The sequence below is a fragment of the Odocoileus virginianus genome, chromosome 34 (genome assembly GCF_023699985.2).
Source record: "Odocoileus virginianus isolate 20LAN1187 ecotype Illinois chromosome 34, Ovbor_1.2, whole genome shotgun sequence".
Taxonomy (NCBI): domain Eukaryota; kingdom Metazoa; phylum Chordata; class Mammalia; order Artiodactyla; family Cervidae; genus Odocoileus; species Odocoileus virginianus.
Window position 1 is genome coordinate 2,720,115 of NC_069707.1, and position 134,886 is coordinate 2,855,000.

At 49.4% G+C, this 134,886-nt stretch overlaps 2 protein-coding genes and 2 non-coding genes across 8 annotated transcripts; 2 read left to right on the forward strand and 2 right to left on the reverse strand.

The window, feature by feature from the left end:
- Positions 1-309: 309 nt before the first annotated feature.
- LOC110131169 (uncharacterized) lies at positions 310-92,035 on the forward strand. Of its 3 annotated transcripts, XM_070461746.1 has the most exons (10): positions 310-496; positions 1,733-2,398; positions 5,118-5,640; positions 20,374-20,517; positions 77,396-77,479; positions 80,135-80,244; positions 85,462-85,522; positions 86,153-86,349; positions 88,524-88,623; positions 89,058-92,035. In XM_070461746.1, exons 3-10 carry the CDS (start codon positions 5,629-5,631, stop codon positions 89,100-89,102), a joined length of 753 nt encoding a protein of 250 aa, XP_070317847.1. In that variant the 5' UTR covers positions 310-496; positions 1,733-2,398; positions 5,118-5,628; the 3' UTR covers positions 89,103-92,035. The 3 variants fall into 3 exon arrangements, with proteins under 3 accessions (XP_070317847.1, XP_070317848.1, XP_070317849.1); XM_070461747.1 differs by lacking the exons at positions 310-496; positions 1,733-2,398; positions 5,118-5,640; positions 20,374-20,517 and adding exons at positions 76,887-77,131; positions 78,000-78,170 and having other exon boundaries at positions 88,524-88,864; XM_070461748.1 differs by lacking the exons at positions 310-496; positions 1,733-2,398; positions 5,118-5,640; positions 20,374-20,517; positions 77,396-77,479 and adding an exon at positions 76,887-77,131 and having other exon boundaries at positions 88,524-88,864.
- Positions 73,915-74,019, reverse strand: LOC139033068 (U6 spliceosomal RNA). Its single transcript, XR_011485704.1, has one exon. It is a non-coding gene; the product is annotated as a U6 spliceosomal RNA (small nuclear RNA).
- Positions 92,036-102,323: 10,288 nt separating the features above from the next.
- Positions 102,324-111,715, forward strand: TBXT (T-box transcription factor T). Of its 3 annotated transcripts, none has more exons than XM_070461652.1 (8): positions 102,324-102,529; positions 103,182-103,446; positions 104,416-104,550; positions 105,556-105,617; positions 105,733-105,794; positions 107,784-107,960; positions 109,130-109,259; positions 111,442-111,715. In XM_070461652.1, the coding sequence occupies exons 1-8, from the start codon at positions 102,324-102,326 to the stop codon at positions 111,713-111,715; spliced, it is 1,311 nt and encodes a 436-aa protein (XP_070317753.1). The 3 variants fall into 3 exon arrangements, with proteins under 3 accessions (XP_070317753.1, XP_020739278.2, XP_070317754.1); XM_020883619.2 differs by having other exon boundaries at positions 107,787-107,960; XM_070461653.1 differs by lacking the exon at positions 107,784-107,960.
- Positions 111,716-130,618: 18,903 nt separating this feature from the next.
- TRNAE-UUC (transfer RNA glutamic acid (anticodon UUC)) lies at positions 130,619-130,690 on the reverse strand. The gene has a single exon. It is a non-coding gene; the product is annotated as a tRNA-Glu (tRNA).
- Between the last annotated feature and the right edge of the window lie 4,196 nt (positions 130,691-134,886).

Here is a 134,886-nt window from a genome sequence, read left to right on the forward strand (position 1 = left end):
GTGTCTGCTGGGAGGGGTCATGCTGGGGGACCGCCCTCAGCTCGCTGGTATCCGGGTCACGTCAGCTGCAGGCCAGGCTGCCCCCTCCTCAGGGTCTCCCCACAGGGGCCTGGGGCTGGCGGAGAACAGGGCAGAGGAAACAACTGAGGTGCAACTTGGCGACGGCCCTGCAGGGCGCACCGGCTGCATCCCAGCGCCTGACACGGGGGGGACAGATGTGAAATGTGTGAACAAAGGAGGCCGTCTGTTGCCTCTTCCCTCCTGCTCGCGTCTTCCCTCCTGGCCTCTCCTCCACAAGCAGAATACACGCCTGCCTCCCCGCCTCCAGGCTCGTTGGCCAGGACTGAGGAGCGGAGATCGCGGGGGCCAGTGCTGGCGGGCGGTGGGCTGGGGGTGTTCCTTCTGTAGCTCCTGCCGCCTCTCCCATGGAAGGAGGTCCCAGGCCGTGGTGTTCTGGCTTGTGTCTCAGCCTTCTGGAAGGATCTCCGTTTCCCTGGTAGGGAAGCTCCCGGGGGCGGAGGCGGAGTGGGCGGGGGGGAGCTCCAAACAGCGTGTGATGCCACCATACAGAGCTTTGCCCCATCTCAGCTCCTTCCCTGAAGACTGTGCTGTTAGAAGTGAAATACTCATCGGACTGATTTGCACAGACTTACTTCCATAGATCAACCCATTGTGCATGCTAAGTTGCTTCATCGTGTCCGACTCTTTGCGACCCCCGGACAGTAGCCTGCCAGGCTCTTCTGTCCATGTGATTCTCCAGGCAAGGATACTGGAGTGGGTAGCCATTCCTTTCTCCAGGGGATCTCCCCGGCCCAGGGATCGAACCCAGGCCTCCTACACTGACGGGTGGGTTCTTCACCTTTAGTACCACCTGCAAAGCCCTAGATCAACCCATTAGTTTAGACATTTTCTTTGCTTCTCAAGTTATCTGGGGTGAAGAATCAAGATTTTTTCCTATCTTCAATTTCAATGACATTTTAAAAAGACCTGCAAAGTACATGGCACATTTTCCTATTATCAATGTAACAGATGTAAGGTCCTCTGACCCGCGTTGTAGCCGAGGTGGCACCTGTGGTGAAGAGCCTGCCCACCAGTGCTGGAGACGCTGGAGACGCAGGAGACGCAGGAGACGCAGGAGATACGGGCTCCATTCCCGGGTCAGGAAGATCCCCTGGAGGAGGAAATGGCAACCCACGTCAGTGTTCTTGCCTGGAGAACCCCATGCACAGAGGATCCTGGCAGGCTAGGCTACGGGGTCACAAAGAGTCAGACGTGACCGAGTGACTGAGCACCCACGAAAATTTCTGCTTTCCGTTTTCTAAGCGGTTCTTGATTCCTTCCTACCGGTTTCTGTACTCATGTCCCAACGACCACCTTTGAGCATCGTGGTTCTGAAGGACCTTTGCCTCCTTGTGTGTCTGCGCAGTGCGTCACGTTTAGAACCTTCTAGATGTGACTTTGTTTATGATTCGGGGCCTGAACTCAGCTCCTGAGAAGCTGACGGAGGGAATTTATCCAGATTAGGAAGCTTGCACGGCACACATTTTATTGGACCTTTGCTTTAGACGTCCCTCTGTCTCTACCCTTAAGCCCCAGTCCATTTACTCTTCTCGGCTGTTTTCAGGGAAATGGTTAACTGGACACGTGCCCAGTCCTCCTTCCTGCTGTGTTATATTTCAGGGGGACAAGTGTGGGCTTGTCGGATGCAACCCCAGTCACCCTCCCTTCGCAGGGTTCTCTTCCTTTTCTCTGACTCTGCTCTGGAGAGTGCTTCCTCAGCTTCGGGAAGAGGCTGTAATCTGACTCACTGTTTGCTCCGAAAGCCAGCGTGGACGTGCAGAGGCCGACAGTGTCGCCGTCAGGAACCGTCCTGCCGGCCCGCGAAGCCAGCCCCGCCTCTGAAGGGGTGAGTGCCGCCCGGCTGGTGGACGCAGGTCGGCCTTCCCTGGCTTTCGTCAGCGGGCGTCCTCCCTCCTCTCCTCTCCGCGGTGACAGGCGTCGAGCGTGTGTATCGAGGGCCTTTTGGTTCCAGACACACTGCGTGACACAGATGTGTCAGTGAGACTCTGGGTCGCAAACAGCAGGGACGACTTTGGAATAACTCTGCCAAAAAGAAAGGGAACGGACTGGAGGGATGGTCAGCAGCTCACAGAGCTGATCAAGGGACTAGAGAGCGGCAGAGGGAAAGCGGGCAGGATGGAGGAGACCCGGGGCAAGCCACAGGCGGGACGGTCTCCAGGGCCCGCACGCCCCTGCTCCGTGCGCTGCGGTGTCCCATTGCATCCAGCCCTCAGGATCCAAACACGAGCTCTCCTGTGGGCAGATGCAGGTCCCATGCTTGGCTGACGCTGCCAGGGCCTGGCATTTGAGTAGAAGGTGGTGGGGCGCCCACGAGCAGGTGAGTGTGGACAGTGACCAACTGTGGGTCTTGGCGAGCGTCTCCTCCGGGACTGCACTCTGGCGAGTCAGGGGGCCTCGTGTGTCCTGCAAAGAGAAAGGATGCCCCTCATCCAGGCCAGCGTCTCCACGACGCTGACGGTTTAGGGTGGGCGGGCTGCCTGTGCTTGGGGGATGTCGAGGAGCAACGCTGGCCTCTATTCCCTGAGTGCACGAGCCGCCCCCTCCTCAGGAATGACGACTGGCAGGCAACGGTATCTGCCCCTCCTGACCACAGCCCCCAACCCCATCAAAGGTTTTGTTAAAGTTTTGCAGCCCACGTCAGAGCCCCTGGAGCAGAGACCCTGGGACTTGAGGTCAGAGCCTGCTTTTTAAAGTCTTCCCAGATGGTTTTATGCACGTTAGAGCTTGAGTGCCGTGGAAATGGGTGCTTTGTAAGTGGGGGCAGAGGAGGATGGTTAGATTTCCCTTCTAGAAAGGTCCCTCTGTAGGAGGAGGAGTTTAGAAAGGCCAGGATACAGAGGATGAAACCTGAGATGAAGGCAGAGGTGGATGTGGAGCAGAGACCGGATGTGAACTCTCGGGGGTGGGCCTCACAGGACGCACGGACTGATGGTGGGTGCAGGGACACGTGTCTGAGCACCGCTGGATTCCTGATTTGGAGGACGGTGTGACGGTGCCTGAGATTGGGAAAGTCAGGGTGACTCCCAGGAGAAGAGGAGCTCAGAGTAGGATCCGTGGGGCTCCTGGGGCTGACGGGGCCCCCCGATGGAGGCCAGTGTGGAGTCGGGCTGTGGCGCCGTCAGCAGCCCGGGGGTCACCGCAGAAGGACCAAGATGGCAGAACAGAGCCCTGACAAGCCAGCAGCACGTGGGCAAGGGGAGGGCCCGGGCGAGACGGAGGGGCGTGGCCAGGGAGACAGGAGGAGGAGCAAGGGGAGGGCCCGGGCGAGACGGAGGGGCGTGGCCAGGGAGACGGGAGGAGGAGCAAGGGGAGGGCCTGGGCGAGACGGAGGGGCGTGGCCAGGGAGACGGGAGGAGGAGCAAGGGGAGGGCCTGGGCGAGACGGAGGGGCGTGGCCAGGGAGACGGGAGGAGGAGCAAGGGGAGGCCCCCGGAGAGACGGAGGGGCGTGGCCAGGGAGACGGGAGGAGGAGCAAGGGGAGGACCCGGGAGAGACGGAGGGGCGTGGCCAGGGAGACGGGAGGAGGAGCAAGGGGAGGACCCGGGCGAGACGGAGGGGCGTGGCCAGGGAGACGGGAGGAGGAGCAAGGGGAGGACCCGGGCGAGACGGAGGGGCGTGGCCAGGGAGACGGGAGGAGGAGCAAGGGGAGGACCCGGGTGAGACGGAGGGGCGTGGCCAGGGAGACGGGAGGAGGAGCAAGCGCCCTGCAGCTGAGGGAGACCACAGGAGTGGACCGCTGGCCGGGTGCCAGGACGAGGTGATGGAGAAGGGCCAGGGCTCTCACACTCTGCAGATACGAAGTGGCCTTTGCAGGAGTGATTTCAGTAGAGTCGTGAGAGTAGCAATCAGATCACAGGAGTGATGAGTAAGGGGTAAGATGGTGAAGGGGGTGAATGCCATCTTTAGAGGGAACGAGACGGTTGACAGCATTCTTCGGGGGCTGAGAGGCAAAGGAGGGCTTCTGTTTGTTCTTAAAGCTTTTTGTCATGTCACAGACACACAGTACATAAAGCCATATACTTTGGCTGGTTTTGATGTATGTCTGCACCTGTGAAACCATCACCACGATTAAAACAGTAGATGTGTCCTCAGCCTCAAATCTCTGGTTTCTCCTAGGAAGTCCTCCCCCTAGTCCTCCCCCACCCTCCCCTCATCATCCCAAAGCAACCACTGATGGGCTTTTCATCACGATCGATTAGTTTGCATTTTCCAGAATTCTATCCAAGTGGAATCCAAGCTGTTGGCTGTGACGTATAAGGTTCCTGTAAACACACACGTGCACAGACGTTCCTACACTTTCTTCTGGGTAAATACCTAGGCTTGGAAAGGGATTCAAATGGTAAACGTATGTTTAACTTTTTAAGAATCCAACGTGGTGGCACATTTTACGTCATCACCAGTCAGAGGCTGAGTTCTGCACCCCTGCCCACACTTGGTGTGGCCCCTTATTCAAGTTTAGCTGTTCTCTTGGGCCTTTGGTAGCATCTCATCCTGATTTTGACTTGAGCAACATCTTTGTTTACCAGCCCTGGATCTTCTCTGCTGGGGTGTCTATTCACATCTTTTGCCCATTTAAAAATGTTGTTTCTGGTGATTTTCCTCATTCTAATCTTAAAGGGTCCCTGCACTCACTCTGCGTGTGTGTGCGCGTGCGCGCATGCATGCATGTGTGTTTGCAACCTCTCCAGGCAAGAATACTGGCAATATTCTCCAGGCAATACTCCAGGCAAAATTTTCCAGGCGAGAATACTGGAGTGGATTACCATGCCCTCCCCCAGGGCATGTTCCCGACCCAGGGATCAAACCCCTGTCTCCTGGGTATCCTGCATTGTCAGGCGGGTTCTTTACCATTAGCACCACCTGGGAAGGCCACCTCACTCACTGGAAAGGGATCAAATATTTAATGAGAAGTTATAAAAGGTTTAGAAACGCTAGGCTTATACAGACACGGTTATGAATGTGGTTTTCTTAAAGAGTTTCCTTTGTCTTTGGTGTTTTTGCCCTTGTGAATGTGTCTTTCTCTTCGATGACTGAAAGATCAAAATGCAGATACCACATGGAGAAGAAGCAGGATCCGAATAGAAATCCTGAATCCACTTCTCGAGGAAGCCGCGTTACAGCGCCGGGTCCCCTGGGTGCCTTTGTGGCCTTTCTCTCCTTTCCTCTTGTTTCATCACCAGCGAGGGGTCAGCCCAACCCCAGTCCGCGGTCCAATCACGAGTCGGAGGTTCAGGCTGTCTCCAAGGGAACCGGGACTGTCTTTCTGTTGCTTCCACCGCCCCCTCCGAGTCCTGTAAGCGCATCTCTCATGTAACAGGAAAAAACGCAAGAGGGGAGCTTTGCCTGCTGATGAGAAGAAATCACTCGACCCGGCGGTTCTGCGGCACCAGCGTGAGCCTGGCAGCTTCCCATCGGGCTCCCTCCTCCCCCCGCTGCTGGGGGTGTCAGGGGCCCGCAGTGCACGGAGCCCCCCAGACAGCAGGTTCACAGGCCCAGCAGTGGAGAGTGACAGGACGCCACAACGTGGAGGTGGTGGGCACAGGTTGCCATGACAACACAGGTGAAGGTTGGCACAGGGCCAACCTGATTTCTGTCTGCTTGTGGGTGGAGCATCCTCTTCTGGTTGGAGGGTCGTGGGAGCCTCTCCCAACCCCCCACCCTCACCGTGACCTGCAGAGGAAAGGAGCTTCACACTGGGGTTGTGTGTGTCTGAAACAGAAACGTGATGACACAGTGCTCGCCCTTAGTATGTGACATGCAGTCTTTTCTCGTCTATCACATTTATGATATACAGACTATGTTGCATTATTTTCTCTTCTGTTACATAAAAAATGATGGCTGGATCCACTGAAATGAATGCATGACCCTAGCAGTTGCAGACTTGAGGTTTGGGGAACTGCCAAGATTAATGGATACTTTCAGGTGCATTCCTAAATGTGGTCAGAGGCTCACTTTCTTTCTTTCCTCTTTGAGGCAGAAAGAAGCTGAGGCACAGATTCACAGACTTTCCTCCTGGGGTCCCAGTCAAGGGGCAGGGTCTGGGCAGCCAGGCCAGGGTCCTCCCCGATGTCCACTGCCTCCCCGTGCAGGAGGGAAGGGGTGTCTCCAGTTGCAAAGAAGAAGTTTGCTTTTTAGCCAGTTTTAGCTGGGAAAGGCTGAGGGCAGGAGGAGAACAGGGCGACAGAGGGTGAGATGGTTGGATGGCATCACCGATTCAATGGACATGAATTTGAGCAAGCTCCGCGAGTTGGTGATGGACAGGGAGGTCTGATGGGCTACAGTCCATGGGGTCGCAGAGTCAGACACGACTGAGCGACTGAACAGCAAACAGCCCTGAAATACAGTGGCCTTTACTTGAGGTCTCTAACTGGTATACAAAGGCACTAGAATATCATTTCTCCCTTTTCTTTAAAAAATGATTTTCAGGGATAAAAGTCCATATTCTTGGTATTTCCAAATCTCCCAAAGCAATTCATCTCAAGTTTAGAATATTTTCTGGGAAGGTGTCCTCTGATTTGTAAAGTCCACATACATTGTCAACGCATTTTCCTCTAGAAATGCATTTCAATTTGTCCTTCTTTTTGTTTTGAACATTGAGTTTATTCAATTTAAATTTCTCTTTTTAGAATTTATTCTACATGCTTCTGAGTTGTAGTTATTTGAGTAAATCAGGAGGGCCCCAGAGTCATTAATATAATTACTGAAAAAATAAGACTGTCGCGAAGCACAAAAGGAGGAGAATTCTCACAGGAGTGTGATATTTATTTCAAATCGAACAAAGCTGGTTCTGTGCTTTCCTCTATTTTTTCTAGCGTGCTGTTCTCTTCTTTCCTTCTGTCTTTCCTTGCCTCACTTAATCTCTCCCTCATTTATCCTTGAGGCTGTGTGTGAGTGTCTGTTTTGAAATGTCAGCAATCTTTCTCTTTAGTCACTTACACTCTGGGCCAGTTTAATATCCAAGCCATTCACTTTTCTGTCTGTTCCATCCTCATCCTCGTCACCTTCACAGCGACGAGGTCTAAGCTGCCCAGAGAACTTGGGCTGACTCAGCATAGGCAGGAATTCTGATGAAATATGAGGAGACAGACCGCATCATTTACAAAGCTTCCCTGCAAAGTGAAAACATAACAGTCCCTGGAGACTAGCAAGGGCATGCTGGGTTTGGATGTGACAAATGATGGATAATAATGCCATCCTTCTTCAGGAAAACAAGGCTTCCTGAGCGTGTGCGGAGCAGCTGCAGTGGGTGATGATCTCACTTCTGGGGGAGGCGGGTTGGACAGGGAAAAGAGAGGTGACCAGCTCCCGGGCAACCCACCAGCCTAGCTTCCCAGCTACCGAGCTGCACTGAGCACCATCGGGAAGGTAGCATAGCACCGGCTTAAAACAGAGAAATCCCACCATGAGTCATCGCTTTTAACGCAGAATCTGCAGACCTGCCGTGAAAGTGAAAGTTGCTCAGTCGTGTCTGACTCTGTGACCCCCATGGACTACACAGTCCATGGAATTCTCCAGGCCAGAATACTGGAGTGTGGAGCCTTTCCCTTCTCCAGGGGATCATCATAACCCAGGTCTCCCACATTGTAGGAGGATTCTTTACCAGCTGAGCCACAAGGGAAGCCCAAGAATACTGGAGTGGGCAGCCTTTCCCTTCTCCAGGGGATCACCCCAACAAAGGAGTTGAACCGGGGTCTCCTGCATTGCAGGTGGATTCTTTGCCAACAGAGCCATCCCGTGGTGTAATGGTGAGCACTCTGGACCCTGAATCCAGCCTTGAAAGGCCAGCTCATAATAGTCCTTCAGAAGCAGAGACCGAGGTACCCAAGTTCAGATTGCTTGGTGCAAGAGCCTAGGAGCCGTTCGGAGCCCCTCTCCACACGGGACTCAAAGTCCCCCCGCCCTGTCCTCCTCCACAAACAGCTGCCACCTCCCTCCCCTAGTTTCAAGAGCAGGTTGTGGGACAGAAACTGGACCTGCACTCTGGGGTGACAGACACCCTGACCTTCACGGCTCGAAGTGAGCTTGGCTGCACGGTCCCCTCGGGGGGAGCACTGTGTCCCCATAATGTCCCCATGCCAGAACTGGCTTTGCAAATGTTTTGGAAACTGGAATACTGGCATTTAAGGTTGTATAAACTCTCTTTCAAAGGCATAGTTCAACCTGTCAAACTCTCGTCAGACAGGAAACTGGATCTTGGAGCTCTGGACTTGTGCTACCATGGAAACCTCCAAAAATTTCAAGCTGGTGGCATCTCATTGTCTCAGAATCAGTATCTGATGCTGAAGAGAAGAAAAGCAGTGTAAGAGCTGAAATACCTGTGGGCTGCGACTTTCAAGAGTCACCAACGTGTGTGTGCATGTTATATAATCACTGTTGTTAAAGAAAACCATATTATTCCAGGAAATTAGCTCCAGCTCCTTAAAACTTACAAATTATGCACTCACATTTTTTCAAAATAGTTAATTACAGAAGAAAAGTATTTAATACTCTGTCATACAGGAATCGGCATAGTACATTACAGTGCTTTTAATAGCCAAGCCTTCAGCAGAGAATGTTTTCTGTTGTGAAATACAGTTGGGACGAAAACCTGAACGTTAGTTGGTAGGGGACGAAGCAGAAATGTTGAATAGTTAAAGCCTGGTTTGCTAGCAGTGAAGTGAAGTTGCTGAAATCCGAGGGACCTGGACCCTGAGGACCGTGTGAGAGTCGCCAGCTGGGGGCGTCGGTCTGCTGTCTGCGTTGGTCCTTGCTGTATATATAGTCTGCGCTGCGGTGACATCCGTGGGTCAGGATGGGAGCCTTGCCTGCAGGGAAGGGATGTGCTGGGACCTGGTGGAAACACACCTCCAGCACTGTGGACGGGGGACATGCTCTTCCCTGGACATGAAGTTGACCGGGGCCAGGGGGCAGGTCAGGAGCTGGGGTGGGGTGGAGGGTGTGGATGGCGATAAAGGGTTAAAGAGGAGGGTGAGGCCGAAGCCAGGGGCCAACCGCTTCTTTTCTCAGGCTTCTGCAGGGCATTGGGTTGTCATCATGGGATGAAAGCAAACCAGGGAAGGGTCTGACCATATGGTGGCCAGGGCACATGTGCGTGTGCACACGCGTGCGCACACACACACACACACACACACCCCATCATCATCATCAAGGACGGAAACTCGGCAGCATAAGCCAGGCTGTGAGGTCCAGAAGGAGACTCTCCTCCGGCATGAGACAGCGGGTCAGGTTGCTCAGAACTGCCCGAGAGCTGCACTGGGGCCGGAGCTGGTCCCCTCTGGGCTGGGCCCTTGTGGACTTTTGAAGTGTGGTGTTGGAGAAGACTCCTGAGAGTCCCTTGGACTGCAAGGAGCTCCAACCAGTCCATCCTAAAGGAGATCGTCCTGGGTGTTCATTGCAAGGACTGATGCTGAAGCTCTAATACTTTGGCCACCTGATGCGAAGAACTGACTCATTGGAAAAGACCCTGACGCTGGGAAAGATTAAGGGCAGGAGAAGGGGATGACAGAGGATGAGACGGTTGGATGGCGTCACCGACTTGATGGACAAAAGTTTGGGTAAACTCCGGGAGTTGGTGATGGACAGGGAGGCCTGGCGTGCTGCGGTCCATGGGGTTGCAAAGAGTCGGACACGACTGAGTGACTGAATGGAACTGAACTTGGTGACCTTTCAGGAAATCCTTGGGTTGGTCAGCCTCACACCGTGAGAGTATCTGCAGCATAGAAGGGAGCCAAGGCCACAAGGCCGCACACAGCTGGACGAGGCTGCTGGGGGGGCGGGTGTGAAACAAGGGACGCGCAGCTCCTCTGTCACCGCCTGAAGCGGCTGGAAGACGTGTTTCCGAAAGGTGCTGGCCGCCGAGCGTGGAGGCCGCAGCCCAGCCGCGAGCCCGGGCCGCTCCGGCACCTCCAGCACCCGACTCCCTGGACGGTCACTCTCGTGTGGAGGGTGTTCTGCCAATTTGCACAGTTGTGCCAACGCACCAGGGAGGCGCCCAGAGCTTGATGGCAAGCACGGCTCGGGGGCTGTTAGCCGGGCCGGCAGGTACCGGGCGTTCCTGGCGAGGCTGGGCCGCGGGCCGGGACCGGTCCCGAATGCTGGAGCTGGGGGGCTTTCCCGCCGCGGCCGCCACGGCTGTCTGGGCTCCAAGGGGACAGAGGGGCCACACTGATGGGACTGCACTTTCCTTCATTTGTGACCTTAGTATTATTATCAGTTTTTTTCCTCAGAATTTAACAGTTTGAGTTTCTCCTTTCTTCAGCTAAGTGCATTCATAGCACCAACTCTCAGGTCAAAAGTTGACACAGAAGATTCTATGCTTTTAAAAATAGTTTTTCCCCCAGTGAAATAGGTAACATACCTGAATGTCAGATATGGGTAACGCAGTAGTTTGCTGTAACAAAGCGGCACAAAGTGGGTGTCTTAAACACCAGACTTCTGGAGGTCAGAGATCTGTGCTTAAGGCTTGGGTAGGGCTGGTTCCTGCCTTGGCCCTGCCCCGGCCGGCAGCGATGGACGTGATTCTCGGGCTCCTGGGCTGTAGGTACGTCTCCCCGAGTCTGCCTTCACCTTCACAGTGTTGTGTGTGTGCGTCTGTGGCTGAGGTTCTGCTGTTTATACAGACACTAATCGTGTGTGATCTGGGGCCCTCCCTGCTCCAGTGCGACCTTCTCTCAACTATTTATGTCTCCAACCACCCTCTTTCCAAGTGAAGTGACGTTCTGGGCGCTGGGGCTTAAGACATCAACCCAGACATTTTTAGTGAAGGTGATTCAACCCACCAGAGTTGCAGTCAAATTATAGTTGCCATTTTCCCTTCTTAAACTTGAGCCTGCTTTTTGCATAGTGTTTACCCAGATTTTCAAAGGCTGATTCTGTTAGCAGCAGCGGGCTCTGCGAAAGTTGTGAAGATAAAGAAGTAAATTTCACAACACCGTGCTCATGCGGCCTTTAGTTCTCTTTTGACCAGATCACCATATTCTGATGCAACACCAGGAAGCAACGTTTGGGGTCAGCGTGGTGGTGGTTTCTTTCTGTCAGCCTCCATGAGCTCATTTGGAGCACTGGTGCTTGTGAAATAGAGGGTCTGAGTCTATCTGTGCTTTAATCACGTGTGATACTTCCTGAGAGAAGTGGGAGTCGCTCAGTCGTGTCTGCCGCTTTGTGACCCCACCGACGGTAGCCCGCCAGGCTCCTGTGCCCACGGGATTCTCCAGGCAAGGGTACTGGAGTGGGGTGCCATGCCCTGCTCCAGGGGATCTCCCGACTCAGGGCTGGAACCTGGGTCTCCTGACACTTCCCATCCATTCCTGTCTCAAGATTTTCTTCCTCAGGCCCTCTCACTTCTATTACCATGGCAAAGCCCAAGACTTTTTAGGAAGATGTTTATTGAGACCTCGTATACTTTAAATAATAGCTTTAAAAGCATAGAGATGAGTTGGACATGAAAAGGTTTCAACTATTTTATTTCACGGTCGAGTTTAAACACATCCGTTTGAGATGCTCAGCGTCCCCGGTTACTTCATCGGGAACCTGCTGCTTCTCGCCTCTGACGGGGTTAGGACTTTCACGAGAGCGACCGGGCTTTGCATCAGCTTCAGGGTTCTTCTCCCCTCTGAGCCACGTAACACACACTTAGCTCCAGGACACGTACGGTGCCTCCTGTGGGCCAGGCCGCAGCCTCAGGGGAGAGACGCAAGAGGTGAGCAAAACAGGAACCCTGGGCCTCGCATGCCTCAATTCTGCTGGAGGGAGACAGCCCGGAGCCAGAAAAGCCAGCCATTGTCACCGTTTAGTCGCTCTGTCGTGTCCGACTCTTTGTGACCCCAAGTACTACCCAGCCAGGCTCCTCTGTCCACGGGATTTCCCAGGTAAGAACACTGCGGTAGACTGCCGTTTCCTTGTCCAGGGGATCTTCCCGACCCAGGGATCGAAACGGTGTCTCCTATCCTGAATTGCAGGTGGACTCTTTACTACTGAACCACCAGGGCAATCACTTGTTAATATAAACCAGGTAAAATCATGCACAAGTAAATTACATACATAAAAAGTTTGCCATGATGTGATGAGCAGAGTGGAGGAAAATGAATCAGGGGCGCGGATGAGCAGCAGGGGTAAGGGATGCCCAGCAAGACGTGCGCTGGGAGGCCGGCGGGGAGGCCCATGGTGCAGACGTGGGCGCAGACCTGCCTGGATGGAGCTCCCAGGGCAGGGGGTGCCAGGCTCCCGGGCCTGGGCGTGAGCTGCGGCCCTGAGGCTCAGGTCACGCGGACGGAGGAACTTCCATGGCAACAAGCCTCAGGGAGAGAAGAGGTGTCGGAGCCACGTTCTTGAAGGGCAACCAGGGGGAAGCCTCGGGGCCTGTTCGGTGAGAGCAGGCTCTCAAAGCCCCTCTGGAGCGACCAGCCCAGAAGCTCCCCGGGTTTGTAAAGCACCTGCCGTTTGCAGCCTTGTGTAGACAGTGTGGGCAAGGGAACAGCAAAGTCACTCTGACCAGGAGAGGGTCTTGTCCCATGGGAGGAGGACACACACATGTGTGCACAGTCCCCCTCACGCACACGTGCACACACACCACATGCACACACACACACACACACATCACATGCACACATATACACATATCACACGCACACATGCACACACACCACATGCACACACGCACACACACACATCACATGCACATGTGCACACGCGCACACACACCACAGCACACACGCACACACATACACACATCACACACACACGTGCACACACACCACACGACACACGCGCACACACACAAGTGCACATGTGTACACCCATTACATGCACACATCACACACGCGCACATGTGCACACACATCACATGCACACACGCACACACATACACACATCACACACACGTGCACACACCACACGCACACGCGCACACGCACACATCACACGCACACATGCACACGCACACACACACCACGCACACACACACATCACACACACGTGCACACGCACACACACACACAGCACACACACACGTGCGCATGTGTACACCCATCACACGCACACATGTGCACGAGGCACATGTACACACACACTTAGACGAGGCCAACATTGCCAACCTGGATGAGCTACAGAACCATGATGTGAGATCTGATAATGGGTCGCACAACCGGTGATTACATTTCTCATGTTTGTGAAAAGTACACATATTGGAAGGTGAGGCACAGAGAAAGAAACCACGTTACGTTTTCCATTCTTTACGTAAAAGAACATCCCAACCCCAATAAGCTGTTGCTCCACAGTCACTCGAGTGGTTGTAATGAAAAAAGACAGACCGTAATGAGGATGTGGAGAAACCCAAGCCCGGAACGTTACGGTTGACAATGGAAAATGGTGCAGCCACTTTGGAAAGTAGTTTACGGTTTCTTAAAAAGTTCAACCTCGAATCACCACATGACCCAGAAATTCCACTTCTATGCATATATCTTAGATAATAGAAAATTTATATTCACACAAAAACTTGTACATGATTTTCGTAACAGCATTATTCTTAAGAGTTAAGCAGTGAGAACAACTCTAGTGTCCATCGAGTGACAAATGGACATCAAAATGTGGTCTATCCATACTGTGGAATACCAGTTAGCCATAAAAGGTAATTACGTTCTTATACATCTGGGGCAGCACAGATGAAACTTGAAAATATTACACTTAGTGAAAGGAACCAGACGTAAAAGACTACATGTTGCATGGTACTGTTTGCTTGAAATGAATCTATTTGTGTGAAATATCCAGACTAGAGGTCTGCTGGGTCCGAATCAGTCCGCTGGGGCTGCCCTAACAGAAGACCACAGACGGAGGCGGGCACTGAGATGTTCATTCCCACACAGCTCTGGAGGCTGGCTCCGCAAGGTCAGGGTGCTGGCAGGCGTGGTTCCTCCTGAGGCCTCTCTCCTGGGCTTGCAGACAGGCGCCCCCGTGTGTCCTCACGGGACTTTCTCTGTGTACCTGCACCCCTGGGTCTCTCTGAATCTCCTCTTCTTATGCAGGCAGCCATCAGGTTGGACCGTCTCACTTTAATGATGACCTCATAAAGCCTCCATCTCCCCATACAGTCACACTCTGAGGGGTGAGGTCAGGACTCCAACACCAGGCACCTCTGTCCCCGGGATTCTCCAGGCGAGAACACTGGAGTGGGTTGCTGTGCCCTCCCCCAGAGGATCTTCCTGACCCAGGGATCGAACCTCCATCTCTTACATCTCCTGCATTGGCAAGCAGGTTCCTTGCCTCCAGAGCCTCTTGGGAAGCTAATGGGCAGGGTCTTCCTTTGGGGCAATGAAAACGGTCTGACGCTGATTCTGGTGACGGGCGCACAGCCTTGCCAGTACATTGAGACACTGAAGTGAATTCTTTAAAGGGGTGAGTTTCATGACCTGTGAATTATATGCCTCAGTTAAAAAACAATCTTCTGCTAACCTCCGAAAGAGGCTAATGCAAGTGCCCAGTGGAAGAAAGACATGAGAAATGAGGACAACACGTGAAGGAAGTGTTTCCTGCAGCTTGCAGGACCCTGCGGGCTGGTTTCCCGGTGCCTTTGAGCAGCCACCTGCTAAAGACTCCACGCTGTTGCCAGGCTCCGAAATCCAGGAAGGAGAAAAAGCCGAGATGTAAAACAAAGGCTCGTGGTGGCTGAATTCCCTGGGCTGAGCCCTGGTGACGCACGGCTTCTGCGGGCGGAGCAGGTCTGGAGCCGGCGCGGCTGTGCTGCGAAGACAATCCCTCTGCAGTGTCCCCCCGCCTGGTCCTCCGCGCGTCTGGCGTCCACAGCTGCCTTGTGCAAAAGCCATCATCCGTGTCCCACACCCCCGCCCCCCGGGAGCCTGGGCGGGGCCTTTGTGGAGCCCCTTTCTGCTTGCTGGAGCCCCGAGCCTTGGGGACGCGGGGCCGCCCACGGCAGCTGACGGCTGTCTCTGCCATCTGCCTGCTCATCCTTCCGGCTGTGCGTTTGTACAAACCGAATACCACAGCCTTCTTGCAGCATCGTAGGGAACCACGTCTTGTGAAGTGTAGGAAAAAACACAGGGTGAAAGCTGCCTTAGAATAAAAGTGATCTTCATCCACAGTTTGATAAGATTCTTCTCACGTGTGCCTTAATAGCTCACGAATCTTGAAAGATCATGAGAAACGGCTAATGGAAAGAGCCTCAGCAACAGACATTTTCATCTCGCTGAAGACAAAGGAAACAGCACGTCCTGCTGGAGGAGGCAGTACCCATTTACATCACAAGCTGAATCTGTGGCCTTTACTCTCTCTCTACGTACGCCCTCAGTTCCCATGCGATAACATGGCCCGGCCACTCTTAGTGGCAGAAAATATCCCTGTTGTGTGGATGCTAAAAACCTATATTCTAGCAAAAGTAAAACTTTTAAGAGTGTGAATTTGCAATTTCTAACAAGCCTTTCAGTAAAAGGTCACTTTACCTGAGAGCGTGTGAAAAATTCACACAGCTCGTGGTCATCCACAGTCACAAAAGAGAAAACATGAATTGAAATCAGCCAATAATGTGGAAAATCCAAGGACCTCGCATATTCTGAATTCTTTCCCTGCCGAGTCAAGACTGGCTCCAGGTAGGGGTGGCGGCTCCTTGGTCCCTGACGCCCTCTGCAGGAGGAAAGGGGAAGTGACAAGGATCGGCAGGACGTCTGGATGGCACGCGTGAGCAGGTGTGCGGACAGAACCAGCTGGGAGCGCACCTGCGGCCCGGGTAGCATCTGCGCGCCTGATTTAAGGCTTGAGGAATTTCAGGTTGAGAGGCCTTCAACCAGAGAAGACACACAACATTCTTTCATAGGAAGACTTACAGACACAAAGAGGCCAGTTCTCCCTGATTTTCAAAATAGTTGTTTGGTTGCTAAGTCATGCCCGTCTCTGCGATCACATGGCCTGCAGCACGCCAGGCTCCTCGGTCCTCCACTATCTCCCCGAGCTTGCTCAAATTGATGTCCATTGAATCAGCAATGCCATCCAACCATCTCATCCTCTGTCGTTCCCTTCTCCTTCCACCTTCAATCTTTCCCAGCATCAGGGTCTTTTCCAATGAGTCAGTTCTTCACATCAGGTGGCCAAAGTGTTGGAGCTTAAGCTTCAGCATCAGTCCTTCCAATGAATATTCAGGGTTTATTTCCTGTAGGATGGACTGCTTTGATCTCCTTGCAGTCCAAGGGACTCTTAAAGAGTCTTGTCCAGCAGTGCGATTCAAAGGCATCGATTCTTTAGCATTCAGCCTTCTTTATGGTCCAGCTCTCACATCCATACATGACTATTGGAAAAACCATAGCTCTGACTATATGGACCTTTGTCAGCAAAGAGATGTCTCTGCTTTTTAATACGCTGTCTAGGTTTGTCATAACTTTCCTTCCAAGGCACAAGTGTCTTTTAATTTCATGGCTGCAGTCACCATCTGCAGTGATGTTGGAGCCCAGGAAAATAAAATTTTTCACTGCTTCCACTTTTTCCCTGTCTATTTGCAAGGAGAAGATTGGACTGGATGCTATGATCTTAGTTTTTTGAATGTCAGGTTTTAAGCCAGCTTTTTCGCGCTCCTCTTTCACTTTCATCAAGAGGCTCTTGAGTTCCTCTTCACTTTCTGCCGTAAGTGTGGTGTCATCTGCAAATTTTAGGTTGCTATTTCTCCCAGAATCTTGGTTCTGGCTGTGATTCACCAGTCCAGCATTTCTCATGATGTACTCTATGTATAACTTAAATAAGCAGGGTGACAATATACAGCCTTGACATACTCCTTTCCCAATTTGGAACCAGTCTTTTGTTCCATGTCCAGTTCTAATTCTCGCTTCCTGACCTGCATACAGATTTCTCAAAAGGCAGGTGGTCTGGTATTCCTAGCTCTTTAAGAATTTTCCACAGTTTGTTGTGATTCACATAGCCAAAGACTTTGCGTAGTCAACGAAGCAGTTCAGTTCAGTTCAATCGCTCAGTTGTGTCCCACTCTGTGACCATATTGAGTGAAACAGAAGTAGATGCTTTTCTGGAACTCTCTTGCTTTTTCTACGAGCCAACAAATGTTGGCAATTTGATCTGTTTCTTCTACCTTTTCTAAATCCAGCTTGAACCTCTGGAAGTTCATGGTTCATGTACTGTTGAAGCCTAGCTTGAAGGATTTCGAGCATTACTTTGATAAGCATATGAAATGAGTGCAACTGTACAATAGTTTGAACATTTTTGGCTTTCTTTGGGGTTGGAATAAAATCTGACCTTCTCCAGTCCTATGGCCACTGCTGTGTTTTCCAAATTTGCTGGCATATTGAATGCAGCACTTTAACAGCATCATCTTTTAGGATTTGAAATAGCTCAACTGGAATTCCATCACCTCCACAAGCTTTGTTTGTAGTGATGCTTCTTAAGGCTCACTTGACTTCTCATTTCAGGATGTCTGACTCTAGGTGAGTGATCACACCATCGTAGTTTCTGGGTCATGAAGATCTTTTTTGTATAGTTCTTCTATATATTCTTGCCATCTCTTCTGAATATCTTCTGCTTCTGTTAGGTCCATACTATTTCTGTCCTTTATCGAGCCCGTCTTTGCATGAAATGTTCCCTTGGTATCTCTAATTTTCTTGACGAGATCTCTAGTCTTTCCCAATCTATTGTTCCAAAATAAAAGCTATCAATTTTCCCCCTGGAGGTAGATAAATTGATTACAAAGTTTATATGAAAAATAAATAAGTAAGAATCAATAAGAAAATCTTGACAAAGAAAAATTTAGGTTGGGGGAAGGGGCTAGCCCTTCTAGGCATGAAAACATGTGATAAAGTGTCTATAATTACAGCAGGGTAGTATTAGCACATCACTGGAACAGAACAGAAAATCAAGGAGTTAGCCCAAGAGCATGTGGAAATTTAGGGTGATAAATGCATCCTCTTAGACCTTACTGGGAGAAATGATGGGCTTTTTACTGAATGATGTGGAGACACGTGGACTGCCTCTGGGAAAATGTAAACTAGATCCATACCCTGGGCTGTGCCCGGGCTCATCCCAGTGCTTCAGAGGTCTGTGAGTCAAAAGTGAAGCCACCGCTGTCTGAAGAGGTGGTTGGTGGTGGAAGCCACTTTATCCTGGACCTCCATGTGTGAGGTGCTGAGTTCTAGGGCTGTTCCTACCAAGGAACCCATGTGCTGTTCCCAGCACCAAGAGCTGTGGATCTGATCGTCGCACACAGGCATCACCTGCATGGACTCAGCACATTTCCCTTTGCTGGTGCCCAGGCTGTGAGGGTTCACATGGTGGGTCACGGCACTGGGCATCCGGCATCCTAACTCTTCAGAGAGGAGGAGCTTTCACTGAGGTGAACTTTCTCAAATGTGAAAGGATTAAACAGGACATATATGCTGAAAACTACAATTCTAAAAGACACCTGACCCCCGGTGTTCATCACAGCACTATTTACGATAGCCAGAACATGGAAGCAAGTTAGATGTCCGTCGACAGATGAATGGATAAAGAGCTGTGGTACATATATGCAACAGAATATTACTCAACCATAAAAAAGAACAAATTTGAATTAGTTCTAATGAGGTGGATGAATCTGGAGCCTATTATACAGAGTGAAGTAAGTCAGAAAGAGACAGAATATATGAATGCATATACATGGAATTAAAAGATGCTTGCTCCTTGGAAGAAAAGCTATGACCAACCTAGACAGCATATTAAAAAGCAGAGACATCACTTTGCCAACAAAGGTCCATCTAGTCAAAGCTATGGTTTTTCCAGTTGTCATGTATGGATGTGAGAGATGGACTATAAAGAAAGCTGAGCACCGAAGAATTGATGCTTTTGAACTGTGGTGTTGGAGAAGACTCTTGAGAGTCCCTTGGACTGCAAGGAGATCCAACCAGTCCATCCTAAAGGAGATCAGTCCTGGGTGTTCATTGGAAGGACTGAGGTTGAAGCTGAAACTCCAATACTTTGGCCACCTGATGCAAAGAACTGAGTCATTGGAAAAGACCCTGATGCTGGGAAACACTGAAGGTGGAAGGAGAAGGGGACAACAGAAGATGAGATGGTTGGATGGCATCACTGACTTGATGCACATGAGTTTGAGCAATCTCTGGGAGTTGGTGATGGACAAGAAGCCTGGCGAGCTGCAGTCCATGGGGTCGCGGAGAGTCCGACATGACTTAGCGACTGAACTGTAACTGTATGGGATTTAGGAAAATGGTTCGGATGAACCTATTTAGGGAAGGAGTGGAGACACAGATGTAGATAATGCCCTGGGGACACAGCGCGGGAGGGAGAGAGTGGGATAAGTGGAGACAGCAGCGTCCGCATACACACCCGCGCTGTGTCAGATAGGTCGCTGGTGTCCAGCTGCTGTGTATTAATAAGGCAAGGAGCCAAGCCTGGCGCTCTGTGATGACCGAGAGGGAATGGGATGGGGAGAGGGGAGGGAGCATCACGAGCGAGGGGACATACGTGTAGTGATGGCTAAGTCACGTTGCCATATGGAAGGAACCAACACAACACTGGAAAAATTAAAAACCCAAAGAGGCAAAAGCAGCAAGAATTTAAAGCGCAGTTACAGCCAGGCTTCAATAACAGTGATGCTCGAGACAGGCAAAGTCTTGTGTGAGATAGCCCTGCCCTTCCGGCAGGAGCGCTCCAGAGCGCAGTGGACGACAGCCCCCCAACCACCAGGAAACCTGTCTCCACGTTGGAAAGGGAGCGTCTCCTCCGGTCCTGCTGCCTATTTGCCCTGAGTGAGAGCAGTGGGTGATGGGGCCGCCTGTCCACCTCCTGCTTTCCTCCCGTCTGCTCCTGGGTCCCAAATGTGTCCTTTTTCAAGGTTAGGTCGGGGGGATACATATGATTCTCAAAGAGGACCCTAAATTACTCGTAGCAGTAGGTTATGTTTGGTATTATATGCTTCTTTTTTGGACTATTCGATTATAAAATAGTAAGACTGATGTTTATGCCCGCTTATGGGTATCAGCCTATTTCTTTGTACTTAAAGCTTGTCGTGTAGAACTTTTCTGAACAAGAATCATCTATGGTGTAAACTAAAAGGATAAGGATGTATTTGATTTTTAAAAAAAAATCATAAAGTAACCAACTTTACTGATGTGTAATTTGCACACAACAAAAGTCCACCCTTCTCAGATGTGCCCGTGGATGACTGTTGATGAATGTGTGACTCTGTGAGCCTTCACCCCAACAGGATACAGAATACTCTGTCCCCAGTGAGTCCCCGGTGCTGTGGGCCTTGTTTGAATGATCAGTTCCTCATTCTGTATCGGGACGTTTCTTTCAGCACAACCTTGAGCTCCACAAGGACAAGCGCGGACCGAGGGATGCTCTCTGGGTGAAGATGCTCCAAGAGAAAATGACACAGCAGAGGCAGAGGGAGACCCCCGGCCTCGGCTCTCAGCGGGACCTGGAGGGTCAGCAAACAGAGGTATCTGTGGTCTGTCGTCGGGTTTTCAGGACGGATCCGCATGCTGCGGCTATCGTGCTTGGGGAAGCGCCCGTCAGGCTTCAAGTTCTTAGCAGGTGCCTGGTCCGCCTTCACCTCCTCTCGATCACACACAAGGCCCTTGCGTTGGGTCTTATCTGGACTGTTTTCCAGGGGAGAGGTTGGCTGGGAAAGGTCAGAGAGCTGCCCCCAGGCGCAGCCAGGCAGTGGCAGAGCCGGGGTGTCTCCCAGGCCGCTGGCTACTCCTCACTGCCGTCGGCAAGACGCGCTCTCACCAGCTGTCCCCACTCGCGACCCCTGCTGCCCCTGTTGCCTCCTCCCCCACAGTCCAAGCCCAGAGTCCAGTCCCAGAGGTCGGGCCCAGAGACCGGGCCCAGAGTCCAGTCCCAGAGTCCAGGCCCAGAGCCCAGGCCCAGAGTCCAGGCCAAGAGCCCGGGCCCAGAGACCAGGCCCAGAGACCGGGCCCAGAGCCCGGGCCCAGAGTCCAGTCCCAGAGCCTGGGCCCAGAGAACAGGCCCAGAGGCCGGGCCCAGAGTCCAGGCCCAGAGGCCGGGCCCAGAGACCAGGCCCAGAGTCCAGTCCCAGAGTCGGGGCCCACAGTCCAGTCCCAGAGTCCAGGCCCAGAGTCCAGGCCCACAGTCTAGGCCCAGAGTCCGGGCCCAGAGAACAGGCCCAGAATCCGGGCCCAGAGAACAGGCCCAGAGCCTGGGCCCAGAGTCCAGTCCCAGAGTCCGGGCCCAGAGACCAGGCCCAGAGTCCAGTGCCAGAGGCTGGGCCCAGAAACCGGGCCCAGAGACCAGGCCCAGAGTCCGGGCCCAGAGTCCAGGCCCACAGTCTAGGCCCAGAGTCCGGGCCCGTTCTGAGCGGAGCTTGCCCAGGACTGGCTCCTTCCTGTCTCCGTCTCTGAATTTCTCCTCTGCCTGAGTTACTGTCTCAGGCCTCCTCAAAGAGGCTGCGCGAACACCTCAGACTTGTTCATATTCCTTCCCGACACCAGGTTTCTTCCCAGTCGATGGCCCGCCTGACCGCAGGGGGCTGGGCCTTCCCACCATCCCCCCCCCACTGTGCCCGCCCCCCGGGGTTCTCCTCCTTTGCCTGAAGCCCCGGCCACCCTTCACGCGCCAGGTCACTCGGCGTGTCTCCCCGCTGGCTCCGTGGAAGGGAAGCGTTTGTCTATGTGCTCCCCCTTGTTCCCCAGGGTCTCCTAAAAGCCGCGAACAGTGTCTGCCGTGGAGGGGGCCTCTAGGCCATGTCTTTGGAGGAAATGAGCATCTGCACGCAAAGAAAGCGCTTAGTGTTTCTCTGAGGGCCTCCCTGCTGGCTCAGAGGGGAAAGTGTCTGCCTGCAATGTGGGAGACCCAGGTTTGATCCCTGGGTCGGGAAGATCCTCTGGAGAGGGAAATGGCAACCCACTCCAGTATTCTTGCCTGGAGAATCCCATGGATGGAGGAGCCTGGTGGGCTACAGTCCACGGGGTCATAAAGAGTCAGACATGACTGAGTGACACATTGGCTGAGCTTGAACAGCTTCTCTGTATCTACCAGTAAGCAGTCTGCGTAAAGACAAGAGCTTGACCTGGAAATCGTGGGTCTCCTCCACCTCTGGCCCCTGCCCCACCCCCACCTCGTCCCAGAGGCTTCACCCCGTGGAGCTTTCTAGGCGTCCCTCTGGCCCCTGCACGGAGATCCAGCCAGTCCATCCTAAAGGAGATCAGTCCTGGGTGTTCACTGGAAGGACTGATGCTGAAGCTGAAGCTCCAATACTTTGGCCACCTGATGCGAATAGCTGACTCACTGGAAAAGACCCTGATGCTGGGAAAGATTGAGGGCAGGAGGAGAAGGGGACGACACAGGATGAGATGGCTGGATGGCATCACAGACTCAATGGACATGAGTTTGGGTAAACTCCGGGAGTTGGTGATGGGCAGGGAGGCCTGGCGTGCTGCGGTCCATGTGGTCGCAAAGACTCGGACACGACTGAGCGACTGAACTGGATTGAACTGGCCCTGAATGAGCATAAGAATGTCCTAGTCCCACTGCAGAGGAAACTCCAGGTTGCATCCCCCTTTTCACCTGAGAATCAAATGGATGCTGAGAGCGGTGAGTCTCCAAGCGTGGGCCCCAGGGGAAGCACCCTGGGGAAGCAGAGCCCCAGGCGCCCCCAGCCCTTCAGAGTCACAGCCTGGAGGGCGGGGGCGCTGGGGGCCGAAGCTCCAGGCGACTCTGGGGGGCCCTCGCTGCCTGTGAGCAGAGCTGAGTAAACAGTGGCACCTGAGGACTTTGAAGAGGATGCTCACAGCTCCGGAGAGGGCCTTGAAGTGGAGACAGAAAAAGCGCTCTGCTCTCCGCCCAACTGGAGGTCAGACCCGGATCCATTCCCAAGCACCGGGTCCCCCACCTTCCCCAGCACCACTCCCCCACCTCTCCCAACACCAGCACCCCCCCACCGCGACGGGGCACCTTGATGGGATTAAAAAAACACACCCAAGCCCTTTCTGTTGACAATACTTCGTGTCAAATACCACTGTCCTCGCGGGAGGCTCATTTGCATCCTGTTAATATGTGCATAAAATGTTGTCTGGTCTGAGCCCAAATACACAGACTGGGGAATCAAAGGGAGCCTCTTCCCACCTTTTGCCAGCTTCCTCCCGAACAGTTATTTGTTCTAAAACAACTTCCTCAGCGAATTTCCTTTCTAAAGGAAACTCCTCTCCATTTTAAAGGAAAATTACCCCTTATTCCCCGCTCCTTAACCGATTTCTGACAGGGGGCCCTAATGAGGGTGGGAGATTGCAGCTGGCATTTTTCCTGCCCTCCTTTTTAAAGCTGTGGGTGAGGCGCTTGAGAAAATATTCCGAGGAAATTTAGTGACTACAAAGGACTTGCCTTCTGTGTGGAATTTATACGAACACCTAACTAATGCTTTTATTTTGGGGCGGGGCAAACAATTACTGAGGTGCCGTAGACTTTGAACCAGGTCCTATGAGGGAATTATAAAAAGAGCTCTAGTTTATAGACATTAAAGAATAGGTTTCCTGCTCAAAATAGCATGCCATCGCTAAAGTAGATTAAAAATGGTACAGAGAGTAAAACTAGGAAAAAAAACAGTTTAATGAAAAGCTTAAAAATATTCAGTAAAGTTCAGCAAACATTCTTGGTAAAATTTGCATGTTTCCAAGTAGTTAAAATAGGCTTTTTTTTGGGGGGGGGCAGAAACTTTCTGTCTCTGAGACTGATTCATTGAAGATCTTAAAGGCTTTAGTGCACTTATTTAGTTATCTCTTTTTTCTCATAACCAAGGATGTGAAACTCTTGAAGTTCTACAGTGGCAGAGTTAAATGGAGCTTGGAAATCCTCTGGTCCAGGGCTTCACTTTCCCGGTGGGAGAGACCCTGGGGGCCGGGGCAGCCTCCCTCCCCAGGCTCTGTACTCTCAGCCGGCTGTCTGAGCCAGGTGCTTCAGAAGTCCTTCTGTTTTTGCTACTATATTTAACCAATTTTATTCAACTCTTCTGGTTTCCCTTGTAACTCAGCTGGTAAAGAATCTGCCTGCAATGTGGGAGACCTGGGTTTGATCCTTGGATTGGGAAGATCCTCTGGAGAAGGGAACGGCTCCTCACTCCAGTGTTCTGGCCTGGAGAATCCCATGGAGAGTATAGTCCATGGGGTCGCAAAGAGTCAGACACGACTGAGCAACTTTCACTTCCACTTTTCTGGTTAGAAGAGAATGTGATGCACATTTGTTGTACCTGCAGTTCACCAGTTTGAGAGACATGGGGCTGCCCAGCTTGGCATCAGTTGCACGAAGGCTCCGCCCCATGAAAGTGCCTGCATTTACTCATGAAACCGTCCCTTGGACTCTAGAAGTCTGTGTTAGCTGGACTCTGGAGAGTGGATCTGAATGGCAGTATCCCGAGTTCCAGGCTTTTGGTCCTGATTGCTGCTTTGTAAGTGGGACGTGCGGGGACAGGCCTGGAGGGGGGACTGGATGGTGGCTGGGCTCACTCGCCCCGCTTTCAGACACTCTCTTCTCGTGGGTTGTGACCTGTTAGCATGATTTTCCTTAGGCCATATCATGCTCCCTAGGTTTTCATGGACTTTCCTCAGGCCCAGGAGCTAAGAACTTCAGTCTGTGAAGGGCAAAGAGTCTGCTCTAAGACACATATTTATAACTGACTTTTGAGAGACTGGACAGATTTTATACACTTCTGTTAACAAGACACGTGGAGTGAGCTTCCAACTTAGAAAATGACTCCCCATGGCCTTGTGTGTGCATTTAAGATATGATTTCTATCTTGTCTCAAATGTCCATCCTGTAGCTCCTTGGTACAAGGACTCACATCTGCAACACAAAGCTATTTGAGAGGGATGCAGTGTCATCTGGCCTTCCCAGGCGGCTCAGCCGGTAAAGAACTTGCCTGCAATGCAGGAGGTGGAAGAGATGTGGGTTCGATCCCTGACCAAGGATTGAACCTGCTCTCCATGCACTGGAAGACAAAGTCTTAACCACTGGACCGCCAGGGAAGTCCCCTAAATGGCTAAATCTGAATTTACTTTTCCATGGTTTCCATTTTTCCCTTCATTGGAAGGACCTAGACTTCCACATTCAACTGAATTAATAGATACTAACCTCAGGCAGACTGTTAAAGTAGAATCAGCAGGAACTAGGCTGCACCTAACCTCACGACCTCCCCACCCTCCCCCAGCACCCTGACCTGCAGATTCTCTTACCGAGTTTCAGGAGGAGTCTGCAGAGGGGTTTCCTGGGCGCCACCATCTTTGCTGGGGAAATTCAGTGCCCATTTTTTTCTTTTATGTAGCTGTGAGCACAGGTACAGCTAATTTGTCGTAAGCACAGCGAAAAACAGTTGGCATTTGTTGTGGAGTATGGCCTGGAGGAAAGAGCTGCACAAATGCAGGGCAAGCTCTCTTAGGGAGAGCTGGCCATAGGCACCAGCCCACCGGTCACTCCACACCCAATGTGGTGTGGCCAGGGCTTTGAAGCCCCATTTACCCCACATGGGGTAGAAAATCCTATTTAATTGTTCAAACGAAAGTACTCAGGATTTGGAGGCTTCCCTGATGGCTTATTAAAGTATCTGCCTGCAATGCCGGAGACACAGGAGATGTGGGTTCGATCCCTGGGTCAGGAAGATCCTCTGGAGAAAGAAATGGCAACCCACTCCAATATTCTTGCCTGGGAAATCCCATGGACAGAGGAGCCTGGTGGGCTACAGTTCATGGGGTCACAAAGAGTCAGACACGACTGAGCGACCAAGCATACACACATGCATTCATGATTTGGACTGACAGATTTGTCATTCATATGTAATAGATGAAACTCAAAGAATGGATGACCCATAAAATGAACACTTGGTATTTATGAAAATGAAATATTTTAAAACCAGTGCATATACTGACCATTTATTTATAAATTAATAGATACTTGTGTAGTATCTTTTAAAATATTGAACTTTAATTTCCCTCCTTAAAAAAAAAGCGATACCGGGCTTCCCTGGTGCCTCAGCAGAAAAGAATCTGTAGGACGGAGCAAGGCAGGAGCCGCAGGAGACCTGGGTTCGATCCCTGGGTCAGGAAGATCCCCTGGAGGAGGGCATGGCAACCCACTCCAGTATCCTTGCCTGGAGAATCCCATGGACGGAGGAGCCTGGTGGGCTGCAGTCCACGGGGTCACAAAGAGTCGGACACGACTGAAGTGACTGGGGCATGCACACACGGTCCAGCCCAGCCCACAGAAGAGGAAGTTTCCTGGCCCCAACTCCCAGAAAAGAAGAACGTGCTATAAACTTGCCCTCCGAGAGGGTCAGTGCTTCCTAAGATAAAATTGTTCACTTAAATAATTTTAATATAATAAATGTGAATAATTTAGTAGAAACTGAGATTTATGGGAAAGTGCTAGCATTTGGCAGATTCTGATGGGTTAGAAAGATTGCATTCAGTATTTTCAGCAGTGTTCAGGTGGGCATTGTTCTATTAATTGTACCTGAAGACATTAATAGAAAAAGAAAATCAATAAAAATATATATATATCAGTAGTGGGAAAAAAAGTATTATATTATTTCTGGTAGCAGAAATAACTGAATGGTTTTCAAAATAGCAGAAAATTCTGTTTCTTTTGCTACTTTGCATACATTAGGTGCATACAATTGTTGGTTTTACACAACAATGAAATAATTGATTTTTAAATTCATAATGATGCTTTTGTCAGGGAATCTAGCACACAGTTTCTTGTGACCTTGAACTCAGTGAAAACCATACCATGACAAACTACATTATACCACAGAAGGAGAGTAATCAGAATTAAATTGAGACAATTCATTTCAATACGTTAACATTATTATTTTCTCTGCTCTCAGCAGAATGTTTTCTGTTAGTCTTAATGATATTCAATCTGCCTTTATTATTTAGCACAAATGAATGCCTGAGATGTGTACGGTGTATGTATGTGTGTGAATACATGTGTGTGTCTTTTAAAATCATTCTGTTGATACAAAGACAGGTCAGGATCCACCCTCTCTACATCATCACTAATGCATTCCTGCGACTCCGCGATCTCTTCCCCACACAGGATTCACTATCCAGCACCCTGAGCCTTTCTGAACCTTACTGATTACAGGAAATAAGCTACATGACCTTAAAAAATCAAAATACATGTCGCAGACTCCGTGCACTATGTAAATTGATCTTGACAAAATTGGTAAACACACAGTAGCAGCAAGCAGTTCTACAGGCCAGCCTACCTTAAGTGCTTTGTATGTATCAACTAACTTGATCCTTCCAAAAACCATGTCAGCTGGACACTGTTTATTTTCAAGTCCATTTTGCAGATGAGGAAAATTGAGGTGAATGAAATGAAGTCATTTGTTAAAGTGCCATAGTTTTTCAGTGGCAGAACTGGGATTTGAACCCAAATAGGGTACTCTAGTGGAGAAGGCAATGGCACCCCACTCCAGTCCTCTTGCCTGGAAAATCCCATGGTCGGAGGAGCCTGGTAGGCTGCAGTCCATGGGGTGGCACTTTTCACTTTCATGCATTGGAGAAGGAAATGGCAACCCACTCCAGTGTTCTTGCCTGGAGAATCCCAGGGATGGGGGAGCCTGGTGGGCTGCCATCTATGGGGTCGCAGAGAGTCGGACACGACTGAAGCGACTCAGCAGTAGCAGCAGCAGGGTGCTCTAGATTTTAAACACTGTTTTAGTTGACCATCCAGCCTTTCAAACAGCCTTTTGTACAAAGGCATTCATGGAAGCTCATGCGTTTCCTTGGTTGTTGCTCAGTTTCTAAGTTGTGTCTGACTCTTTGTGGCCCCATGGACGGCAGGCAGCACGCCAGTCTTCCCTGATTTCACTATCTCCCCAAGCTCGCTCAAACTCATGTCCATCGAGTCAGTGATGCCATCCAACCATCTCATCCTCTGTCCTCCCCTTCTCCTCCTGCCCTCAGTCTTGGCCAGCATCAGGGTCTTTTCCAAGGAGTCAGCTGTTTGCATCAGATGGCCAAAGTATTGGAGCTTCAGCTTCAGTAAAAAATCAAAACACCAAACTGCACATACCAGTTCCTCTCTGTAAACTCCAGGTTTCCTTGGTTATCACAAGAGACGCAGGGCACAGCCCAGTAGAACCAGCTGGGGTTGGGGTCACCAAGAGGCCTGCTTCTAGGTCAGTCTTCCCACTTGTGAAATGAAATGACCACTTTGCAAGGTTGCCGTGGGTTCATGCGTGTTAAGTGGACCCAGAGCACAGATCAGAGCCTGACTTCTTAGAGCAGATGGGTTCAATACACAGCTGTGAAATCAGGTAGCAAGAGCGGAAGCCCCCAGACTGCCTGGGGCTTGGAAGGTGCTCAGGACGAGAAGCCACTTTGATTATTCTTAGAAACCCAAGAGATGCACAACATGTGAAGAGCTTATGATTTCATCGTATATGTTTATTTTTGTAAAGTTAACTATAATAAGGCACAGTGGGGGAAAAAAAGCCAGGAAAGTAGCTGATGCATGTTTCTTCTTTTTTTTAATGAACACACATTTTAAACTTTATTTTAAAATCCTATTACCTACGCAATCTGACAGTCCAACTTGTCTCAATTCCCTAAGTTTCTGGATGACAGAAGTTTTACTACTTCGATTTCTGGAGTATCAAAGGGGCTGATCAATGGTTGTTTTTAATTTATACCCATTGCCTGAAGGCAATGCGGGTCATGCCCACACAGCCGTCCCCGGGAGAGGCCTTCTTGTAAGTATGGATCAGCTCAATTGTCTTTACAACGGCATGGGTGTGGGTTTCCCCTGTCTCTCTCCATCTTTAGATGAGAAAAGAAGGCACACACGTGTGTCCCAGAAACCCAGCTAGAAAGCGCAGAGCTGGGAGTTGGGCTCCGGCAGTCCTGGGAGAGAGACCACGGTCCAGATCTCAGCAACTTCCCAGGAATTCAGCCCAGGAGGCCCAGAGGTACATGAGCAGGCAGGGCCCTCAACCAAAGACGTGCAAATGAGCTTTGGGCAGATTGAAGACCCCACAAGATCAGCCGTCGATGGACCAGGCACATTGCTCTCCGACTGATACAGAACAGCGTTTAAGAACTGTTCGGGAGGAAGCAGCTGCACCGGTTCTTCGGTTCAGCAAATTAGCTCCCTGGGGCTATGGAAGGAGAGACCACAAAGCGGGTGGTGGACACAGGAGTTCGGTCCCTTGCAGTTCTGGGGTGTGCAAGTCTGAACGCACGGCATCAGCCTCTCCTGAGGACTAATGTGCTCAAGTTAAGACGTGATGATGGGGAGAAAAAGCCAAGGATGTGGCTACAGTGTTTGGAGGGGGCCTCAGAAAGACACTGAAGTCAGGGACTCCAGTCACACTAGGACCTTTTCAAGGGGCTCAGGGCGAGCCTCAGAGCCAGTCGGGCAATCTGGGGCCTCTGAGGAGCTTCAGGGCCTCGACCCAGGGTCATCTCAGCAGAATCCAGACAGAAGTCATCTCAGAAACATCTACGAGCGAGGTCTTCTTTTCATGGAGTGAGTCTCACTGAAGTCCACGGGAGACGCGCAGCGTTTCTGAGCAAACTACTCTGCAAAAACACTGCCCACTTGGGGAGAAAGGAATGGAGAGAGTACAACCCCCAAATTCCACTCTCAGGAGGCAGGCGGAGAAGACCGCGCAGCTGCGAACAAGCACTATACCTTTCACTTTAGAGTGAAGACTCAGAAGGTGGCACCAACAGCTGATGGTGGAGCCCTGAGGATTATGCCCAGTGAGCTGCGTGTCAGCTCACGTGTCTGCTCAGCCGTGTCCGACTCTGTGCGACCCTGTAGACTGTAGCCCACAGGCTCCTCCGTCCAAGGGATTCTCCAGGCAAGAACACTGGAGTGGGCCTCCTCCAGGGGATCTTCCCGACCCAGGGATCGAACCCAGGTCTCTTACATTTCCTGCACTAGCAGGCAGGTTCTTTACCACTAGCGCCGCCTGGGAAGGCCCAATTTTCCCCAGACTTGAAGCCCAACTGAGGATCTTCCAAGCTCACCGAGTGGCTTCAGGATTCCTACAGCACAGAGACTCCTCTCCACCTGCCTTTCTCTCCTCTTGTGAAATGAGCGGTCCATAGCCCTTACCTGCTACCTGTTCCACCATGGTTTGTTGGCTGGGCTGGGGACAGATGACCTTTCTCTCTGGCTTCTCAGGTCCCTCATAGCTCAGCTGGTAAAGAATCTGCCTGCAATGCAGGAGACCCTGGTTCGATTTCTGGGTCAGGAAGATCCCCTGGAGAAGGGCAAGGCCACCCACTCCAGTATCCTGGCCTGGAGAATTCCACGGACTGTATAGTCTGTGGGGTCGCAAAGAGTCAGACACGACTGAGCGACCTTCACTTCTCGGGTCCATGGATGGGCAGAAACTGAACTTGACTATACCCAGGAGACTCCTCTGACCTTTTACTAATTCCAGTGAGGAGCTGATGAACGTTGAGTTTGCACTATGAGAGATAAGAATCTTGGGAGCCCCCGGGAGCAGCTGAATGTGTTTGAATAATAAAAGCCAGAGGGTGGATGGTGGCAGACAGACCCACGGAGGCCCGGGGCCTGGTGCTGACGCCTTTGTGGAATCCCCTCCCCGCCTCCCAGAGCAGGACCCGTGACGTGCTTCTAACCCACAGCTGACGGCAATGGTGACAAACACCACTCTCCTGACCATGGTACAGTCTGTAAGACTCCATCTTGCTAGTAAACTCACTTTCTCTCCTTTTGCTGATTCTGAAGATGCTAGTGACCATGTGTCCTGTGACCGAAGGAAACAATACTGTGTCCTTGTGAGCAGGGACACACACGCTTCAGAAATCAGACCTCCAGATGAGAAGAAGCCTGGTCAACACCTTGTGAGGCCCTGGGCAGAAGACCATGCCATCCCATCCCTAGTCTCTGACTCAGGGAAACCGGGAGATCACAACTCTGTATTGTTTTAAGTTGTTACAGCCCTGGTAATTTGTTACACAGCCACAGAGAGTTTACACATGCAATTTATTCCTTTAACAGGAGTAAAGGGTGTGATGCCAATATATAGTAAAAATTTTAGTGGATATATGATTGTGGGTTTGCTTCATTATTTTCATTAACCTGAGTCCGTAGAATATTTATAGCCCAGTTAATTTATGAAATAAGCATTAACATTTTAAGACAATTTTGCACAGAGTAGTAATTTCTCTATGTTTTTTAGCCCTCAAATTTTAATTGATACAGTTTACTAGATCAAACTTGGATTTATGGGGTGCAAAAGGATTGTTAATTGTGCTTTGATCTCCCCCTGTTTATCAGATAGTTCTAGGCACTTACCAGACATGATCATATTCTCAAAAAAACAATAAACAAAAGGGATGGTGGAGAGGTGAAAAGGAGGTCCAGGCTCTGTACATATATACACAGAGCTGATTCAGTTCCTTGTACAGCAGAAGCTAACACAATTGTAAGGCAGCTATACCCCAACTAAAAAAAATTTTTTTAGATGGTTATAGTCTTAAAACAAACAAAAATCCTGAGAGAAAGATGTTATCACTGAGTCTAGTTTGCAACTGGAAAAACTGAGGGTTGAAAACGTTAAACGATTTGCCCGTAAGGGCAGAGCTTGGATTTGAGCCCAAGTTAGATGTACCCCCAAACTCACATTCTCTATGTACATTATGCTGGTTGTTTTTAACCTTTTAAAAGTTACAGAGGTAGAAGGGTCTTTCCCCTCAGTGCTATTCATCTGTTTATTTTAACCAACACTTTTTTTTAGAGTGATAATCTTTAAGTATTTTAAAATTTTCATCATTATGTTGAACACATGAGTAGTGGAAATGCAAGCACTTTCCTTTATTATTTCAGCAACTCTTCCAAATTCATTTTATGAAGCCAGCATTATTTTGATAATAATAAACCAGCATTGTTGCGATAATAATAAACCAAAGCCAGACAAGGATGCCACAGGGAAGAAAATTACAGGTCAACATACATGCAAAAGTCCTCAACAAAATACTAGCACAGAGGGAGATCCTTGGTGGCCTAGTGGTTAGGATTCTGGGCTTTCACTAGCGTGGCCTGTGTTCATTCTCTGGTTGGAAACTGAGATCCAACAAGCCACACGACATGGCCAAAACATAAAAACTGTGGACTCCACTGGTGGTTCAGTGCTTAAGACTCTGCCTTTTGATGCAAGGGGTGTGGGTTCAATTCCAGGTCAGGGAACCAAGGTCCCACATGCCACCAAGTGTGGCCAAATTAAAAAAAAAAAAATGCTAGCAAGGGAGAGAATGCTTGCAAATCATGTATCTGATAAAGGACTAATATCCAAAATCTACAAAGGACTCATACAATTCAACAACAGGAACCCCAAACAATCCAGTTTAAAAACAGGCTGAAGATCTGAATAAACATTTTTTCAAAGAAGACCTGCAGATAGCCAGTGGGTACAGGAATGGATGCTCAGCATTATTAACCACCATGGAAACGTACATCACAGCCACAACGAGATATCACCTCACACCTATTAGAATGACTAATATAAAGAAGACAAGAAATAACAAGTGTTGGTAAAGATATGGAGGAAAGGGCTCCCTTGTGCACCATTGGTGGGAATGTGATTTGTATTTAATCACGCACTCACGCGTGTGTGAGCGCAAGCTCAGTCGTGTCTGACTCTTTGTGACCCCCTGGACTGTAGCCCCCAGGCTCCTCTGTCCATGGGATTCTCCAGGCAAGAAGACTGGAGGGGGCTGCCGTTTTCTCCTCCAGGGGCTCTTCCCGACCCAGAGATCAACCTGTGTCTCCTGGGCCCCCAGCACTGGCCCGTGGGTTCTTTTCCCCTGAGCCACCTGGGACACCCCCATCTGGCGGTGCAGTCACTGAAAAACAGTATAAAGATCCCTCAAAAAAACTGAAAATAAAACTACCATATGATCCAGCATTTCCACTTCTGGGTATTTATTCAAAGAAAACAGAAATACTAACTTGACAAGATATATGCACCCACATGTTCATTTAGCATTATTTACAGTAGCCAAGGTATGGAAACAACCTGTTTTCACTGATGGATGAATGGATAAAGAAGATGTGCTCTAGATGTGCAAAGGAATGTTATTTAACCGTCCAAAGAATGAACAGTTACCATTTGCAACCTGGATGGATCTCGAGGGGGGCATCATACTAAGTGAAATAAGTGAGACACAGAGGGATACTGTACAGTCTCTCTTGTATGTGGGATCTGCATACAGATCAGAATAGAATCTAAAAAGTAAAACAAACCTCCCAAACCAAAGCCCACAGACAGAGCAGATGGGAGGGGAGTTGGAAGGTGGGAGAAATGGGTGAACAAAAAAAAAGGCACATGTATCAAAGATCTGATTCAACTAATTACTTAATAAGGTGATGAGATGCTATGATTGATTCAAAAGAGAATTTCAGGGATGAAGATTTATGTAGTGGCTGGTAAACCATATTTTTCACTGAGAAAGACTGACTGCAATGTAAAGGCACACACACACACACACACACAGAAGACAGTAGAATAGCCTTAGTGGGAAGATAACCCTGCTATATATACTGGAGTTCCTTTTAGGGTTATTTCCTTAAAGTGATTTGTGGTTATCTCTCCTCACATTTTATCCGTTTTTATATCTTCATAGCTATCTACAGATTTCTGATTTTATACATTCTTTCCCCCCTGTGATGTATGATTAAATATATTCTTTCTTCCTTGTGATAAATGGAATGTATCACGTATAAATAAACCATAAAGAAGTAATTCTCAAGTCCTAGGGGATGCGGAGTGACTCCCTGGCTGCCCAAGCTCTAAGGCAGACCAAACCACCTTACCAGTTTCTTTAACAATGCCTAAAATAAACAGGCTTAAGAGGCAGGTTCTGTTGGCAGCGCCTTTGCATAGCGCTCTAAGTTCCTAAGCCTGTCTCCGTGTGTGGTCTGCGGGCTGAACCCGGGGAGACGATCCCTGTGGGTTCCCAGGACCCGCCCTGGGGCCGCGGTGGACGCCGCGGGGGTGTCACCGGGACGCGCCGGCTGACCGCGGGGTGTCGCTGCTGCAGAGACCAGGCCTGGACCCCGCGGGGTCCCCGCGGGCCGCGCCCACCTGCCCCGGCGCATCCCCCCGAGTCCCGGGAAGGGACCCTCGCTCCCCAAATCAAAGCGAGCTGTAAGGCATCTTAAATAAGAGCTCAGACAGAAGCCTTCAATGGAGACCCTCAGTCTGCTGGACAAGCCACTGCCACCTGGAACGAAGTCTTAAAGAATGGTTGAAGGGCAAACAAAGGAATATTAGGTTATTTCAAAAGGGTTGATTTTTTTTTTTACGAGAAGCTTCCAAAAGACTCCCCGGAAAGTGGGTTGGTACTGACATCTCCATGTCCCTGCACCTGGGGGGGTGGGGCACCCCTCCACCCCCCGCCCCTGGGCTGAGCTCTCCACTGGCGCCCGGGAAGACGGGTTAACGAGCGAGATCCAGGCATCCCAGTCTCCTTCCCTCTGGACCCCCCGGGGCCTCTTTTGGGGGGCGACAGGAATTGAGGCTTCGAACGGCTCGCCTTGAAAGGCCAGGGGAGCGCGGCAGGTGGACGGCGGCCGGTGGGGCTTCGGCGGCGTGGGGGCCGCGGCCGCCCCCTCGGCGGGAGGCGGGTCCCCGCTGCGCGCTCATTAGCGCCCACTCTGCTTAATGGCTTCCTGGGGCTGGCTGTTTACTTGTCATTTGTTTTCGCCTCTGTTGCCCAGCTACCGCACCGCACGCTGACCGCCGCTTTTCTTGGCTTCTCCGCAGCGCGCGGCGGGAGTTGGACGTGCGCCCCCGCGCAAGGCCTCGGCGCGCCCAGCCCCGCGCTCGGGCACCCGGCTGGGCGCGCGGCCGAGCACCCGGGACCCGCGTTCCCGGCCCGGCCTCGAGTGCGCTTCGTCGTCAGAATGGCTCAGGAATGGCGGGGATGGGAGCGGGGGTCCCTGCCTCCCCCCGCAACCCTCCCTGGGCGAGCCGCTGCTCTTGGAGCCCCTCTGCCCAGAGCTACGCTGGCCCCGCCGGCCCCTCGGGGACACGTGAAATGCTGGGAGCTCACAGTGGGGGAGACCCGAGCCCCAGGGCCTTCACACCCTTTAGCTCCCGGGGGGCTGCCCTCTGGCCAGAGCAGGGAATATCGATGAATCTCTTTCCAGACCGCACTTCATTTTGAGCTGGGGCCTGAGAACAGGCCCCGGTGAATGAAAGCCCTTCCCTCTGGAGGGGGAAGGGACCTACCTACCTTGGGGGGTGGGGGACACCGCCCTGGGTATCTGAGGGAGTCCGGGTGCCGCCTGAAACGACCTCCTAAATGAGGAATCGCCGTAGAATCCGACTGAAAAGACGGGTCAGCTCAGTGCCGGCCCGGGTCACACTGGCAGCGTCCCTAAAGCCTCTCCCCGTCGTCCTCCGGCCCTGGGCTTCCTCCCGGTCGTCTTGAATTGAATGGAAGATTCCACCCCAAGCTATGGATATAAACCCGGGGAGATTAGAGGGGTCTTCTGGAGAGATACCGTTTTAAAGACGCTATTTCATGTATCTGGTTGTACCTCCTAAAACAGGCCTTATCTGTTAGTTGTGTCTGCAGTTTCTAAGGGATGAAATGATATTTAAAAGCGCTGAGACTGCTGGTGCCTGTTTTCTGTGAACCTGGCAGATGCCTCATTTATCACAAGCAGCATATTCCCATGTGACAATCGGTTTACAGTGTATGGTAATTCTGGAGCCTCCATGTCAAGGCGATGAAACTAGAAATTGAATTTTAGGAGAAAGTTACCTTTATCTACTTCTTCTCATTGTCCTCAAACTTACCCACCCCTTCTCCCTTCCTTTCCCTAAGCCCTCCTCTCCCCACCACCTCTGGGAAGAATTCTCCTTTTATTAACTCCTACTTACCACCATCTAGGATGAAAAAGAAAAAGAAGAAAGAAAGGAAAACAGTTTACTTCCCTTGGAATTGTTTCCTTTAGTTTTTAAATATAAATAACCCCTAGAATTAAGGGACAGAGACTTTTAAAGGTGTTATATTTCTGGCGTCAGTTACTGTTGAAAATAATCCTTTCCTAACTGGATAGCTGCAGGTTAGCCAGGTGTTGTCCTTTGATGCTTATAAATGGGATTTTAAATTTCTAATTACCCACAACTTATTGTTTGCCATTAAAATGACACTTGGCGATATATGTATGTGGGTGTGCATATAATATATATATTATATTATATGCACACACACATATATACTGTTCTTTTTGAAAATAAGATTGTAGGGCTGCAAAATGAACTGACCAAATGTGGAATCTTGAAGAACAAGAGTGGCAATGAGGATTTTTGGAAGCTGATCCAGGAGGAAGCTTGTGGAACAGAAATCAAACAAAAACTCCAGAATATAAAATTTAAAAGTTTGTACTTATCCTTTTTTCTTCTGAAATTAGTCTTTTCCCACTTTTTAGCAATTAATTCTGGGAAGTAGTGATGTAATCTGCCTTCCAATTAAGTTGACATTACATAACATTTTTAAGTATTTTAAAACTATATTGATTTTAATATAATTTCTTCAGTTTAAAAAAAGCGCTGTAAAATAGTGCTTCTGTATTTGGTATTTTCCTTTAGTGTTCGGACGTCAGTGATAGCAGTAATCATCGAGAGCTACAGTTGAGAGGCGGAACAAAAGTACATGTTTTTTTTCCCCCTCAGTGCAACCCTTGAGCTGCTTCTTTCACCTAAGAGAAGAAACCCATTTCAATAAAGTGGAGCACTTACTTTCTGCTTAGAACTGTGCACAAATACAGATGCAAGTAGCCTAAGGGTTGAGAAACCAGTGTTCCCAAAACCTGTTTGAAACTTTCAAGTAGGGCTGCAGGAAATTCTGTAAGCTAGCTTTTCTTTCTGAGTCACGTAACACTAATAACATCACAAAGTGGTGTCATCCCAACAGCATCACTTATGCTAACAGAAGCATGATTTTTCAGCAGGTAGGAGATAGCAGCAATCTGAAAGTGAATTAGCCAAAAGCTCTGATTGGCTTGTGGTGCATTTGGGTAAGTTTTGGTTGGTGCACGTGATCTTCACGAGAATCTCAGAATTTGGTGGATGACTGCCACCTTCCCTGAAGTCTGACGTGTTTTTGATAATGAAACCCTCTGGAATTCTTGCATAAATATTTATTAAATGCTCACCATGCCAGAACTGGCCCAAGTTGGTCCAGGGGAACATTACTGGCCAATAATCGCAGATAGTTTTCCTGTAGACACATTGCTGAGGCAAAGCCTTTTTAGGTGTTCAGTTCAGTTCAGTGGCTCCGTCGTGTCCGACTCTGTGACCCCATGAACCGCAGCACGCCAGGCCTCCCTGTCCATCACCAGCTCTCAACGTTCAGGTGAGCATCACCTTTTATATTAATGGGATTTCCCTGGTGGCTCAGAAGGTGAAGAATCTGCCTGCAATGCGGGAGACCTGGGCCTGCTGTCTGGGTCCAGAAGATCCCCTGGAGAAGGGAATGGCTACCCACTCCAGTATTGCCTAGAGAATTCCATGGATAGAGGAGCCTGGTGGACTAGAATCCATGGGGTCAAAAAGAGCTGGGCATGACTGAATGACTGATACAAACACTTCACATTAATGTCCTGCGTGAAGATTCCAGTCTCTCTTCTTTAACGTGCATTCCAGATTTTATAGGCAATGTTATCTTTCACGTTACTCCATATGTTGTTATGTACTATTTCCATAAAATGTCTAAAGAAATTTTGCTCAAACTTGCAAATTTTTAAAGCAATTTGTGCATTTAATCCACTTAATGTGGCATTTCCAGAGAAAATGAAAAACGTTGTTAGTAGAGTGACTTGTTTTTTCTTAGAATGGAGGAGTCAAGGGCAGGTTGTGGAGTGGTGTGTGGAGCTTTGCAGCCCTGGTGAAGGCAGGTGATGGCGTGCCAGGTTCTGGGAAGCTCCTCTGAGTGGGGCTGTGGAGAGGAGCCAGTGGGCCGGTCCAGACTGGAAGGAGGGATACGGGACCCTGCTGGAGCTGGTCCGTGTTAAACGCAGGCTTAAGCGTGTTCGCCCTGAAGTACCCATTTCTCTGTCTGCAGGACTTAATCCTGGTGACTCAGGTGGATCTTTTAGAGTGGACGCAGAACGCTGACTATCTGAACAAGGGTTTTAAGTTAGAGCTAGAAGGTCGAGCAGAAACACCTTCCTCACTACTGAGACCCTGTGTGTGTGAAGGTGAAAGCTATTGTCCTGTATAACAGGCTGGTGTGATGAAGGATCCTCATCACCGCTGGGAATCTCAGTTGTCATGGCGATCAAGGATGTCTCAGCTGTGAGATGAGGCTCAGTGTCTGACACAAGGGAGTCTGAACACCAGGCTAGCAGTGGGCTCGTAGATCCCCTCAAAAGAAAAGTAGTACTGTTTTCTGGAAAGTACGGGACTCTGATCTAAATAAGTGTCTAAGGATGTTGCTTGTGATAGTTTCGGAATTTCAGAAAAAAAATTTCATCGATGTCTAGTTGATTTACAATGTCCTGTTAGTTTCAGATGTTTAGCAAAGTGATTCGGTTACACACACGTGTGTGTGTGCATATATATGTGTGTGTGTGTGTGTGTGTGTGTGTGTATGTATATATTCTTTTTCAGATTCTTTTCCCTTGTAGGTTAATACAAAATACTAAGTAAAGTTCCTTAGGCTATATACAATAGATCCTTAATGTTGGAATATTTAAATGGGATATATAAAATGCATTTCTTGTCTTTACCAAGATAACTTAAATTTCTCTGAGAATTTTAAGAATTAAAACATTGATAATTTTTTACTTGTATACAATGATAAATTAAAAAAAAGTTTACCAGTAGTTATGTTTATAAATAATAGTATCAAATACTGAAATACCAGAGTAAATCTGGCAGAGTTGAAAGAACTGTAGATTTCCAGTGTTAAACCAAAAAGAAGAATTTATTGTTCAAATGTTAAACTTGACCTTAAATATATACATATTTTTTTACTGTTTAGATTTATTTATGTATTTGTTGTTTTTTTAAACTTTCTATTTTGTATTGGAGTATAATCAGTTAACAAGCAATGTTGTGATCGTTTCAGATGAACGGTGAAGGGACTCAGCCATACATTTACATGTATCCATTCTCCCGCAAACCCCACTCCCATCCAGGCTTTGGCCTTAAATATTAAGCAGTATATCCCAATGTGAGTTCATATTCTATTCTATTTATAAGGCAATAAAAATGTATAACATCAAATACTGCAATACACTACTCCATGAGCAAACAGGACCTTATAATTAAATATTCTTTCCAGTGTCCCCTCCTAGGAGAATAGGAGCCAGGCTACTTATCAACACTGAACAGAGGAAAGAGGTGAGATTTCTCACATTGATGAAAAATGTGTTTTCTAATACTATATTCATTTCCATTGGGGATATTTTTGCATGTCTACTGTGTTCCATAGTTTTTAATTACTCAGAATTCAAATTTTCATTTCAGTGAAGTGGTTAGTGTAATGAGCATTTGAAAATCTTATTGTATGTGAAATAACATTTCACATCATCCAAATAGTTTCATTTAGATGACGTCAAAGAAGGAAGTCATGATCTCTGCCTGCAAAGAGAATATAGTGTGTCTAGGAGGAAAAGCATTCAGTAAATGTGATTCAAGGAGAGTAAGGAACCCACCAGATAGAAACAGGGTTGGAGGGGAAGAAAATAGATTATCCGGGGAACTCCCTGGTGGTCCTCTGGTGAGAACTCCATGCTTCCAGTGCTGGGGGCCCTGGTTCCATCCCTGGTGAGGGAACGATGATAAGAACCCACAAGCCGCACAGAAAAATAAATAAATAACTTTTCTTAAAAAAATAAAATTAATTATCCTTATCCTTTGTTATATAAAATCAAGGTGAAAATAAACAGGAGGTTTCCTGTAGATAACAGGTTTTGGTGTAGTCTTGAAGGTTTTGCTTTTCCAGGAAGGAGAGGGCTTGCCCGCCGTGTGTCCCCCGTGAGTTTTAGCTGGGTTTGTCTCCTAAGCTCCCGGCTCCACTACTGTGGGACCTGGGAATGGTTTTCTCCTGATAGGGTGTGTGTTTTCCATCTTCCTTCCTTTGCTGTCCCATGCACTGCCCTTCCCTCCCGAGGGAGCTCTGCTATTCCAGAACCCACGTAACATCTTCGGCAAGCTCGCAAGGCACGATTTGGAAATAAAAAGGCAAGAGGATCTGGGATAGAACGTGAAATATGATGAATTGTATTCTAACAGCTGCACGTCATCGGTTGGGTTTAACAAAGGTTTTTGCCTTTGTCCCTAGTGGTGGGTTTTTGTTTGTGTACTCAGACTTACCAGCAGGATAAAGGTAAGACGACCTGGGTCTGACTCCTCGTTTGGCTCCTCTGGGACCTTCTGAGCAGGTCCTCAGACCCCCGAGTGCCTCTAGGAAATGGGGAAGATCGTGCTTATTTCATGAGGCTATCATGAGAAGACCCTTAGATGCAAGTGCATGGCACAAATTCGTTTAAAGACAAAAATGAAGAGTGTGTGCTGTTTAAAATAGGTTTTATTTTGTTGTGTATGATTTTAATCAAATTATTTTGCTGGACAACTTGGTAGGCTGTGTCCTGTATGGTTTCGACATTAGAAGATGGTGTGGGTGCAGGTGGGACCCAAAGCTCCTGGCAGAGGGCAGGTGCTTCCGTCTGTCTCTCGTCCCTGAGGTGCCCGGCCCTTCTGGCTGAGCTGGGAGGCCCGGGCCTTCGCACCTAGGTGTCAGGACCACAGCCATTCTCCACTGTCAGACGGGGCAGCATTGCTGGGGCCGCTCTGTCAGATGGCTGGAGATGGCTGAAAGCTTAATTCGTAGCAAACTTTCGACTTCTGTTCCGCATTCTCTGGAGAGAAGACAAAATGCCCTCATGATGGTAGACTATCTGCTTAACACTTAAAGTAGGATAAATCTTACATCTTAATCTCAGGTGTTTTTCTCAAATAATATTAGAAATGTGGAGCTTTTGAAAACAGTCATGATCCACTTAAAATAAGGCTTTATAGTCTGCAGAAATGGAAGAAATTAAAAGTATTTTTAATGTTAATTGTTTCTAATGACCCCTCTGAATTCAAAGAGGAATGGAAAGCAGCTTCCTCTTCCATACATACTTGCTAGTACATGCAGGTATATAGAAGTATTTAGGCTGACAAGAGTGAGCAAGGTTTTGTAAGATTTCATGGACGTTTCACGACAAGGATAAAAATGTTGTCTTTTTTTCCTAAAACTGTGTATTAGTCTGCCAACTTCAATACTAACATTAATTAATAAAATGATGTAAAGGTATTACAAGAAAAGACAACTACAGACCAATATCTTTCATGACACAGATGTAAAAATTCTCAACAACAGTTAGCAATCAAATTCAAGAAAGCAGAAAAAGAATGAGAAGTCAAGTCATGAGACTAGGAGAACATACTTGCAAAAGTCAACACCTAATAAAGGAGGATTATACAAAAAATACAAAGAACTCCTAAAGCTCAACAATAAGAAACAGCTGCATTTTTTTAAAAAATGGGCTAGAGACTTCCCTGTGGTCCAGGGGTTAAGAATCCACCTTTCATGCAGGGGGTATGGGTTTGATCCCTGGTCAGGGCACTGAAGTCCCACATGCCAGAGGACAGCTAAGCCCACACGCCACAACTAGAGAGAAGCCTGCATGCATGTACAAACAGCCTGTGCGCCGCGGTGAAGATCCAGCCCCCACATTTCTTAGAAATAAATGAAGAATTGGCTAAAGGCCGTGATAGACTCCTCACCCAAGAAGATATACAGGCGGCAAATAAGCATGTGAAGAAATGCTCCATTTCATATGCCATCAAGGAATTGCAAATGAAGACCATGATGAGATATCACTACATACCTATTAGAACAGCCAGTAAAGAAGAGAAATAGCTGAAGTCTGAAACACTGACACCACCAAATGGTGGTGAGCTTTCGGAGCAACAGGAATTCTTGTTCATTGCTGGTGGCAGTGCAAATTGGTACAGACACTTTGGAAGATGGTTTGGCGGGTTCTTACAAAGCTCTGCATACTCTTTCCATACAACCCAGTGATCACACTCCTTGTTATTTACCCAAAGGAGTTGAAAACTATGTCCGCACAAAAATCTGCATGTGGATGTTTGTAGCAGCTTTATTCATAATTGCCAAAATGTGGAAGCATGTCCTCCAGTAGGTGATGAATGAATAAGCTGTGGCACATGCAGACAATGGAATGTTAACCACTACCCCCAAAAGAGCTGTCACGTCATGAAAAGACCTAGAGGAAACTTAGAGGCATATTGCTGAGTGAAGAAGCCAGTCTGTAAGTACACACATAGTATGATTCCAGGTACATGGCATTTTGGAAAAGGCAAAGCTACAGAGACAGTGTAGAGATCAGTGGTTGCCGTGGGTAAGGGGTGGGGAGGGGTGAATAGGCTGAGCGCAGAGATTTTTAAGGCAGTGCAGGTACTGTATGTGATGTTATAATGTTGCATGTATGCCGTCATTTGTTTATTCAAACCCAAACTGCCAAGAGTGAACCCTAACGTAAACTTCAGAGTCTGTGTCAAAGTAGGTTCATCCCTGGTCACAAATGTACACCCTGAAGAGTAAAGTTGATAAACAGGGAGGTTGTGCCAAACCTGTACCTTCCTCTCAATTATGCTGTGGAGCTAAAACTGCTCTAAAAGTAAAGCCTTTATCAGAGACAAGAGAGTGAGTGCTCAGTCCTATCCAATTCTTTGTGACCCCGTGGAGCCAGGCTCCTCTGTCCATGGGATTCTACTGGAATGGGGAGCTATTCCCTCCTCCAGGAGATCTTCCCAACCCAGGGATTGAACCTGGGTCTCCTGCAGGGCAGGCAGATTCTTTACTCTCTGAGCCACCAGCTTCTTTCTAAATATCCCAGTTTTAAAAGATGACATAATGTGACTCTCAAGCCTGAAAGTCCCTTTCTGATCATGGCTTTTGGCTCCACGTAGGTATTTCTGAAGCCTTTCCGCGCAAGGACCCTGCAGGTGAGCTTGGAGCGTGGTGGGTGCAGCTCACACCCAGCTGTGAGAAAGCCTGCGGCCTTTCATCTGGCCCGTGGGTCTCTGCCAGCCCCGGGGCGCCTGTTTGGTTTGCCTGCACTGAGGCTAGCATATCTCTGACTCAATATTGTTACTCCAGAGCTGACCTAGGAGGAGATTGTTCACAGAAGGGCGAGAAAAAAAATAAAACTGCCACGCAGCAAGACCGTTTCCAACATGAAAAGAAGTGCCACTTGAAATTAAATCCAAAACGAGTTTACTGAGGCCGCTGTAAAGGTGTGTCAACAAGGGATCAGTGAGAGTGGACAAGCCAGCCTCTAGGAGAGGGACAGGCAGGAAATTAAAGGACAGGAGAGAGGAACGTGGCCAGCCCGCCCTGGCCTCACGCGCGAATCTGGCCTTCCGTGTGGGCAGCTGTACCGTTTCCCCTGTGTCGTTTCATGGTTTCCTCCTGAGACCACGTGATGTTGGGGTGTGGTTTCTATGGGCGACATGGTCCAGGTGGACATGTGACCACGGTTGCTGGTGTGAGAAGCTGGGTAGGGCTTAATCAGGAAGCCTCGCAGAAATCCCAGAAAGGATGCTCTTGAGACTCCGAAACCAAGTCATGGGGGTGGTGAGCAGCTCGGCCTGTGTGGCCGTAGGTCCTATTTGAGAGGCTGCGGTCACTCTTGGGAGACCCAGACCCTGGGCAGTCCCAGTGGCCTTCTCAGCAGAGAACGGGGGCTCCCTTGCCCGCAGCGAGGAGTGTCTGTCTGGAGTGGGAACGGCCTTCCACTGCCACTTTCAAAGTCAGACTTTGGGCGGTTGGCTGGGTCACAGCGGGTGGGCACTGTAGCGAAAGCAGTGTTAGTCGCTCAGTCGTGTCCGACTCTTTGTGACCTCATGGACTATAACTACCAGGCTCCTCCGTCCATGGGATTCTCCAGGCAAGAATACTGGAGTGGGTGGCCATTTCCTTCTCCAGAGGATATTCCCAACTCAGTGATCGAACCCAGGTCTCCCACACGGCAGGCAGATTCATCTTCTGAGCCACCAGGGAAGTGCCACCAACGGGCCCTGTGGGTGGATCCAAAGTGCTTTACTATCACCTTGTGACTGTGTGTGTCACCATTAACCGCACACACAGGTCTTGCCCCTCATAGACAGACAGTCGTAACTTCTGCTGTCCGGGGGCCTTTGAGGGCCGAGCGTGAGGTTGCCTGTCATTTTGCTATAAATCGGGCCCTTTGGTCAGCTGCGTGGTGTCTGTGCCCTGAACCCGGCCCTTGGCCACAGGTGGACTGGCTTGGCAGGGCTTGATGCAGGTGTGCACAGATGTGAGCGTCTTAGCAAACCAGCTTTGTATGTGTTGGGATAGATTCTTCACCATCATCAGATAGCAGCATGCCTGGCCCCGTACCCACACGGCATCAGTGGTTCCTGGCAGTGGCCCTGATGAGAACCACCCCAGGAGACTAATTAGAAACGTCCATTCTCGGGACCTCCCTGGTGGCCTAGCGCTCACTGAGCCCCAGTGCAGGGGACCTGGGTTTGGTCCCTCATCGGGGAACTAGATCCCACATGCTGCAAAGAAGACCCGGAGTAGCCAAATAAATAAAACTAAATTACAAATAAAGCAAGAAATGCACACTCTCAGGCCGCCAGCACCCCTCCTGACTCAGGAACCCGGGCCTGGCCCATCAGTCTGGTTTAGCAGCCCACCCTGGTGATCCTCATCCTTGAGGCTAGAGTGTGAGAACCAGGCCCCCGCCTTCACCCTGCTCGGGGACTGGACTGTCCCATCTGATGGCAGGGCCGTCGAGTCTGCGTCTCGATCTGCAGCGGGCGGCCGCCTGCCTTTAAGCAGTAAGCGCCAGGGCCTGTCTCTGAAGGGCGTGCGCCAGCCCCGGGGGTGGGGGATACTCCAGGCCTCTCCCCGCTGCCCCCTGCCCCGAGCTGCACCCCGGTCAGGGGACCCGACTCTGAGTGCTTCCTTACGGGGCAGGCGTGGGCTTGCCCGTCAAGGCAGCTGGCCCGCAGCGGGACGTACCTGTCAGAGATCCACCAGGGGTTAGGCTGTGGCCCCTGTGCCGACGCTGAGCCTGATACACTCGCCTGGGGGCTGTGGTGGGGGGCCTGTGGGGTGTCTGCTGCTGTGGTCGGGGGCAAGAGGAGGAGGAGGCGTCTGTCTGCGGTGTGAACACGTGTGTGCGTGAACCCCACGTGGCGTTTCCCAGAATACAGGCCCGGGCCCTCCGAACACAGGGCGGCGACCGAAACGGGTTCCCAGAGGCGTTTCAGCGTGCTCCCTGGGCTCGGGGACGGCACACGCCCTGAGCCCCCGCGGGCCGTCGGCTGCGGTCTCAGATCCTGCTGTCACTCGTGGCCGAGTCTGCAGGAGCCCACGTGCTGCGAGAACACGTGGTCGGCTTCCAGCCGTCCCTCTGTCCAGCGGGCTGAAGCCCGTGGTGTGACCTCCGCAGCACGTAGAACTGGTGACGCTCAGGCTCTGACTAAACACTGTCCAGGGAGGTGAGGCAAGACCTGGGAGGAGAGAGCAGGGGAGGGGAGGGGAGGGAAGAGGATGAAGTGGGAAATGAAGAACGTTTTCTTCATCTCGTAAACCACTTAGAGAAGAGATTCCTTAGAAGGGAGCTTGAGGGGCTGTGGGATGGACATAACCCGCCAGTGATTTCACAAACTGTTAGCCTTCCAGCAGCCAGCTCTGAACTTTGCTTTTTCCAGCTCTTGGGGCTTCCCTGATAGCTCAGCTGGTAATTCCGGAGACCTGGGTTTGATCCCTGGGTCGGGAAGATCCCCTGGAGAAGGAAAGTCTCCCCACTCCAGTATTGTTGGGCTTCCCTGTGGCTCAGCTGGTAAAGAATCCACCTGCAATGCGGGTGACCTGGGTTTGACCCCTGGATTGGGAAGATCCCCTGCCCACTCCAGTGTTCTGGCCTGGAGAATTCCATGGACTATACAGTCCATGGGGTTCCAGAGAGTCAGACACGACTGAGCGACTTTCGCTTTCTTTCTTTTCAATAAAGAATCGCTCTTTGCAGACACCTGGTGAGCATAGTGTTCCTGGACACACAGTAGGTGCCCAGAAGAGACCCACCGATGGAATGAATGGCCCCTGGGAAAGCCAAGGGGACACCAAGGTCAGCTCCCGGGGAGGCAGGCGCTCCTGCGGATTCCCTGGAGACCAGCGTCATGCTTCTGAGCCAGGGCTTGATCGGGGCCACGAGGAGGGTCTGCAACCACAGCCAGGACCCCGGGGGCCGAGTCTCCCCTTCCTTCCGACCACCCTCGGCAGACAGCAGTGGACGGGCTGAGGTGCCCGTCGCAGGAGAGGAAGTGAACTTGGGCTTTGACGGCCCTCCACAGGCTGCGTCCCGTTGAGTCAGTTCTAATGAGGTGGTGGATGAACCTGGAGCCTGTTGTACAGAGTGAAGTCAGGCAGAAAGAAAAGCAGGCATCGTATATTAACACATACGGACAGAATTCTGTTCTGACGATTCTGCATGCAGGGCAGCAAAGGAGACTCAGATGTAAAGAACAGACTTTTGGACTCAGGAGAAGGAGCGGGTGGGATGATTTGAGAGGATCGCATCGCAACATTTATATCACATGTTAAATAGATGGCCAGTGTGAGTCTAATGTGTGATGCGGGGGACCCAAAGCCAGTGCTCTGTGACAACCTGGAAGGATGGGGTGGGGACAGAGGGGGGCTCAGGATGGGGGGGACACATGTCTACCTACGGCCGATTCTTACTGATGCATGGCAAAACCCATCACAATACTGTAAAGTAGCTATCCTTCTGTTAAAATTAATTAATTTTTTAAAACAAGATTGGGTCCCAGAGGACACTGTCCTCTTGGGTTCTCCCTGACAGCACCTCACCTTTCAGTACTGTGTCCCCTCTGTGAGCAAATAAAGAGAACTTGCTTCTTGAGAAGGAAACCGCGATCGGATTCATCTCCAAGAAGCCACTGGGTGACTCGGGTGGGGTCTTACGCAGTCCGCCTTCCTGGCTGCCGTCCATGGGGCTTGGCGCCTGTACCTGGGCCTGGGAGGAATTCCTAGTTCCCGGTGTTCCCCAGTGGCAGGTGCCTCCCGCCGGCTCCGCTCACCCCAATCCTGCAGCTCTGAAGTCAGGGACCTCCCCCAGGCGCCCTGGGGAACAGCCGGCCTGCAGCTGCGGCTGAGCGCCTGCTGATGGGGAGTCTGGACCGAGTCTGTGCTGCTGCCCCGTCAGGTGGTGAAGCCACACGGCCCACACCGCGTGTCAGTAGTTGTGGTGGCCCCTTTCACGTCCAGAGGAGGCCGCAGGCTCGTTCTGCCTGCCCTCAAATCCTCTGTCAACAGAGTCCTACAGCAAGGCCTCTCTCTCCAGGACCTGATCACGGGTCACTGTGCCCATGAATTGATGGCGACCCATGTCCAGGCTGGCCAGCCTCTTGTCCCGTTCGCCGCCTTTGCTCCCCTGGACGCCACCACACCCCGTAGTCTTAACAAAGGGCTGGGGCAATGCTTGCCTGCATGTCAGTGATCTCTGCCCCGTGACAAAAGGCCCCTGAGCCCAGTGGCTTCAAACAGACTGGATTGCTTCTAAGCGTTGTTTGGAGGATTCCTTTATTGGTTTCCATCACCTGGCTGCATTTAGCTGGGAGCTAACTGGCTTTCGACACCTTTCTCTCTCTTTGTCTCTTCTGTCTCTCTTTTTGTGTCTTTCTCTCTCCCTCTATTTCTGCCTGTCTCCCTCGGCCTTTCTCCTTGTGTCTCTCTGCCCACCCCCCTTTCTCTCTGCTGGGGCATCCGTGTTTCCTAAAGGGAGCCTGTCTTCTAAGAAAGAGGCACCAGGACCTGCCTGTGCTCTTCGGGCCTGGGTTTGGAAGTCGCAGAATTCCACTCTGTCACACTCTGTGAGTCAGGAGGTCACAGGGGTGGCCCGGGGAACCTGGCCCACTTCTGGACGGAAGCGGTCACTTGTCCCTGTGAAGACGGAGGCACCGGGGTGCCTTCTGAGGCCGGCCCTGTGAAACCCTCCATCGGCGCCCCGTGTCGTCAAGGCCGAGGTAAAGGCTGAGCTGCCTGAGAGCTGACTTGTTTATTCATTCCTTGTCGGCGTGCTGTTCTCGCCTGGACACAAGTGCCCCGCGAGCCAGCATTTCTGTCCTGTGGTCCTCCAAGCCGAGAGGGGTGCAGAGCACGCAGGAGGAGCTCAGCAAACATTTGTGGAACGAGGAGAGGGAAGAAAGGTGCACGTTTTGGTAAACCAGAAGTAGGTTTTTGTCTAATTATAAGCACACCCTGAAGGATGCTGTGTAAGGCAGCGCCTGTGACTGCAAGTTCTTGTGACACATGTGCACATATCCTCCTGGGTCTGAGTTGAGGTTTTGAAGCAAAAGCGTAACGGAGCTGAGAACCCAGCATGACTGGAGGGGTCCACTCACCCCAGCAGTCAGTCTGCTCCGATCAGCGGGGTCGCATCTGTGCCGTTGGCCGCAGCAAACAAGAGGATAGCATGCAGGCCCCTGGGTGCCGGAAGGCAGTACCACAGGGGACCAGGCTGGGCTGATCTGTCCCGAGACTTAGCAGAGAAGCTCCTCTTCCAGTTAAATCTGTGTTTAGCCTTAGAGGGATGACCACCACCTTTCATGCTGGCCAGTTAATGTGTGAATTTTTATCAAGTGAGTTTCTTTTCCTTTTTCTGATTGGTAAAAAAAAAAAAAGTACCAGTTTTAGGATTAAAATACATTAAAATGATATGTTGTTGTTCACGTCCAACTCTTTGTGACCCCACAGACTGCAGCCCGACAGGCTCCTCTGTCCATGGGATTCTCCAGGCAAGAACACTGGAGGGGGTTGGCATTTCCTTCTCCAGGGGATCCTCCTGACCCAGGGATCAAACCTGAGTCTTCTGCAGTGAGAGATGGGGAGCCACCAGGGAAGCCATTACAATAATACAGCCATAAAGTATTTTTAGCTCTCTAATGGATCTCCAGAGCTGAGGTTTTTCCTTGAATTGCCTTTGTTTTGGAGTTAGTGGGAAATTAGTCACTCAGCTAAGAGCCTGAGCTTAGTCTACTTACAGAATATGACCAATGCAAATATTGGGTTCTAATTCTCGAAGCTTAGTTCGTGGCACTTTGTTCAACAATAGGGCCCTTAAATTTGGGAAGGTCCTTGATGTTTGCAGGAAAGCTGCCTGCTGACATTTTCAGACAGGGTGAAGATAAAAACAAGGGACAGTAAGAGTGCATCCAGGATACGAGTGAGAAGGAATCCTTCACATTTGTAAAGCACCAAGGGTGAGTCAGAAACACATGGGAAGGCTCTTTCAGAAGACTAGTATCTGGCCATTCCCTGATAGTTTCATTTATTTCTTTGGCCACACTGCCAGGCCTGTGGGATCTTAATTCTCACCCGTCCCCCACCCCAGGGATCAAACCTGTGCCTCCTGCACTGAAGCATGGACTCTTAACCACTGGACCACCAGGGATGTCCTGTTTGGCCATTCTTCTTTTTATTTTTCACTTCTTTCAAATTTTCATTTTTATCTTTCACAATTTTGAAGCCTTAATAGTTTAGCTGTAAAATTTTTGTCAATCCATTCAGGTATAGCACACTTATTTTAAGAGGATAGTTAATGCTGAAATTTTCATTTTCCTTGAATGTAAATAAAAATAGTATTTGAATTGATTTATCAAGAATAATAAAACTTTTCTAACTTCAAAAGTGAAAAGAGAAAGCAGTTGCCATCATATTAAATGTAGTTGAATTTGACTTGACCCAGTATTAATGAATCTGAAATTGCAAATATATAGTTTAACTTTTCTAATAAGTTAAACTTGATAGTTTTAACTTTTCTTGATAGTCTGTCTAATTTTGACTGAAACCACATCTAGATAGTCTGAGAAGCAATAAATCATATGTTTTTTTACTTTTATAAATATTTATTCATCACTAATATGTGTGTGTGCGTGGAATGTGCTTAGTCATTCAGTCATGTCCAACTCTTTGTGACCCCATGAACTGTAACCAGCCAGGCTCTTCTGTCCATGGGATTCTCCAGGCAAGAATACTGGAGTGGGTTGCCACTTTCCTCCTCCAGGGGATCTTCCCGACTCAGGGATCAAACCTGCATCTCTTGTGTCTCCTGCATTGCAGGCAGATAGTCACACAAGGAATTTAAACAATCAGAGATAATGTTCCTCTAAAAATGATACCAAATAAAAAAAATAATAAAAATGATGGAAAATAATAGTACATTTGGGGCATCTTATTATGTGCAACAAAACATTTGTTATATGTGGAGAACCTAAGCAGATATAAAGGCTGTATTTATTTGTGGTGACGAGAAGTTGTCTCCACTACCAAATTCCAAGTAGATGTGCCAGAATATGTTTATAATCTCAGAAATGTTGAAAAACACATCTCCAAATAAGAAGCACTTTATTTCCGTGAAACACTTTTGTGCAATGAGGCGTCTGTTCATCAGAGCTGACCTGTCTTTGGAATTGAGCATTTATTGTTCTTTACAGACCCCGGTGTCTTCCCCAGCATCCACACGGAGGTACCTCAGAAGCCCCCTCCCCAAGTAAGTGACAGAAGACTCTTCAGCGTGGCCTTGAAATCCTAAGATTATTGATCAGCTTGATGACCAAACCAGGACTGAGCGTGGTGAAGGTCGTCTTCCTTCCCAAGACGTTCACCACAGAATCTCTAAGTCTGGGGTTGTGACGTTATACTGTCCACGTGGCAGCCTGATCTCTGTGAAGATGAAGCTGGTGGTGTGTTCCTTCTGTCCCTCCTATCGGAAGGGGATATTGTTCTAGATGTGTGGGTGTGTGTCTCTAAAACTCACGTTTATTTCTGAATATAATCAAAATCACTCACCCATTTACTTAAAAAAATACTCTGTTACAAAAAACCTTGAATGTGCTCCGAAATAGATTCTGTGATTGACAAAGAGATGAACCAACTCCTAGAAAGACCAGCATTTTGCTAAATTTTTGGTATCAATTCTTGTACTGTAACTTGATTTCGGTTTTAGAATAAGTGGTAGAGTCATTTTTAATTGTGGTAACGAATGGACAATTTGACTTGGCTGGGTTTTTTTGTTTTTTAATACTTCTAGCATGAGAAAGGCTCTAAAGGGACCAGAAATAGCAGGCAATGAGAAAATAGCCATGAAAATACTTGCTTTCTCCTTTACTTTCTACCTGATTGACTACGAGCAACTCGGGGTTTCAATCTGTCCTTCATTTTATCAGCATCCTTCAATCTGTACTTAATATTCATGTCAACGGTCATCATCAAATGCGGGCAGAATGCTTTAGGATGATTTTTGCAGATGTTCCTAAGAGATACAACTACAGAGCTCCTATAATTGGACTTGTAAAGAATCGCAGGCCCAGGGTCCCTTGGGGTTTAATACCCACTAGAATAGACGGCAGAGGGTGTGATGGTTTGTTTGAGATTTCCCCCTGTTCTTGCAATTTCAGCAGGTGAATCATCCTGCTGACGCCAAGCGTCTGCTCCCTTTTCTCCTTGTCAGATAGCAGGTGGAGTGACTCTGACTGGCTTTTAGTCAGACGGAGGCTGTGTCCGCATGAAAAGGACAGTTCCCTAAGCAGAGGCGGCCAGGCCGTGGTGTGGGCACTGAGGGGCTTGCCGGGGCTGGAGGGGCAGAGCCTTGGGCCCCTGGGCCATAAATAGCCTTCGGGGCACTTAAAAAAGTCCGCATTTTGTGGGTGTTGGCTGAACGCACTGGCTCTCTCCCCGCCATCTGTCCTCTGTGTCTGAGCCTCCCTTTGAACATTCGCCTTGGCTTGTAAACACCGCCATTCACTTCACTTCCGGTTTCAGGGCGATACCGTTTTGTCAAATGCACTTGTGGTCTGTTCTTGAAGTCTTCGTTGTCTTGGTTAGCCGGATTCAGCCTTTCTTGCTGGTTTTAGGGAGCGTCGTTCCCCCTCCTCTCCGGCCCCTTGCCTGGGGCCTGACCCTTCTCCTCCTGGCGAGGAGGGCGAGGCTGCGGCCCTTGAGACCCCACGTTCAGATCCCGAAGGCCCCAGCTGGCGTACTCGAGAGTCAGCCTCAGGTCCAGATACGCCTGTGGACCCGTCAGGGCTGAGTTGGGGCAAAAGAACTTCCCGGAAGGTCCCCGCCCGCCATTTACAGGGGCTCTGAGAAAACGCATCGTTTCAGGGTTTGTGCTTAAGAGAACCCCTTGTCCCTACGGGGGCTGTTTCCTGGCCAAGTCCTCCCCCTTCTGGAGGCAAGGCTTCCTCAGGACGAGGCCCCACCTCACTCTCAGTGTCAGGGACTGACTCCCCATGTGATGAATTTTCTCAGAGGCTCCTGGATCCCTAAGGAGGCCCACAGAGGCCTTTGCACTGATGATGACTTCTGAAAACAGATCTGCTAAATCCCTTCCTGAGGTTGGAAGGAGCCAGAATTTGTGAGCAGACATCTTTATTGTGCTACATGAGTTGAAATAGGGCTTCCCAGGTGGCACTAGTGGTAAAGAATCCCCCTGGCAACGCAGGAGATGTCAGAGACTCGGGTTCAATCCCTGGGTTGGGAAGGTTCCCTGGAGGAGGAAATGGCACCCCACCCCAGTATTCTTGCCTGGAGAATCCCAGGGACAGAGGAGCCTGGCGGACTGCAGTCCATGGGGTTGCCAGGAGTCGGATGTGACTGAGCATGCACACACATAGGAGCAGAAATAAGTCTAGAAATTGTTCTGAGCCACGATAGGAGGCTGTTCTCCTTCATGTCACCCACTGTCCTGCTCTTCCCACCAGGCCACACCGGCGTCCCCGCTCCCTTATCACAGAGGGGTCCGCTCACCCCAGGGCCTTTGCACTGAAGTTCTCTTTCCCGGGAATGACTTCCCTCAGGCGTCCCCATGGTGCGCCCTCACTTCCCTCCAGTCTGCATGCGAAGGCCTCACCCAGGAACCATGTGACATGTCCCCGCCGCCTCCACGCACTTCCCTGCATTTGAGTCCCCTTCATCTGCTCTGGTTTCTCTTCTTAGCACACCACCATCCAACACTCCATGCATTTACTTATTTTTCTAATGTGTTTCTCTCCCGTCTGCTCTAGAGCATCTTTCTCACTCTATGTAGTGTTTTCTAGAATCACTTAGAATCTAAGTGTCTTAGAAAAGTGCCTGGCATTCAAGAGACACTTGATGAATAAATGAAAAGATTCGGGAGTCTTCTGAAAACATGTTATTTTCCCTGGCAATACTTTTCATTTTGTCTTGTAACACACAGTCTCTGAACCACGAGCTTGGACCCGTGAAGGTGTTTAGCGGTGGATGTGGTCCAAACTAGTGTTCAAGGCCAACTGTCACCTGCTCTCGGCTCCCTGGGGAGGGGCCCCTAGTCTCCAGGCTTCCGTGTTTTGGCCAGGCGCCCCATTCCACCCTTCCAGACTTCATCCTGGCCAAGGTCATGCCTCGCCTCCCCGCACACCCACCCTGGCGGATCCCACTCGTGACCCCCGCTCTCCTCTCCAGTTTCATCTGCAGAGGAGATTGTCGGTGCCAGGATGGGGTGGTGAGTCCTGCTCCAGCCCCTCCACAGGGCTGGCCCTGTGCAGCCCCGGGACCCACTCGGCCTGGCAGCCGGCACCCAGGGGAGGGTCCCTGGGCACCCACACCTCGCCCGGTCAGGCCACACTGCTTTATCCTCAGCCTCTTCTGTCCAGCCACAGGTGTGCACGTCACATCAACAGCCTCAACATTTAAACCTCTTAAATTTAAACATTTAAGCCCCCAGGTTTAAACCTCTCAGGGACAGAGGGTCCTTCACCCGGGGTCCCCCTCCCACGGCGTGTCACTTCTCACCGGGTTCGAGATGGGTGGTTGAGGCCGTCACCGCTGGCTCCATCCTGCGTGGTTGATTCACCCCACGAGGCAGAACGTCTCCTCCCGGCCCAGCCCGCTCCTCTTGGTCACCTGGCAGAAGGTCCTGAGCCAGACTCGGACAGACTGAGTCGGGGCGGCCCCCGCAGCCCCAGAAAGAGTCAGGCCCAGCCTCTGATCCCCGGGAGACACTCGGCACCGCGGACAAGGGTGCTGGTGAGGAGACTCAGCGCTCCAGGACAGTTTGTGAAATCACCTTCCTTTTCTGAAAACTCTTTCTTTTGGTGCAAAATTCCATTTCAGGAGATCTCTTCTCCCTCTAGTATAAAGAACACATTTGACTGGAGGCAAATGATCCGCGTTTATGCTCTTTCATAAGCAAGAGTAGATCCTCTATGAGACCGAAGGGCAGGCTTTTAAAATGGAAGGAACACGGCTTCCCTGGTGGGCAGTGGCTGGGACTTTGCACTTCCAGGGCAGTGGGCTCAGGTTTTTTAGGGTTTTTATTTTGGTCGTGCTGGGTCTTAGTTACTGAGACGGGCTCTAGAGCTGGCTTCAGTAGTTGCAGCACCTGAGTTTAGTCCCTCCAAGGCCAGGTCAGGGATGGAATCCATGCTCCCTGCCTTGACAGGTGGATTCTTTACCATCAGACAAACCAGGGAAGTCCCAGGGGGCTCAGGTTTGGTCCGTGGTCAGAGAACTAGGATCCCACATAGTGCACGGCTTGGCCATAAAAAAAAAAAGGAAAGAATAAGGAATATATACAATGAAGAGAAAAATAGCGATAATCATGTCCCATCACTGCTGACCTGTTTTTAAAGTGCTTCATTTTTCTTTGGGGCTTCCCTGATGGCTTAGCAGTAAAGAATCCGCTTCCCAATGCAGGAGACGCAGAAGATCCCGGTTCAATCCCTGGGTCAGAAAGATCCCCTGGAGAAGGCAGTGGCAGCCCACTCCAGTATCCTTGCCTGGAGAATCTCCGTGGACAGAGAAGCCGGGGGGCACAGTCCAGGGGGTCGCAAAGAGTCGGACACGACTGAGCACACTTGCACGCGCGTTTTCCTTTGAGAATACTAAGTAGTATCAGTTTATGTGGATTCAGTTTGGAGTGTTTTCACTCATCTTGTTTCCTCTTTCAATCTGTCTGTGACTGTGAGTGTTTTGGGCGAAACTAGATCTTTTTTAAAAATCTGCTATGTATCTAAGTTCTAATACAGTTGCAGGCACAGAATGAGTGGGACATAATAATATTAAAGGACGAGGAATGAATGAATATATGAATGAATGAATAAGTCCTAACCCACCATACTGGGTTATGAGGATGACCTGTGATAGGATGTGTGGCGCTGTCTTACACGTTGTCAGCAGTTTTGATGACATCGTGGGGTCCTACCATGGGACCTGCAGATTCGTGGCTTCATTTTAGGGTGAGGCTAGACTGAAAGTGAAAGTCGCTCAGCCATGTCCGACTCTTTGCTACCCCATGGACTGTATAGCCCATGGAATTCTCTAGGCCAGAATACTGGAGTGAGTAGCCTTTCCTTCTCCAGGGGATCTTCCCAACCCAGGGATTGAACCCAGGTCTCCCGCATTCCAGGCAGATTCTCTACCAGCTGAGCCACAAGGGAAGCCTCTAGGGACACAATTCCCACTATTGGGAACCATCAAATCACTGATTCTATTCAATCAGAAAAATATCTTCTTTTAAAATTTCTTTACTATCTTCACCGGAGAAGACAATGGCACCCCACTCCAGTACTCTTGCCTGGAAACGCCCATGGACGGAGGAGCCTGGTGGGCTGCAGTCCCTGGGGTTGCTAAGAGTCGGACACGACTGAGCGACTTCACTTTCACTTTTCACTTTCATGCACTGGAGAAGGAAATGGCAACCCACTCCAGTGCTCTCGCCTGGAAAATCCCATGGACGGAGGAGCCTGGTGGGCTGCAGTCCATGCGGCCGCTAAGAGTCGGACACGACTGAGCGACTTCACTTTCACTCATTGGAGAAGGAAATGGCCACCTACTCCAGTGTTCTCGCCCGGAGAATCCCAGGGACGGGGGAGCCTGGTGGGCTGCCGTCTACGGGGTCGCACAGAGTTGGACACGACTGAAGCGACTTAGCAGCAGCAGTACTACCTACACATAAGATTTCCTCAGTAATGCCTCAGAGCACTTTAGTTTTTTAGCTTTGTTGGAAAATTTTGTAAGCTGTGACATGCACTATTGTTAAGTTATTATGAGTCAGCCAGACGTGGACTTTGAGCCTGGTTCTTCCAACTGCCTGTTGCAGGCACTCAACCTTCTCTTTGCCCTGTCTCAGTGTTCCTCTTTAAAATAGGAACAGGAATTCCTACCCCCTTCGGTAATTAAAGAGTTCAATCAAACAAATTAAATCATACAAAGTTCCTCTCACAAACTTACTACTCATGGAATGTATGTTCTTCTTTTCATCTCTCCAACTGAGTTTAATTTAAAAAATAACCCTGATTGAAATGGAAAGTAAAGAATTGGAAACCGTGGAGCGGGAACATTACACTCTGCAAAGAAAGTCAAAGTGTTCGTTGCCCAGTTGTGCCCGACTTCGCAGTCCCCTGGACTGTAGCCCGCCAGGCTCCTCCGTCCGTGGGATTCTCCAGGCAAGAATACTGGAGTGGGTTGCCATTTCTTCCACAGGGGATCTTCCCAACCCAGGGATCAAAAACAGGTCTCCTGCATTGCAGGTAGATTCTTTACCATCTGAACCACCAGGGAAGTTTCTCTGCTTCGTTCGTCATTATTCAGAATAAATTCAGTTTTCAGGTCATGCTGCAGCCACTTTCTGTAACTGTTTAATAGATTTAAGAAATGGTTCTATGTCACATGGATCCAATACACAGTTTTACTCTTTTCCATGGAGATCTGGGATGGAAAGCTTTGGTTGATGAGCTGTAGATGCGTGCTGTCAGTCAAACGTGATGCTGGATTTCAGGGTCCCTACGTTGTTCTCCTTCCTTGGAGGGGTGTCTTGTTCCCTGCTGAGGGGAGTTAGCTGCTTGCCAATCAGATATACACGGCATCTGCTCACTTAAGTGGTTTTGCTCAATAAGAGTTATTGATACATTCATGCTTCTCTATATTTCTTTCCCCCAATTTTCTGGAACATTTAAGGGAGTCTGTCACCCTCTTCTGTCCTCAAATCGACTCCAATAATCTTTGGTAAATAATTACTTGTGTCTACTGTGTAGCATTTCTCCCCCAAGCTTTCAAATTGGTAGAATTCTCTAGGCCACAGAAAAATGTGTCTGATTGCATTCTGTTCAAAGAGACTGAGCAATAAAATCTAGGAAGGTGGATAGCTGTAGCTGGTGGGATGCCTTGCCTTAACACAAATTTCAAAACAACTTCTTGTGGTCCTTAGTTTCTGGCTTCAGCTGGGAATTTTACACACAGTTGCCTGATTGTGGCAGGCAACGCGAACTTAATCAGGCCCCGCTTGTCCCCAGGTAGGTTGTCATCTATAACTCGGGGCTTGTCCCTGTTGGGTCCGGCCAGCTGTGAAATGTGGCTGCAGCTCTGGGTGGTACAAATGGCATTAATGACCTCAAATGGGCATCAGCCAAATGGAGTCATTGGGTTTAGGAATGAACCATATCCTCTACTTAGATCAAGGATCGAACTTTTATTCTGCCTACTTCCAGGAAAACATGTTTTGTTGTTTGTATTGAGCAAATGTGTCATCCATAAAATGAGGCAAATTCCAAATAGATGTTCTTTTTATTTGGTGTGCTTTTTTCTGTAGATACTCTACATATGCATAAATAAATACAGGCTGATGTGTTTTGCCTTAATTTCTCAAAATGTATAAATTCCCATTCACTCCCAAGTATACGTGAAGGTAATGTAAAATTCTAACATAAAAATTCTAAACATCCCGACTTCATCATATGAGTGGTTTACCAACTCAAAAAAGGGACAAGGGCGGCGCAGAAATGTGTCCGTGAAAATCTGACGACCTCATTGTTTACTCCTTGGGGAGATCGGCATAGCATGAAGTTTTGCTTAAACCATGTATTTTAATTGACAGCAGGGACATAACTTGGTGATTAAATGAAGACTTGTCTTCAATTATACCTAAAAAGTAGTTTGTCCCCAGATGAAACAATCTTTGTGGTTTAAGTGCAAGTAGATAGAAATTATGGTTCTTAAAAATGCAGATTACCAATATATGTGTTTATTTTAAGCAGGTAAAATGTCTGGGTTATAAGAGGTGCTGTGGTGAAGTGGCCAGAAAGACGGTTCAGGGATCAACAGTGTTTGAATATTGTTAAAATGTTTAACATAGTGAGAGAGGTTCAAGAGGCAGGAGACAGAAGTATACCTATGGCTGACTCATGTTGATTTATGGCAGAAATGAACACAATATTGTAAGGCAATTATCCTCCAATGGAAAAAAAAAAAAAACTAACATACTGATACCTTCATTAAGTAAAATGCGACATAGTCAGTGCTAAACCAGAAATTCAGATAAATTTAGAATTAAGCTAAATTAGTTCTCAAGTATCTGAGGCCCTGAGAACTCTAAGAACAGGAAGATGAAAAGCTGGAGAAGCAAGGCCCATCCTTTTTATGTTCTTACGAGTGAAGATACCATCTTTTAGAAAGGGGTAGATGGTAGTCATCTTAGACTTCGCAGGCCACCTTCGTCTCTGTGGCATATTCTTTCTTTCCTTCTTTTCTTTCTCTTTTTCTTTCTTTCAAAACCCTTTAAAGACCTGCAAACCACAAACTTGGCCCACAGGCTGTAGTTGGCAGATGTCTCATCTAGGACGTTAACTTAATATTCTCCTTTCTGAGCTTAATTTATAGAAAAATGAATTGAAATATGTCCTGTGTCTTTTGGAATCTGTAAGTACCAAAGTTGCTTTCTTTATAATCTTGCATTCTTCTGTTTAAACCACAAACTCTATTATATTTATGCTTCTATGCTAAGATCCTAACCCAATGCCTGATATACAGTAGGTTTTTCGAAAATATTTACCATACAATAACATTCTTATTTTCATCAAAACCTATAGTATATTAAAAGATGACTTCAATTCTGAGAGATGAATTTTTTACCATCAGCCTTAATTGGAATATTTCCTTATGTCACCCCATCCCAACCCTCCCAGTTTTCTGTAGAATTTACAGCATGGAAACCAACAGAAGCAATTTATCAAACTATTACCTCTATGAGCAATGTTTACGTATAGTGAAAACACACTACTGGAGAATGAAAATAATTTAAAGGTATAAGGTATAAGATAAATTCTTGACTGCTGTTTTTAAAATGTGTCTAAGTTCATTTTGCATTTATTTGTTGGGTCTCCTTGATTATAAAGCAGTGTCCTTGAGGGCAAAACCACAACTCTTTTTCTCTCGTATTTCTTTCAGGCTTCTTTCCCTTCATCCCTCCCCTGGCCCCCTCTCCTCAAGGTGATGAAGTGCTCACTACTCAACACACAGTGGGAGCTCAATAAATGCTAAGGCTCCTGTGATTGTCTCCAAAATGGTCCTTCCCCTTTCCGTTTTTTTTTTTCTCTTCTTGCAAAAATGCTGCAACCACGTTTCCATTTGTTTAGAAAAGCATGCATTTCTCAAGCTGCCAGGTAAAAACAGGATGAATAATTTAAAGTGGCTTTAAATAAATTGATTTTCTGTTCCTCCCCCTTTCCCCACCAAAATATTGGCACTAAGCCATAAGACAGAATGAGCTAGTGGTTTGCAAAGTTAGATTACAATTGACTAATATGTGGTCTGCAATGATTCATTTCCTATCACTAAAAGAAGAGAAAGAGGGCAACTACTACATTCTTACTACTGAAGTCATGACAGCTCCAAAAACACGTGCGGTGTTTATTCATCTCTCCCAGTTTGAAGAAGAAGCGGAGCCTGGTTTTGTGGATTTCAGAAGCACTTGTGATGGTACCTGATGCTGTTTAAGACATTTTTTTTAACGTGGGTTATAAACATTGGCGTTGATCCGGCTTCTGTCTGCCTCCCCCATCAGTGGCCTGTTGTCGCTGAGTCGGGTCCGACTCCAGCCCCATGAACTGCGCCCGCCAGGCCTCCCCGTCCTTCACTCCCCAAGTGGGCTGGGCTTTGGTGGATGTGAGTTGCACTAAAGCTTTCTGCTGGGCAGGCGTAGGGACATGCGGATCTAGGAAAGGGGGATCCGAGACGGGTTTCCCGCACACCCCCAGCACACGGAGCACGGAAATCTGGGGGATCACTCTGAGGAGCTGCGAGCCTGGCTGGGGTGAGCTGAGAGGCGGTCTCCGCAGCACAGCAGGCGGCGCGCGGGGAATCGCGAGGGCGTCCTGGCCCCTGCCTCCCACACCTGCCGCCCGGTCCCCTGCTGCAATTTTATGGGCGTGAGGAGGCAGGTTTGACGCCAGGGGACACAGTCTCTGCCAACAGCTGCAGACAGTCAGCTCACCAGACAGTAAAATGTAAAGAGGGGGGAGGGAGAGAGAACCTTTGAAGTTTCCAAAAAAGCATGACTTTGACCACTTCCTTTTTCCTTTTTGAATTGGTGTCCCAGGTATGCTGAGAGCCACCATCAGCTGACTTTACAAGGACAGATCCGCTTCCTCCCCACACTGCAGGGCCATGCGGTTCTCGGCCTCTTAAGTCCAGAGCCCAGGGGCCTTCATTTCCGAGACAGCATCTGTAGGGAGCAGATGAGAAGTGTGGATTTTGGCTGAAGGTGTGTAGTAAGGAGTGAGGCCCTGACAACGCACACCCACAAGTGTGCAGAGCGCTCTCTGGATTCAAGTTGAAGGGTAAAGGGTGCAAACCATCACTGCACTCCTCATTTTGTCCCCCTGGGCTTACTCAGGCTGCTGTCCTTAGAGGAAAAACGTAAAGAAAGTGAACAGGAATGCTGGCACCGCGTTTTCCTCTTATTTTCACATCTCACTTTTAACTTCCATTGAATGCTTTCCTTTCCACTTTGTTTTCAGGATTTGTCTCTTTGTTTAAGAAAAGGATTTCAGGGTTTTAGCTGTTCTGTCACTTTTATACAGTTTAGCATGAGATGTCCTGGAGAGTGTGTGTGCTTCTGTGTGTGTGTGTGTGTGTGTGTGTGTGTGTGTGTGTGTGTGTGTGTGAATCCCATAAAGCGGATCTTCAGGAGACCTTGCTGGATTGTGGGCTTTGAGTCTGAAGTTTGAACCATGCACATCAGAAAAGTATAAAGGATTCTTTTCAAATTACAAAACAGACCTAATATTTGGCAGTTCTGTGATTTCCAGATGTAACTTTGTTCGTTGCATCATTTAACAATGTGAAATGATGTTAACATCATTTGTTAACACCATTTAACAATTTAACAATGATCTTAACTCTCTGTTTAAAGAAAGGTAGGCAAAATGGATCAGATTTAAACTCTTTGATGTTCAATTCTAAAATAAGAATTAGGGCCATTTTTACAATGACTGCTTCCAAGCCAGCATTATATTTAAAGAAAACAAAGAATCTCACAGTTTTGTTACTTTTTCTTCAAAACTCTTAAAAGGAACATAAATACTTACACCCTTTTTGTAGGGTGGAATTTAACCTAGAAACCAACCCACGGATCCTCCCATTTCCATCACTGAAGGGCTCGGGGTCTGACTCAGTGGTTGTAAGACTTTCAAACCAATCCCTGAATTCCCTGGGACTCCATTCCCACTTCTGGGAAAAACAAGGCATGTGGTCTCAGCCTCTTCTGTCCAATACTGTAGCCACTAGTCACCTGTGACTGTTTAAATTTAAATTTAATACAGTTGCTGAAGTCTAGTCGCTAAGTCATGTCTGATTCTTTTGTGACTCCATGGACTGCAGCACGCCAGGCTTCCCTGTCCCTCACCATCTCCCGGAGCTTGCTCAAATTCATATCTGTTGGATTGGTGATGTCACCCCACCATCTCATCCTCTGTCACCGCTTCTCCTGCCTTCAGTCTTTCCCAGCATCAGAGTGTTCTCCAATGAGTCGGCTCTTCTCATTAGGTGGCTAAAGGATTGGCGCTCCAGTAACATTAAAAATTTAACCCCGCAGTTGAGCAGCCACATCTCAAGAGTTCACCAGTCCCACGTGGATGGTGGGTACTATACTGTTTGCTCCTCTGATCCAAACCCCTGTCGGTAAGACACTTTTGGCAGTTTGCTACTCGCTTTCCTTCATTAATTTTCTTGGTTTGTCCACCTTCCTCTTTGTCTTTTTTGTGTCCTATTATAAGGCTTCCCTGATAGCTCAGCTGGTAAAGAATCCACCCACAATGCAGGAGACCCTGGTTTGATTCCTGGGTCAGGAAGTTCCCCTGGAGAAGGTACAGGCTACCCACTCCAGTGTTCTGGCCTGGAGAATTCCAAGGACTGTATAGTCCACGGGGTGGCAAAGAGACGGACATGACTGAGCGACTTTAATTTTTGCTTCACTTTTTATTAAGCAGTTTTATTTTTGGTCTCCTTAATCTTTATTTTGACAGCAGTTAATTAATGTTAATCTCTTGGAAGCTTGTATTTTCTGTATAAATACACTTATAATTAACGTTAAAAAAACTAAGATTGTGGCATCTAATCCCATCACTTCATGGCAAACAGATGGTAAAACAATGGAAACACAGACAGACTTCATTTTCTTGGGCTCCAAAATCATTGCAGATGGTGACTGCAACCATTGAAAAGATGCTTGCTCTTTGGAAGAAAAGCTGACAAACCTAGACAGCATACTAAAAAGCAGAGACATTACTTTGCTGACAAAGATCCGCATAGTCAAATATGGTTTTTCCAGTGGTCATGTGTGGATGTGAGAGTTGGACCATAAAGATGGCTGAGCACCAAAGAATTGATGCTTTTGAACTGTGGTGTTGAAGACTCTTGAGAGTCCCTTGGACTGCAAGGAGACCCAACCAGTCCATCCTAAAGGAGATCAGTCCTGGGTGTTCATTGAAAGGACTGATGCTGAAGCTGAAACTCCACTACTTTGCCCACCTGATGCAAAGAGCCGACTCATTGGAAAAGACCCTGATGCTGTGAAAGATTGAAGGCAGGAGGAGAAGGGGATGACAGAGGATGAGATGACCGGCTCAATGGACATGAGTTTGCGCAAGCTTCAGGAGAAGGTGAATGACAAGGAAGCCTGGTGTTTTGCCGTCCGCGGGATCACAAAGAGTCAGACAACACTGAGCAACTGAACAGCAACATGCTTGTAATTATTTTCATTTTGCAATCATACAGTCAAGCTTCCTTTTTATTACCATAAATCATTAAAGCTATTTGTGCTTCCCAGAAAAGGGGAGGGGACAGGGAAGGCTCTGCGGGTCAGCACTGGACCGTACGTGTGCATCACCCAGTGGGACCTGAGGAGCAGCACCCAGGACGCCGAAGGCCGCTGGGCTCTGCTCACAGCCTTCCTACTCACCCCTTCTGTGGACAGCTGGCTGGATCACGATTATATTATTTATCACGACAGTCCTGCAGTCTTTGATTCATTAGATATGTGAGGAGCACTTGCTGAAAGCCAGGAATCGTGCCCTGGGCTGGAGACATAAAGACAGAATCCATCGTGGCTATGTGCTAGATGCCTACTGTCTGCAGGAGGACACCGGGGAACAAAGAGTCCCAAATGCAGAAGCGACGGGGACAGTGTGCAGAGGCGTCTGGGCATCCTGCCGGGGTTCCCCCGAAAGGGGCGCTGAGCCTTGGAGGGGGAGAGATGATTTGCCGCGACAGCCACGGGGGAGATTCATGAGATGAAGACTCGGAAGTGGAGTCGCTGAGGTCAGATGCAGGATGTGTCTGCAAGCTCCCCACGTCTCTGTTCGCTTCGACAATAAGACAGCATCAGTCTTCACACATTGGCCAACATGGAAGCATTTCAGTTAAAAAATGCATTTGATCAATATTTCAAATAACAAAGGTTAGTTTTGCATTTCTTTTATTTCTGGTGAAATAGAACCCACTTCCATTGCTTTGTTGACATGTTCTGTTTATCACTTTCATCATCAGCCATTTCTGTGTTGGAGGGGATGTGTATACACACATGTGTGTTGATGATTGGATTTCTTTTTGAGCTCTACGACCTCTTCATTGGAATATTCATCTTGTGCCAGTCATACAGCTGCAAAAAATTCAAGGTTGTCAATTCCCTTTTTCAAAAAACTATCTTTTTATTCTCATCTAGCATCTAACAGAGGCTGGCATGCAGTAAGCACTTGATACAGCTTTTGGGGGAATTAGTGATGGCAAGCACTTAAGAGGGTGACTAATGTCCAATTTACTTTAACATGTTTTCCTTTTTCTATCCAGACAAATGTTCAATACACGTTATACATCAGCTCAGTTCAGTTCCGTTACTCAGTCTTGTCTAACTCTTTGTGACCCCATGGACTGCAGCAGGCCCAGCCTCCCTGTCCATCACCAACTCCCAGAGTTTAGTCAAACTCATGTCCATTGAATTGGTGATGCCATTCGACCATCTCACCCTCTGTCGTCCCCTTCTCCTCCTGCCTTCAATCTTTCCCAGCATCAGGGTCTTTTCAAATAAGTTAGTTCTTTGCATCAGTATTACACATGCAGTGTGACAATTCCCTTTTAATGTGTATATATTTTAAAAATTAGTTACTTTAGATATTTGACTGCTCCAGGTCATAGTCGCGGCATGCAGCATCTTTAGTCACGGCATGTGGAAATTAGTTCTCTAGATCAAACCCGGCCCCTGCATTGAAGGTGCAAAGCCTTAGTCACTGGACCCCCCAGAGAAGTCCCAGATGCTTATATATTTTAAATTTGTGGAAGCAAAGACAGTTCTCATTATTAAGCAATTTAAAAATTTCAGTCTTTTCCTTTGTTGTGGTGCGTCTTCCCAAAGCAAATCTTATATAAACACTGACCTGTGTTGTGGTTCTGTACATTGGTGGAAGGGTGGAGGCCTCTGAGGAGCTTGGAGACATACAGGTGCCGTGGGCCATCTACCTCCCCACGGAGTCCTACCGTGTGCAAACTGGAAAGCCACGATAAACTGTGACTCATAGTGTGTAGTGCCTTTATGATTCCATGTTCTATGTTTACCTGATTGAAGCAGAGATCTGACGTTATATTTACAAAATATTTAGCCATTTGCCTTTTCATACTGCTCACTTCATGGCAAATAGATGGGGAAACAGTGGCTTACTTTATTTTTTTGGGCTCCAAAATCACTGCAGATGGTGATTGCAGCCATGAAATTAAAAGATGCTTACTCCTTGGAAGGAAAATTATGACCAACCTAGATAGCATATTAAAAAGCAGAGACATTACTTTGCCAACAAAGGTCCCTCTAGTCAAAGCTATGGTTTTTCCAGTAGTCATGTATACGTATGAGAGTTGGACTATAAAGAAAGCTGAGCGCCAAAGAATTGGTGCTTTTGAACTGTGGTGTTGGAGAAGATTCTTGAGAGTCACTTGGACTGCAAGGAGATCCAACCAGTTCATCCTAAAGGAAATCAGTCCTGGGTGTTCATTGGAAGGACTGATGCCGAAGATGAAACTTCAATCCTTTGGCCACTTGATTCAAAGAGCTGACTCATTTGAAAAGACCCTGATGCTGGAAAAGATTATAGGCAGGAGGAGAAGGGGACACAGAGGATGAGATGGTTGGATGGCATCACCGACTCGATGGACATGAGTTTGGGTAAACTCTGGGACTTGGTGATGGACAAGGAGGCCTGGCGTGCTGCAGTCCATGGGTCGCAAAGAGTCGGACACGACTGAGAGACTGAACTGAACTGAACTAGCCGTTTGCCTTAAATCCATCTGTTATAATCCATTGGTTATTAAGTCCATTCTCTCCCAACTTGTTTGGAACGCCATCTTTTTCACAGGCTCTACTTTCAAGGACATTTGGACTTTGCACTTTCTATTTTGTCTGATCGGTTCCTGTGATGGCACTGTACAGGAGCCCGTAGACTGAATTCTCCCTGGTTACTTCTTCTAGACATGGAGCTCACATTTTAAATAGCACTCATCAATTTTAGGCTTGCCTCGTAGCTCGGCCAGTAAAAATCTGCCTGCAATGCAGGAGACCTGGCTTCGATTCCTGGCTCAAGAAAATCCCCTGGAGAAGGAAATGGCTACCACTCCAGTATTCTTACCTGGGAAATCCCAGGGACAGAGGAACCTGACAGGATATAGACCACGGGGTCACAAGAGTCAGATACGACTTAGCGACTAAAGCACCACCATCAATTTTGGCTGATTAAGTAGAGGGGCACTAGGGAGTCATGGTGTGAATATAATAACTGATAGAACCTTCTGGATTGGTTGGTAGTGAGTTAAGATTGAAAGCTGGTTTATTCTTGACTCATTTAATGTAAATACATTTAAAGTGAAAGATACAATCATAGATTCATTCAACAACTTTTTGATGGGGTCAAGACTTTTCCATTGAAGTTGGGTTTGCCAATTATTCTCCTGTGGCTTTCCTTGCATCACCAGCAACTTGAATGCACTATTCACGTTTTAGATTTCTGGTTACATGATTAGTTAAACACCCCTGGCACCAGACCTAAATGCAGAATCCTTTTCAGACCCTTTTCGTTTTCTCACTTGACCCAATCTGTTGGTGGTCTTTTAGGTGACTTACCTGTATCGTGCCTTCTCAAAGCAGCCAGCATGGTGGTTCCACCCCTTCCAGTTATACTTTTCCAGAGTATGTAAATAGTTCATTAAATTATATAACTCTAATTATAACTATACTTGGTGTTGGAAGGGAACTAACACAGCTGACCCGCGATGACCGTCACTTTGGTGATGGATGGAGCCACGCAGTCGCACAAGAAGGCCCTGCCCTCTGGCTTAACCAGTGCTGGTGCCTGTGGGTGTATTTCAAGGAGCGTCGAGGCCTAGTCTGGTGGGTGGGCCCGTGGGTTTCAGGGAGGTTCTGGGTTGGGGAAGTGCCGCGCCTGTTGGGAGCACCGGAAGCTACACTCCCGGTCACTCACGTGACCACAGGGTGACCCACAGGGGCCCCTGAGGATTCAGTGTGGCAACACCCAGGGACGGTTTAGTGGCCAGAACCCTGGGGACTTTCCCCCCAACACTCTCATTCCTCCCTCCACCAGATCCCCCACCCCTGTGACTAATACCCCAGACTCCAGGAGGCCGAGGTCCAGGCCTTCTGTCCATCCCTGCATCCTCCCACACTGGGCCTGGCCACCATCGTCTGCACCTGGACTGACAACCTCTCTGTGTCCACTCTGCTTTTTGTTACATCCATGCTATTAGCATAGTGACTTCAAAGGGACCCCTAGGATCCTGTTAGCCTTCTCTTCAAAATACTTCAGTGTTGACCTAGTGCTCTTAAGATAAAGATGAAAGCCCCAGTCTTGAGGGACCCTGTGTCCTCAACTCCCATCTCACTGGCCTTTGGGTCTCGAAGTGAGGAAGAGGGTCTTCACAGGGGCCTCCTACACGCTTTTCCCTCTCTCCCTCCTCCTGCTCCCTCCTCCCCGGCCCTCCTCCCTTCCCTGGTACCCCATCCTCCTTCTCTCCGAGGTTCTCAGCTTTGGGGTCCGCAGCTCAGGAGCCCTCACCCACCTGCAGTTTCGGGTGTGTTTCTGTGACTCTTTGATTAATGACATCTGTGTCCCCTGAGGAACTCAGACCTCCTGAGGACAGGAATCCCATCCGTGATGCCCTCCAATGGGTCCACCATGGCTGGCACAGGTCTCAGCAAACACTCCATACATCGTTTATGGAATATTCATTGGAGCAGATGATAATTACAATAAGGCCTCTAACAGAGTCTGACATGTAAGATGCCCTTGTACACACACATATATATTTCCTTTTCCCTGTCCTTGTACTTAATCTGTAGGACCATGTTACCTATTCAGTGAGATATTTCATATTGGGCTATATGTGATGTGGGCGAGAAATGAAATGGCATTTACCTTCAAAATGATTTCTAGACCATTTGAAAGCAGCAGGTCTGAGACCACATCTTGACAGATACAATGACTGGAAATTTTCCATAGAAAAGTTGCAGCAATATCCTCAGTTGGCTTGTAGTAAGCTGAAGATCCCTTGGAGGAAGAAACGGCTGCCTGTTCCAGTATTCCTGCCTGGAGAGTCCCACGGACAGAGGAACCTGGCGGGCTGCAGCCCGTGGGGTCGAAGCCTGGACGTGACTGAGCGCAGCCCGTACAGACTGGTCCCCACAAACCTGCACCTCCGAAACCAACGGTCACAGCTGCCGACGATACCAAATTGCAGCTTATTTTCAATGATATTAGACTCTTCCCTCCCCCGTGGAGAGCGCGGGGATGGGCAGGCAGCCTTTGATCGCGCCTAGGTGTGTTAACACCGGAACAGCAGGAAGCCCCAGGCGACGGCCTCCCAGCCCAGCCCACCCCCACCGCTCCCCACCAGCTCTCTGCTCGGCCTGACGCAGGAAACTTGAAAGGGCCCAGGCCCTGGCTCATAGCGCCTCAGCCGCGTCTGCTGGGGGAAAAAATGGCTTAAGGGAAAACGTGTGAGAGTCACTGGTTAATTTGAGTCAACAATGAGCATGAGGTTTGGGACTTCTAGTTTACATTTGGGGGCGTCTACAAACCTTCCTGCAAAGCGCCGGGGGTGGGGCGGGCGGGGCGGTTCTCACTCTGCCTTCCCCGAGCTCTGAGCCCTGCCTGCCGTCCTCGCCGGGGGTGCTGCGGACCCCAGCCCACCCCTCGTCCCCCCACCCCGGGTCCCTTCCACAGGCAGCACTCCCATCTCCCCAGCAGGTGGTTCCAGGGGCCGCGGTCCTGCTCCGGGTCCGCCCCCTGCCTGCTGGGCAGGGGGACCCCTGGAGGGCATCCTGGACCACCCTGTCCTCTCGGGAGTCAGGCTGACCTCCATCCGCGGAGGGCTTCCGCCGCCCGCTAATTCGGGCGTTTGTGTCAGGACCGAAGGGTTTTCCGATCTCCAGGGGCTTCGGCCGGCAGGTCTGGAGCGGGGCTTGGCTTCCCCCCCAGAGACGGAAGCCGGGGTCTCCGCAGTGAGAGCCCAGATCCGAGCGCTAGACCAGTGGTCAGTGCCAAGGCCCTGGCCCTTCAGCTTTGCAGAAAAGACAGGACATAGTGAAACAAGAATTCATTAACAGGAAAAAAGTACAGTAGGCATGGATAGACACACGGGCAGACTTGGAGAGACAGAGTTGCTGAGTCGTGCCCTCCTGGCAGTTTGAATTACTTTCATGGAGTATTTCTCCCAGGTTTCTTTGGCCAGTTGCTTTAACTTCGCTGGTTTGCAGTCCATATTTGGTTTACCTCCAGATCCTCCCAATGGGCGCACGCATCTCTTAGCTAAAATAGATTTTACTGAGCAGGGTCTGAACCCGCATCTCCTGCACTGGCAGGTGAATTCTTTACCACTGAACCATCAGGGAAGTCTGTCTGCCCAATACCACTTTTAAAACGTTTTTTAATATCATCCATGGTATATACAATAAAGGCATATTCTTAAAGAGTCAATAACTCTAAAATTATGGAAAATCAGTGGAAATGCAATTGCTGATGTAGTGCCAGCTTTGGCAGGAATTAAGGAGGATGAACCTGGGGCAAAGTTATAGACCCAGAATCGTGTGTGTTTCTGTGTGTGTGTGTACTCAGTCGTGTCCAACTCTTTGCTGCCCCTTGGACTGTAGACCGACAGGCTCCTCTGTCCATGGGATTTCCCAGGCAAGAATACTGGAGTGGGTTGCCATTTCCTTCTCCAGGGGATCTTCCCAACCCGGGAATCAAACTCGAATCTCCTGCATTGCAGGCAATTTCTTTACCACTGAGCTACCTGGGAAACCCACATACAGTATCACATGTGAAATTAATTCATTGAATCATCCTAGGCAAACTCAGGCAAAATGAGTGGAATCCAGAAGTGGGCAAAGATATGAAGGACATTGTTAATCTGATTAATTTAATAAAAATAAAACATAAACTGTGTGAGGATTGTTATAATGACAGGTGTCACGACATGGGTCCTGGCCATGCATTCTTGTACCACACAGAGGTTACTGGTCCATGTTGAATGAGACACTTGGAAGGTTTCACTGTGTGATGAATGCAAAGAAAGAGTTCCAAATTTGCTGACCTTCTCTGAGATAACAAACAACTACTAGATCGCTGCCTGGCAGAGTTAAAAAGTCTAGCCTAGACCCTTCAAGGTAAGATAAAATTACCACATTTATTACCTCTAGGCCACAGTTTGCATTGGGGTTTCCTCTTAGTGGTGTACATTCTATAAATTTTGATAAAGGTGTAATGCCAGGTATCTACCACGTTAGCATCATACAGGGCAGTTTTACTGCCCTAAAACCCTTTGCTCAGCCTACTCATTCCCCCGACTCCTCAGCCCCTGGCAACAATGACCATTTTGTTGTCTCCTTGGTTTTTACTTTCTCCAAATGTCATATAGTTGGAATCATACAGTACGTAGCCTTTTCAGAACAGCTTCTTTCACTTAGGAATATGCATGTTAAGATTCCTCCATGTCTTTTCAAGGTTTGACTTCTCGTTTCTTTTTCATGCTGAACCTTATTCCATGATCTGGATGGACCCCACTATTTATCCATCCCCTACTATAGAGCATCTTGGTTGCTTCCAAGTTTTGGTGATTATGAATAAAGCTGCTATAAACATCTGTCTTTGTGTGGACATAAGTATTCCCCTCTTTTGAATAAATACTAAGGAGAACGATGGCTGAATCTTGTGGTCAGAGTATGTTCAGTGCTATCAGAAGATGCCAAACTGTCTTCCAAAGTGCCTGTACTGTTCTGCGTTCCTGTCAGCAGTGAATGGATCCTGGGCGGCATTTGGAATTGTCAGTGTTCCAGACCAGGCAATAGCCATTCTTCTTTTAAAACTTTATATTTTGTATTGGAGTATAGCCAATTAACAGTCAATCCTAAAGGAAACCAGTCCTGAATATTCATTGGAAAGACTGATGCTGAAGCTGAAGCTCCAATACCTTGGCCACCTGATGCAAAGAACTGACTCATTGGAAAAGACCCTAATGCTGGGAAAGATTGAAGGCAGGAGGAGAAGGGGACGACAGATTGTGAGATGGTTGGATGGCATCACTGACTCGACAGTCATGAGTTTGAGCAAGATCTGGGAGTTGGTGATGGACAGGGAAGCCTGGCGTGCTGTAGTCCATGGGGTTGCAAAGAGTCGGACACTACTGAGCAACTGAACTGATAGCTGATTAACAGTGTTGTGATAGTTTCAGGCAGACTCAGCCATCCACATTCAGGTATCCGTTCTCCCCCAAAGCCCCCTCCCATCCACCACATAACATTGAGTCCAGTAGGTCCGTTGGTTAGACACTGGTTGTTCTGGCAGATGCGTGGCGGTGTCTCGCTTTAACTTGCATTTCCCTGATGTCACATGATGTGGAACATCTTTAGACACTTCTTTGTATGTCTTCCTCAGTCAGTAGTCTTTTAAGATCTTTGGCCCATGTTTTCATTATACAGTTTTCTGATTGTTGAGTTTCAAGTATCTTTTGTATATTTTCAATACAAACCCTCAGATATTTTTTAATGATTTGATTTGCATTTTGCTTATTATTATGATTGGCTGCAGCTTGTGGGATCTTAGTTCCCTGACCAGGGATCAAACCCAGGGCCTCCTGCAGTGGAAACTCAAAGCCTTGACCCCTGGACCGCCAGGAAATCCCCCTTCAGATACGTTTTTGCAGGTATTTCCTCCCAGTCTCTGACTTGTCTCCTCAGTGTTTTAACAGTGTCTCCCTCAGAGCCCACGTTTTTCATTTTAATGAAGTCCAGCACATCAGTTTTTCCTTTCATGGACTGTGCTGCTTCTAGTGTGGTAGCTAAAAACTCCTTGCCAAAGCAAGGTCACCTAGCTTTCCTCCTGTGTTCTCTTTCAGAAGTTTCACAGGCTTGCCTTCCACATTGGGAGGCTGCCAAGGTGGGGCAGTGCTGAAGAATCTGGAGACACTGTTCAAAGACTGAGGAGACAAATCAGAAACTGGGAGGAAATCTTTGCAAAAACACATCTGAGGGGGGAACTTCCCAAGAACCCCTGCAGGCCTCGAATCAGATGATTATACTGTGGCTCTTGGATACAAGGTCAATACACGGGGATCGACTTTCCGATATACCAACATTGAATGATTAAAATTTAAAGTTAAAAACACAGGAATCCTTGCGTCACTTCCAGTTTTAAAGGAGGAGAATTCAGTCTTTAACTTGTAATTGCGATATTGGCTCTGGGGTTTTGTAGATACTCTTCATGAGGGAGAGGAAGTGCCTCTCCATTCCCAGTTTGCTGAGAGATTTTATGTCACTGGTACAGAACTTGTTCAAATCATTTGTCTGTGCCAATGGATTTCTTAGCCTGTTAATATGGTGGTTTACACTGACTGACTTTTGATTATTGATCTAGCTTTGCATATTTGGAAATTCTACTTGGTCATGATGTTTTATTTCTTTTTATACATGGCTGGATTGGGTTTGCTAATATTTTGTTGAGAATTTTTGAGTATATGTTCATGAGAGAGATTACCCTGTACATTCTTTTTTTTTTTTTTTTTAAGCGAGAACATATTTTGGTCTTTGCTGTCAGGGTAATACTGCTAGCCTCATAAAATGAGTTGGCAAATATTTCTTCCTCATCTATTTTCTTGGAGAGATTGTATAAAATTTTGTGCTAACTCTTACTTCGAAAGAAAAGAAAGAAAGTGAAGTCGCTCAGTCGTGTCCGACTTTTTGCGACCCTGTGAAATGTAGCCCGCCAGATTCCTCCGACCATGGAATTTTCCAAGCAAGAATACTGGAGTGGGTTGACATTTCTTTCTGCAGGGGATCTTCCCGACCCAGGGACTGAACCTGCATCTCCTACATTGTAAACAGACACTTTACCATCTGAGCCAGCAGGGAAGTCCAATTCTTACTTAAATGTTAGATAAAATTACCTTGTTAAATCATCTGGGACTGGGTATTTCTAAATTCAATTTCTTTCATGGTTTTAAGACTTCTGAGGTTAAGGTTATCTTTCTCATCTTAGCTGAGTTTTGGTAACTTGTGGGTTTGAGAAATGACTCCATTGTGATCAGAGAACAAATTCTGTATGATTTCAGTTTAAAAAAATTTGCTTACATTTCAATTTTTGTTTTGCTTTTTCTGTTTCTCATTCCTCTATTTTTCTTTTCTTGACTTCCTTTCGATTATCAGCATGTTTTAAAATACCATTTTTATTTATTTATAACATTTTTGATCATATCATTCTATGTGGTTTTCTTAGTGGCTGTTCTAGATATTATGTCATATTTAAGTTACTTAGTGTGGCCTCCTCAACATCTTAGCACTTTGAGTGAAATATTGAATGTTTACGCCCACTTAGGTCCTTTAATTCTTACTGCTTTTAAAGTAAAATTGTCTTAAGTGTTTCCTCCGCACACATGGAACACTACATCAGATGGTGTTATAATGTTTGCTTCAACCATCAAAGCTAACTTAAGAATCTCATGAGAAGGATAGTCTACTATTTTTACCCAGTGAATTACTCTTCTACAGCTGTCATAACAAAACCCCATAGGTCGGGCAGCTTAAAGAACAGAAGTTCATTTCTCACAGTTCCGGAGGCTGGAGGCCAAGATCAAAGCACCAGCAGGTTGGGGTCCTAGTGAGAGATCTCTTCCTGGCTTGCAAAGAGCTGTCCTCACACGGCCCTTCCTTTGTGTGAGAGCAGCCTGGTGTCCCTTCCTCTTCCCAAAGAACACTAGTCTTCTTGGACTAGGGCCCCATCCTTAGGTAACCTTACTTACTTTTTAAAAGGCTCTGTCTCCAGACATGTCACATAGACGGTTAAGGCTTCAACACAAGGATCTGGGGGGAACATAATTCAGTCCATAACACTTAAACGCTTTATTTCCTTTCTGAAAAGAATATGGAACACCTCGTGAATTTATGCATCATCTTGTGCAGGAGCCATGCTGACCTTCTCTGCATTGTTCCAGTTTTAATATCTGTATTGCCAGAGCGATTCTTCCAGTATTTTCTTGAATACTTAGACAATTTTTGTTGATTGAGCCTGTCTGTCACCATAGAATCTGTTTCTCACATAGACTTTTTTCCCTTTATGATACAGATCACTTTTGAAAGCAAGTTATTAGTATTAATAACATCCCTTTGTCTTAGTTGACTGAATCTCAACATGTCCTTAAACATTACAACTATACCATTCTAGAGAAACCAGTTGGTAATATGTAGGCTGAAAATCAGATAATAGCATGACAGCAATATTCAGTTCCTAAATCTGGTCATTTTACTGAGGCTGTATAAGAGAATGACCTTTTTACTGGGAAATATATGATAAAATATTTATGACTAAAGGGCCATTATGTCTGTAACTTTCTCTCAAATGGTGAACTAATAATAATATTAGCATAATTATATGTATACATATAAAAACGTGTAAAAAGAGAGAAAGGGAGACATAAAACATGCATTTAATGTGACACAATGTGAAATATGTTTGCAATTGCTACAAGTAGCTAAAGGACTTATGGGAGTTCATTGTATAATTCCTGTAAGTTTGTATAAATTTGAAATTCTTTCAAACTAAGTAGTTAGAAAAACCTTAGGGAACTTCCCTGGTGGTGCAGTGGATAAAAATTCACCTGGCAATGCAGGGGACATGTGTTCAATCTCTGGTTCAGGAAGATTCCATAGGCCACAGAGCAACTAAGTCCATGCACCACAGCTGCTGAAGCCTGCGTGTTCCAGCACCCGAGAGCCGCAACTCCTGAAGATGGAACTCCCAGAGCTGGAACTCCTGGAGCCTGTGCTCCGTAGCAGCTACTGCAATGAAGACTGCTCCCCTCTCGCTGCAACCAGAGAAAGCCCACACAAAATGAAGACCCGGCGCAGCCAAAAAAAGAAACAATGAGAAATCTTAGGGTTAAAAAGAAAATTTTCTCCCAACTTTACCTCCTGGGAGTATCATAGATTTCAAGATAGTGTTAGTTTTATTTTTCTTTCAGTATATTAGCCTGGCTAGTGAAGATAGAACGAAAGCAAAATTACCGTGCTAACTTCAACTATAATCAATTGTCAGTGTGTGTTTCCAAGAACAGAAAACAGATAAACAGAAGTTGGCATATTATTGATTCTCGAGGATGATCTAGTGATATTGTGTAAGATGTGTAGAACCCATGGGAAGGTGTCCCTTCATCAGCTGGTTGACAGCTGGTTATGAATTAGAAAAGTCTGAGACACAAACTGCAGACAGACAAGTCTTCTGCAGCTGAAGATCGGAAGAAATCCAACAGGCTCTCGTGCAGATATGGCGGTTGAATGGCGCTCTGGTTGAATGGTGGATAATGGCATGAAACACTTGTAAACAAGGACAACTGTTCAGAAATGCAGGCGATCGATTTGATCACTTCAGTTCATTTCAGTTCAGTACAGTCACTCAGTTGTGTCCGACTCTCTGCAACCGCATGGACTGCAACACACCAGGCCTCCCTGTCCATCACCAACTCCTGGAGTTTACTCAAACTCATGTCCACTGAGTCAGTGATGCCATCCAACCATCGCATCCTCTGTCGCCCCCTTCTCCTGCCTTCAATCTTTCCCAGCATCAGAGTCTTTTCAAAGGAGTCAGTTCTTTGCAAATGTGGCCAAAGTATTGGAGTTTCAACTTCATCAGTCCTTCCAATGAACATTCAGGACTGATTTTCTTTAGGATGGACTGGTTGGATCTCCTTGCTGTCCAAGGGACTCTCAAGAATCTTCTCCAGCACCACAGTTCAAAAGCATCAATTCTTCGGTGCTCAGCTTTCTTTATAGTCCAACTCTCACATCCATACCTGACTACTGGAAAATCAATAGCCTTGACTAGACGGACCTTTGTTGGCAAAGTAATGTCTCTGCTTTTTAATGTGCTGTCTAGGTTGGTCATAGCTCTTCTTCCAAGGAGCAAACGTCTTTTAATTTCATGGCTGCAGTCATCATCTGCAGTGATTTTGGAGCCCAAGAAAATAAAGTCTGTCACTATTTCCACTGTCTACCCATCTATTTGCCATGAAGTGATGGGACCAGATGCCATGATCTTAGTTTTCTGAATATTGAGTCTTAAACCAACTTTTTCACTCTCCTCTTTCATTTTCATCAAGAAGCTCCTTAATTCTTCTTTGCTTTCTGCCATAAGACTGGTGTCATCTGCGTATCTGAGGTTATTGATATTTCTCCTGGCAATCTTGATTCTAGGCTGTGCTTCATCCATGTCAAGCTTGACCACTTCAGGGCAGCGTAAACTTCCAAAATGAACAGAGAAAATGAATACAGGTTATAAAGGGACGGTGTGTCAGTGACCTCAGATCTAGACTGCAATATCTAGACGTATTTGAGAATGCTTATAAACTCTGAGATACAAAAGAATCTGACAAAAACAAGGACATAAAATATTTGAAAACCTTTGAATCTGTTTTGCCTGGAGAACTGGAAGGGTAGGCCTGCTGGAGTGGGAGAGACCAGACGCTTTCTGGCAAAGACACTCGTCTGGAGAAGACAGGGCACCCGTCTGGCTCCAGCACTTCCGGCCAGTGTGAGAGGAGCCGGACCGAGCAGGGCGGGGCAGGCTGACCTGGTCCCGCGTCCTGGGAACAGTGATTGGTACCCGAGCATCCAAACTTATCCAGGTCCCCCTAGGCATCCTGAGTGCCACGGAGCCTCCTTCACCCGCGTGCCTTGGGCCCCAGTGCAACGCTGGGGCCCTGTGAGTAAGGAGGAAAATGGGCCACTAGCGGGCCCCGCCCCTGGGAGAGTCCCCGCCCCCCGGCTGGCGGGGGGCAGTGACGTCACACTGGGGTCACACTGACGTCACACTGAGGTCACACTGACGCCACACTGAGGTCACACTGACGTCACACTGGCGCCGGGCAGACGGCCGTGGAGACCCTGTACCTGGTGCTGGGAAAGCTTACAGAACCAGCAGCGAGAGGAACCACAGTCAGTACGGAGGAAGTCGTTCAATACTGTCCTGTATCTGACGCGTCCTGTTTCTACCGAACCAGGGAATAGGAGACCCAGCGCCGTCGCGGTGTTCTGCCTGAGACACAAAACCGTCCTAACACGGAACCGTGGAACCAGAGGCGGTGTGTACGCGCGTCGTAAACCGGGCGAAGCATCAGCGAGACGGGGGCCTCTGCCTCACTGGGCTGCGTTTGTGCGTTTGGAACCCTAGCCTTAAATAACAAGGCACCTTGCCCCCACTAACCCCTTCCGGGTACAAAATGCTGAGGCGAAGTCCCCACTTTGTGAGTTGTGGTGGAAACCGGAGGGCCATGCTCGGCTGCCAGGGTCGGTGAACTGTGGCATGGGGGGATATTTATTAAAAGATATCTCACATTCCTCCTCAGGGCCTTCTTTCTCGGCTTGCGAAATGGAGGGAACGGCGTGAACAACGAGAAACTGCAGCCCGGCGACCGCGAGGCCTGGAGCAGGTGAGCTGGGGGTGTGTGGGTCCTTCCTACCCTGCTGGACCGCCCACCTCCATCCCTGCGCCTCCCCGCCCCCCTCCCCCAACCCCACCTCCTCCCACCCTGGGCGCCTTGTGTATTCCACCCGATCATCCTGAGAGAAGGCCCGAGGTGTCAGGGGTTCAAAGTGAAATTCAGAGGAACCAGTGGTGGCGAAGAAGAAAAGAAAAGCCACAGACAAATGCTTTTCTTTACCATGAGAATAGCCACAAACCCCGGCTGAGGTCTGAGCAAACGTTCCCTTCCCTGAGATAAAGGGGTTATCTTTACTATCTGAAGTGCCAGCCTCAAAGCCAGATGCACTGGCTCAATCTCCCAAAAGCATGTCAAGGCCGCGTCAGGATAACCTGAGCCATATGTGAGCTTCTTAGGGTGAGAGTGAATTCTTGAAACTCCTGGAATTTTGCTGCACAAACTTTCCCCTAGAGGTTTACTGTCGTTGGTTATGAAAGCTAGCATCGGACTCTGTTTAATTCATTTACAGGCTGAAGTTTAAGGGAGTAAGCTCCAGAATTCTCCCAGGCTCAGAAAAGGGTCCTGCAGTGCGGTCCTCCTGGGCACACAAACGTGGAAACGTGCACGCACACAGGGGCATTTCCTGTCAGTCAAATCAGGGCCTTTGAGAAGATGATCTTCTTAGCAACGCGTTCAGACGGTAAAATTCCATGAATATTCACGTGTAGAAATCTAGGGACCAGGTTACAGCCACCACCCCAACAAGACAAACTGGACACACACACACACTAATGCCTTTCACTTGTAACACAAACCTCGTCCTGTAACTAATATGAAAGTGAAAGTGTCAGTCACCCAGTCGTGTCCGACCCTTCGTGACCCCATGGACTGTAGCCCCACCAGTCTCCTCCGTCCATGGGATTCTCCAGGCAAGAATACTGGAGTGGGTAGCCATTCCTTTCTCCAGGGGATCTTCCCAGCCCAGGGATCCAGCCTGGGTCTCCTGTATTGCAGGCAGATGCTTTACTGTCTGAGCCCCCAGGGAAACCCGGAACTAATGTAGTCTATCTTGAAATCTGATTCTTTAAGCAAAGGAGTAAGTGGTATGCGGTGGGACTGTCTGAAAGACTGGCTCTTTCATTATTTCCGGCTTCTCTTCCTGGGTCATCCTCAGCTGTGTGACCCTCCCCAGACGTATGGGTCACAGTGGTCACCTGGGGCACCTATGAAATATGCAGACTCGGATTGAGTGGGTCTCTGCGGGGACCCAGGAACCTGTGCTGTTCTCAAACTCCTCCACGAATCCCGGTGATTCTGAGGATCAGACAAACACTGGATATTATCAGAGCACCTGCCTGTGACCACTGGTGCCGGCTCGGTCTGGTTGACATGAAGTTAAGGGATGGCTCATGGGTCAGCTCCTTCCTTGGCACCCTGAATGAGAATGGGCTCCAAGTGAGCCGTGCTCGTCCCCACCAAGGCCTAAGGGTCTGAAAACTCAACCCCGCAGCGCTGATTTCCGAGTCCTTCCCTTCCTCCACCTTCCTGGTCCTACTTGGTCCTTGGTTTCATCTGTTTGGAATTTTCTCTAACCTGATATTCTATCTCTTGGCATTCAGTTGGTTTTATTGATTGGTCAAAAAGTTCGTTTGGGTTCTTCTATAACACCTTATAGACAAACCTAAATGAACTTTTTGGCCAACCCAGGACTTTAGCTTTCTGGCTATTTCTATATATATCTGTTTAAAATTTCTCCTCTTCTACACTTCAGTTCAGTTCAGTTCAGTTCAGTCGCTCAGTCGTGTCCGACTCTTCTACACTTTGGGTGATATAATTTACATCACTATTTTTGGATTTTTAAAATGTCTCAAATGCTGTACTTAATACTACCCTTAATTACCCTGTGTTAAATAACGTGCTTTGGTTTGTACAAGTCTTAGCCTGGAAGACTGCTGTCTGTGAGATGTTTCTGCAGTCCAGTGGCATTAATGTTATCTTGTCAACTAGTTTACACCAGAAGGCCAAGGCAGGGAAGTCTAAGTATTAATATTTATAGCATACCCAGAATATTTTGACATAGATCCAAAAACATTACAAATATAAAATTCGGAGAGTAACTGCTAGGTTTATGCAACATAGTGAGCGATACTGAGTCCAAGCTCATACTGGACGGGCCAGTAAATTGGGAGACGAGTTGTAGGGGCAAGAAAAGGCGCCAAACCGAGAAGATGGTAGACTCGGGTCCCCAGGAACCATCCTGCTTAGGTTAGAAGTCAGGCTTCTTTTAAGTCAAACGTTTGGTGGTTCCAGGCAGCCTCCTGAGGGGATGTGTTATTCCTTCGTTCAGCCAGTCACATATGGGCTTGGTCATCATGCTTCCTGTGAAGACATTTTAGCTTAATGCTCCTAACCAGCAAGACAAGGTTCCCAAAGATGGGCCGCTATGTGTAATCTAAATTTACAGTCAACGCCCCTTTAGAGATTAACTTGTAATAGATTGCAAAGGTTCTTCCTTATTTCAGCAACACAGTGCACACTGATTGTGTGTAATACATGAATCCCTGCGTTAGAAATATAAAGGGGAATAAAGACCCATCTTTAACAGCCTTAAATTCTAGCTTCAGAGGTAAGACACAAAAAATAAAAATAAAACATTTCTTTCAGGACAAGATTATCTGTCAATCAGATAAGAAGGATTCTCAAAGTAAAAGATATCTTAGTCGCTTACATCAGATGTATTCCACTTCCCTCGCTAACATGGAGTTCTCCAGAAGGTAAGTCTCTTTCTAACATGTACATGGATGCTTATTTTAGATACCTTTTGCACAATCACATCCATGGTGTTTTCACAGAGGTATGAAAGAACTGTCACTACACAGTATGGTACCACCACTGTTTCCCAGCAAAAGAAGCATCATAAAACCTAATCAATGAGAATTTGTTGTTGTTGTTTAGTCATTAAATTGTGTCTAATTCTTGCAGCCCCATGGACAGTAGCCCTCCAGGCTTCTCTGTCCATGGGATTTCTCAGGCAAGAATACTGGAGTGGAGTAACTAGCATAATGTAAGTCTAGAAAGTAAACAAAAGTAACTCCTGTCCTTTGAGGGTCGTCTGGACTATAAGAGGTGGAGGTAGAGAGGAGAGAAAGGGATGGTTAGCTCAGAGGATTGCATAACCCCTCCCTCGAGACTGCAAAATGTTAAAGCCTGTTACTCATACAGATTTAAATTCAGCATTGCTCCTACCAAACATGCCGATTCCGCAGAATGGAGCTGAGTCCAGGCACGCACCAAGGCCGAGAGAGTGCGGCGCTTGGAGAGCCAGGCGCCCCAGCTGGGCACCTGGTGGGTGCAGGGCCCACACGTGCACAAGCGTGGGATTGGTGGGTGTGTGCGCTCAGTCACTCAGCCGTGTCCAGCTCTTCAGGACCCTAAGGACTGAGGCCTGCCACGCTCTGTCCGCAGGCTTCTCCACGCAAGAATACTGGAGCCGGTAGCCATGCCCTCCTCCAGGGGATCTTCCTGACCCAGGGATCAAACCCAAGCCTCCTGAGTCTCCTACATTGGCAGGTGGATTCTTTACCACTGTGTCGCCTGGAAAGCCCGATGGGTGGATAAGGGCTACCCAAAAGCAAATATTAAAAAGATACATAGTTGTTTTTTCTTTTCAATCAGCTCTTCAATCACTCATTTTAGTCATATAGAAAATACAGTCCATGCTGACAGTTTGATACTAACATGTAAACATCAAAGTAGGAGTTAGATGAAGTATGTGAAAAGGTGTTTGTTTACACTGACATATAATTTCTAGGTTGATTTACAGCTAAACAATAGCTACTATAAATCTAAGAGCAGGCCACGAGGCCGTGGGCCGGGTGAGTTGACGTGGCAGCTCAGTGCATCCGAGGGGCCCTGGTCCCACGTGTAGGAAGGTGCTGCTGCTGAGCAGATGCTGGTCGGGCGTGCACGGGGGCTGCTTCTGCGCCCCTTCTCTGGGGGCGCGCTGCCTGCACGCACACCTCTCAGCCCCACCTCAAGCTTCAGTTTTCCAGATTTTTGTATTCATATAAGTGTCTGATGCCCAGTCAACCATTTTGTTTTCAAACATGGGACTTCCCTGGAAATCCCGTGGTTGACTCCAGGCTTCCAACGCAGAGGACACGGGTTGGATCCCTGGTGGGGGAACTTGGATCCCACATGCCACAGGGCAATTAAGCCCGCACGCCGTAGACCGAGAGGCCAGCACACTGCAGCAAAGAGCAGCACAACCCAAACTCACTTTTAAAAAGTAAATAAATAAAACACGTTTTTCTGATTTAAACCCTCCCAACCCTGCAAAAACAGACCCATACTGTGATCACGGCAGAGAGAGGCTGAGAAGGTTTCAAAGCCTCTCTATGAGGCGAGACTTTGGAATTCTCTGTTGGAAAAGGCGGCAGGTCGAGAGTTGGGTGCTGTCGTCCTAATTCATCCTGATTCTGAGGTGGCCTTCCTTCCACTGTGCTCCCCACAGCCACATCCCGCCACCCTAGTCCTCCCACCAGCATCCTGCATCCCAGCACTCTGCTTGCTGGGGAAGGGGGGGTCAGCTGGAGACAGGCAGCTTTGGGGCCAGATGATCCCAGTTCAAGTCCTGCCGTTCAGGGTGTGGCCTTGGGCCTGGTTCTGTGCTGTGTGTTCCTTGCACCCTGAGTCCTTAGGGGGACGGTCTCGGGAAGAGAAGACCTGGGTCTGCCTCCCCAGGCGGGAGTACATGTGTGCCCTGTGGGGCCCGCCAGCACCCCGCACCAGCCTCGCCCTGACTGCTCAGCTGGTGTCCGGGGGAGGGGGGGGGCGGGGCGCCCTTCTGTGAACGGCCCCTCCTGTGACACCCAACGATGTGCCCAGAGGTGTGGACACCAGCGCCGTGCCTAGAGTCACACCAGTTCTTGTCATTTCTTCCCGGATGTGTAACGGGGAGAAGATGAGCTTTGTTCAAACTGGAGGCCCTCTTCTCTTCTCCAGGAACGGGCTCCTGGAGCTGGCCACACCAGACACTGTTTCCCGTGAAGTGACTTCACAGATTTCACAGCCGTCTGACTGGGCGGGTCCCGCAGGTTCTTGGGGGGAAGGAGTGGCCTTGTGGTCATTTGCAGGGAGACATGTCTCCCTCTCTTAGTGGCCAATTCAGGCCCTGCGATTAGCATTTGAATCAGGCCGCCCTGCTGTTTTGATTGAAAAGAGAAACCCAGCCTTTGTTGTTGCAATTTAGGGGTGTAAGTGATTTTCTCCCCTCCTTTAATCAGGGCCGAGAGTTGGGGGAAATGGCGATATATACGGGGAAGGTGTGGTCTGGCCTCGGAAATGCAAATGCAGCTCCTGTCCCAAAGCTCTTGTGCGGCAAGTGACACTCAGCCTGGGAGACCTCCGCTCCCGTTAGCCGGCTATCTGTCCTGGCCCATCAGAGGCTGGCTGGATATCTTCAAAATATTATTCTCTTTGTTTGTATTAAACCAGTCCCAATAATTACGGCTTCCCAGGTGGCACTAGTGGTAAAGAAACCGCCTGCCAGTGCAGGAGACATGGGTTCGATCCCTGGGTTGGGAAGATCCCCTGGAGGAGGAAGTGGCAACCCGCTCCAGTATCCTTGCCTGGAGAATCCCGTGGACAGAGGAGCCTGGTGGGCTACAGTCCATGGGGTCACAGAGTCGGACACGATTGAGCGACTTAGCACGCCCAGCAGGACACACGAGGCTGGAAGGGGACGTTCGAGGGCTCCTCTTTGTTGGCTGATCCATGACCAGTGCAGGAGGCGGGAAGGGGCAGCTCCGTGGCAGGTCCGCAGGCGACACCAGCACCCCCGGAAGCCAAGGTCTGGTTCCAGGGAGCAACTCGCTTTTAATTTGTGTGCACAGGAGACACTCTGTTCACTTCCCTAGTGAAGAAAAGCTGCAAAGTTTAAAATTGAAGATGCCGGGCTAAGTTCTCAAAACCCCTCACTTGCCTCGTTGGTTTATTTTGCTTACATTTTCTCATATTATGCACACGCAGACATAACGATTTTGGATGCTTAGAAACACAGATGACTAAGGACCACCCGTCTGGTGGGAAAAAAGGTCTTTGCTAAGTTGAGGAGTTTGTAGCAAGCTCAGAGCCGAGGTCAGCGGGGTGGCTCACTTCTGCGCCCTGACACCCAGGCCGGAGCCGACACCCTCCGGGAAGCCTTGGCTGATCTTCAGGGCCTACCGCTCCTGGGCCGCGAGGGTGACGGGCTTGGCGACATCCCCGCGGAGCATCTGGAAAGCGAGACTGTAAAACCCTAGGAGTCACGTGAGCCTGCGTCCCCGGCCCAGGGGAGGGGTCCTGGACCCGTGGTCTCAGCTCCAGCCTCGGGAGCCGAGGCTGCCCCGCTCTGCCCCAGGACCAGGCTCAGCGCAAGAAACTGCTCCCACCTCACCCTGGATCTGCAGAGGGCATCCGAGCACCCCAAGCAGTGTTTTGCTGTGCGTCCGGCTAAAACATTTGCTAGCCTCCTTTCCCACCTACTGCGGACATCAGGAGAATTCCCCTCTCTGAGACTGGGTCGACCCGTCCCCTTCACCCCCCCTTCTTGTCCACAAATCACCACTTCCAGGAAGCCCTCCAGGATGCCTCCCCTTCACTCCCGGGTTCCCGCCTAAGCCAGGGCTGAAACCACCCTTCAGCCAGTTGCATTCTTCAGCTGTGTGAGCTCTGTAAGGACCTCAAAGGCAGGCACCGTGTCTTCTAATTATCCTGTGTCCTCACACAGGCCTGAGCACTTTCTCGAGGAAAGCAATTTGTCAAGCAGCTGCTCCCCAGGAGGGAGAAAGGCTGTGTTTGTTTCTTCCTGGGTGTTTGCAGTGTTGTGTGTACAGAAGACAAACAGCAGGCCGGGCTTTCAGACACCTGTCCCGTCCCAGCATGCGGGCACCGGTGCCAGGGAGCCCCTCTTGGACCCCGCCGCTGGCGCCCACCCCCCGGATCTCGCCCTTGGGGCAGGGGGTCGCCTGTACTTTGCTTCAGCTGTTCTGACCTCTCCGGGAAGGGAGGATGAAGCCCTGGGGGTCTAGGACCACCGCTGGGAGCGGTAACCCTGGGCAGTTCTCCCACCGGGGCTAGAGTCTGTTTCCTCAGAAATCCAGTGACAACCCCCATCACTCCATGTCCTGGAGGAGCTGTTGTGAGAACCAGGGGAGAGGGCATTGGGGGGCTGTTGACAGCCACTGAGATGGGACACGTCCTTGTCACCGTCCCCGTGGGGTCCGAAACGGGCCTCAAGCATAACCCTCTGGTCCCAGCACCCTGAAGCGAATTCCCCACGAGACCACGGTCTCCTGACCTCTGGCCCCATCTTCCCAGGCCCTCCAGGATGCAGATGAGAGGCAGACGGGACACGGCCTGGTGACAAAGGCTGCCCCTGTCAGCATCGGCAGAGAGGTGGCAGCTGGTGGGGCCAGCTGGGGCCTGGACTCTGGCCACGTGGGTCCCTTGTCCCTCATGGGCCTCTGAGTCATCAGGTCTGCAGGTCAGAGAGCGGGCTCAGTGGGGACTCCCAGGGCCACAGCAGCGGGCTGCCCACTCGGGCTGGGGGGACAGCTCGGGGGACCACATCCTCACCCGCATCAGGGAGGCTGCCTCCAGCCACGCGCTCTCCTGCAGCCCCTAACTTTCTGCATTCAGGAGCAGTTTGTGCCAGGTTTTATTACTGACGCTCTGGAGGAGGAGGAAAATGGGCTCTAATGATGGCAGATTCAGTATGCTTCACACAGAATCCGTGTAGACGGTCAACACGTGGACGCACGCTGCACGGGGTCGGGGACGCCGTCTCCCCACTGGTTTACTGTTGCTTTTTCCACGAGGAGTGCATGCGCTCAGCTTCCAGCCAGGAAAAGCCTCCAGGCGTCCTGACAACCGGCGCTGTGTGCTCAAGGCAAGGAGTCTGACAGCTCCTTCTGTGTTTGCTTTTCCCTGTTTGGTGCGATCCCGAGCAGCCTGCTGGAGGCGAGCCACCAGTGTGCAGACGTAGGCGTGGACAGCAGAGCCGGCGGTCTGGTCAGTGTCGGCTTGGTCTGGGAGGCGCGCAGGGAGGCTCTGTCCCCGATCTGGGTGTGGTGGGTGGGCAGGCGCCACCACTGCATGGTACACCCCTGCCCCACCCACTGCTGCAGGTCAGCAGATTGTGCGGTGCAAGTCCTGACGCATCCAGGAGGGCTGCCTGGAAGCAGCGGCCACCGTTTATACCCTAGGATGAAGGCACGTCCATCTGCATTCTGCGTCTTGATAAGACCAGAGGATAGAGGCGTTAGTTCTGGTTTTAGAAAAACAGATCTAACCTTGACTCTAATTTAGAACCGATGCAGAGCCAGAACTCCACCTGCCTTTCTGTGCTCTTGAGTTTTCTGCCTCTCTTCTCCATCCACTCTCATGACCCAGCAAAGCTCCCCACCCCTCAGCAGGCGATCATAGACAAGATGAACTCGGGGACTTCAGTGGTATTTATAATCATTATTTATTAATAGCAATAAGGTATTATCTTCCAAAATATCAAATAGCGTATAATGAAAACCTGAAGACACATTTTATTGCTGGTCCAACTGTACCAAGATCTGTTTTAAAAGTTATTTGTCACATTTTGAATGAAATGAAAACCATAACCACAAAAATGACACTTGCTTCCCAAAGTGGGACCCCGGTTTCCCCAGTGGACACGGGCAGCTCTGGGTGCGGTCCCCGGAGAGGCGGCCGGAGGGTGCCCGCCAGGCCGCTGGTCGTCAGCACGAAGCCCGGCCTCTCGTCTTCCTGGGACGCGACAGCCTGGCCAGCGGGAAGAGAGACTCCAGTGAGAAGACAAGAAGACACGCAGCAGTGCTGGGTGGCATGTGAGTGGTCTAGAAAAACGCCGGAAATGAGAAATACTCAAAACAAACAAAAAAATAAACAGAACAACCCCTGCTATTTAAAAAAAAAAAGAAACTTTTTATTTTGTATTGGAGTATGGCTGATTAACCATGTCGCGATAGTTTCAGGTTATAGCAAAAGGATCCATCCATACATCTATTATACATGTATCCGTTCTCCCCCAACGCCCCCGCCATCAAGGCTGCCAGTAACACTGAACAGAGCTCCCTGCGCTGGACAGGAGGCCCTTGTTGGTTACCCGTTGTAAACATGGCAGTGTGTACATGTCCGTCCCAAACTCACTGCCTCTTCCCCCTGGCAACTCCAACTTCCTTCTCTTAAGTCTGTGAGTCTGCGTCTGTTTTGTGAATGAGTTCATTTACGTCATTTCTTTTCAGGTTTGGCGTATAAGGGATGTCATATGATATTCCTTCTTCCCTGTCTGACTTACTTCATTCAGCATAACAGTTTCCAAACCCATCCGTGTTGTTGCGAATGGCATTATTTCATTCTTTTTAGTGGTTGAGTAATATTCCATTCTCTGTATGTGCCACATCTTTATCCATTATTCGAAACCTCTGCTGTTTTTGAGAAGAATTTGGCAGGGGGAGAGGAAAGAGACTTGAAAGATTGCAGACTGTGGCTCCACTTTAGATCTCAACCCAAATATCACCTCCTCCAGGAAGCCTTCTAGGATGCCGGTAGCGGGGAGCAGGGCCCGCACTGGGCCGCTTCCTCCCCCATCCTTCCCAGCTGGTGTTTTCCTCCTCTCGTCACCGTGGAGGGAGGGATAGTGGCTTACGATCTGCACCCTGCCTCTCCCCCCACCATCCCCCCACGTGGGCAAGAGCTGTCTTGGTCACTGCAGTCTCCTACTCCAGGAACAGTGACTGGCCCGCAGACAGGATCTATGACTCGTCCCGAATGAATGAATAGGTGAGCTCCTCCTCGTTCGGCTTTCCGCCTACAAAGTCAGTGCAATGCCCGTGCCCCCCGCTTCTCACTTGGAGGCGGGGCGTGCCTGGCTCCGGTCCTGCCTGACCCTGTCTCCCCACGTGGCCTCAGGGAGGCCCGCCCGTGATGTCCTCGTTCTGTGCCGCGGGTGCAAGGGGCCCTGCTCCAGGGTTGCTGTGAGATGGGCCCGGCAGTGCAGGGAAGGTGTGCGCGTAGTGCCTGCTCGTGGCACAAGCTCCTGACTGCCCAGGGCTCTGTGCCCATGGGTTGCATCCATTGAGATGGTGATGCACGTCTAGTGGACGATGGAGTGTGTCCCTCTATGCCAGGTATGACCTTTCCCAAAGTGAAAGTGAACGTCGCTCAGTCGTGTCCAACTCTTTGGGACCCCATGCACTATACAGTCCATGGAACTCTCCAGGCCAGAATACTGGAGTGGGCAGCCTTTCCCTTCTCCAGGGGATCTTTCCAACCCGGGGATTGAACCCAGGTCTCCTGCCCTGCAGGTGGATTCTTTACCCACTGAGCGATGAAGACAGCCTCATAAACAGTGAAGGGGAGGTCTGGGTTTCCAGCTGGAGCCACATTGGTGAGGTGGCCTCTGATGAGGAGAAACTCAGCTGCAGCCTGTCTGTTGGTCTTGTCTGATTGTGTCTTCGAGAGAGATGCTTTTGGCATGAGCCCAGCTTCATGCGGCAGACATGGGAAAGCCAAGATGAGACACTGGGCTTCCGTTTCTCACTACTTTGCTAGCTGGTCAACTCCTCTTGTCTTTTTGGAGAGAAATGAACAGAGCTCTTGTTTTTGTTAAGGCCCCTTGCTCTGAAAGAAGCCACCATAACTCAGATCTGGGCCTTATGGAGAGATTGGGAAAGTCAGGATTCTGGGAGTGGGGCCTGGGAATTCCTGAGATGAGGCTTGAGTTGAATCTAGATGACTTTTGGTAACATTAACATTTTAATTTATTAATTTTAATTTAATTTATTAATTCTTTCGGTCCATGGACATGGGATAGCTTTGCATTTATTTGTATTTTCTTAGCTTTCTTTCATCAAAGTCTTACAGTTTTCAGAGTAGATAGCTTTCATCTTTTTGGCCAAATTTGTTCCCAAGTATTTAATTATCTTTGATGTTATTGTAAATGGGATTGATTTCTTTATCAGAAGATTCACTGTTGGTAAATACAATCTCTTTCCTCCAGGAGTAACCTTCCAGAACAACCGAGGAGTAAGCCTGCCTCTCCAGGCATGACCACAGCACCGCTGACCCTGGAACAAGCAAGTCAGATGTCCCGTGTTCTGGTTGGCTCCTGTCTTCTCTCTGCCCGGAAAGCTAGCGGGTGTAGTTCCCAGGAGACCGAAGAACAAGTTAAAGTGGGAGTGAAAGCAGGAGATGCCCGAGGTGGGAGGTTGCGGACAGAGCAGGATGCTGGGCTGAAGATTAGACTCAGAGCGGCTCCAGCAGTGCCTGAAGGCAGGAGTATGAGCGCCCGACCTCAGTGGAGTGGGGGTGAAGGTCACTGCGGTGTCAGGAGTTAGACGGGTGAGCAGCCGGAAGATATGGATGTTCCCATGAAGACGGCAGGAGGAGGGTGAAGGGGCATGAACTTCTCCCCAGTTCCTTGGTGAAGAAGAGCAAATAGCTAAGAATTGCAGTTATAGTAGAGGTGAGGGCACAGCCCCACAGGTCTTTGCCTTCAGAGTTTATATGTAGTTTTTTCCTTTTTTGATTCTAGGAGGCTAAGACAGCAAGTCGTTACTGGACTAACTATGTGGATTGAGAATGCGACTACATGTTTCCTACCTGCAGGAAAAGAATGAAGAAATGTTGAAACTCCCAAAGAAATAATTAAATGGCAGATTTCTTTTTCTTCAAAGTTATAACAAGAAATTATGGCATTATCTAGTAAATAATAATATAAACCCAGAAACATGAGTAAGAATCAGTAGAAATAAGAATCAGCTGAAGTAGATTCACAAAAAAATCAAGATAATGAAAATTATTATGTGTGGAAAATACAATGAATGTGATTGATATAGTTAAATAAAATTTTACAAACAAATTTTAAATCATGAGAATAAAGTATTACACTATGAAAATGAATGAAGCTTGTTTGAAAAAGAAATTTTTAGAGTGGAAAATATAATAAGTAAAAATAACAAGTGGATTAAAGAGTATGTTATGCAAATGTGAAGATAGAATCAGTGAACTGTATAGATCAACAGAGGGCTTCCCTTGTGGCTCAGCTGGTAAAGAATTTGCCTGCAATGCGGGAGACCCAGGTTCAATTCCTGGGTCTGGAAAATCTGCTGAAGGGATAGGCTACCCATTCCAGTATTGTTGGGCTTCCCTTGTGGCTCAGATGGTAAAGAATCCGCCTGCAATGTTGGAGACCTGGGTTCGATCCCTGGGTTGGGAAGACCCCTTGGAGGAGGGCATGGCAACCCACTGCGGTATTTTTGCCTGGAGAGTCCCATGGATAGAGGAGCCTGGCGGGCCACAGTCCACAGGGCTGCAAAGAGTCAGACACGACTGAGTACAGAATACGGATCACCAGGAATGACCCATGATAGAGCCCAGAGAAGCAAAGGGTAGGATACGCAGCAGAGAGGCTATGGACGTGCAGGCCAGAGTAAGAGAGTCCAACAGCTTCCATCAGGATGAGGAAGAAGCAATGTCTGAACATTTTTTTTTTTCAATTTCAGAATTCAAAAAAAGACACCAATCCTCAGATTTAACAATTTCAAAGAACTACAAGAGCAATAGATTTAAAAAAAACCAAAAAGACCAAATGTAAAGTGAAATTCTTTAAAGAAGCCAGAGAGAAAAGACAGATCACTCACAAAGAAATAACGGAAATGCAGATGACATCTCAATAGCAACAGTGGACAAGTTACTTTAGTAATGAGAAATAGAAAATCCAGGTAGTCCTACAATTACTAAATAAAATGAATCCATAATTTAAAAACCTTCCTACAAAAAAAAACTGTAGGCCCATATGGTTTCATGGGTGAATTCCATCCAAATATTTAAGGGAAAATAATGTGATCTTTTATAAGTAAACTCTTTCATAAAATGGAAAAAGAACGTAAGTCCTCCACCTCTTTTTGTGGTGCCTGCATAACCTAGAAGGGGGGGAAAATGGTTAATTTCATTCAAGAATACAGCTGCAAAAATTTTAAACAAAATATTAATAAATTGAGCCCAGTAACTATTGTTTATTTCAGTAATTTCTGCTCATAGTGAAAATGATAGTGAAGTATAAATAAGAGGGAAACTTCTTAATTGGTTATTGTAGTTTTAAAAATATTTGTAAATAAACAATGTACTTAATGGTGAAATACTGAAACCTTTCCTATTGAATTTTGGAATGATAGAAGGAAGCCTATTTTTTCCTTTTTCTATTCAAGCTTGCATTGGAAGTTTGACCAGTATAAAGAGGAATCAAGAAATAAAAACCATAAGGTTCATAAAAGATATATCTTTTTTTAATAGAAAAATTCCAGCACAGAAAAACAAGAGAATAGTTATTATAATTTTCTGGAAAATGTTTAAAGGGGAGGTAAGCGCTTGTGATTAGGAAGGGAACCTATGGTTGCTGAGAATGGGGTGGGGATTACTAATGCTTGTTTCATAATGAGTCATTATATGACATCTTGTAATGAGATAAAAGTGCTTACAAATATTATTAAGGACTTCCCTGGTGACTCAGTGGTCAATAATGCACCTGCAATGCAGGAGATGTGGGTTTGATCCCTGGGTCAGGAAGATCCTCTGGAGAAGGAAATGACAACTCACTCCAGTATCCTTGCCTGGAGAATCTCATGGACAGAGGAGCCGGGCGGGTTACAGTCCATGGGGTCGCAAAGAGGTGGACACGACTTAGCAACTAAAGAACAAAACAAAGTATTATTGTTGTTCAGTTGCTCAGTCACAGCATCATGGTTATCTGGGTCGTGATGATCTTTTTTGTACAGTTCTTCTGTGTATTCTTGCCACCTCTTTTTAATGTCTTGTGCTTCTGTTAGGTCCATACCATTTCTGTCCTTCATTGTGCCCATCTTTGCATGAAATGTTCCCTTGGTATCTCTAATCTTCTTGAAGAGATCTCTAGATTTTCCGTTCTATTGTTTTCCTCTATTTCTTTGCATTGGTCACTGAGGAAGGCTTTCTTGTCTCTCCTTGCTCTTCTTTGGGACTCTGCATTCAGATGGGAATATCTTTCCTTTTCTCCTTTGCCCTTTGCTTCTCTTCTTTTCACAGCTATTTGTAAGGCCTCCTCAGACAGCCATTTTGCCTTTTTGCATTTCTTTTTCTTGGGGATGGTCTTGCTCCCTGCCTCCTGTACAATGTCACGAACTTCCGCCCATAGTTCTTCAGGCACTCACTCAGTCTTGAATCTACTTGTCACTTCCACTGTATAATCATAGGGATTTAATTTAGATCATACCTGAGTGGAAGAGTGGTTTTCCCCTATTTTCTTCAATTTAAGTCTGAATCTGGCAATCAGGAGTTCATGATCTAAGCCACAGTCAGCTCCCGGTCTTGTTTTTGCTGACTGTATAGTTTCTCCATGTTCGGCTGCAAGAATATAACCAATCTGATTTCAGTGTTGACCCTTTTATCTAGGTCTTTTTAAATGTCTCTCAATAATGTTTTATAATTTTGCTCAGTTTCAGAAGTGAAATTCTGTTTCCCCACTGTCTCGTCCCTTAGACCATGTGCTGTGCAGCCTGTGAGATGTTTTCCCCGCACCGCTCTCTGTCGCTTTAATTTTATTTTATTTCAGTTTGTCAGTATGCTGTCACAGCGCTGCCGTCAATACGCCAGCAAATGTGGAAAACTCAGCAGTGGCCACAGGACTGGAAAAGGCCAGTTTTCATTCCAATCCCAAAGAAAGGCAATGCCAAAGAACATTCAAACTACCACACAATTGCACTCCTCTCACACGCTAGCAAAGTAATGCCTAAAATTCCCCAAGCCAGGCTTCAACAGTACGTGAACCGTGAACTTCCAGATGTGCAAGCTGAATTTAGAAAAGGCAGAGGAACAAGAGATCAAATTGCCAACATCCGTTGGATCATCAAAAAAGCAAGAGTTCCAGAAAAACATCTACTTCTTTATTGACTATGTCAAAGCCTTTGACTGTGTGGATCATAAGAAACTGTGGAAAATTCTTCAAGTGATGGGAATACCAGACCACCTTACCTACACCTCCTGAGAAATCTGTATGCAGGTCAAAAAGCAACAATTACAACTGGACATGGAACGACAGACTGGTTCCAAATTGGGAAAGGATTATGTCAAGGCTGCATATTGTCACCTTGCTTATTTAACTTATATGCAGAGTATATCATGCGAAATGCCAGGCTGGATGAAGCACAAGCTGGAATCAAGATTGCCGGGAGAAACATCAACAACCTCAGTTATACAGATGACACCACCTTTATGGCAGAAAGCGAAGAGGAACTAAAGAGTCTCTTGATGACAGTGAAAGAGGAGAGTGAAAAAGTTGGCTTAACACTCAATATTCAGAAAACCAAGATCATAGCATCCAGTCCCATCACTTCATGGCAAATAGATGGGGAAACTGGAAATTGTGAGAGACTTTATTTTGGGGGACTCCAAAATCACTGTAGTTGGTGACTGCAGCCATGAAATCAAAAGACACGAAAAGCTAAGACAGACCTAGACAGCATATTAAAAAGCAGAGACATTACTTTGCCGACAAAGGTCCATCTAGTCAAGGCTATGGTTTTTCCAGTAGTCATGTATGGATGTGAGAGTTGGACCATAAAGAAAGCTGAGCACTGAGGAATTGATGCTTTTGAACTGTGGTATTGGAGAAGACTCTTGAGAGTCCTCAATATTGAATATTCATTAGAAGAACTGATGCTGAAGCTGACACTCTAATACTCTGGACACCTAATGGGAAGAGCCACCTCATTAGAAAAGACCCTGATGCTGGGAAAGATTGAAGTCAGGAGGAGAAGGGGACAACAGAGGATGAGATGGTTGGATGGCATCACTGACTCAAAGGACATGAGTTTGAATAGGCTCCAGGAGGTGGTGATGGACAGGGAGGCCTGGCCTGCTGCAGTCTGTGGGACTCCAAGGAGCTGTACACGACTGAGCGACTGAACTGAACTGATGGAAGAGGGATGTCATCCTCACGGAGAGAAATACTGTACATTTCCAAGATGTCAGTTCTCCCCAGCCTGATCTTTAGTTTTAAAGCAGTTTCAATAATTTTTCATGGAACATGACAAGCTTATGTTTATATAGAAGAACAACCAGCTGTGACAGACAAGATCTACCGGAAACAGAAAATAGTAAGGCGTAGGGCTTGTCCTACTGTCAGGCCCTGATTTAAATCCTTAGAACAATTAAAACAGTGCTTTACTGGCACGAGCACAGATAAAACCGTCCGCCGGTGAATTAGAATAGAGAGCCCAGGCTCGGAGCCCAAACTCAGGTGCAGAACAAAGACTGCTCATGGCAGATTTATTGCTGATTTTTAGTGAAATAATGGAAGAGTTAATAAACAATGCTTGACAATCGGTTTTCCACTTTGAAAGTGGACCTCTTATCTTATGTGCAGAAGTCAATTCTGCACGGTTTAAAGTCCTAAATGTAAAAAGGCAGAGCTATACAACTTTAAAAATCCGAGTGACTATCTCGGGAGATGGCTCTCTTAAACTAAGACACAAAAAGCATAAAGTGGAAAGGAAAAATGTGAGACCTTTGACCTTATTGAAATTGAGAATTTCTGTTTTGGCAAAAAGACATCATCGAGGACATGAAAGACTAGTCATGAAGAGGGAAGATAAAATCAACAAATGGTTAGTATCAGCATTAAAACGCCTGTAATTGAATTTTTAAAAAAGATTCAATGGAGAAATTCCATATATTTCTCATATGCTATCTAAAATATGACACAGCTGAACTTATTTACAGAACAAAAAGAGACTCGTAGAAGACGAACTTATGGTTACCACAGGGGAAAGGGGTGTGGAGAAGGGTTGGAGATTAACAGATACACACTACTACATGCAAAATAAAAGAAGGTCCTCCTGGGTAACACAGGGAGCTATGGGTTCAACATCCTGCAATAAACCGCAGTGTAAAAGACATGAAAAAGTTATATAAATACAATAAATGGAATCTTTCCTGTAAAGTGGAAACTAATGCAACGTTGTGGATCAGCTGCACTTCAATTAAAAGAAAAGAAAAAGAATCAAAATCCTCAGTGCTCCAAGAAACGCCATCTAAAACCAGGACAGTCTTTTTTATTCCGCTCAGATTGGAAACACTTCAATTAAAAGAAAAGAAAAAGAATCAAAATCCTCAGTGCTCCAAGAAACGCCATCTAAAACCAGGACAGTCTTTTTTATTCCACTCAGATTGGAAACATTGTAAAATCTGACAGTATCAGGCCCTGGCTGGGATGCAGAGAGAGGAGGCTAAGGCACCTGGGGGCATATAAACCCGCTACAACCTCTTCTGGGGAACAATTCAGCAAATACCATAAATACCGAAGGTGGACGTTACCCAGAAATTCCGTTTCTAGTCTTATAACTCACACATGAACACTCTCACACATGGACATCACAAGACTTATAACCTGTATTCAGATCTCAGCAGATAACTGTCCAAGTTCCCACACCGTTTCACACCTTCAGTGTCACCAACCCCTCTAGCACCCAAAGGAGTAGCTACAATAGCAGATTTTTTTTTAAACCAAGGAGGTAGCTACAATAGCAGATTTTTTTGTTTTGTTTTTAAAAACCAAGGAGGTAGCTATAATAGCAGTTGTTTTTTTTTAAAGCCAGCCTCTGAGATTTCTGATGTTGTTTGAAAGTTATACAAGTTGACAGAAATGAATTAAACAAAGACCAAGGAACACAATTTGAGCCTTCCAACTTCTGTTCCACAATGACACTTGTTCCCAAGTGTAACTTGGAGTTCCAGACGAACTGTGTGACCTTGGGAGACTTCTTACCTCTCTGATCCACATTTTATTATGAAGATTTTTAAAAGAAAGGGGATAACTATACTGACCTGCATAGGTTGCTTCAGAAATACAGGGATGATGCATTCAGGCTGAAGCATTATTTGGCTTTTGCTTTTCTCTCAAATCACTAGCATCTCTGTTGGATTGTAAATTGTACAAGGGAGTGGTTGTCCACCTCCTATTACATTGTTATCCTTTGCATAATGAAATATTTTTCAGATTTTGAAAGTATATAAACCAGCCAGTTTCCCCTCCACAAACACACACATACACACACACACACACACACACACACACACACACACACACACACACACACACCAGATTCCATTTATAAGTACTCTTATGAGTGTGGTGGGTGGGAAAGAGAAAAATACCTGTTTCCACTTGCTGTATATATTTAACCTAGTTTAAGTTAGTGAAAACGAGATGAGTTTTAAAGTGAGACAAATCAGAAGTCCAGCTGGTCCCCATTTCCCTCTCTCTGGAGTCCTGGTTGCGGTTTAGTGGCTCAGTCATGCCCAACTCTCTCGTGACCCCCTGGACTGTAGCCCCCGCCCCCAGGTGGGGTTTCCCAGGCAAGAGTGCTGGAGTGGGGTGCCACTTCTTCCTCCAGGGGCTCTTCCCTACCTGGGGTCTCTGGTGTCCCCTGCATGGGCAGGCGGGCTCTTTATCCTTGAGCCATCAGGGAAGCCCCGGAGGAGCCTTAGTTACCTGAATATAAAAGAGGAGTTTCAGGGCCGTCAGAGCTGACGCCTGGTGATAGCAGTGCAGGACTCCTTGCATATAATAGCCCGTGGTGAATGCTACTTCCTCTTCCTTGGGTTCTGGGCTGGGACGGCTGGGACTCTGGAAGCTGTGTGGGTTTAGGTGGCAGAATGTGCTAATTCTAATTTCCAAATGGGTTTTCCTCCTCTGAGGCTTCTTTTCAGCTGGCCAAGTCCCCGCAGTGGGAACCACTGACCAGGGCTCCTTTCTCACAGACGTGCTAACCCTTCCCTTTGTCCCGTCTCGCTTTTACTGTCAGTCTGGTACTTGATATGGAAGGAGGATGCATCTTAACCCCGCCCCAGCGCTCCCCCGGGCGCTCCCCCGGGCGCCCCTCCAGCTTCCTGCTCCCACCTTCCGCAGGTATCTGCTCAGGGCCGCCCGTCTCCCTCCCCTCCCAGCCCAGCTGAGCTCTCCTCAGATGTCCCAACACTTGGACCACTGTTCAGTCTTCTCTCTTGTGTTCATCTCTGTCTACAGGACTCGTGGGAATTTCTGCTGGAAGCCTCCGAACGTGCCCCAGAGTGTCTACCAGAGGATACGATGCAGACCTTTCTAGAGTTCCTGCTATTAGTCCCTGAAGATCCCAGAAACCCACCCAGCGCCCCGGCCCCATGCCTGCGGGCTCATCTCTGACCTCCCTCTCCTCTTCCCAAACCACGTCGCACACGTGCCTCACCAGGAACTCTCGTCCTGTCTTCGCGTCCCACCGGTTCTTCCTGAGTAGGCGACTGTCCTTGGAGCCTCCACCGCCATGAAAAGGCCACACTCTTAGTTGTCCTCGGCTTTTTTAAACGTTAATTTTTAAACTTTTGTATTAGTGATCTATCTTATACATGTTTAGTCGCTCAGTCGTGTCTGACTCTAGCTGCCCCATGGACTGTTGCCCGCAAGGCTCCTCTGTCCATGGGGTTCTCCAGGCAAGAACACTGGAGTGGGCTGCCATGCCCTCCTCCACTGGGCCACATGTTGTCAGGATTCTCCACTATGGCCCATCTGGGCGGCCCTGCACGGCATGGCTCATAGCTTCATTGAGTTATGCAGGCCCTTCGCCATAATAAGGCTGCGATCCATGAAGGGCAAGCCCCGCGTGCTGCAGTCCGAGGGGTGACAGAGTCAGACACGATTTAGTGACTCAGCAGTAACAGCAACAACCGGTTACATCTACCTGCATTTGTTTCCAGCATTCTTTGCTGCAAGAGAATTGGTTTGGGACTTCAGATATAATTTGTGCCAAAACAGGATCCTCCAAACTAAGGTATATAGAGAGGAGCATGGTGTGAGTAGTGTTATATACAGTCACGGGATAGATGACGGGGTAGAGTCCCCAGGCATGACTTCTTTAGCACTTTTAAGCCTAAAATCCTACCTCTTCTCCCTGATCCCATCTCTTGAAAGAGTTCATGTCTTTTCATTCGTAGGTCTCCTTTTATACACAACGCCCACAGGGGGTCCATCCTTCACTGTCTTCCTGACAACAGGCATTTGGGTCCATGGTTAATGGCTGAAGAAAGGCCACTGTGGATTCTGTGGCTCCCCTTTCGGTGAAAGTTAAGGGTTCATGTTTTGTCTACACTGCTGTTAAAATGCTCCCTGGCAGGTCTGGGCAGGGGTGGGGGGTTGGAGCTCCAGCATCTCCCTAGATGCCCGTGTGGGCTGCTTTCCGATTTTGCCAACCCAGTCACTCCACAGGGACCCCTTGGGTCCCCAGCGGGAGTCAAGCGCTGGTTTGAGTGAGTAAATAGACCCTGCGCCTTGCCTACCTGCAGGGCAGCTAGGAGGGGTCCTCGGGGCGGTGGGCAGGCTGGGGAGACCGACTGAGGGATGAGGAGAACGGGGGCGGGAGAAAGTAGCAGGGAGCGAGGTGTTCAGGGCTGGGAGCAGCGGGGTGAGTCCTGGAACCCAGAGGTGAAACAGCCGCTGGAAATAATCAGTGAGAGGAAGCAGAAGAAAAAATCAGAAAACGGATTGGCTTCCTTTCCCATCAGACACAAAAACCAGGGCCGCTAGGAAAAGGAGCTGCCGGGAGGCTGCCAGGGACGAGGGAATCCAGGGTGGTCAGAAAACCTGCCCTGGAGGCGATAAAAACCAAACGTGACAGAGAAAAGCAAACTGTCAGAGGGGAGTGGGGAGACATCTCAGGCTGCACGGCTCACGCAGAAATGCCTAAGGGAGGAAACGGCGGAGAAACGGGGGACAGGCAGGAAATACGACGTGGAAGCACAGGTATGCCTCGAGGTAGCAACAGGACTGAAGTGGGGACCCCACGCAGGGCGGAGCTGGGAGACTCCCAGCCTTCCGAGCAAAACCAGGAAACGGAGATTCTTCCCTCAGACAGCTGCGAACTCAGAGGAGCGAAGACTCAAGAGCCCGGGGGCCACAGGGCATCCGCCTCGGCTGAGTCCGGAGGGGCTGGATTTGTACGGAGCAGGCTCACCGGCCTGAGCGTCAGCCTCACCAGGCCTGTTTGCTCTTAGTGTCAGGAAAGCGCGCACTGTCACCCATGGCAAGCTCTGCTAGTATAGCCAGGATGGGCCTGGTCTTGAAGCACCTCCTCGGGCTCCTAAGGCTGCTCCTCGCTGGAAAAGGCCCCACCCTCCTGGGCAGTTTCTGGGGGAGACTTCCCGAAGCTTAAAAACGGTAGCCCCACAGCCTGTTCCTGGGGCTGCAGGGCTGGGTCAGCCAGGCCCAGGGCCAAGACGCTGTGCTGAGAAAAGACTTTGAAAAACAAGTCTTGGCTCTTTCCCACAAACCAGAGATGTCCCTGAACAACCCAATGGGCTTGGAAAACTTTCCATGTGGAGGAGTCTAAAGAATTGCATGGTACAACTTTAAAAGCCATAACAAAATCCATCAGGCTTCTTTCAGTGGGATAGGCACACACCATTGGTGACAGAAAAGACATACTGTCAAGTGCCTCTAATATTCGGTCTGAAATTTAGGATGCAGATGCTATTGTTACGTCTGCTTAACCAGATGTAACAGAGGTAACCAGACATAAGGAGAATGGAAGAAGAGCTCAGCAGAAGAACAAAATGGAAAAAAAAGGTGAAGAAAACACATAGGCACAGCGGTTGGTGGTTGAGGTTTCGTCTTTGCATAAACACGCACACATACAAGAGCGCACATGTGATGTATATGCATATAGGTACATACATGTGTACAGCATATTCTACAATGAGCACATGTTATATAATCAAAAGTAAAGTTATTTTCTCTCTGCAGAAGGAAGCTGGAGGGCATGCTCGGGGTCCCACCAGGGCAGTCCCTGCTCCATCTGACCATCCTCCAGCCTATTAGGGCACCACTGATACCTGCTCCCACAAGACAAATGGTTTTGTGGCTTGAGAGGGGGTTGGTCTGGGGGAAACCTGCCTCTCTGGGAACTGAGGGGTGTGTGTGTGTGTGTGTGTGTGTGTGTGTGTGTGTGTGTGTGATTTCTTGTAAAATCCTTCCTAAGTTATTTGTTTGTGAGGGTGACGTCCAGTTGCATTCTGAGGCCCAGCAGTAAGGCCTTTACTTATTTTTCTGGAAAGAAGAGAAACACCTTGGGAAAGACGCGCCCGGGAGCCTTGGCCCCCCTCCCCCCAAGGAAGCACCTTGTTATTAACTCGGAACTCTTTATAGCTGGCCCGGAGGAAGTTTTTGGCTGTAAACTGTCATGCACGGCAGCCTTCGTTGAAAGGACCCAGAGAGCGGAGACGCTTGTCCTGAGAACCAAGGAACGAAGATCCAGAAACCCCCGCCCAGAAACGGAAGGGAAAAACCTAGGCGCTGACCGGCGGGGGGACCTCCGCAGCTAGGCGCAGCCCTGCGCCCCAGCGTCTCGGCCAGCCGCGCAGGGAGCCTTGGGCGGGGATCCCGAAAATCGGCCGCGTCTGCTGGAGGGAAGAAACGTCCCCGCGCATGTTAGAGAGCTGACATTCCCTCCTGCCGGGCTTTTTCCCTTATTCGGCCGTGCCGCGTCCCGTTTGTACAGCCGAACTATAGTTGGCGGGAGGGACCCGGGAAACGCGGGACTCCTCATCAGCGCTTCCAGACTTTGGGAAAATCGACCCCCAAGCGTCAGCGCCAAGAGAGCCCCCCCCCCGCCCCCGCCTTGGGGGTCAGGGAGCGACCTAAGCTTCGCTCTGGAGCGCAGGTTTTGGAGAGCCCCCCTGACTGCCTGGTATTCACGCTTCTTCCCCGCACGCCGGTGTTCTCAGTGCTCAGGTTCCAGCCTTCCCAGGCAGCAGAGATAACTTTCTTAATTTCTCCAAAGACACACGCAAACCCCCCAAAAGCCCGTGGCCCAAGAAACCCGATGAAGGTGACTCAGCAGGGTCCGGGGCCGCGAGCACACGAGGTCATTTCAGTGTCTCCTTCCAGAAGGAAACTGTCCCCCTCGGGCAGCCCCTGGGCACTTCCTTGTTCCTAGACAACAAAGAAACAGAAACGCGACAGAGTCGGGGCGCGCGGGGCTCCCAGGCTCCCGGCCCGAGCTGGAGGCGCGCGGGGTCGGCCGGGGTCCTTCCGGCGGTGGCCCCCGCGGTTCTCCACGGCGGAGCGAGTCTGGCCCCGCGCCGGGCGAGGAAGGGTTTGCGCGGGGCTTAGATCCCACGGCCTTCCCGCAGAGTCCCCTTGGCAAGGCGCGGGGTTGTTCTGAATGGGGCGCCCCACCGACGCGTGGCTCCTTCCAGAAAGCCTGAAGGTGGGGTGGGCGCGGAGCACACGCGGGGGACCGAGGCTGTGGCCACGCTGGCTTCTTTCGAGCCGCGGGCGAGTGAGTCCGAGGCGCGCAGTCCGCGTCCCCACGAGGAGCGTCTGCTTCCTTCTTAGCTGGGTTCCCGCTTTAGGAGGAATGTTATTGTCTGAAGAGGCCCCATTGAACTATTTCCTGCCCATTGTCACCTTTCCTGCGCTCTCCTCCCGGTCCTCGCGGAAGGTAATAAACCACCCGGACCCCGCCACCCCACCCCGACAGGCGCTCAGGCGCGGCCATGCGAGATGCGCCCCGAAGCCCGCTCGCCGGGAAACCCTGGCCCGTCCCCTCCCGCTCCCACCTTCCGCGAAAGCAAAGACCAAAACCCACAGAGTCGTGCGAACTCTCGGGCTACACCCAGTACACGCACAGACCTCGCCATCAAAGTCCTACTTTTATAGGGGGGAAGCGAGAAAACATCCAGGAGGCGGGGGGGGGGGGGGGGGGCGATGTTTTACTGATTTCAGTCTATTTCCCTCTCCGGGCGCGAGGTGGACTGTGGGCAGAGGCTCGGAGCGCGCGATTTCCCTTTCCAGACCCTGGAGGGCTGCGGAGAACAGGGGGCGCCCGGTGGGCTGGTCCGTGGTCGAGGGTGTTGGCGGGATCACCTGAAGCGCCGCGGGCCTAGGAACAAGACCGGACCGGGATCGGTGGCAGCTGAGCCTTCGGAGAAGCGCGGAGACCAGCCCGACTCGGGCCAGGCCCTGGGCGCGACCTTAGGCCGGGCTGCGGGCGGTGGTCGCGGGCTCCGGCGCACGCGGGAGCCGCGGCGGGACTGGCATACCTGCGGGGTCCGGGATGCGCTTGGAGAGAAAGGAGGGGACCGCGCGCGCGCGGGAGTGGGGGAGCCTCGCGGGCCGCCGAGCAGCCCCTCGGCAAGGTGCGGGCTGGGGCGAGCTCGCGGGCCGGCCCGTCGGTCCCCAGCGCATCCCCCACCTCCTCCCGGCCTTCGGGGGCCAGCACAGCCGCTTTGATAGAGGTGCAAACATTTGGGGGAGGGCGGAGGTGTAGGGGCTGGGTCGGGGCTCGCCCTGCCCGGCTCCGGATTTACAAAAAGCCGGCGCGGGAGCCCATTGATGGCCCCCCACCTCTGCGGCCCGCCCGGCGGGGTCTGATATGGCCGCTCGCGGCCAATCGGCGGCGGCCCCGGCGCTTCAAAGGGCTCGCGGCCCAATCCGCCGCGCCCCCCTGCGCCATGCTGCAGGCTCTATTTATGCCGAAGGGCGATTTTCCTTCCCAGGAGACCTACTCTTGTCCCTCCTTGCGGGAGTTCAAGTGGAATAACCTCCCCCCCCCACCCCTCTCCCCCGCCCCCTCCTCTCCAGATCGTCGCCCTCCACGCAGGTCGGCGCTGGGTCTGTGCCGTCGCGGGTCTGGGCACTTCTTGGGTCTTCTTGGAAGAGCGGCAGTCTGCGGCGGCGAAGGTGGCGTAGCCAGTCGGGACTTGGGGGGGCGTCGGGGCGCGGATCGGCGGGAGGATGACCTCCCCGGGCACCGACAGCCCCGGGAAGAGCCTGCAGTACCGCGTGGACCATCTGCTGAGCGCCGTGGAGAGCGAGTTGCAGGCGGGCAGCGAGAAGGGCGACCCCACGGAGCGCGAGCTGCGCGTGGGCCTGGAGGAGAGCGAGCTGTGGCTGCGCTTCAAGGAGCTCACCAACGAGATGATCGTCACCAAGAACGGCAGGTGGGCGCGCCGGCTCCCCGCCCGGCAACACCCTGGCCTAATCTTTCCGCTCATTTCCGCTCGGGCTGGGAATAGACTCGTGTGGCCTCTCTCTCTCCCTCTGGGCCTTCTTCGCAGAATTGTCACTTTCCTGGGGAGGACCGGGTGGCTGCCCTGGGGGGTCAGATAGTAAAGAAGCTGCCTGCTATGCGGGAGACCCCGGTTCCCATTCCCGGGTCAGGAAGATTCCCTGGAGAAGGAAATGGCAACCCACTCCAGAATCCTTGCCTGGAGAATTCCGTGGACAGAGGAAACCTGGTGGGCTACAGTCCATGGTATCACAAAGAGTCGGACACGACTGAGCACCTAACAGAGCCCTGGGGAGGGGGGACTCCCCGGGGACTCGGGGGACCGGGCCTGCTGGCTCTCGCCTGGAGGGCCTGACCGGTGTGCTGCAGCTTCGGCCAGGCCCTGTCCCACCTGCCTCCAGAGGCGGAGGGATGAGGGATGGTGGGGTGGGCGCCTGCAGGTCTAGGAGAGTCCTTTGTAGGAGGACCGCGCGTGTCCCCTTTTAAGTTCCCAGGGGGAACTTTCGGCCCCAAGCGACAGCTGCCCCTGGCTTCGGCCTCACCACCCCATCCCGGGTCCTCCAGCTGCGCCCCTTCGTTTTCAGGAGGATGTTCCCGGTGCTGAAGGTGAACGTGTCCGGCCTGGACCCCAACGCCATGTACTCCTTCCTGCTGGACTTCGTGGCGGCCGACAACCACCGCTGGAAGTACGTGAACGGGGAGTGGGTGCCCGGGGGCAAGCCGGAGCCGCAGGCACCCAGCTGTGTCTACATCCACCCCGACTCGCCCAACTTCGGGGCGCACTGGATGAAGGCGCCCGTCTCCTTCAGCAAAGTCAAGCTCACCAACAAGCTCAATGGAGGGGGCCAGGTAGGTGTGATGGGTGGGGGGCGGGGGGCGGCTCCAGGAGGGGCCTGTGACTCTGCACGTTCTTCTGGCAGAGAGCTGGAAGGGCGCTGCTGGCCTGGAGGTGAAGTCTGCCTTCCTCAATTAAGCCCTCAGTGTTGTTTATAGTAAGCTGACGACAGTAACACCCGGGCTGGAGAGTGAGCGGGGAGAAGGCTCAAAGCCTCGGCGTTGAACAGGGGGGCGGGCCTCAAGCTTTGGGGAACTTCTGCGTCCTAGCCTTCAACTTCCCTGGGGTAGAGGGTGTTGAGGGTAAGCACTCATTTTAGAGCTGAATGTGCCCGCGTACTTACTGCGTGGAGTCTGAGCAGACTTGTAAAGCCGTCCTTTTCTACAGATAGTCTTTCCCTGGGGAGTGTTCCTGGGAGACCCGGTGTTCCCGAAAGCAGCAGCGGTGCTCAGGCATTTCAAGCTGGCTGCAGCTGCCCTGGAAGCTGTAGAACTTTGTTCCACCAGGTCAAGCACCTCCTGAAGGGCAGGCATTGCCTCTGATCATGTGCAGCATCTCTCATTCCTTTTCAGACCTAGTCGTGGGAACGGCACCTGATGGGCAACCTACCGCCTTCAACTTGCTCAATTGCTCAGTCGTGTCCAGCTCTTTGTGACCTCATGGTCTGTAGCCCACCAGGCTCCTCTGTCCATGGGATTTCCCAGGCAGGGATACAGGAGTGGGTTGCCATTTCCTCCTCCAGGGGGTCTTCCCAACCCAGGTATCGCTCGTGTGTCTCCTGCATCTCCTGCATTGCAGGCGATTCTTTATGCCCCGAATCACCAGGGAAGTCCCCAGCATCAGCAGTAAAAACATTTTGCAGTAAAAACATTTTCCTGTGAGCTGCAGCAGTTTCTGTGTTTACGTCAGGACAAATGGAAGTTTTGTTGTCTTTAACGGTGGGACTTTGAGGATTGCAGTTCCTGTGTTCATGTCTCTGTCAGATCATGTTGAACTCCTTACATAAGTATGAGCCTCGAATCCACATCGTGAGAGTTGGGGGTCCACAGCGTATGATCACCAGCCACTGCTTCCCGGAGACCCAGTTCATCGCGGTGACCGCTTACCAAAACGAGGAGGTGAGGGGCGCGGGCAGTCAGCGGTCTCATGTGTGATGAGTGTCCTTTAGAGTCTAAAGTTTAGACGGATAATTAATGCCTTTTCAAATAATTTCCCGTAATGGTAGATACCAAACGGGACAGAAGGAGAAAAGTTTAAAATAAGAACTCATTCAAGCACTTTCTGCTTTAGTTTTCCCTAAAAGTGTCTAAATCTAGAAGCATCCACTAAATGCGCAAAATGAAAAGGTAAATAAAGCATTCAGGTTCAGGACTGTAAGATTTCTTGAGAACAAGACTTCAGAGAGAGAGAGAGGTGTCTCCTTACTCTGAAAACCTTCCTGAAAGGTCAGGAGCACCCCTCCAAGTCTGTGCTGTGTGAAGGGTCCACTAGATACAGCATACAGTTTAGTGCCTGTGAATCCATGTCTATGCCTGATCCCAAAGGACAGACAGTAGGTGATTAGCTGGTCAGGCTGTGAGTGTTGACCGCCAGCCAGAACTAGAAGTCACTGTCCGTAAGCAGATCTGGGTTATGTTTTGCTTGACTGATGCACCCAGAATATCGTCAGCAGTGAAGAAGTGAAGGGAAAGTCGCTCAGTCGTGTCTGACTCTTTGGGACCCCATGGACTGCACAGTCCAGGCCCGAATACTGGAGGTGGTGGCCTGACCCTTCTCCAGGGGAATCTTCCCAACCCAGGGATCAAACCCAGGTCTCCCGCATGGTGGGCAGATTCTTTACCAGCTGAGCCACACGGGAAGCCCTTATGAGCGGTAGGTTAAATTTATTGTAAATTCCACTTAGGAAATCAGCATCTAAAAACTTTACATAAATGTGCTGTTCTTTATGAAATATTGTAATTACTTGGCTACTTCGGATTCAAATAGGAAAATATACCTGGAATGAAGTCTGATTATATTTGAATATTTAAAGGGGATATTGGTGGTGCCTGATTTCTTGGTGACTAATTAAGTCCTCTGACTAATGAGCCCTATCCTAGTAAATGCACCTTCTTGTTTTTCAGATCACAGCTCTTAAAATTAAATACAATCCATTTGCAAAAGCTTTCCTCGATGCAAAAGAAAGGTGAGAGAATTCTAACATACCCCTGGGGTGAAGAAGTGTGCAGAATGGTGAGCTATTGCTGCAAACACTGTTTCCTGAATGCTTTCCTTGACATTTCAATACACTTTCTTGACAGAAGCGATCACAAAGATATGATGGAAGAAACAGGAGACAGTCAGCAGTCTGGGTACAACCAATGTACGGTTTGTTGCACTCGGCCCAGATGTACCTTGTCTCAGGGAGCAGCCTGCCTGGGGCCGGGGGCTGGGGATGGGGCAGACAGAATTTCCGGGTGCCCTTGGGCAGCACACTGCTCTTCGCTGTGCAAGGCGGTGGCCCTGCACGGTGACTCTGTTCCTACTGGTCATTGAACTGCTGGCTCTCAGCCTCCACTCCATCCGGGGCTTGCAGGTGACCCCCCCACCCCCACCCCCACAGGATTCCTGACAGAGGAGCCTGGGTTCTTTTGCTTTGAGGCCACTCCAGGGGCTTCCTAGGTGGTGTGATGGTAAAGACTGCCTGCAATGCAGGAGACGAAGGAGACACGGGTTCCATCCTTGGGTCGGGAAGATCCCCTGGAGGAGGAAATGGCAACTCACTCTAGTGTTCTTGCCTGGGGAATCCCATGAACAGAGGAGCCTGGCGGGCTAGAGTCCACGGGGTCGCAGAGTCCGTGGACACGACCGAGGTGCTGAGCACACACGAGGCGGCTCCAGCCGTGGCTAGGATGGATCGCCGAGACTCCAACGGGTGCTCAGACTCTGCTGTGTTGGGCAGGAGGAGAGCTTGGCTCTCGTGCACTCTGAGATGGTCTGTCTTTTTGTTAATGGCTGAGAACAGAAGGACCATCTCTGGGACGATGCTTCTGATCACGTGTAGCTCTCCCCCAGCTTGCTTCGGGGTTGGGAATGGCCCGTGGGTCATGCTGGAGACAGCGGCTCGCAGGATGGGCAAGTCCGCTTTCAGTCCAGCCTCCTTTGGGAGTTAGTGGAGTGGTCAGCGGGGTGATGCGGGTCTACAGCAGAGTATCAGGGGAAAAGGCTGCGTCTACCTGTCCAGGCAGGTGGGGACTCAGAGATGAGAAACTGGCAATCCTTGGGAGAGAAAAGTTATTGCTGGCTGCTCACATCTAGGCTCGGGCTGAACCAGAGCAGCGGCTTCTGCAACCACCATTTCCCTTTCTTTCTCTTTCTTTCTTTCTCTGTCTTTCTTTTCTCTCTTTCTCCCTCCCTCCCTCCTTCTTTGTCCTTCACGGACTGCTTTAACAAACAGCTCCCCTAAGCGGCTCACGGCTGCTGCATCACAGAGCAGTGTATGAACCGCTGCTCTGGCCAGCAGTGGGCCCGAGCTTTGTGGCCACGTCTGGACCCTCCTCTCGTTGGAATGCTGTCTGCAGTTAGAGTTTGGGAATTGGAGCCTGAGTAGTTGTCTTAGTGGTTGCTTTTCTGAATTAAAAAAAAAAAAGGAAAATAAAGGGAATGGAGAAGAAACGGGAACTTTAAAGGAGGGCTGGGCAGTGTTGGAAAGATTCTCTGATGAAAGGTGGGAAAGGGTGAGCCGAACCAAGAACAGCGAGGAGAACGTGGATGCTCCTCCAGGCAGGACGAGGCTCCGCTGCGTGACGGCGTGCTCTGCAGCGGGGAGGCGAGAGGGGCGGGGGGCTAAGCGCAGGGCTCTCCCTGTGTGTCCTGAGTCTGGATTCTGTCCTTTTTACCTTTATTCACGCTCAGTAGTTTGGCCTTGACAACTGACCTTCCTGGAGGGACAGAACATCCCTGGGGATATTCTGGGAGGATTCTGGGAGGGGGGGACTTTTTGAGGAAGCCGCAGGGCTGGCTGAGGTTGGGGTCAGTCTCCCAGGTTCTCGGGTGCCCTGTGGGTCTGGACACCCTGGCCCTTCTCTGGCCGCATGGGTGACGCCCACGACCCCTGAAGCCTGGGCCAGGCCCTCGGTGTCCACGGGCCCTGAGGAGGAGGCCCACCACTCCCTGGCCTCTGCCCCGCTGTCCTTTAGCTTTGTTTCTGGCCATGGGGCTCCTGGGATTTGAGTTCCCCGACCAGGGCCTGAATGGGGCCCTCCGCCGTGAGAGCTCAGAGTCCTGAGCCCTGGACCGCAGGGAAGCCCCGTCCTGCCCGTTGGATGACGAAGGGAGGCAAAACGGGGTCCGCAGCGTGCTTCTTTCACAGCAGGGGGCTGGCTGATCCCCGGAACCAGCACCCTGTGTCCACCTGCCGCCCCCCACCCGCAGTTCGGAGGCCCCCTCTCGCTCTCCTCCACGCACGGCTGCGAAAGGTACCCGGCCCTGAGGAGCCACCGGCCAGGCCCCTATCCCAGCCCGTACGTGCATCGGAACAGCTCTCCAAGTAAGTCCCCAGCGGGAGGCGGCGGGGTTGGGGTGCATCGGAACAGCTCTCCATAAGTCCCCAGCGGGAGGCGGCGGGGTTGGGGTGCATCGGAACAGCTCTCCAAGTAAGTCCCCAGCGGGAGGCGGCGGGGTTGGGGTGCATCGGAACAGCTCTCCAAGTAAGTCCCCAGTGGGAGGCGGCGGGGCTGGGGGTGCCGGGAAGACTTTCGGGAAGGGAGAGGCAGTTGGTGAGCGTCCAGGGGGTAGGCTCTTGACTGGCTCAAGAGAGACCTTCTTTCGTGTCCACGTCGCTGCTGGCTGGACCCCAGAGACCCCCAGGCCAGGGGCTTCAGGGCTGAGTGTGGCTGCTACTGCTTCACCTCCTTTACTTTGGGACCCTGGGCCCAGGTTTGCATATTTTGTGAACCCTGCAAGGTGGTGATGCCGGGCCAGCCAGGCACGAGAATTACTAGCTTGATGAGACCCAAGTGTGTTTCTCCAAGTATGAGGCAGGGTCAGATGGCTCCAGCATCATCTGAAAACTCCCCAGACCCACAGAATCAGAAGCTCTGATGGTCCAGCTTTTCGTGGTTTCACACGCCCCTAGGGGACCCTGGTGCAGGCTTGACTGGTGTGAACACTGGGCCAGACCATGAAGGCCCCAGGACCTAATTCCCTCTAACACCACGGATGCCCAGACTTCATTTTGTCTGGCTCTGAAAGGAGGAAAAAAGCAAATGAACGCCATAAAACAATTAAGCAATTAAAGCTGATTTGAAATGAAAGAAGCTTATTTGGGAAGGAAATAGCAGTCCAGCTAGAGGCTAGATCATATTTTAAATTTTGCCTTGAGTAAATGCTTTTCAAAGCCCTTTTAATTCTTAAGTGGTAATCCTTTGCAGAAGAGACAGGTAAAAATTGCATTGATTTTTCAGTATAATTAGTTCTTAATCATGTGACTGTAGGGGTCCATTTCTAGAGGATAGCTGTTAATCTAATGATAAAAAAAGCCTGGGTGCTGGAATGTATTCCAATATGTACACTGGACAATGAGCATGGGCCTTTGATGACCAGTTAAGCGGGTGGTGATCTCAGTGTTGGGTAGCTCCAGCTGTTGGTAGCATTTCAGGGTGTTTTGTAATCCTTGGAAGCCCCCCATCAGTAATGACACTTTTCTTACACCTGTAGCCTATTCCGACAGTTCATCCGCCTGTCTGTCCATGCTCCAGCCCCATGACAACTGGTCCAGCCTTGGAATGCCTGCCCACACCAGCATGCTGCCCATGGGTCCGAACGCCGGTCCTCCTGCGGGCTCCAGGTAACGTCTGTCTGGGGAGTGATGCAAAGTGTCCTGGGAACGTGTGCCTGTGATGTCATCCCATCCCATCCATTAGCCTGTATTCTTCTCTTCACTTATGGTTGATGGGTTTTTATTGATAACTTGACCACTAGCCAGCTATGTCCAGGACCCCTGGTTACATGACCGCTGTGCGTTCCTGCTTCAGCCTGTCCTCTGGGAACTCAGGGGTGCCTTCAGGGTGGATGGAGCCGGGCTGGCAAGGAAGGGAGCAGGGACCCTCTCCTGGCTCTGCTGTTGACTGGTTCATGTGATGGACAAGCCTCCTGAACCGCACTTCTTCAAGAAAAGGGCACCAAATAACCCCAGCTTCAACCCATCTTTACAGGATTGTAGGTGAACAGGATTGTGGGGTCAGTAGGTGAATCTTGAAGACAAGTTTCCAGAACCTCTTTTGACAGGCGCTATCAAATTAAAGAAATACATTTGTTGGATTTCTGTGGATATAGAATCAGTGTTTCTTCACATATATGCTAGGTAACTTGAAAAGAATGGTGACTTTATTAGCTTGAAAATTACATAGAGGGAGGTTGGCTTCAAAAAGTCAAGCCGGTCGGTCCACGTATTACATTTCTTCATAGAATTATTATAATAAAAACTAAAATGACAAAGCTAGAGCCCAGTCCATGTTTTCTAAAGAGGAGATGAGCCAACGGTATTAATGATTGAACAAGCTGGCTCACAGCAGACAAGGCACCTTGACCTCAAAAGCAGTGCCGTTCCTGTGTGGATGCTTGCTCAGTTGTGTCCGACTCTGCAACCCCGTGGACTGTACAGAATATCAGAATTTGCCCAAGATCTTAATTCTTTATGTTTAGGAAGCAATTCCTTTAAAGTCAGAATCTAATGTCTACTGTTAAAAACAGAGCAACCAAGACATAACCAGGAAGTCTTTCCAGGGCTCCGAGGTCACCTAGAAGACTTCTGTGAGTTGGATGACCTGCAGGTTACAACAGGGTCTCCCCTGAGGACTTCCGTGCATCTCGGAGCCTGTTTCTTTTCATCTGTAAAGTGGGGAGCATCCCCTGCCTCACTCCATCAGGCCTGTTTGCAAGTCCAAGTGCATCTGAAGGGCAGGACGGGGCCTGGTCCACTGCACAGCCCACCGCAGCCTGAGGCCTCCTTGTTCATTTATGGAAGGATTGATTCTGCTAGAGGAGAGGGACGTTTTTCAGGAGCAAAACTTAGCCTGGTGTAGGGTTGGTCAGGCCTATGTTCTCAGAGAGGGGAGGGCTAACGTCCGTTTCCAGTTGCTTCCTGCAGGGATTGGGAAGCAGAACCTGGAAGGTGGGCTCGGGGCAAGGCTCTCCTGACGAAGTGGGCTAATGGGGGTTTGCTTCCGGGTCTGAGTCCTGGGACTCTTCCTCCTCCCGGGCGTCATGCTGACACCTGCACACACGTGCCCGCAGGGGTCACCGGGGGATGCCCTGCACCATCCGTGTTTGTCTCCCTCATGGGAATGACTAGCTTGTTGTTGTTTTCTTAAGATTTATTTCCTAATTTTTGGGGCCGTGGTGGGTCTTTGTCGCTATACGGACTTTCTCTAGTTGTGGCGGGTGGGGGCGACTCTCCATCGCGATGCCCAGGCTTCTCATTGCAGTGCCTGCTTTTGTGGCCGAGCACGGGCTCTAGGGTGTGTGGGCTTCGGTAGGTGCGGCTCACGGGCTCTCGAGAGCACAGGCTCAGTAGTTGCGGCTCGTGGGCCGATTGCTCTGGGGCACGTGGGATCTTCCCAGACCAGAGGTCAAACCCGTGTCCCCTGCACTGGCACGTGGATTCTTAACCAGGACCACCAGAGAAACCCAGGAATTACTAGTTAACACAGGTGCTTACACACATCCTCTGAAACATCGGACTCAGTGCATCTGAGAATTTGGATTCTCAGCTCGAGCACAAAGCTGGAGTCTTTGGAGCGGAAGCTAACAGTGCAGGTCGAGGCCTTTTTAGGTGGCTCCTAATGATTTTGTTTCTTGTGAGCACAGGAGACATGACCTCTCCCCATGTCCGAGTGTGATTTAATCACACAGAAATGAGCTGTTTATACCCCCGCCGTCTGGGCTGGGGTTGGCAGGGGTCTCCTTCCCCCTCCTGGAGCGCCTCCCCAGGTCTCTGACCCGCCTGTCCCCCCACCTTTTCATTTCAGCCAGTACCCCAGCCTGTGGTCCGTGAGCAGCGGCAGCGTCGCCCCGGGCGCCCAGGCGGCGGGCGTGCCCGGCGGGCTGGGAGCCCAGTTCTTTCGAGGCTCCTCCACCCACTCTGCCCCCCTCGCCCACCCGGCCTCGGCGTCCTCCTCGTCGGGGTCCCCGCTGTACGAGGGGGCCGCCACGGCCACAGACGTTGCCGACAGCCAGTACGACGCCTCGGCCCAGGCCCGCCTCCTGGCCTCGTGGACGGCTGTGTCACCCCCGTCCATGTGAGCCGGAGCCTGTGCCCAAAAGGAGGCCGGGGCTGCGAGTGTCTGAGCGGCAGTCTCGTGGGGTGCGGGAAGGGGGCCAGGCCTGCTGACTGCCCTTCAAAGGAAAGAGGAAGAAGGTTCACGTTCTGTTATGTGTCAGGGGTCCCACCACCACCGCCGGGCTTTGTCCTCCGTCGTGGCGGTGCGTCCTGGGTCCGATCTGTGCTGCGGGTGAGTGCAGGCATGGAAGCCAGGCAGGGGGCCACCCTCGCCAGGATCCACAGTGATGATGACCGGGTAGCATTCAGAAGCCACGTTTCTCTTACAGCCCGGAGGTGACTCCGGCGCATCAGGCTCTGTAACTTCTCTGGTCATACTCTGGGAAGATAAAAAGCGCGCTTCCAGTTCTCCTCCCTGTTGTTTTCCAGTAGCTTCCAGGTCCCTTTTGGGACCCCTGTGGCCGGGGTCCTAGTCAGAGCCCAGCTGAGACAGAACTGAACCCCTCTTGGGGGACAGCAGATGGTCGTTGAAACAACAGTGTCCACCTCTGCCTGCTAGAATGTTTACTTTTGAGCATAGGTAGCTGATCTCGTGTAATGTTAAACCTACAACTGTTTATGTTTTCCTTTTGACAAACTAGCCAAAGACAATCAGCAGAAAGTATTTTCTGCAAAATAAAGGCAATGTGCAAAATTTGGTTGGTCCAGTTATTATTTAAACCCCTCTTCTTTTGCTCGTGCTCACAACTATCCTGGAGGAGCTTTTCAGTCTGTGGTGGACTTTAACATTTTATCCAATCAGTGGCAGGACTGGAGGTGAAATGTTCATATATTTATTTACTCAGTCGATAGACTATATTGCCACAAAAATGCAAATGATGTTAATTGATTTTCAAGAGACTCAGCACTGAGGGGTGAATGTGGATGACAGAAGGTAGAACATAATGATGCCATGAAGATTAAATGGGATGTTTGGCTCAGAGGTTAAAGCATCTGCCCACAATGCAGGAGACTGGGGTTCGATCCCTGGGTGAGGGAGATCCCCTGGAGAAGGAAATAGCAACCCACTCCAGTACTCTTGCCTGGAGAATCCTGTGGGTGGAGCATCCTGGTAGTCTACACGGCATCACAAAGAGTCGGACCGACTGAGCGACTTCACTTTCACTTTTCTTTACTCAATTCAAGCAAAAATACATAGAGGGTTAGTGAACTGGCAAAAGGTCACAGTTTACAGGTGTCAGGTGTAGCCACCACAGTCATTTGAACAATAAGGCATTTGTTAGTATCTTCCCTGCCGGTAAGGTTTCCCGGTAGTGAGTCAGAACCACATCTGCGCTAGATCGGGGCAATTTCTCCACCTAGTGGCTGAACCCTTCCTTTAATCCTAGTTGTTCAAGCTCGATGCTCTGAACCTCTGGCATCTGTAAGAATGTGAGCCTAGAACTGAAGTGTAAGGGCTGCACCTTCGGTGTATCTGTGCCTGCTTTCCAGTCGGGCCAGGCTTCTTGCAAACTATTTGCCACTTGAAAGTTTTTCTTGGTTTTATTCCTGTGTGTGTGTGTTAGTTGCTCGGTTATGTCCAACTCTTTGTGACCCCATGGACAGCCCACCAGGCACCTCTGTTCATGGGATTCTCCAGGCAAGAATACTGGCGTGGGTTGCCATTCCCTTCTTCAGGGGATCTTTCTGACCCAGGGTTTGAACCCAGGTCTCCCGCACTGCAGGCAGATTCTTTACCATCTGAGCCAGCAGGGAAGCCCTTGTTTTAATGCAACTCCTGTAGAAATATCCCAGATGAGAAGATTTGATATTATACAAAGATATAAATGGGTTCCCCCGGTAGATCAGCTGGTAAAGAATCTGCCTGCAGTAGAGGAGACCTGGGGTCAGTTCTTGGGTCGGGAAGATCCCTTGGAGAAGGAAATAGCAACCTGCTCAACATATTCCTGCCTGGAAAACCTCATGGACAGAGGAGTCTGGCGGGCTACAGTTCATGGCATCACAAAAGTCGGACATGACTTAGTGACTAAACCACCAAAGATATAGAAGTACTGGAAGAATATTTTAAAATAAACCACTGCGCAGGTAGGACTGGGAAGTCAACGGCCCCAGGCGTGAGGTCTGCAGGAGAAGGGTGAGGCGGGGAAGGAGGTGGGGGGGGTCATGATGGGGTTTCCCAGAACCCATCACCTGACTGCTGTCCGAAGACTGGGGCTGTTCCCAGCACCCGCCCCTTCCCAGGCCTTCAGGAGCATTGGTGAGCGATGACCGACCTGCAGGCCAAGAGGAGCACAGGTCCAGTGAGACTCAGATGCCCTGGGTCACTGGGGAGCACCGCCAGGAACGGGGCCCTGCCCCTGCTGGGGGCTGCGGGGAGGCGGGGCCTCCACTCTGGGCTTTGGCATGTTGGAGTTTCTGAAGGTGGCCCAGAGAGTAAATTCAAGGAGTAAATATTTTAATAAATCCAATAGCGTCTTCTTGGCTGTGGGGCAGCGGCAGCCGAAAAGAGCAAGGAGCTGTCAGTTTTGGTACAAAGACCTGAATAGGAGTGTTCTTTCTCGTCCCTTGCTGTGGGAACCTCAGGAACATTAGCTATGGCTCTAGAAGCTGAAGTTCCTTATCTGTCCAAATGGAGAAAGACAAGATCTGGGTGCTGTTAAAAGGGATCTGTGGATCTCCCTGCCTGGTCCAGTGGTTAAGTGCTTTCACTGCAGGGGATGTGGGTTCAATCCCTGGTCCAGGAACTAAGATCTCAAAGGCACAAGAACATAGAAATAAAGCCAAATGGATCTTTTTTACCCAGAACACACACTTTTTGGGAGCACAGTCTGTCCCATTGGCCAATTGAAAAATGCTGTGGACTCTATCAGGAGGAAGACATCTAACCTAAGAGACATCAGGAAATTTCACCAATAGTATGCTAAGAGAAAGCACTGCATCACACAGAGGAAGGAAGAGGCCCCCAGGAAAGGAGACGGGAGAGCCTGTGAAGAGGGCTTGGTTCTGCTGGGGGGGAGCTGCTCCTGAGCCAGGCTGGGCTGAGACAGCAGAAGGCGGTCACAGACGGGCAGGGGACAGCTCACCCTGCTTCCATCCTGCCCTGCATTGGAACCTGTAATTACTGTCCGCCTCTGACGGACGGAGGACCTCTGTTAGCAAACATTCCTCTTCTTAAAAGCTGGCTCTAAAACCAAGAGGGAGAAAGCAGTGCAACCACAAAGATACTGATGTGAATAGAAAAGTGAAGTCGCTCAGTCGTGTCTGACTCTGCGACCCCCATGGACCCCCAGACTCTCCCGTCCATGGGATTTTCCAGGCAAGAGTACTGGAGTGGGTTGTCATTTCCTCCCCAAGAACACTGTAAATACCGCTAAAGCCAAACAAAACCTGCAGCGGGACCTGTCCCCCTGGGAAGACAAGCTGTCCCACGGTGAATGGGTGCAGGGGGCCGGGACACGGGGACTGCAGAGTGCATGGCCGTGTTCACGGCAGAGCCTCCTGCCCCGGGGAAAGCTGGAGTGGACCGCTGTTTCCTGATCCTGACTCCCGTCTTTCCTCGCTCCTAAAGCCGGTCTGCTTGAGAAAGGCCTTGCGGTGGAGTCCCAACCCCATCACTATCGCCCTTTTTCCACTTGAAAGAAACGTTTACTGCTGACTCACCCGGCTCTTCATTGACTCAGGTGTAAAAACCTCCGGACATCAAACGGAAAGACAATTGTTCCACCCTAAGGCCTCATAAAGGCCCCCAGATTCTCCTCCCCAACAGACCCCGTTAAGAATCCGCATGGTAGAGGTGCTGGCTTCCCACACGCACATCACCTAGTTCCAGCCAGCCTGGGGGAAGCTCGCCCATCTGACTCGTAGTTTTATAAACTCTAAAAAATTTACTATTATTTTTTATTCTGGCTGGGCCTGGTGGCATGCCGGATCTTAGTTCCCCGACAGGGATCGAGCCTGTGCCCGCTGCAGTGGAAAGGATGGCCGTAAGCACCAGGGAAGCCTCCTGACTCCCAGTTTTAAATTCTCCAGAGGCGATAACTGTACAGTTTGGGGTGCTTAGTATGTGCCTCTCACTGTTCTCAGAGGCTTTCCTCATAGTCAGTTGGTAAAAGAATCTGCCTGCAACGCAGGAGACCCAGATTCGATTCCTGGATCAGGAAGATCCTCTGGAGGAGTCATTTAATCGTGTCAGACTCTTTGCGACCCCATGGACTGTAGCCCACCAGACTCCCCTCTCCATGGGATTCTCCAGGCAGGAATACTGGAGGGGGTTGTCATTTCCTTCTCCAAGAGTCAGACACGACTTATCAACGAAGCCTCCACGACTGTTCTAAGTACATTGCACGTGTCTCTGACCTCCTGGGAAACCTCTCCTCATTTCATAGAAAAGCAGGTGGAGAACAGACCTGGAATGCCTTGTCCCGGGTAACACAGCCGGTGGGTGGAGGGGTGGAAGACGCAGCCAGGGGATCTGAGTGCAGAGCCCCGCTTGCTAGCCGTGTGCTTGGCCGACAAAACAAGTCAGGCGGCTCCGCGGGTGCCGCCACGGGGGAGGCGGCGGGTGGCACGGGGCGCCCGCAGTGGTTCCAGGAGGAGCTCTGCTGGGCTCTTAGAACAGAGAGAGGCCCCTGATAACAGTGACGACCGTATCCAAAGGAGACGCGGCCCAACCTCACCTCACAGGCACTCGCGGCTGGCTGGATGCTGGGGGCGAGGAGGGGCCTCAAGGAAGGGATGGGAAGTGGGGAGCAGGGCGTCAGTCGTGACCAAGATGCTGAGGTGTGAACACACCACCAAAGAGTGGGAGCCGCATGCGGGCCCCGCAGAGTCCGTGGGTCACCCCAGGGCCCTGCAGAGCTTCCACTGGGAGCCCGTGGGTCACCCCGGGTCCCTGCAGAGCTTCCACTGGGAGCCCATGGGTCACCCCGGGGCCCTGCAGAGCTTCCACTGGGAGCCCGTGGGTCACCCCGGGGCCCTGCAGAGCGCCCACTGGGGGTCCGTGGGTCACCCCGGGGCCCCGCAGAGCTTCCACTGGGAGCCCGTGGGTCACCCCGGGGCCCTGCAGAGCGCCCACTGGGGGTCCGTGGGTCACCCCGGGGCCCCGCAGAGCTTCCACTGGGAGCCCGTGGGTCACCCCGGGGCTCTGCAGAGGTTCCACTGGGGGTTCATGGGTCGCCCCGGGGCCCCGCAGAGCTTCCACTGGGAGCCCATGGGTCACCCCGGGGCCCCGCAGAGCTTCCACTGGGGGTCCGTGGGTCACCCCGGGGCCCCGCAGAGCTTCCACTGGGAGTCCGTGGGTCACCCCGGGGCCCCGCAGAGCTTCCACTGGGGGTCCATGGGTCACCCCGGGGCCCCGCAGAGCTTCCACTGGGGGTCCGTGGGTCACCCCGGGGCCCCGCAGAGCTTCCACTGGGAGTCCGTGGGTCACCCCGGGGCCCCGCAGAGCTTCCACTGGGAGTCCGTGGGTCGCCCCGGGGCCCCGCAGAGCTTCCACTGGGAGTCCGTGGGTCGCCCCGGGGCCCCGCAGAGCTTCCACTGGGAGCCCGTGGGTCGCCCCGGGGCCCCGCAGAGCTTCCACTGGGAGCCCGTGGGTCGCCCCGGGGCCCCGCAGAGCTTCCACTGGGAGTCCGTGGGTCGCCCCGGGGCCCCGCAGAGCTTCCACTGGGAGTCCGTGGGTCGCCCCGGGGCCCCGCAGAGCTTCCACTGGGAGCCCGTGGGTCACCCCGGGGCCCCGCAGAGCTTCCACTGGGAGCCCGTGGGTCACCCCGGGGCCCCGCAGAGCTTCCACTGGGAGCCCGTGGGTCACCCCGGGGCCCCGCAGAGCTTCCACTGGGAGCCCGTGGGTCACCCCGGGGCCCCGCAGAGCTTCCACTGGGAGCCCGTGGGTCACCCCGGGGCCCCGCAGAGCTTCCACTGGGAGCCCGTGGGTCACCCCGGGGCCCCGCAGAGCTTCCACTGGGAGCCCGTGGGTCACCCCGGGGCCCCGCAGAGCTTCCACTGGGGGTCCACTGGGGGTCCATGGGTCACCCCGGGGCCCTGCAGAGCGCCCACTGAGAGCCCATGGGTCACCCCGGGGCCCTGCAGAGCGCCCACTGAGAGCCCATGGGTCACCCCGGGGCCCTGCAGAGCTTCCACTGGGAGTCCATGGGTCACCCCGGGGCCCCGCAGAGCGCCCACTGAGAGTCCATGGGTCACCCCGGGGCCCTGCAGAGCTTCCACTGGGGGTCCATGGGTCACCCCGGGGCCCTGCAGAGCTTCCACTGGGAGTCCATGGGTCACCCCGGGGCCCCGCAGAGCTTCCACTGGGGGTCCATGGGTCACCCCGGGGCCCTGCAGAGCGCCCACTGAGAGTCCATGGGTCACCCCGGGGCCCTGCAGAGCTTCCACTGGGGGTCCATGGGTCACCCCGGGGCCCTGCAGAGCTTCCACTGGGAGTCCATGGGTCACCCCGGGGCCCCGCAGAGCTTCCACTGGGGGTCCATGGGTCACCCCGGGGCCCTGCAGAGCGCCCACTGAGAGTCCACAGGTCACCCCAGACCTGGGCCCTGCAGAGTCTGCTGGTCACCCCGGACCTCCATCCGCTACTGTCCGCACGCCTCACTCCTGCCTTCCCTCCCTCTTACAAGTGAGCACTGAATACACACCATGGCCAGGCCTGGGGAAGGATACTGGGCATGGTGAGGGGCTAGTTACTTGACCCTTAATTGTGAAGATGTTCTCTATGTTTCTAGCATTTTGTGCTCTTGTTTTATGTTTAGCTTTGTGCTGCACCAGGTATATATATACAGGTTCTTTTTTTCCTGACTGTGGAGTCGAGTGGGCGGTTTCTTTTCTTTCCTTTTTTCCCCATGGAGTTGTTCCACCTACAGCTGTCAAAAATATGTTGCTTTCTACATCGGTTTAAAACTAACTGGCCGTACAAGTATGGGTCTATTCCTGACTATTCTGTTCCATTGAGCTGTCTTCCTATCTTTATTTCAGTCTTGCTTTATGATACTGCTTGGATTTAAGGAATGAAAGCTCTCCAACTTTATTCCTCTTGATCACTTTAAGTATATGTTGCTGCTGTTGTTTATAACTAAGTTGTGTCTGACTCTTTGCCACCCCCTGGACCGTGGCCCACTAGGTTTTCCCGCCCATGGGATTTCCCAGGCAAGAATACTGGAGTGGGCTGCCATTTCCTCCTCCGAGAGATCTTCCCGACCCAGGAATTGAACCCAAGTCTCCTGTGTCTCCTGAGTTGCAGGCAGATTCTTTACCCTGAACCACCTGAGAAGCCCTCAGCGTAAATACACAGTGAGAGTTAACACCTTGTCCCTGGGTCAAGCCCATCACCTCTGGCTCTTCACCATCGTAGAAATCAGCTTCTACAGATCTTTGGTTACATGAAGGCAGATATGTGTGCATGCAAGCCAGGTACAACTTAGCATCTCAGCCCTGAGCTCTGCAGCACTATTGCTCTGAAATCTATGCAAGCAGTCTGCAGGTAGGGAGACTGTCGATATGCCTGGCACTCTAGATTCTTCAAGGCAGCCCATCAACACTCTCAGTCCACATGGCTTAAGGGATATTTATACTTGATTTAATATATAAGGGCTCTGAAGCTCTGATTTGAATTTATTTGTATTCAAGAGTGGTATGAGTTTTGCAAAAACTGCACAGCTCTAATAGACCTGGGTAAAGCTGGATCTTCTCGGCATCACATAATCAGAAGCTGGAGAGGAAATCCGGGATTTACAGTGAGGCTTCATGTTGCTCACAGGAACCCAGATTCTTTTCTTTGTTCTACGATCTCTGCCGCCTTGAACTTGACCCTCTGCTTATACCTATCTGGGGGGCTGCTACATTTCCAGGTCCCCAGCCATGTTTCAAGCAGGAAGAGAGAAAGAAAAGCATCCATTACCCACTGTCTGAGTTTCATTCCCAGAACCATGTCCTGAGGCTGCTGCTTCTCAGGAGGCTTAGGAAAGCTCTACAAATCGCTTCTATAACCTCTGTAGTAGTGGCAGACAAGGTAAGGAGGGCTGAGTTGTGAGCAAATGTGCAGAAAACTCAAGTTTCTCTAGGAAATGGAACTTCCAATGTGACATGAGTGATGGTGGTGGCCGAGGGGGTATTTCTCAGGGTCCTTCGTGAACAACACCATCATCAGTGTAATGTTGTCCATGCGCCTGCTCAGATGGAACCATATATTATAACTTCATTCTCATCCTTTCTCATGGCTTTGAACTTATCCCTAATTTTCTGGAAGCAAGAATTCTGCCTTATTTTCTACTTAGTAATGTTACTTAGTAACATGTTAGAAGACAGACAAAAAAATGGCTTGAAAGATTACATGAGGTGCAGAACAGATTTCTTTCATGACCTTGCTCTTCAGAAAATTTCCTCCAGCCCAGAAAGGGCTTCCAGGGTATTTCTGACCAAGTCATGTTCTTTTAGCAACTTCCCATAGGCCATGGGGTCGCAGAGTTGGACATGACTTAGTGACTAAACTCAGAATGTGGATGTACCGTTTCTGTGGCGATATTTGGACATGCCACTTTCTCGTCAAAGGTCAAGATTTTGTTAAAATCATTTCTGTGGATCCACTGGGCAGAGACAAGCGAGCGCCCCGCGGACCCAGCGCTCTGAGCTCTCTCTGGCGGAGTCGGGGCTGCCTGAGGCCGCACGCTCAGGACCCCGGGCCGTGCGGTCTTGCTCTCAGCTGCAGGCGGCATCTCCACCCAGGCTTTTTGTGTGAGCTCTGTCCTTAGCAGCCCAGTGTGGAAACGAGCGCCATTCCTCACCTATGTAGGAGAATTTTCTCATCAGGAAAAACACACAGTTCAGACAGCATTGAGGAAAATTCCTCTGTTCCCAGTGACTGATGGGCGGTGGGCTGGAACCCAGCAGGCAGTGTGTGTTCCGACTAAGTGGTATGCATTTTTGAAGAAAGTGTTTCAGAGGTTCTAAAGACTCATTTTTGGACACAGATAATTAGCTGTGGTAGAACCATGACTGACGTTTGACTTTTATAAAGTGTCCCTTATAAAAACAATTGGCATTCATGAAACTTGTCTTAACACTTACTTTCATTTTAGGGAAAATATTTTGAGGAAATTGCATACCCTTCAAAACATCTCCAAAGAACAAGGTTTTGTGAACTAAGGATGTTTCTGAGATGTTTTTTATAAATAATTGCTAGTCAATATATTGAAGGAAAATTAAAGAAAGAGCACATTTAAATTATTTTAGAATTAGAAATAACCTAGTTTTGTCATTTTCAAAAGAATGTCATCTTGAGAGTATTTAAAAGCACAAATTAATTGCATCTTAAAAATCTGGTGTTAGAAACACTGCAGGCACTCATGGAATAGGAGTTTTTTGTTGCAGTTTTTAGTTCACCGCACTGTCAGAAATAAATTATTTTGGTCCATTACTCAATTCTGTGCTTCGATTTTGGGTTTAGGAAATGTGTCCACTGTATCTGTGTAAATTTTGCAAAGAAATATATTAGCATAATGGCCTTAGCTAGTGTTAGTTGCTCAGTCCAGTCCGACTCTTTGTGACCCCAGGGACTGTGGCCCACCAGGCTCCTCTGTCTGGGATTCTCCAGGCAAGAACACTGGAGTGGGTTGCCATGCCCTCTGCGGAATCTTCCCAACCCAGGGATAGAACCCAGGTCTCCTGCATGCAGGCACATTCTTGACTGTCTGAGCCACAGGGAAGCCCCGTAATGGTCTTAGTTGTAACTAACAGTCTCCTGTAGAATAACACTAAGTGTAACTACTAAGTTTCGTAGTTACTCCCCTGATGTCTTCCATCTTGATCAGAACTTGTTTCTTTCCATAATGTGGATAGTCTTCCCTCTGTGCTTCCATTTCTACGTTTTCACTTCCTGTTCCTTTCATAGCATCTCTTCCACACCTTCATTTTCTGTTTCTATCGTAGATAACGACCCTTCAGAAAATCAGATGGGACCTTAAGAGAACGTGATCCTCATAGCTCACGTCCGCAGACTCACTTACTCTGAGCCAGGGATTATACACAACAGCACATCCTCAGTTTACCTCCACTCCAGCCCACTGGGGGAGCACCATTCCCACATGCAGTCTAACCTCAGAAGCTCGGGACCTCTACAATACAGCCCGATCTCCAGTTCCAGATGTGGACTTCAGAAAATCAGAGGAGGCAGAGGAAGTCCACAGGCCAGTCCTAGACTGGACAGAGAAGAGCTCCCCCGTCACAATCTGTCACCATGACACTGATGGGGCAGGGGAACATAACCCTGCGTTTCTAATCTGACCACATCTTGGAGTTTTCAGACACTTGTCCAAGATGCTGTAACTGATGGAATGCTTGGAGTGATGCCCAGGTCTGTGTCGGTCTCTGAAGCCTGTGATCCTTCCATGACTTCATGCCTGGGATGTTTGCAGGGACAAGATAGCTCCCATGTGATGTGGTCCCTCTTACCTAGGGTGACTAAATTAAAACTGGGTTATTAGATTAGTCATTTAAAAAGTCCTCCTACTGGACAGCACAGGGAACTCTGCTCAGTCTTATGTGGCAGCCTGGATGGGAGGGCAGTTTGGGGCAGAATGGATACATGTGCGTATGGGTGAGTCCCCTTGCTGCCCACCTGAAACTATCACAACACTGCTGATTTGGCCGTATTCCAGTATAAAATAAACAGATTTTTAAAAAGTCATTCTGCATTATTTTTAAATAGCATAACCCTTTAAAGTATGGCAGTGTATGTTTCAGACAGGATGACACAGCTCAATTGCTCAAAAAATGTCTTATGTGTCTAAGTTTAAAGTATTGTTCTGGAAATTGTTTGGCTTATTTCTTCATCATGCTGACTTAAGGCCATGGATAATGCATCTGAAGACAATTTCCAATGGACAACATCGTACTTCATGGAAAAGATTTTAAATCTCCTGAAGATGTGATGGAGCCATATGCACTGAGATGGGTTTCCAGCTTCCTGGTGGTGGGGCCACAGGGATTTTGACCCCTGGTCTCCATGTGCCAGGGATTATATACACACGTGATTATACCCATCCTGGCGGGGTGATCAGCACAGCACCCCACGTTACCCTCTGTGGATGGTGGGGTGGCCGGGCACCTAATGGTTGCTTTCTCATTGAAACTTGAGTGGGTCTGGAATTCTCCCAGGACCAATCTGGCATGGGTGTGCATATCTTGCTTCATGTCCTGGTGACAACTCATGAAAAGTTTCTGATGGAATTTTTAGGAAAAAAATGTGTTGAGTTAGAATCCTTCAGAATGAGTTTTTCGTTTGTTTCCAAAACACCTCCTGGGTCCTGGAACTTTTAATTAGGTGTGACTGGCAGCGTGGAGTCTTCTTTTTGGGTGTGCGTGGGTGGCCGTGGATCAAAAATGTCAAAGGGAGCAGGGTGATATATGACTCGGCTTATTGCGGTCCCGGCTGTGAGAACATTCCCTCCAGAGGAGACAAACAGAACCCGTGTGTGCTCTTGAACGCCTGGTCTTCACGAGGGTAAACAGATCTGGCAGCAGGGCTCCTAAGACAAATAGCTGATTTAGCAACTGGCAAAGGCAACTGTGCCCAAGTGCATAGAGGCCCTCGTTCACGATGCTTTACCTGGTTACAGGCAAGTCTTGCAACTGGAAATCTATGAAAAGTGAAGATGGAGACACGGAGGGAGGGGCATGAGCCGGGCCCCCCGGGAGGGAGAATGCCGGCCAGCCTCCCCAGGCTGAGGCTTGCACTTCGCCTGATGTTTGGGAGAATGCGGGCCAGCCTCCCCGGGCTGAGGCTTGCACTTCGCCCGACGTTTGGTCCTGAGGATAAATGTCAAGTTCTGTGACACTGCCCTCAATATTTCGTAGATTTTAATGTATTTGGGAGAAGCCAGAAAGCATAGCTGTTGTGGATGTGCGTGGCTATAACTTGTCAGGATTGAGTCCATGCTCATCTGACTCCAAAGCTGATGATTTTTTCTGACTCCAGGCAGTCTCTCTTTCAAGTATAGGGCACAGTGGCGGATAAAGAAGTAACAATATGAAGCTCTCCGTGGAATGGGATGGGTACCGGGTGACCTTCAGTGACTACAATGCTAAGATGCGCTGCCCACTGCCCTCCACGCAGCCCACCCCTGCTGACCTTCCTGCTCCGGTCGGACCTCCCACAACCACTCCCCACCCCCCACCCCCAGACTGTCTCCTTCAGAACTTTCTCCCACCCAACCCATCACCACAACCGTAATTTGACTTCCTCACTTTACCTTCTATGTAAACACTTCTTTTTCCTTTAAGTAAAAATACTAGAATCAGAAACTCTTGACCTGTGTATCCACTTACAGAAATATTTCATTTGGTTACCCAGTTTTAAAAATAATTTGAATTTAAATGCCTTTTCCAGATAGGTCTCATCAATACCTGTTGTTCAGTTCTTGTTTAACTAACTGATGGTTCTTGAAAACACTAAATCAAGACCCTTTTATATAGAGTGTCATCCATGGAAAAGAAAATCATTGTCTCACAGCAGACAGTGGTCCTATTTCTCAGGCAAAGTCATTACCAGCTTTACACTCAGGTGAGCTTTGTTTTAGGTGGTCTTATTTTTTAGTTTTTTCCATATTTCATGTTAGGTTTCCCTTTTGATCTCATTTGAAAGCCTGTGTTTTTAAAATGAGATTAGCTCAATTGCATTGATTGTTATGGAGGATGAAAGTATTTTGTCATGATTTTAATGTTCCAGGCTGGATGAAGCACAAGCTAGAATCAAGGTTGTCTGGAGAAATATCAATGACTTTAGATATGTGGATGATACTACCCTAACGGCATAAATCGAAGAGGAACTAAAGAGTATCTTGATGAAGGTGAAAAAGGGAAGTGAAAAAGCTGGCCTAAAACTCAACATTCAGAAAACTAAGATCATGGTGTCCATCCATGGCAAATAGACAGGGAAAAAATGGAAACAGTGGCAGATTTTATTTTCTTGGGCTCCAAAATCACTGTGACTGCAGTGTGACAGTGACTGCAGCCATGAAATTAAAAGACACTCGCTCCTTAGAAGAAAAGTTATGACCAACCTAGACAGCATATTAAAAAGCAGAGACATTACTTTGCCAACAAAGGTCTGTTGAGTCAAAGCTATGGCTTTTCTAGTAGTCGTGTACATGTGAGAATTGGACCATAAAGAAAGCTGAGCACTGAAGAATTGATGCTTTTGAACTGTGGTGTTGGAGAAGACTCCTGAGAGTCCCTTGGACTGCAAGGAGATCCAACCAGTCCATCCTAAAGGAGATCAACCCTGAATATTCACTGAAAGGACTGATGCTGAACCTGAAGCTCCAATACTTCAGCCACCTGATGAGAAGAGCCAACTCACTGGAAAAGGCCCTGATGTTGGGAAAGATTAAGGACAGGAGGAGAAGGGGGCAACAGAGGATGAGATGGTTGGATGGCATCAGCGACTCAATGGACATGAGTTTGAGCAAACTGCAGATGGTGAACAGGGAAGCCTGGTGTGCTGCAGTCCATGCGGGCACAATGGATCAGACAGGACTTAGTGACTGAACAACAACAAATAAGCATTTTTATTGCTTATTTAAAACATGTTTTCCACTAAACTGATCTGTGTTTGGTTTTGTGGTTCTTTTGTCTTATGTGTATACTTCTAGTAAGCTGGATGTTTGTATCAATATTTTGTTCTAGCAGTTACTTTATACTTCCTGCTGTATCTTTTTATATTTAAATGATACTTTGGCTTGGGAGGAGAATGAAATGGCAACCCACTCCAGTATTCTTGCCTGGAGAATGTCATGGACAGAGGAACCTGGTGGGCTACAGTCCATAGGGTCACAAAGAGTCGGACACTACTGAGTGACTAACAGTCCTGCTTGGTAGAAAATTCATCAGTCACATTCTTTCCTTGAAAATCTGTAGATATTTCTCCATGAATGGATGGAATGTTTCTCGGAGTTATTTTGGAATCAGTCCGATACTTCGCTTTTACAGCCTTAGTCTTTTTTGTCTGGATGTTTAAAAGTTTCGTCTTTACTTCGGTTTTCAGTAACTTGTGTCTTGTTCTTTTCAGTAAATTGTGAATTGCTCTTCAATGACTATCGTGGGCTTTTTAATCTACAGAGCATATTTCAAAAATTTCTTATAACTTCTTGCATATTTCTGTAAAACTTATAGTTTGACATTAGTTCTGTTGCTTTTGTTTCCCATTTGGGGATATGTTATACATTTATTATGCATTATGTGCATGTCATTTGAATTCATCACTTCTACTTTTGTTTGCATTATTATCCATGTCCACTCTATTTCTCTTGCTTCTGATTGTCTCCTAAACTTCTCTACTGTGTCTTAGCAGGTTTGCTCCCAGCACCATCCTCATCTGAGTGTCTGTGTGTGTTACAGACACACTGACAGTGGTTCCAGCTGTCTCTTTGATCCCAGATGGAAGCCTTGTGATCAGACAGACAGGGAAGAAACACAGAAGGACCTGGAGATAAGATTGATAGAGAAGAAATACAGAAGGACCTGGAGATATGTTGACAGAGAAGAAATATAGAAGGATATGGGTTTCTAGGATATCATGGTCCTTCCATACAAACCTTGAAATAACTCCTTCAAGATTTATACATTAGTGAAAATTAAACTCCATTCTTTAGAAAGATGGTAACACTGACCTTATATATGAGACAGCAAAAGAGACACAGATGTAAAGAACAGACTCTGGACTCTGGAGGAGAAGGAGAGGGTGGGATGATCTGAGAGAATAGCATTGAAACATGTGTATTACCACATGTGAACCAGATCGCCAGTCCAGGTTGGATACATGAGACAGGACGCTCAGGGCTGGTGCACTGGGATGACCCTGCGGGATGGATTGGAGAGGGAGGCGGGAGGGGGTTCAGGATGGGGACACATGTGCACCCATAGCTGATTCATGTCGATGTATGGCAAAATGACTATAATATTTTAAAGTAATTAGCTTCCAATCAGAAAAAATTAATTAAAAAAACTCCATTCTTTATAATCTACTGTAATTTGAGTTTCCTATCTTGTCTAGTAATACTTATCTGTTACTGATATAATAAGGATGGATCACAAAATTACCTGACTATGGACCTTTATCTTATCTGTAATATCTTTCTGCAAAGCATTGCTGAGAAAACAAAGATCTGGATAAATGGAGAGATATACTATGTTCACAGATTGATGACAACGTTGTTAAGATGCTGGTTCTCATTATATTGATCTATAGATTCAAGGCAATTTCAGTGAAGTCCCAGCAGGCCTTTTTGCTAGATGTTGAAAAAGTAACTATAAATTTTAAATGGAAATGACCTAATATGGTCAAAGTGACATTGAAAAAGGACAAAATCCTAAATAATTTCAAGACATATTATCAATTCAGTTCAGTCACTTTTCGGGACAATTGGTAGCTACCTAAAAGCAAAAATATAAACCCCTTCCTCACAGTCAAAGGCAGGTCTGACTGTCTCTGTGGAGTCTCCTTGTGCATATGAGGTTTGGTTTGGGCCCTCCGAGCGTCTCTGGTGCGTATGGGGTTTGAGTCTAAATGCAATTTTGCCCCTCCTACTGTATTGCTGGGGCTTCTCCTTTGCCCTTGGGTGTGGGGTATCTTTTTTTGGTGGGATCCAACATTCTCCTGTCGATGGTTATTCAACAGCGAGTTGTAATTCTGGAGTTCTCTCAGGAGGAAATGAACACACTACACCATCTTGGGTGGTCTCAGGACATATTATAAAGCTGCATTGATCAAAGCTGCGTGGTGTTGGCATAAAGATAGAAAAAGATAAATTAAATAGAAACTGTAAAAATAGATTCATGTACCTATAGTCAGTTGACAAAAGTGCAATGGGAGTTCAAAGCTAATCTCCTCAACAAACGGTTCTGGGACATTTGGTAGCCACATAAAAAGAAAAGCAAAAATATAAACTCCTTCCTCACACCCTTTGAAGCATCAATTTGAAACAAGTCCTAGACCCAAATGTAACAGATAAAACTATGTAACTTTGAGAAGCAGACAGAGGAAACAGTCTTAGTAACCTTGAGTCCGAGAAGACAATGGCACCCCACTCTGTACTCTTGCCTGGAAAATCCCATGGACAGAGGAGCCTGGTGGGCTGCAGTCTATGGGGTCGCTAAGAGTCGGACATGACTGAGCGACTTCACTTTCACTTTCCACTCTCACGCATTGGAGAAGGAAGTGGCAACCCACTCCAGTGCTCTTGCCTGGAGAATCCCAGGGACGGGGGAGCCTGGTGGGCTGCCGTCCATGGGGTCGCACAGAGTCGGACACGGCTGAAGCGAGTTAGCAGCAGCAGCAGCAACCTTGAGTTTGGCAAAAAATTTCTTTCAAAGAACTCAAACACCATATAATATAAAAGACAAGAAAAGGTAGCATTTTCCTTTTAGTTTCACCCTTGCCAAAATAAAGCTTTTTGGTTGAGTAAAGATATATATGTGTGTGAATGTATTTCCCAATCAAAAGTTTAATTTCAGCAAGAGTGAAGTTAAAACGGAAATAAAGATCAGGGTCCTTTAACCTCGAGTAGGGAACACAAGTGCACAAAGGATAAAATGCTTCCTGTCATTTAGAAAGTTCATCCATTAGGAAAACCCAGTTAGGAGAAGCTTAATTGTTGCATTTTTAGTCTTTATTACAATTTATGAAGTGGTTCTTATCCTCATTCTGCCAGTGAAGAAAACGCGTTTCACAGGTAGTAGGGAATTTGTGCAATAAAACCCATAATTAATATTAATTAGTTAATAATTAATGCAGTCCGGACCACCCCCTTCCCCAAGTCCCGGACTCTCCTTGGGAAGCCTTTCGCCCCCAGTGGTCCCGCGAGCCTGGCCGCAGGCACTTGGTTCTGATCCTGACCCACCGGCCTGGCTCGGCCTGTGAGGCCACGGGGGCTCCAGCCCACGGAGGACCCTTCCTGAGGGGCGGAGCCCCCCTCCCGCTCCCTGACGCCTGCGCCTCAGTCAGCCCGGCGCCCCCGCTGCAGACTTTGCATCAGTCACCCAGGCCCTGCTCCGACCTCTGACTCAGCTTCTGTACGTGCCTCAGGGCGCCCCTGGGAATCTGGGGGTACAACCTTGCCAGCTGACCCCAGGTGCTCTTAGGGCAGCTGCTCAGACGGATGGGACGCGGAGCCCGTGTGTCTGAGGAGCGGCGGTGGAGACCGCACACAAACAAACCTCCGGGCGCTGTTTCTAAGGGTCCGCCCTCCTCCCTGCCCGCGGGGCCCGCGGTGATGGGCGGTGAGGTCACTGTGGCAGGAAGGTGCCGGTTTTCACACCGCTGTCACTTCAGCAACTGGAAAATCCAGGCGTAGCTTTCTCGGTATTTCCCAGGCGTGGCCTCGAGGCGGCAGGGATCCAGGCGTGCCCAGGGACAGCTCCCACCTGCTGCAGGGATCTGGGGTCCTCCTGGACCCCCTGCCACATCCTCAGCCCCAGCACGTCCCCCACCCCAGCCCTGGGCAGTCATCACCCATCACTCCCGGGCCGGGACTGTGTTTGCAGTCACCATGGTGACGGCATCCCGCCCTCCTCCAGAAAGTGATGCTGGTGGACATGTACCCGCCGCCCCTGAATTCTATGTCATGTCAGGAGGAATGCTGCCTTCCTGGGCCCCAAGGCGCCTGCACTCCAGCCGAGAGGGAGGTTTCCAGGGAGGGGTGAACGAGATTCAAGATTCGATGGAGCGGAGGGGCCGGGCACGGGCGGTGGGGCTGAGTGTCTTGGAACAAGGTCCATTTGCCCCGTGTACAATGAGATGCTGAGGCTGCTGCAGAAAAAGGGGTTTGAATTCAAGGCAGCCCCACGGGAGATCGGAGAACAAATCTCACATCACCTTTCTCCAGGCTCCGCACACCGAAGACCGCCCTTTTTTTCCTGTAAATACCCTGAGCCTTTCGCTTTTTTTTCCTGTAAATATCCTAAGCCTTTCGAACTCAGGAGGCGGATCTAAGATCTATACAGAGGTCAGTGAGCCACAGGCTTCTTCACTGGAAGCCTCCTCAGAAAATGGCAGGTGAGCCTGCTTCGAGGGTGGAGTGCTTGGCTCTCTGACCTCAAAGGGTCTTTAACCTGATGCTTGCACATGCCCAGTTGGAGGGCCGGGGATCCCAGCCAGTCTTAACCAGCTTGACCTGGAATTGGACACAGCTGACTCCACGTGCCAGAAGAATTCAGGCAAACATCTTATTGTTTAGGCCATGGGATACTTGGAGGAAGTGCAAATTTTTATAAAAACAATTAAATTGAGCTCATCAGTGAAGGCGGGTTCCGGTTGATTATTTATTAAGCAAGCTGCAGTTTAATGGTGACTCAGTGATAAAGAACCCGTCTGCCAATGCTGGAGATGCAAGAGATGTGGGTTTAATCTCTGTGTGGGGAAGATCCCCTGGAGAAGGACATGGCAACGCACTCCAGTAATCTTGCCTGGAGAATCCTGTGGACATAGGAGCCTGGAGGGCTACAGTCTTTGGGGTAAAAAGAGTTGGACTTGACTGAGGACTCACGCACGTGCACAGTTTAATGGGTCTAACTGATGACTGCCCTCAGTTTCAAGAGTGACACGCAGGTCTCTTATGATCAAGAGGGGAGATGGTGGTAGGATTCTTGGAGCTGGTGAACATGGGGGAGACACATCAGGTGGGGAACAGACGAGTGTAGGCATGTTGTTGGATGTCACTGTGAGATTCACACATGGATTTTGTCCAACAGCTGTTTAAAGAAGCCTGAACTGGGTATGTAAGTCTAGGAGTTGGCTAGGGGTGGGTCATGAAGTCAAAGAATGGGTGAGATTACTTACTGGACTTTGAGGGGCGACCCAGGAGAGGGTGTAGGAATCAGAGGGGCTGTCGTTGTACGTTTGGGCCGCGCCCTGAATTTTGTGGGCTTAGTTCTCTGACCAGGTATTGAACCTGGGTCACAGCAGTGAAGGTGCTGAGTCCTAACCACTGGACCACCAAGGAAGACCCCTAAGGACTGTCATTCATCGATCAGAAAGGCAAGAAGCTGGCAAAGCCACAGGGTGACCGCATCGATGGACTGACAGTGAGGAGGGAGAATTTCGACGGGACCAATCTTGCCCGGGATGATGAGGTCAAAAAGCTGGAAGCAGCTCCACCAGGTGACCAGGTTTAGAAGAGGAATTGTTAGAAAAACAGCACAATTTTCCTCCTCTTTTTTTTTTTTGAAGATCCTTTTTTATGTGGACCATTTGTAAAGTCTTTATTGAATTTGTTACAGTGTTGCTTCTGTTTTATGTCTTTTAGGCCTCGAGACATCTTAGATCCCCGGGAGGGATCAAACCAGGACCCCCTGCTGGACATCTTAGATCCCCAACAAGGGATCAAACCAGAACCCCCTGCAGTGGAAGGCAACGTCATAACTACTGGGCCACCAGGGAAGTTCCTTCTTCTGTTTTTTCTTATCTGCTTGCACACCAGCCATTCCTGTTCGCCTTGCTCCTGCAGTATTTTCCTGGATGTTTGATGCCAGCATCTGGAATCAGGAGGCCTCTGAACTTGGTATGGCTTGTCCGAGGTCCATCCCAACCCTGGAGACCAAGAAGCATTTAGTAACACCAAGAGGAAGCTGAGATGACTCCTGCTAGTTGTCTTTTAGGGCTGAGGGAAATCTGAAAGCCATCTGACGGTTTGAGGAATTGAGGTCTAGAACTGTTTCTTTCCTCTTGTGGCTCAGTCCACATCCACTCCCGCCGACAAGATGGCAGAAAAGCTGTGAAGCTTTTGCTGCGTCACACAAAGATTAAAGCAAGAAGACAGTAACATCTCCACAGGAATCTAGAGAACCAGGAAAGGCCGGGAAAATGATGCCTGGTTGCTCGGGACTGGCTACTGTTCTCTATTGGCGCTGTGAGTCATCAATACAGGAAAAAAAAAGCTCACTCCAGCATGCAGAGCCTGCCGGGGCATCTCCCGCCTGGATGGGCAGATGGCGTCTCTGTGAACACGAAGTCAGCTCGAGGTTTGGACACAACAGCTGTTGAAGAACCGTCCCTCCTTCTCCATTCAAATCTTTTTTTCCACCCCACTCTTCCGTTGCAGGGACAGAGGACAGCCCAGCAAAAGCACGCCCTTCCTCAGATACAGCCCGAGATGGAGGAAAAAGCCTCCCAGTGGGTCGTCAGTAAAGAATTCGCCTGCCAATGCAGGAGACGAGGGTTCAGTCCCTGGGTCGGGAAGATCCCCTGGAGGAGGGCTTGACAACCCACTCCAGTATTCTTGCCTGGGAAATCCCAAGGACAGAGGAGCCTGGCGGGCTACAGTCCATGGGGCCACAAAAGAATCAGACACGACTGAGCGACTGAACAACTGTAATTCAAATGGATTTGCTAACAGTGTCAAGTTTTTCAAACCAAGAACTTGAATCCTGGACCCTACGAGAAGTTCCCGGGACATTCGTGGACTCATGACTTTAACTGCAATCATTACTGTCTTCTTTCTGTGCATCTTCTTTTTAATAATTTCTTATAAAGCATATACAAGAATTTCAAAGAATAGTGCAACATCCACCTTAATCTCTGTTGTATAAAACAGAATCCCCTCTTTAAACATCTTTCTGTTGTATTCTCCACAATCCTGACTGCAGGGAGTTGTTCTGAATTGTGCTCATTTCCAAGCAAACACCTATATTTTGACAGCAGACATTTTTATTCTAAAACTGTATATGGTATGTTTTAGGTCTGAGAACAATGCCATGGACATTTTGATAATGGTTGCATTGAATCTGTAGATTGCCCTGGGGAGTATGGTAATTTGACCAATATTAATTCTTTTAACTCAAGAGCATGGTGTATCTTCCCATTTGTTTGCATCATATTGGATTTCATTCGTCAGTGTCTTTTTTTTTTTTTTCCCATCAGTGTCTTATAGTTTCCTGAGTACAAGGTCTTTACCTCCTTGATTAGATTTATTCTTTTTTTTTAAAGATATTTATAACCTCAGATATGCAGATGACACCACCCTTATGGCAGAAAGTGAAGAAGAACTAAAGAGCCTCTTGATGAAAGTGAAAGGCGAGAGTGACAAAGTTGTCTTAAAACTCAACATTCAGAAAACAAAGATCATGGTGTCTGGTCCCATCATTCATGGCAAATAGATGGAGAAACAATGGAAACAGTGAGAGGCTTTATTTTTGGGGGCTGCAAAACCACTGCAGATGGTGACTGCAGCCATTAAATTAAAAGACACTTTCTCCTTGGAAGAAAAGCTATGACCAACCTAGACAGCACATTAAAAAGCAGAGACATCACTTTGCCAACAAAGGTCAGTCTAGTCAAAGCTATGGTTTTTCCAGCAGTCATGTGTGGATGTGAGAGTTGGACTGTAAAGAAAGCTGAGCACTGAAGAATTGATGCTTTTGAACTGTGGTGTTGGAGAAGACTCTTGAGAGTCCCTTGGACTGCAAGGAGATCCAACCAGGCCATCCTAAAGGAAATCAGTCCTAAATATTCATTGGAAGGACAGATGTTGGAGCTGAAACTCCAATCCTTTGGCCACCTAATGTGAAGAGCTGACTCATTTGAAAAGACCCTGATGCTGGGAAAGATTGAGAGCAGGAGGAGAAGGGGACGACAGAGGATGAGATGGTTGGATGACATCACCGACTCGATGGACAAGAGTCTGAGTAAGCTCCGGGAGTTGGTGATGGACAGGGAGACCTGGTGTGCTGCAGTCCGTGGGGTTACAGAGTCACACACTACTGAACGACTGAACTGAGCTGATTTATTTATTTGGCTGCCCTGGATCTTTGCTGTAGGCTCTTTTAGCTGCCGCATGTGGGATCTAGTTCCCTGATCAAGGATTAAACCTGGGCCCCCTACATTGGGAGCGCTGAGTTTAGTCACTGGATGACCAGAGAAGTCCCCTGTTTGTGTTTTTAGATCTGAGGTGAGTCTCTATTAGGCAGCATATAGATGGGTTTTCTTTTTTAATCCATTCAGCCACTCTATGTCTTTCCATTGGAGTATTTAGTCCATTTACATTGAAAGTAACTATTGAGAGGCATGTATTGATGGCCATTTTGTTAATTGTTCTCTGTTTGTTTTGCGGCTCTTTCACGTTCCTTTCGTTTTTTGCTCCCTTCCTGTATTGTTTGATGACTGTCTTTAGTGCTGTGTCTGGATACGTTTCTCTTTTTAGTGTGTGTCTATTACAGGTTTTTGATTTGTGATTACCATGAAGGACACATACAGTAACTTGAATATACTCATCATTATTTTAAGCTAAACGATCTCTTAATTTCAACTTCATTTTAACAACCCTGCATCTTTATCCTTTCCACTACATCTGAGGCTTTTGACATCATATTTTATCTATTTTTGTTCTGTATATCCTTTACCTACTTACTGCACTTCCCTGGTGCCTCAGATGGTAAAGAATCTGCCAGCATTGCAGGAGACCCAGGTTCAATGCCTGGGTAGGGAAGATCCCCTGGAGAAGGGAATGGCCACCTACTCCAGTATTCTTGCCTGAAGAATTCCATGGACAGAGAAGTCCGGCAGGTCACAGTCCGTGGGGTCTCGAAGAGTCAGCGACTGAGCAACTCACACTTTCACGACCTGCTTACTGAGATTGTAGATGGTTTCGCTCCTCCTGTCATTTAACCTTCCTGCCAGTTTTCTGAGTGGTTAACCTACTATCTGTGCTGTGTGTTCACTCTTACCAATGAGATTTTTCTTTCTGTAGCTTTCACAATTTGTATGTGGCCTTTCTTATCCACTTAGAGAAGTCCCTTTAACATTTCCTTTAAAGCCAGTTTAGTGGTGCTGGACTCTCAGCTTAGATAGTCTGTAACTCTTTATGTCTCCTTCAGATCTGAATGATAGCTTTGCAGGGGTTATTAGAGGGTCCAACAGGTACGCCAGTCTTCTACGCGTCACTTGAAGGGCAACAATACAGCTCTATGTCTAATGTGAAAAATTAGGTATATATTTTAATCCATATAGTAGCCACTATAAACACACAAAAGACACAGATGAAAAACCCATAGATAGATTAAAATAAAATACAAAAAATTCAGATTCTCCAAAAGAAGGGAGGCTCAGAGGAACAAAACCAGAAAATAATAATAAAATGTAAGACCAGGTTCCCACTATGTCAACACCTGCATTAAATGTTGATAATCTAAATATGGTAAGGGA

Bases quoted from the DNA above. Each gene is read 5' to 3' on its own strand.
- LOC110131169 (XM_070461746.1), top strand. The intron at 85,523-86,152 runs GTCAGTGTCGGC...TGCTTCCCAAAG, and splicing joins ACAGCAGAGCCGGCGGTCTG to TGGGACCCCGGTTTCCCCAG. The intron at 86,350-88,523 runs GTGAGTGGTCTA...TCTTTCCTCCAG, and splicing joins GCAGCAGTGCTGGGTGGCAT to GAGTAACCTTCCAGAACAAC.
- TBXT (XM_070461652.1), top strand. From the start codon at position 102,324: ATGACCTCCCCGGGCACCGACAGCCCCGGGAAGAGCCTGCAGTACCGC. The intron at 103,447-104,415 runs GTAGGTGTGATG...TGTCTCTGTCAG, and splicing joins AGCTCAATGGAGGGGGCCAG to ATCATGTTGAACTCCTTACA. The intron at 109,260-111,441 runs GTAACGTCTGTC...TTTTCATTTCAG, and splicing joins GGTCCTCCTGCGGGCTCCAG to CCAGTACCCCAGCCTGTGGT.